The following is a 136,060-nucleotide window of genomic DNA, read 5'->3' on the forward strand; positions in this document are numbered from 1 at the left end:
TTCCTTTGTTGAGAATGAAGTGTCCTTCCCCATCTTTCTTGATTGCTTTTAATTGAAAGTGCTTTAATTGTAGTGAATTTTACCATTTTCAAAGAAATTGTAAGGTTAAAAGCTTCAGACCTCACAATAGCAAGTGCATTTACTGTGGAGAAACTCTGGTATTCATAGAGAAGAACAAGCAGATTCTGGCCATATTAATGGTATGCCAAGATTCCAGGGTATTGTAATCACTGTGGAAAGGGAAAACATTGGTCTAGGGATTGCAAGTCCCTGTAAGACATATGAGGTAATCTATTGCCATGAGGAAAAGAAAGGAGGGGTCTGTGAGCTGGAGGCCCCACAGAAAACAATACAAGCCTTCTTTCTTTAATCAGGCAGGAGTTACCAAGCAGGCAGGAAGACCAAAACCAGGTATTGATGATCTGAAGCACACTACTGAAGGCAGAGTGGCTTTGGATCTGGTCTCAGATAAATATTTTACATTATCCCCAATGGGTGAGGGTTACAAGAATGGTACATACTGGTGTTTATGGTCCTTAACCTTGAGGGACAGTAGAAATAATTTTGGGAAGAAATGGATTAACTTCTCAAGGTTTTATTGTGCATCCAGGTATTATACATGGGGAATACAAGAATTAAATTAAAATTATGGCATATGTAAAGAAGGAGATGCAAATTAATACATGGTATAGGCTTACTCAACTGTTGTTGTTTCCTTACATCAAGGGCAAAGATGCTCCAGTAAAGAATAGGTGCATTTTAGCATCTGAAAAGATGTATGTCCTGGCAAACAATTATCCGTCTGTCATGGAGACCTTTCTCTCCCATCATACAGGCTACCAAACATGTTGCCCCTTATGGTAGAAGATGATTCCTCATGAAAGAACACTGTCTTGGACTGGAATAGTCTCATAATGGTTGTCTCAAAATACATGTTTGTCACCACCAAGGTAGGGTCCTTCTATATGGCCCCAGTATCATGAATAAACTTAGTGTTGCTGTACATATTGCAGATTCTCAGCTTCTGTGATATATTACACTATTAGAGGAAAGGAAGGAAAATCAAAGTGTGGGAACAGGGGATTATAGGGCAAGAGTGTAGATGCTACAGCCACTTAGCGTTATTCAGATATATTTAAAGTTCTCATGTGCTTCCTGCATGTGCACTGGTGTCATGGGCATATAACTGGCTTTTCACTCTTTTGTATAATGAAGGAAGTTCTCAGTTTTCTTCTAAAACGGCTCTCAATGAATGATGATGTTGGCAGTACTCAAGTGTTTCTTACCTTTACACTCATGTTGAAATGTCATTGATATGTGAGTGCTAAGAAATGAAACATTTAAGTGGTGATGACATGCTATCCTCACATATGGATTAAATCCACAATGAATGGAAATATTATCTCTGGCATAGGCTCCTGAGGAGTGAGTTAAGCTGGAATTTTCTGTTATTTTACCATAGGTACACTTGTCTTTCTACTGGGGGATGACACAAAGAAGGCCCATTGCTGACACCATGTTCTCGTATTTTTTTGTTATTTTTTTTACTTTATTAATTTATTCTTGTTACATTTCAATGGTTATCCCATCCCTTGTATCCTCCCATTCTTTCCTCCCTCCCATTTTACCCTTATCCCCTCCCCTATGACTGTTCCTGAGGGGGATTACCTCCCCCTGTATATGCTCATAGGGTATCAAGTCTCTTCTTGGTAACCTGCTGTCTGTCCTCTGAGTGCCACCAGGTCTCCCCCTCCAGGGGACATGGTCAAAGGTGAGGCACCAGAGTATGTGAGAAAGTAATATCCCACTCTCTACTCTACTGTGGAGAGTGTTCTGTCCATTGTCTAGATCTGGGTAGGGGTTTAAGGTTTACCGCCTGTAAGCGACAGCCTACAAACTGGGAAAAGATCTTCACCAACCCTACATCTGACAAAGGTCTAATATCCAAAATATATAAAGAGCTCAAGAAATTAAACACCACCAAACCAAATAACCCAATTGAGAAATGGGGCTTGGAACTAAACAGAGAATTCTCAACAGAGGAATATCAAATGGCTGAGAAACACTTAAAGAAACGCTCAACCTCCTTAATCATCAGGGAAATGCAAATCAAAACAACTCTGAGATTCCATCTTACACCCATCAGAATGGCTCAGATCAAAAATTCAAGCGACACCACATGCTGGCAAGGATGTGGGGAGAGAGGAACACTCCTTCATTGCTGGTGGGAATGCAAACTACTACAACCACTTTGGAAATCTATCTGGTGCTATCTCAGAAAAATGGGAATAGGGCTTCCTCAAGACCCAGCTATTCCACTCCTTGGAATATACCCAGAAGATGCTCCAGCACACAACAAGAAAATTTGCTCAACCATGTTCATAGCAGCCTTATTCATAATAGCCAGAACATGGAAACAGCCTAAGTGTCCATCAGTAGAAGAATGGATAAAGAAACTGTGCTACATATACACTATGGAATACTATTCAGCTATTAAAAACAAGGAATTCCCGAAATTTGTGGATAAATGGATTGAGCTAGAAATGATCATAATGAGTGAGTTAACCCAGAAGCAGAAAGACTCAAATGGTATATACTCACTTATATCTGCATATTAGCCCAAGGGGTATGTCCCATGAAAGCCTTCACTTACCAGGAAACTGAGACAGAGGGGAGGACATTCTAGTGGGACTCTAGATGAGAGAAGCATGGGAAAATGGCAAAGTAGAAGGATCCAGAGGGTCCTAGAAGCCTACAAGTAGAACATTATGATAGGCAGATTTGGGCCCAGGGGTCCTGCTCAAACTAAGGCACCAGCTAAGGACAATACAGGTGGTTCTTGTATTTAAAAATGCCCTATGAGACAAACTAACTTCTATGATCTGTAAATCACTTGGTCTGTAGTACTTTTAGACAAGCAAAGAAAAAAAGTAACACTTGCGTTCAGGACACAGCAGCTTAAGTCTGAATACCAAGAAGTCATTAATTGGGATGAAGCTGAGTTTCACAGGCAATAACCCTAACCTTGGTGTCCTACTTAGCTGTCAACTGACACATTTTAGATCACCAGAGAATTGAGATTCAGCTGATAGAGTGTCCTGACCAGATTGTTCTAAAGGGATCACTGGGGGAGGGTTGTCTTGATTATTAATTGATGTAAGATTGTTCTGCCCACTATAGGCATCACCATCCCCTGGGCAAGTAGTCCTGGGATACATTAGAAAGCTAGATAAGCATGAGCCTTTGAGCAAGCCAGCAGACAGTGTTCCTCCATGGTTTCTTCTTCAAATTGCTGCTTGAGTTCCTCCCCTGACTTCAATGATGGACTGTGACCTTAAGCTGTAGCCTGAAATAAATTATTTTCTCCCTTAAATTGTTTCTTTTGTCAGAGAGTTTCATGGCAGTAATAGAAAGGTATCCAGAATGCTGACTGTCTTTTGTTCTATGAAGGGCTGTGCCTAGCCTGAAATTGTAAAGACAGTTTCCCAGCACTGTAAACACTCATCCTGATCCACAGGTTTTAAGGAGGATGATTAGCCTCTGTGTCATTAACAGAGAGAAGGAATGTGATCAACTAGGGCTGTGTGCTGGGATGGACAACTGGGACCAGACACCTGTATACATTTCACATATGGGTTTTTACTTTTCTGTTTTCATTTATTTATTTGGGAATGTAGTGCATGTGTGAGTATGTCACAGTAGAGGTAAGACTGTCAGAGGATGGTTCAGGGTTGGTGCTCTTCTTCCCCAATGTGGGTTCCAGGAAATAAATTTGGTTCATAAGGTTTGGTGGCAAGAGCTTTTGCCCAAATAGCCAATTCATGCCAATGTAATTTTAGGCTAGTATGTCCACTCTGAGATTATAGATATAGATTATATAGATGTAGATGATAATGATACAGATGTAGATATCTTTTCTAATATAAAATGTAAATATATTTCAGGAAATATTACAGACTATCTCAGCATATATGCTAAATGCAGCACAATCACTGGGTTGTGTCCTCCATGGACTTCATATTTTGGGTATTTCTCCATCATAAGGACAACAACATGGTGTGCCAACAAAAACAAAGGTTATAGCAGCTGGTACTTACCAGGTACCTATACTGTGTGACTACTTCAATTATTAACTTTCTTGACCCTTCTGCATCAAGCACAGGTATTTTCTCTGTGACAGAATAGGACACTGAGGCATGAAAATGAAGTAGTATCTTATGCATAATTGTTCAAAGTGTAAAGGAAAGAGATGAACTGGAGAGTTTGGGGTTGGAAACAAATGGGCATGATTTCAAATCTAAGCTCCACTACAGGTAAATGGAAAACACTTGGCATTATCATTGATATCCAACCTCCAAGGTTGCAAATGAGAACTGGTGCTCACTTTGGCAGCACATATACTAAAATTGGAACTATACAGAGAAGATAGCATGTCCCCTGTGCAAATAAGAAACTGATGTCCATGTAAATGACCCCAGGAGGAGCTAGGGAAACAGAAGAACTTGCAGAAGGTCTTATTGACAAATCTTAGGGGACCAGTTCAATGAACTTGATTAGTTCATTAGAGTCCAGCTAGGTGCCCCACTGTATATCCTTCATTGACAGACTTCCCAATGAGAAACTGAAATAATTATTTTCCTGCTGGAATTGGAAGTCAGCCTATAGGACGCAGGTGACTTAGCTCCCACCCAGATCCCTATGCTCTGTGCTAACTACACAAGGACCATTCACAACTTGAATGTCTTGACATCAACTTGCTTCTCCTTGGCTCATGTTAGATCCATCTTATCACATGTTTCCCATCCCCCATCTCTTTCCCTAAGAGAGTCTTCTACACAACCCAGGTGGTTGTGTAGGCACTAGTTCAAGTCCTACTGGATAACTCATAGCCACATTCTGTACTCTCCAAATTTATTTTGGCACTCTAGTCTTCTGAACTTTCCACTCTTACCTGCCTTGCCTTTAATTCCAGCACTCAGGAGGCAGAGGAAAGGTGAGAGCCTCTGAGTTTGAGGCCAGCCTGGTCTACAGAGTAAGTTCCAGGACAGCCAAGGCTACACAGAGAGAGACCATCTCAGAAAAAAATACTCACAGGACAGCCTGGAAGAAGAGGCACAAAAATCACCTCATCTCACCATCTCTTTCCCTAAGAGAGTCTTCTACACAACCCGGGTGGCTTAATGACATAATGGCGTAAATGCCCACATTTGGGAGGTCATATTCTTGAAAAGCTGACTTGATCCTCTTTCTTATAGGGATACCTACTTCCTTCTCTGAGGCCTTCAGACTTTTATAGAAATAACCTCAGAATTCGTTACAAGTATACGCACATCTACATATTTCTTGCACAAAACCAGAGGACTCTGGTGAAAATGATCATATCCCAGAGCACTCATAGTGTCCACTCTAAAATAACGAATGCTTGCTCAGGAATGTTGAATAATTCAGTGTCACATTACAGCTCTTTGAGCCTCACATTCTGCTATGCTTTTAAATATGTCGTAAGAGTATACTGTTTTGAAAGGACATCTTTCATGCCTTGGTACTAGGGCAAAGAAGGACTACAAGGTAAGATAATTACTATGATAAATATCAGTATAAGTATACCATCAAAGTATTATAAATATAAAATACCTCAAGAATGCTTGTGGTCCAAACCTCATAGCAATACTGAAACACTCTTAGAAAATGGTGCTTCTTATATCTTTCTTCTCTTGTATGTGGTGTGTGTGTGTGTGTGTGTGTGTGTGTGTGTGTGTGTGTGTAGATATACATATGTATTGCATATATGTTAAGGATGGGTTGAGGCCCACTGTGTCACACCTATTAGACAAGGGCTCTAGCTTTGAACTGCATCTTCCAATACTCTACATCTTATAGTAGGGCTGGAATCATTTGCAGCAACTTCCAAATAAATGACACCTTCAGAGAATGCCAAGTCTGTCTCTAGGGACTTGTTAAAACACTAGTAGTGATGTATAACAGGCCCCAGACATTTGTACAACTGACTCATTGATGGGATTGTCATTCATGCTGTCAAACTCAGCAAGCAGAGAGCACCAGCAGCCAAAGTGAAACAAAGGACCTAATCCATTAAATTCCATGTAGTTCTGGGAAATCTCAGAATGTTCTAAGCTTGCTTTTCATCTTCTGTAGCCCTCCTTCTTGGTAACTGTTCTTGTTAAGTGATGTATATCAATCCAGTCCATGAGTTTTGTGCATAAAACCTCATTCTGAGAAAGGACCAGTGGTACACTCAGATCTCCAACACCTAGTGTAGGTTTTTGGCCAAATAAAAAAGGACTTTTTATTGGCTTAAAGCCATGTCTGAGAAGTCTTCTCTGGCTAATAGTCCACAACAGTGTGTTTTGACAGACTCCTTTACACCCAGCTCAATGCAGCCTGTTTTCAATACTTTGCTTGTTTACTCTTCACATTACTCCAATGCAATTCCTATTCCCCTTCTTTCTTTTTAGTTTTGGATCTTTGACAGAGGATCACCTGTGTAACATGCTGTTCTCATACCCTTTATATAGCTGTAGCTAACCTTAACTCATTATTATTATTATTATTATTATTATTATTATTATTATTATTATTATTATTATTATTTTGCACAAGAGTGCTAGGATTACAAACCTACACCCTGTCTGGTCCAAAAAGTTTCCACTGTGCACCTTGTTTTCCAGAAATGAAAGCTATAGGTAAAAAAAAATTTTGAGGCTAAAGAGTTAATAATGCCTGTGGCATCTGGAACGGAAGCTCATGTTTATATGGAAGCAAGAGTAGACTCTGATTTGGGAGCTATAGAATCCTTCCAGTTTCTTTCTTCTCTATAAATTTCTTTCCCTTTCCCTTGTCTCTGTCTTTAGGACATAAAACTACCTGAATTTCTTCTTGTTCACTTTCCTGAACAGCAGACCCTAGGGATTTGGGGGGCTGGCTAGAGGAGGCTCCTAAGCTGAGCACACCCTGCAAACACAATCCTAGATCACCACTGCATCTCATGTGAAACCAAGTGTGTTTGGTTGCTTTAGTTTATTGGTCCCTTGTTGGTTCAGTTTTGTCCTTACTTATCCTATAGTACGGTCATCCCTGATGCATTCCTTCATCTTTTGTGTTGCCCCATTTCTGTTTAACTTTTCCTCTCCTGCTTTTCTCTCTTTTTCTAATACAACTTTCTAGTGCTTCCCCTCTTGTTATTGTTTCAGTAATGAACTTATTAATTCATATTTTCATGCACACTGTTATCTTTAAGTTATCAGAGTCATAGAAAGGTTTTTTTAAATGTGATTTTGCAATATTGTCCCAATGACTTATTCCACAGATTTGGTTTCCTCTGCAATTAGTCCTTATCTTTCTGAGTCTTGAAGGAGATTGGGACCAGTGCCTTGTATATGCTTGGTGAGAATTCATCAAGCAAACTGCACCTCATGTACAGTGGTAAGGAACTGTGGCTCATCTTGTTACAACTCAGGCCACATTCCCTTTGTGAAGTCCTCAGTTGATGGGATATAAGAGATTAAAGCTCCCAACCAGTAATATGAGCAAAGTGCAAAAATTCTAACATGAGACAAACATTTTTTTTATAGGAAAGATAATTTTTTCCAGAGGTTAATAGCTGCTCTATAATGGTAAAAAAATATATCGATGTAGATAAAATTCAAGAAAATGTATTAATATGAGTATAAGAACACACAGCTATACCAAAAAATATAACTGATAAGTACCCAAAGAATTCTAAGTTAATATTCCACAGAGATAGTTGCATACGCATGGTTATTGCTACACTATCTGCCAGAGGTAGGAAACAGATCCTGTTTAGGTATCCATCAAGATGAATGGGTAAAAAAAAAAAATGAGGTGCATATGAACATTAGTATTTTCTTCAGCCATAAGTGAAATGGGAATTGACATTTGCAAATGTTCATCACCACATTTGCATTTTATTCATATATATGAATATATATGTATATTCATATAACAATATTTCCATATATACCCTAATGTTCTCCCTCCTTATCCTCCTAATATTTCCATTCCCAACATACATGTACTTTATGTTTGTTTGTTGTTATTTTTGTTGTTTTATGACCTGCTAAGTCCAGTTAGTGGTGCAAATATGTATATGAGTATAGGGGCCATGTGCTACAGCATAGGAAAACTACTGGTGCCTTCACACTTGAAGAAATATCTCTCTATCAAATAGCTACCAAACTCCCAGTAGCTCATTATAAATGATGGGCCTGAAGATCATCTATTCCATCTATGTTGGGACTTTTGGCTGACTCGGTGTTTTGTGGGTAACCACAGCTGGCAGGAGTTTATGAATACAATCATTATGTTATGTCCAGAAGACTGCATTTTACATCGCCATTCCCAATCCCCCAGCTCTTCATTTTTTTATGCCTCTTCTTCCAGGATGTCCTGTGAGTATTTTTTTTCTGAGATGGAGTCTCTCTGTGTAGCCTTGGCTGTCCTGGAACTTACTCTGTAGACCAGGCTGGCCTCAAACTCAGAGGTCCACTTTCCTCTGCCTCCTGAGTGCTGGAATTGAAGGCATGTGAGAGTGGAAAGTTCAGAAGACTAGAGTGCCAAAATAAATTTGGAGAGTAAAGAATGTGGCTATGAGTTATCCAGTAAGACTTGAACTAGTGCCTTCCTTTTAATTTATTTTTCAATTTTTAATTTAATTTTATTAATTTATTCAGATTACAACGAAATTGTTTTTCCATCACTTGAATCCTCCCATTCCTCCCTCCCTCATGCTTTCACCCTATTCCCCTCCTCTAGGTCTATGACCAAGGGGGACCTCCTCCCCCACTATATGGTCATAAGCTATCAAGTCTCATCTTGGTAGCCTGCTTATTCTTTCTCTGAGTGCCACCAGGCCTCCCCACCAAGGGGAGGTGGTCAAATATGGGGCACCAGAGTTCATGTCCAAGTCAGTCTCCACCCTCCACATAACTGTGGAGAATGTTCTGTCCATTGGCTAGATGGGAGTAGGGGTTCGATGTTTACTGCTTGTATTACTCTTGGTTAATACAGTAGTTTGAGCTGACCCCCCTGGGCCCAGATCCACCCATCATGATGTTCTTCTTGAAGGTTTCTAGGACCCTCTGGATTCTTCTATTTCCCTATTCTCCTATATTTCTCTTACCTAGAGTCCCAGTAGGATGTGTTCACATCTTTTCCAATCTCCTGGTAAGTGAAGACTTTCATGAGACACATCTTTTGGGCTAGTGCCCAATTATAAGTGAGTATATACCATGTGAGTCTTTCTGGGTCTGGGTTAACTTACTCAGTATGATCATTTCTCGTTCCATCCATTTGTCCACAAATTTCTGGATTTCCTTGTTTTTAATAGCTGAGTAGTATTCCATAGTGTAAATGTACCACAGTTTCTTTATCCATTCTTCAACTGAGGGACATGTATGCTGTTTTAAGGTTCTGACTATTATGAACTAGTGCCTTTTTTATGTAATATTCTTACCAATTATATGGCTATATTTTGCCTGTGTCCTAAGAATCTAAATGTTGCTTGATTTAAAACTAATAGACTAGGGAAAGGTGTGGTGGCTCATGCCTTTAACCCAAGAATTCAAGAGACAAAGACAAGTGGGTTTCTGTGAGTTCAAAGATGACTATATCTACATCAAAATTTCTAGGCCAGCTATGGCAACATAGTGATATCTGTTCTCAAAAAAAATGGACTAATTTATTTTTAAGAGAACATAACACTGGATGTGTGGAATGGTTATTACTCACTTCTTTTAGACAAATTTATAGTGACAATTAGGCACAAAATACTAAAGAATGAAAATCTGAAAGCATGCAGTATGGCCAGGCAAAGAGTACTGTGGACCAAGAAATGAGCTGTTCTAGTGAAAGATTTTAGCACTATTATAGAGAAGCCATACACTGCTCTGACATAATGGAAAATGCCCCTTGATGGCAAGCCATTCACTGTCAAAGGATCCAGGGAATACAAATGCAAATGCACTTTCAGTATGACCACTGAAGAAGATGCAGACAAACAGGTGACCTGCTTGGGGAAAAGCCACATAGTGAAGTGCTGCTGCTGCTGCTGCTGCTGCTGCTGCTGCTGCTGCTGCTGTTTAGGATGATGTGCTTGCTCAGCCATTTGAGACAATCACAACCGTGATGTCTGGGAGCCTACTGCTTAAGCTGGAAGCAGCATTCAGCATCATTAACATGCTGATAGTTTTGCATACAGTCAGGATGCAAAAGTTGTGGGGGTCATGAAGACTTGTGCTGATTGTTCATAGAAAAGGAAAAGCCTGTGAGAAGAATGCATGACATCATTAAAAATCTGCAGAATCCTAAATGGTGTTCTGTACGATGTTTTGTGAGTAGAAGCTCAAGTTACAATGAGAATCTTGGAAGACCAGATGAATTAGAACTATTTGACACCTCCCACAGAAATCTGCAGGTTGGCTGTCTAGAGTCAATGGCCTCTAGCTGAATCACATGTCCAGATGACACATGCCTTATGACACCTTGGACACTTCGTTGGATTTGGAGATCGTTCTACCTCCTGATTACACTGTACTTCTCTTCTCAGCTTTCCCATCTATGACCACCACTGTCATTCTAGTCCTCTAAACTATCTTCAACTAAGTGAAGTTTGACAAGTTTATTGTTTTTGTGTTTTAGGGCTTTCTTTTTCTTTTCTTTCTTTTTCTTTCATTTTTTTTTCAAGACAAGGATTCTCTGTGTAGGTTTGGCTGCCTAGACTTGCATTCTAGACTAGTCTGGTCTTGAATTCACAGAGATTTGCCTGCCTTTACTTCCATTAGTGCTTGGACTAAAGGTTGCTTTTTAAAAATTTTTGGGTTTGTTCTTGCTTTCTAGAGGAGAGGAACGGGATCCTGTTATTGGATTTTAACTGACCTTCAATTCTTTGTGGTATGCTTTTTCACCTCATTCCCCAAAAAAACTGCTTACATAAAAATGTAGTCTACTAGTAACAGGAGGCAAAGATGCTGTTATGGGAATGTGATTGGAAAAAAAACAAAGAAGAGGTGAATTGAGATGGTGTTATTGGAAATGAGAATGAAATCTTGGGGAGAAGAGTAGACATCTCCTGAAGGCACAACTCTCAACATCTCCAAAAGGGAGTTATCAATACACTTTACTATTGATAAGTGTTTGGTGGACAACCAAGATTAATAACAAAAGCTTGTTATTGTTTTGGGGTCTCTGGGACCACCTTGACCAACAACTCAAGGTAAGTATCCCCTTGTATGAAATTCACAAAGAATTAATAAAAAGACTACATTATTTGAAACAGGGAGCTCATGAGTGTAGAGCCTAGTGCTTTTTGGACAGACAAGCCAGTTGGGATGTTTTCCCATCACCTTCTGAAGTAACATTCTGCATAGTGTGGTCATAAAGTGGCCCTGTGACCTCCACTTGAGCTGTGAACTTCCTTGTGTGATTCCCTTGTAAGGGCAGGACCTGTGGCAGAGCCTGTTGGTCATAAAAATTCAAAAAGAGACTCCCATTTCCTTTCCCCTAGAAAGCAAAAACAAAAGCAAAACATTTTTAAATTGTCAAACTTCACTTAGTTGAGCATGGATTAAAGTAACAGAGGGGCAACATTCTATTGCTTGAGGATGGGAAAAAGTATCTTTACATGGTCCTCATTCCTTCACACACAGTTGTATGGCCAGTGTATTCCAGCTTGTCTTTGTGTTGTTGGATTAAGGAAGAAAGTATCCATTTGGATAATGTCTCAAAGAGGGTATTATACGTCAATAGAAAAGGTGCAGGTGAAGGGTTCTATGGCCAACAGCAAATAAACAATTGATGTTGTCATGAATCTAAAACCTGAGGGAATTCAACTCTTCCTTACAACCAGATTGATGTGGATAGAGATACATCTCTGTCAAGGCTCACAAAAGAAGAGATGACAGCCTTATAACAGCCCTGTGAATGTGAAAATCTCAAAACTTAGCCAATCGATGTCTGAACTCCTGACCTATGGAATACATGACATAATGAATATGGACTATTAGGCTATTCACTTATGTTGGCATTGTTATAAAGAAATAAAATGTCACACCTTCTATCAAAGCTATGGACATATTGCCTATGAATTAAAGTGCCCACTGTGCTCCCAGGATCTCAGTTCCATTCTCCATACTGATACTTTCTCTAGTTACAAGGATTCAGGACACCAACATGACCTCATTCTTCCATCATTTATAGATGAGGGTACTACAACCAAGACAAATCAGGTTTGCATAGAACAAAAAGCCAGCAACCCTATTAATTAAGGATTTTGAACAGAAGTAGGGTTTAGGCTAATTACAATTTGAGTAATTTACAAAACAGGGACCCATTAACAACAAGGACATCCTTACAGTGGATGATTCCCAACATGCAGTGGAGAGAATTCCTTCAAATTCCCTCTCAATGGAGAGAATGGTGTTGGTTAAGCAAGGACAAGGCCCTTTGTAAGACTGGGAATGACATAAGATAAGCATCTTACTCACCAAGTGACAGGCCTTCCATACACCAGACTTGCAGCACTCTCATCATAGCTGTGATTCTGAGAACACATCTCATAACAGACTAGGATCTGAGTTTGGAATTTCACTGAATAATGTGATCCCAAGGGAAAATGCATAGCACTGCAAAGGTCACTAATCCCCTTTACTCTCCCTTAATTGCCTTCTTCTCTATCTCTGTTTCCGTAATGCTCCCACTGGCACCATCCCATAATTCAGCACAAGAGTCATCATATTAGGAGGGTGTCTATGAAACTACATTGCTCAGGACAGATTGAGGCTGTTGTCACAAATGGAGTGCTAGGTCTCAGGAAAAACAATAACAAGAAAGAACCTTTCTCTATATCATTATGTATATGAGTTAACCAGTGATAGTGTGACCAGGTGATGGCATCCATTGTACACAAACTCCTGGTGAGGGCGTTCAGATGATTTGAACGAATTTCCTTCCACTTTGAAATTTATTTCAGATGAATGAGGCAGTAGAAAATGTTGCTGGTTGAAATAATGGATGTTGTTGGTTCTAGAAAGATTAACAACTCTTGCTTCCACCTAGCCTTTCCTTCTTGGAGCAGGCATGGCTTCAGCATCTCCTTAACCAATAAAACCAAACCAGGAAAAAAAGTCACAGAACAGGCAGTTCTCACCTTGTTCCACACTCAAGAACAAAGTGAATGTCATATGTCATTTATATAACTAACTAGAGCATTTACAATTTTTGTGGAGCAGGGGAAAGAGAAAGGATGCTTATCAAACAACACTATGCATCCATGAAAGCCGTCCTCCACATGGTACCAGGTCACAGGGACCCCCTGGTCCTCCAAGCGCTTCTTGTAGAGCAAGGTGTGATCGCGGACGGGGTCATACTCACAGCTCACCAGGAACGCCTTTGGGAGCTGAGCAATGATCTTGTCATCTACCAGCAGAGGCGAAATTTCTGGATCAAGAATACTTTTGGTTTCTAGATAGGCAGCCTCATTGAAAGATTCTGGAAACTCAGGCAGGAGGCCTTTGCTCTTGAACCTTCTGGGGATATTATCAGAGCTGAGCCATTTCCTGTACTTCTTCCAGATGTCTGGGGGCAAACAAGTACCATTAATTATTGCATCTTTCCAGGACGAGTCAATGTCCATGTATTTAAAGAAAGCCATCATGAGTATGTCTTTGGTGATGAATGGGACATTTTGGTATTGCTGATGTGATGGTAAACGGAAATGGATGACCTGCAGAGCTGGAGTAATAAGCACCTGAGCACAGATCTTGGGGAGATTTGGGAAGTTGAGCAAGGCCTGGGTGACAATGGCCACAGCTCCACCTCCAATACTTTCCCCACAGAGTACCACTCGGGAGGGGTCTACCCCATAGGTTGTTAGGCCCTTCATGAAGTGAATGGAGGCATTCAGGCAGTCCTTAGAAAGAGAAGGGTGATGGTGGTCAGGCAGCTTTCGGTACCTAAGAAAAAACAAACAAACCCATGTTGGTCATTGACAGCCCTTGGAACCACGTCCTTTATTTCCTCTATTCTTGTAGGGGAAAAGAACCTGATTAAATCCTGAAAATGACCCTAGCAAGTAAAGATGGCTATCTTAATTTTTCCTATGTAAAACATGAGTAACCTGCCAGAATCAAAGGAGCCAGGATTCTCTATTTTAACCTGATTTATGCTTCTCACAGATATCTGAACACCACAAAGAATGAGGAAGCCTTAGAAATCAGGACAACCAGCAAGGCTCCAAAGATGTTAATTGGAATTCTGTTGGATCTACTGAGACACGTTAAGTGATTTGGCTCTCCCTGGTGTTGCAAACATACATTGAGCACTACCAAAATCATTCTTCTTAAATTTTTATATCAATGATATGTTAATAATATTTTATTAATAATACACATTAATAAATAAAATAAGGTTTTAATGTCACAGTACCTTCTACTATTTATATTCTTAGAGATAAATAAAAATATTAGGGATGGGGCAATTTGACTCCCTAAATGAAATTTCTAAGACTCTTCTTCACTGCACTGAGTGATTTGAGAAAATGACTATTACTCGTGCAGTCATCTGGACTATACTTATGCCAGCACTGGTCACTTTGAAGGACACACATACCTTGAGAAAAATACAAACTACACAATAACCACAGATACTTGGTGATAAGACACACTAACTCTTTCATTTGCAACCCACGTACTATTACAAACAATTTTAACCAGACTTTCCCTGTCACCTTCCCACCAATACCCTGGTGACATAGAAGAGTTAATGTTAAACTGGCAATAGGAGGGAAAGTGACAAAATTCTCATGAATGCAATAATATAGTTACAGGAATGAAGGACTAGTGGCAGTGGTGAAGGCAGAAGCAGACTATCAGTAAGGTCAGAGGCAAGAGAACACTATGTAGTGACACCAATGGTGCTAAGGCACAAAACCACTGGGCACCCTGGCAGTGGAAATTACTGGCCCTTAGAAGAAGCTAGAATCCTTAACAACATGGAAACTACAAAGTGACCTTGAAGCATCAGAAGTAAAGCATCAAGAGGTTGCAGCAGAGATAAGAAGTGAAGACACATTGGCAACAACTGCAGCAGGAGACGACAGCAGACAATAAAGGAGACGGGCAGCAGTAGCCACACCGTGGGAAATGAAAACAACAGAGGCAGTAACTGCTGCCCTAAGGGCCAAGGGCTTTGCACACCCTTCCCTGGGAACACAGGTGTTGTAAAGGTTGGGAAAGCAGTGACGTCACAGACGCACAAAGAAGTGGTAACACTCAGCATCATTGGGTTAAAAGTCCCGTTATCAGAAGCAAGAACCAGGGCAGTGACTCCAGAGGTGGCACCTGTTGTGGCTCCTAGTTCTCTGATGCCACCATTTATTTCAGAGGCCAAGGGCTATGAAGCCATAAAGGACCAGTAGGAAGAACTCATCACCTATGTCAAATTTCCACCCTGATGGAAGGAAAGGGCCCCAGGGATATGATTGAGAGCACCAACCACTGTATGCCAATAGAAGCACAGAGACTTCATTTAGGTCCAAGGGATATTGCTTCCATTGGGGAAAGAGCAAGAGGGGAAAAGAAAAGGAGAAAACAGGAAGTGAGGGAGGGACAGGAAGGAGTCAAGGATGAGGGGCTAAGGATGGAGGGAGGAGTCTGTAAGGGGAAGGCTGAGAAAATATGGCTGCTAGTTTTAGCAGCTTAGCTCACAGCAGCCCTCTGGCAGCCCCAATCTGCTTCCCTAGGTAAGCATCTCCACATGCTATTCTCTTAAAGCTTCTCTGGACCTTAAGTAGGCACTCTGTAAGTATCTGGATTGCTACACTGAGGAATTTGCTTCACGGTTTCAGATCAGGTGCGTGCACACTTATCTGCAGTTCCATTCAGTGGATCTCAGAGATGCAGATAGGAAGTTCAGACACTATGGGAAGTTTAGGTGGAAGGAGGTCTCTGGAGTCTGGAAAGATGTGACCCTCCCTATGCTCCCAGAGAGATACAGAGAGGCTAAGTGATTAGCTCTGGTTACTCAACTTCAGTGTATGTCCATTCTGAGTGATGTCAAGGATGAGATGACCACTGAAGTGGTAGCCATTGAAGAACCAGAACCTAGCAGGGCAGTTTTCAATTTCCCTCACTTAGTTCTTTACACTGTCCTATGGACTCAGTTCTCAAACTATGATGAACAGCCAACTCTGTCTTCTTCCCTTTCAAGGACCTCTTTATTTTCAAATGACCAGACTTGGGTCTTAAGTCATGCTCAACATTCATTGAAAGTGGTATGTACTTTGTGGGTCCAGAAGTATGTTATTTTTACGTTGAACACAAGAACCATCAGTCAGCAATATTCATGACTTCAGTTGACCTTGACCATTAGCCAACTCTGATTACACCACCTTCCCCAAAGTCAACATTCCTCCACTTATAAAGACACAGTTTGAGTTCAATATCTTTCATCTCATGTTTTATTGTCTATTTCCAATGCCTGTTGGTCTGTACATGTGTTAGAGAGTGCTCTTTTAGCTTTAATAAATTTAACTTAATGAACATGGCATCAAGGGTCACTTCTGATTTTAAACTACATGAGTTCCTTCACCCCATGGATGTGCCCTTCCTAGTTCTCTTCTGTGTGACTCCATAAGCACACTGTAGTATTGTAATCCTTCTGTCACAGTTTACCAATGTACTTCCAAGGAATATTTCTAGTCTTTTACTATTTTGAAATTGCTATGGCCATATCCATGGGAGCATGCTCCAGAGAAGATCTGAAATCAGAACCCTTTCTGGGGCCTAGAAACACCCAAATCTGTACTTCAAAATGCACCGGCAAGCAGATAAAGCGCCAACAGTCTCAGGCCACTCACCCCACTGACAGCACCACAGAATCTGTCTGCTGGGCCAGGAAGCTGCACAGGTTGTGGTAAAAGTCTGCAAGAAGAACTCAGGGGTTATAATCAGTGTGACAAGAGTCCAACAGTTTCTGCTGCAGTCCTAGAAATACCAGCTCTTGTGGTGGACATGGTAACAACATACTCTCTGTGTTTCTGTTCTTGGTTCTTCTCAGGTGACTTTCACCAGATCTGCCTAGGCAAGTCCAGACATCATCCCTAAGTCCCTGAATATCAAGATTTTGTTAGAACATGTGCCTAACTTTCTATAGCATTGAATTTTATGCAATGTAGATAAACTAGTGACCCACAGTGATTGAAGATCTGAAACAGACATTGTGAGGGCTTTGTGTATTTGCCTTGGAGTGTTAATATGCTCGTAGATTTGCATCCATGAGAAGATAAAGGATATCCTAGCAGATAAGTACATCAAGATTCGAACACAGCTGCTGTTGGTCCAATTTGGGATCTTCTTAGAGAGATTCTGTGATTAGAAACACTGAATCACCTCTATTCCACCCCTGTGTTACATCTGAAAGCACATCTTCATCTGTGTTCTTCTTTGTGGGCTAGTCTCCTCCTTTGACATGCAGATCCCTACATTTTTTCTTGTCTTCCAGTGTCAGTTATTACTGGAGAGGATCTGGGGCTGAGCAGATGTTAAGTAAATATCTATTGAGCCATTCCTGCTTAAGACTTGGAAATAGATTAAAGAATGGCAGCTTGGGAAAGATGGCCCCAAGGGCTGATGACAATGTAGAGTAAACAAGAGCAGTGAAAAGCTGGATAAGGATGGGTAACACACACAAGTTACACTTAGATTTAACTTATGAACAATATAAGGCATCCTGATGACATCTTCAGAACTGCTATGGCTACCTCAATCACCAGAAGTAAATAACCCTTATTCTAGAAGCAATAAGTATGGAAGAACAGATGAGCATCATAGGATTCCAATTGTGTTGAGAAGTTCAGAGGCTACAGCACAGCAAAAGAAAGGGAAGACACAAGTGTCCAGGTGGAAGATGTGTACAAGGTCTCAACGGAAACCGAAGTGCAGCAGTGACAATTACCAGGTCCTTCTTGTGAATAGATATGATGAAACTGATGGATGATAATAAATTTAGCAAAGAAACAAATTTTGGGTACAGAAATGATGTAGTGATCAAGAATGGAAGGTTTTTAGCACAGTTCTCCAGTTGAGCTATGGGAAGCACATGAACTTGGGACAGATGGGAATAACCAGTGCTGTGAGTGGGAGGGAAAGGGAGATGTCACAACTAGTGCTAGGAGAGCTCCAGTGGACATTACTGCCCAAACATGGGCTAAGAATAATGTATCATACAGGGAATATGGAGGTTTCAACTCCATTGAATGACATGATTTCCAAACCCTCAATCCATTCTCCCTAAAATTTCCAACTTCTACTTGCTTTGACTCCCTCTCAAGAGATCTTCATAGACTCCACTTGTCATGAAGACTTTCCACTCCCAACAAGCCCAGAATCTACTTACCTAGGCTACCACATATGGTTCCCCCTCCATGGTAGAAAATAATGCCCCTCCGGAGTTTTGAAGACATTGCCTTGGGCTGGAACAGTCTCACAGGGGCTGTCCCAAATTTCATGTTGGTCACCACCAAGTTATGGTTCTTCTTTAGGACCGTTACATCATGCATAAACTGGATAAACCTGACCATGGAACAAATTCTCAGTTTCTCTAATATATTTCCCTGTAGGAGATAAAAGAAAAAGAATACCATGATGGTAAAAAGGAGAAGGAAGGGAAGGAAGATGGGGAGGAGAAAAAGAAAAGGAGGAAGAAGAGAAGAAAAGGAAGATGATGATGAAGAAAAGAAGAGAAGAGTGAGGCATAGGAGAATATGTACCGTAAACACATAGATGCTGTAGCCACTGCAGCCTAGCTAAATTGAGTTGACCATTTCTCTGCTGAATCCTGCATACACAATGGACTCATGTGGCTACAACTGGCTGTGTATTATGCTCAGGGAGAAGGTGGGTTTTCAGTTTTGTCCAAAACATCAAGATTACATAATGATGTGGTTGTGACTTGACTATTTGTCTCAACCAAAATTCGTATTGACATTTTATTGTCACTGTGTTCAGATGGCCTTTTTACAAGGCATGTATATAGATAAATGGCTTAGAGTGGAAGACCCAAATATAACCTCACATGGTCACAGCCACCTGAGTTTCAACAGATGTGACTAAGAGGAGAAAAAAGAGTCTCTTCAACAATGGCTCGGGGAAAGCTGGATATCCCTATGTTGATGATTGATCCTAGGTCCCTTATTCATTCTGTATAAAAAAAAGTCTAAATGGATCAAAGATTGTACTATAGGACCTGAAACTCTAAAAATATTAAAAGAAACAGTGGAGGAAATACTTTAAGATATAGGCATAGGTTAAGAATTCTTGTACAAGTCTTCAGATTCTCTGGGAATAAGGCCAACTATTGACAACTGAAATTAGAAGGATTCCATATACAAAGAAGCAGTTTTAATTGAATAAAGTCTCAACCTGTAGACTGGAAAACAACCTTTCCTGGTGATGCCTCTAATGGAGGATTAAACTTCTAGAAGGAGACAAGTTAGAGATACAGAGGGAAACAGAGACAGAGAGACAGAGAGAGGTATCCAAATATATATATATTATAACATAAATGAATATATCAAAAATTTAAAAGATGTCAAACCACTCAACCAGTAAGAAGGTTGATAAAATGAATAGATTACAAAAGATAAACTACAATTGTCCGAAAGACATACTATCCTGTCTTTATTTTTGTTTCTGTGATAAGCCACTGGACTGCAAGCAAATTGGGAGAGAAAACAGTTTACTTGGTTTACAAATAATAATTCGCCATCAAGGGAAACCAAAGCAGAAACTCAAGGCAGGAACATGGAGGCAGGTATTAAAGCAGGAACTGTGTAAGAGAACTGATGAATGGCTTACCTCCCCCGCCCCCTTGCTTCTTCAGCCACTTACTCAGGGATGGTCCCACCGCGTGGTTTAGGCCTTCCAGATTTTTATAAAAAGACATATCTTTGGTATTGGATCACTAGTGGAGATTACATAATTATAATCTCAAAAATAAAAGAAATAATTTTATTTTAAAATATGCATCTCATAAGTGGTGATTATTTGATAACCACATGTGTAGATAGAGGCTATGATGGATGGAATAAGATAGATACCATTGGAGGAGGTGAGTTCTTGGTTGAGAAGCTAGAAAAGGCTTTTGTCCCAGTCAAAGCAAACATTAGCTAAAGACTGAAGCAACCACAAGCTAACTGAAAAACCACTGGACACTTTCATCCATCTTGGAGGTTCAACCTCCATGATTACAGATCGGAAAGTGATTATCTATGGAAATGATGCAAGGATGAGGTCAGGGATTAGGTATAACTACTGATAGAGAAGGTCTTCCTGATGAGTCCTAGCAGGATCATCCTCAAGTCTTGGTTAAATGGGTTCGTGTTAGTCCAGAGTCCAAGTGGGGTGCCCCATGATTCTAGGAAATAACTCCGCAAAAAGGAACCTCAAACGATGATTTTCCTCTTTGAACCTTAAGAGAGAGATAGTTTAGTCTGCAACGTGTAGGTCACCTGCCTCCCACCAAGAGTGCAAAGCCTCTATTGATCCAGCCTGGACCTTTGACAGTTCAACTCTCAACCCTCCTCAGATTTCAAGACACCCCCTTGATGGCACAAGTTGGCTCGATCACTGGCCCCATCAGGAGCAGATTGACTGCATCATCATTCATGATCCTCCCATTATTCCATGGAAGCCTTTTGTACCTACACAAAGGTACATGGCCCCAGGCTACCACCCTTTGTAATGATAGCAGTATGTTCCTTTAAAATCCTTCATTATACTTGCCATATTTACTTAGAAATTTCTTCAGACTTCATTGTCAAAATATAATCAGCCATGCCACCCAGTAAGATGTCTTTGATGGTAAAAAATCATATCCTATTCCTCTCTTGGCCTCTACCTCTAGAACAACAAATATTTGTCTGAGAATATTGAACAGCATGTGATGTTAAACTAAGACCCACGTTCTTTTTTTTTTTTAATGTTCATAGTACATTTATTTGTAATAACCAGAAACTGGAAACAACCTAGGTGTTCCTCAAATGAAGAATGGATAGAAAAATACGGTGTATTTACACAATGGAATACTACTCAGCTACTAAAAACAAGGATAGCATGAAATTTGCAGGAAAAAAACAGATGGAACTAGAAAATATCATTCTGAGCAAGGCAACCCAAAGCTCAAAATACATGCATGGTATGTACTCTCCTATAAGTAGATATTAGCCATAAAGTATAGGGTAAACATGCTACAGTCCACAGACCCAAAGACACTACGTTACAATGAGGGCTCAAGGGAGAATACTTGAGTATCACACAAGAGGATATAAAATAGGCATTGGAGGTGGATTAAAGAAAGAATTGGGGGCAGAGAGCATGTATGGGAATTAGGAGTAGGGAGAACAGCAGAGAGAGAGCAAGATGAGAAAACAGAAATTGGAGGTAGGAATTGCTATAAACCTGGGATATGGGAGGTCCCAGGAAGTCATTGGAGTCCATCCTAGCTGAGACCCTGGCAGTGGGGTATATGGAGCCTGAAGCAGCTATATCCTGTAGCCAGATAGGACTTGAGGTAGAGGGATAAAGATCCCAACCCACCCACAAAACCTTTGACTCAAAATTTGCCCTGCCTACAAGATGTGCAAAAAAAAAAAGATAGAGCAAATAGCCAACCAAAGACTGGCCCTAATTGAGACACATCTCATAGGATAGAAGCAATCCCTAACCCTGTTAATATTAATCTGCTATGCTTTTAGACAGCAACCTAGCATAACCCCTAGGAGAGGCTTCACACAGCAGCTGATAGAAACAGGTGTAAGAGACACACAATGAAACTTTAGACAGAACTCAGGGAGTCCTATGAAAGGGTTGGGGGAAATATTAACGAATCCAAAGAGATCAGGGCTGCCAAAAGAAGGCCTATGGAAGGACCCACATTCTGAAAAAGCCAATAGATAATTCATAGAGCTACACTGTTTTGTGTCCTTGATTTTTCAGAGCTTCACACTTTCCACAACTCTGGTCTAAGAATGATGCTGTTAAAATTAAAGTATGGGCTGTAAAGAGCATGGTGTTTCTGGGGGGACATGGTTATCTGAGCACCTCGTTGACATTCTAAAGCTCTAAACTCTCTTGTAATTCTTGCAGTCCATGGACTCGAAACAGCTTGACCTCAAAGAAAGCACTACCTGAAAAAAAATAGTAAATGAAGGGTTGAGGCCAGAAGCTTTCAACAGTTGTATTGAACAAGGCTTCTTTATTCCACTAGGTGTGGTCCGCTGGGGACTTTTTGAAGTCATATACCAAATCCTATGATTCCTTACCAAATGTCATGTAATATGTCTACCAACCACACTAGACACAGGATGTTCCCTGACCTGAAGAGGAAGACACTACCATGCTCAGAGGTTAAGCAAAGGCCTCTTGCAGCCAGTGAGGAGAGAACAGAAAACACCTAGCAAACAGCTTGGATGCAGTTGCTTCTCACCCCTCTCACCTCCACCTCCTCTTTTGCAGCTGCCCTCTGAGGTAATCACTTATGAATGGTCTAGCCACTACAGGTCTTTAGCCAAGGTCAGGACATTACATTATTCAAACCACTTACTTCCCACACAAGGCCAAACATTCTTTCCAAACCTACTGCACCGGTGGACAGGCCCTGGTACATATCCCTGAACAGCAACAAGGCAGCCATGCCAAAAGGCTGGATATATGCATCATACATAACACAGATACTTTGATGAGCAAAGGCTCCTGCTGAGAAATAGTCTGTGACTTCACAGTATTCACAAGTATGCAGGAAAAAAACCCTAGAAGCAAGTCAGTGAAAGGAAGTTGGGGAGAGGCTGATGATGAAGGAGGTGTCAGAAGTGGACCATGCGTTTACCATCAGTAGAAACTGGGTGTGAAATAATGTTTCAGTCCTCAGAAAGAGTCTTGTGGATGAGTACTGATGCCTGCCTCCAGTCCCAGCCCTCAAGATACGGGACCCAAAAAATAACCATTTGAAATTCATGAAACCCTTCTCACAAAGAATTGAAAAGGAAAGAAGATCTGGGGTGTAGCTAAGTGTATAGAGTGTTGTCCTTGCATGCAAGCCCTGGTTTGATCCTTAGGACCATGTAATCAGAGCATGTAAACAGCACACCTTTGATTCCAGCACTTGGAATGTATGTAGCATTGGGACAATCAGGGTCCTCAGATCATCTTTGGTTACTTAGTGAATTGAAGACTACCCTTGAGACGGTTTCTAAGAAAACAAAGAGTAAGAACCAAAATAGAGGGCTGGCAGGGAGGTGGGAGGAAAGAAAGAGAAAGGGAAGGAGGGAGAGATAGCAACCAACACAATGTTTCCATATTTCTAAGATACAACAGTGTAGTTACCTCAGTCTTGGGAGGAAATCTAGTAAGGAGAAAATGAAGGAAGGCAAACTTCAGAGATGAACACTGAAACCCATAATGCCTCCCCCCCAAGAGCAACTCACCAGAGCAAACATGTACAGTGTCATACAATGCAGAAATCTGAGTTTCATGGGGTGCTGCAATCCAGAGGGGATTTTCACAGTGAGAAAATGCCGAATGACGGCCCATATGAAGATGCCCAGGTGAAATGTAGACAGGCTCACTAGCAGCACCATCCATGGGACAGCCATGGCCCTGAGGCCCTGAGAAGCTGATGGCCTAAAGATACTCCTTGGGAACAACTGCCCCAGTTTTATGGCCTACCACTTCTACTACTGCCTTTAAGACTCTACCGGATGCAGTGGTCTGACATCATCTCTGAGATGTCTACACAAATCAAGATGAGCCAGAAGAACCAGCTCCCCGAGGTGCAAAGGTACTAGGGAAGCTGGCCTGGGTGACCAAGATAGTTTGAAAGACTGGGTTCCAAAGATCAGCTGATGTGAGCTTTCACTGTATCCATCTGCTGGCCACAGAGGGAGAGCATAGACCCCTCTTATATGACAATAGACTCCCCTTGCATCACCCATCCCAGAGTAACAAGAAACAAAGCCATTCTGCACTGGTTTGTTTATGAAATAGAGTCATCCAATTTCTAAATATTTGCTTAACTGCTATCAGATCCCAGCCTTTCCTCATTTCTGACTATTTGGCCTTGGAAAGGCTCTCTTCTTTCTGAATGCATAATGTGAAAGAGCCAAGAAATGGATGAATTGTTTCAGGCCAAGCCCACATGTAGCTGCAGGTCCCAAGGATGCAGACACTTTAGCAGCACTAGAGGATCCTATGGATAGAATTTTGTACAGGTTACATATTCCTAGTCCAGAGAAATTTTTATAGGAAAATTACATAGAGTATTATTTCTATGTGTTTGTTTAACTGTCATTTAAAAGCACATGACAGGGCTGACACAGTGGGTTAAAGCACTTGCCATCAAGCAAAATGAACTGAGTTCAATCCATAAGATCTATTTGATGGGGAGAGAAAATGCTACGACCACATGTGGCCTTTTCCCCTCCAGGTTGTTCTATCTCCTCCACCCTTCTACAAGGCTCCCTAAACTCTGCCCCATGTCTGGTTGTGATCCTGTGCTGGGAAGAGCTTCTCAGAAGACAGCCATGCTAGGCTCCCATATGCAAATACAACAGAGCACTGCCAATAGCGTGAGGGGTTGGCTCTGTCCCATGGAGTGGGTGTCAGAATGGGTCAGACATCAGTTGCACATTCCCTTAATCTCTGCTCTATCTTAATCCCTGCATCTCCTGAAGGCAGGGTAAGGCCTGGATGGAAAGTTTTGCAGGTGATTTGGTAATTCTCTCTCCGCTAGGAGTCCTGCTGGTTGGACGGTGGCCTCTAGACTTCATGACCTCTGCCACCAGAGGTTTCAGCTAGAGTCACCTCAATATCTTTCCAGGAGCCCACTCTGTTGCAAGTCTCTGCCTTGCCTAAAAGGTGCCCCACTCATGGTTACTCCTCTATCTACAAGCTCTCTGTTCTTCCATCCCCCACACACATATATCTGATCCACGCTCTCATTATCCTCAGTGTTCCCTCTCCAATCCTATTCCTTCTCTTCAACCACTTCTGCTAACTATTCTATTTCCCTTTCTAAGTGAGACTGTCACATTCTCCCTTGGGTCCTCCTTATTTCTCAGCTTCTTTGGGTATCTGAATTGCAGCGCGTTTATCCTGTACTATGTGGTTAATATCCACTTATAAGTGAGTACATACACTGTGTGTCTTTCCGGGTGTGGATTACTTTACTCAGGATGATGTTTTCCATTTCCACTCATTTGCCTGCAAATTTTATGATTTCCTTGTTTTTAGTGGCTGAATACTATTCCCTTGTATAAATGTAGCACAGTTTCTTTATTTGTTCTTCAGTTGAGGGACATCTGGGTTGCTTCCAGTTTCTGGCTATTATGAACAAGGCTGCTACGAACATAGTTGAGCAAATATTCTTGTTGTATGGAAGGGCACCTCTTGGGTATATGCTCAGGAGTGGTAAAGCTGGGTCTTGAGGTAGTTGTTATTTATTTATTTATTTATTTATTTATTTATTTATTTATTTTTAGTTATTCACTTTACAATACAATTTTAGCCTCTCTAGCCTCTCCTCCCAGTCCCTCCTCTCTGTCCCTCCCTCATCTTCCTGTACCCTTTCCCCTGCACCTCAGAAAAGGGGAGAGCACCCTGAAAACCCATCCCAGCACTTGGAGTCTCATCACGATTGTGTATTTCCTCTTTCACAGAGTCCTGGCAAAGCAGCCTCACCAGGGTGAAGAGAATGAAAGGCATACAACTGAGGCCATGTCAGAGGCAGCCCCTCTCCCCTTTCTGGTGAGCTCACTTAGAGGTTAAGCTGCCCATTGGGTATATATGTATGTAGAGTTTTTAGGTCTAGTCCATGCTTGGTCCATCACTGGTACTTAGCTTCAGCATGCTCCTTTGAGCACTGGTTAATTTGCTCTGTGGGCCTTGTGGCACCCCTGTCTGCTCCTGCTCCTTTTCTCCTTCCCCTAACTTTCCCACAAGAATCCCCACAAATCACCTAATGTTTGGCTGTGAGTCTCAACGTCTGTTTAAAAGCACTGCTGGGTGGAGCCTCTCAGAGGACTGCTCTGCTAGGCTCCTATCTGCAGGCGTAGCTGAGTATTGATTGGGCATTCCCTAGTTCTCTGCTCTATCTTTATCCCTGCAGGTATGCACACAATATGAATAAATCAATATAATAAAAATTTAAACACATAATGTAAAAATACTGTCCGAGCCATTTCTAAGTGTACAGTGCAGCACAGTTAACTGGATGTATGACACAAGATAGATCTCTTACAACAATGAATTTGCATCTGTCACAATCCCCTGCTGAGTGGAGACCCTCAGTGAACATCTATGTTAGGATAACATCAACTTATAAGTGAATATTTACCACGGGTGTCTTTCTGGGTCTGGGTTATCTCACTCAGGAGGATCGTTTCTAGTTCATCTGTTTCCCTGCAAATTTCAAGATTTCCTTCTTTTTAATAGCTGAGTAGTATTCCATTGTGTAAATGTACCACAATTTCTTTATCCATTCTTCAGCTGAGGGAAATCAAGGTTGTTTCTATATTCTGGCTATTACCAATAAGGCTGCTATGAACATAGCTGAGCAAATGTCCTTGTTGTGTGGTGGAGCATCTTTCAGATATATGCACAGAAGTGGTATAGCTGGTTCTTGGGGTAGCAGTATTGCCAATTTTCTGAGAATGCATCAGATTGATTTCCAAAGTTGTTGTACAAGTTTGCCCTCCCACCACAATGGAGGAGTATTACCTCTCCACATTCTTGCCAACAGGTACTGTAACTTGAGTTTTTTTTATCTTTGCCATTCTCTTGGGTGTAAGACGGGATCTCAGTCACTTTGATTTGCATTTTGCTGATGACTAAGGATGTGTTGCACCCAGACTGATCCCCAAAAAAGAACCAGAAAACACACAAAACCACTGTAAAATACAAGAGGAATCTTTCATTCATCTCCAAGCTGTGTCGCACCTGATCCCCAAATGCTAGGCCTCAGGAGCGCCCCCCACAGCTGTGATCTCTGGTCCTTTTATCCTCTCAATGTCCTTTAAGCGGAAAAGGGTGCCATGATCACCCATGGCTTAACTTCTTTTGTTCTCTCTAATGGGATGGGTCGGTTGCTAGGTAATGCTATCTCTGGTGGGCAAGATGGAATGTGTCTATAAAACTGGGTTTCTTATCAACTCTATCTCCAGTGGAACCCTTTGGGTCATTCACTAGGGCAATGCTATCTCTAGTAGGGGCTGCTCTTTGCAGCTGGCCAGATGATCTCCTGTAGGCCTATTTCTTAACTTTTGCCTCAGTTACCCTGAAGTCCGATTTTAGTTCTTCTGATATCTCAGATGTTGAGCACTTCGCTAAGTGTTTCTCAGGGATTTGATAACCACCTGTTGAGAATTCTGTTTAGCTCTGAACCCCATTTCTTAATTGGGTTATTTGGTTTGGCGAACTTCCCTCATTTTTTTCTCCTTTATTAATTTATTCTTGTTATATCTCAATGGTTATCCCATCCCTTGTATCCTCCCATTCTTCCCTCCCTCCCATTTTACCCTTATTCCCTTCCCCTATGACTATTCCTGAGAGGGATTACCTCCCCCTGTATATGTTTATAGGGTATCAAGTCTCTTCTTGGTAACCTGCTGTCCTTCCTCTGAGTGCCATCGGCTCTCCCCCTCCAGGGGACATGGTCAAAGGTGAGGCACCAGAGAACGTGAGAAAGGCATCCCACTCTCCACTCTACTGTGGAGAGTGTTCCCTCATTTTTTAATGTCCATACAACCAGAATTCTATGTTGGCTCTGTTTTTTAACAATCACACTTTATTATACAACCCAACTATCCTATACAGGAGGGAAAAGAGGTGAAGGGGAACAAGAATAAACCTTAATGGTATCAGTTCCATAGGATGATCCCTAGTTGTCTCCAGGCCTACACGCTGATCCTCTCCCCCCATAGAAGCAATCTGCACCCTCGTGGTCCAAACCTGTGTCCTTCTCCTCTGCCTCTCTGCCTATGTCTCTCTCTAAGGCCGCAATACTTGATCTCTCCTCTGGCTCTCTCCTCCCACTGCTGTTCAACAGCCTGACTGGAGTCGCCAGTATGTTTCCTAAATTCCAGACCCAGGATGGCTCATCCCAGTCTATCACAATGTCCATCTCAGTGGGGTATCTGTGGTGTTTCCAAAGGGGCAAAAATTGGGGCAAAGCCCACTATTCTTCTATAATTCTACTCTTTCAGAGTCTGGCTACCAAAGAAGCCTCCATAGATGGGCCTATGCCATGTTTGTCTTTTTGTAACCGCCTTAGTTTACTTAGCATAGTGTTCTCACCTTTATCAATACTGTGTAGCAGATAGCAATATTTTCATTTAAAATAATAATCTACTATATATAAAATCAATAGTACATCTCTTTATTGATTTTTTTATTTCTGTGGGTACTAATGATGAAATTGATGGTCTTGAACATATTAGGCAAAGCTCTACATGTGAACTACATCCTAGTATCCATATTTCCTTTATCTATTTATGCATGGATGGACATTTGTATTCACTCTACTTTTTTATATGAAGCTTAATGCCATGCAGTCCCATATCTATAAAAATATTCACCCTTCCTAAGTATTTTTATTTGTATATAATACATTTGTTATGCATATGTGGGTAGGTAAAGTAGATATGAGATAATAAACATTGAGCTAGAGGAATATTCACAAAATGAATTCTCTCCATAATGATGATCTTCCTTGTACTGTCCTTCAGGCCCCAATATTTATTTATTTTTTAAAACTCAGCATATCTGTTGTAAGATTCTAGAGGGCCTGAACTCAGCAATGACATTATTAGCTAAAGGAAATAGTGTTTCATTATTAGCTAAGGAAATGGTGTTTTTTTATTTTTATTTTTATTAATTTATTCTTGTTACATCTCAATGGTTATCCCATCCCTTGTATCCTCCCATTCTTCCCTCCCTCCCATTTTACCCTTATTCCCCTCCCCTATGACTGTTCCTGAGGGGGATTATCTCCCCCTGTATATGCTCATAGGGTATCAAGTCTCTTCTTGGTAACCTGCTGTCCTTCCTCTGAGTGCCACCAGATCTCCCCCTCCAGGGGACATGGTCAAATGTGAGGCATCAGAGTACGTGAGAAAGTCATATCCCACTCTCCACTCAATTGTGGAGACTGTTCTGACCATTGGCTAGATCTGGGTAGGGGTTTAAAGTTTACCACCTGTATTGTCCTTGGCTGGTGCCTTAGTTTGAGCAGGACCCCTGGGCCCAAATCTGCCTACCATAATGTTCTACTTGTAGGTTTCTAGGATCCTCTGGATCCTTCTATTTTGCCATTCTCCCATGCTTCTTTCGCCTGGAGTCTCAATAGGATGCCCTCCCCTCTGTCCCACTTTCCTGGTAAGTGAAGACTTTCATGGGACATGCCCCTTGGGCTAGTGTGCAGATATAAGTGGGTATATATCATTTGACTCTTTCTACTTCTGGGTTAACTCACTCATTATGATCATTTCTAGTTCAATCCATTTGTCCACAAATTTCAGGAATTCCTTGTTTTTAATAGTTGAGTAGTATTCCATAGTGTAAATGTACCACAGTTTCTTTATCCATTCTTCTACTGAGGGACACTTAGGCTTTTTCCATGATATGGCTATTATTAATAAGGCTGCTATGAACATGGTTGAGCAAATGTTCTTGTTGTGTGCTGAAACATCTTCTGGGTATATTCCAAGGAGTGGAATAGCTGGGTCTTGAGGAAACCCTATTCCTAGTTTTCTGAGATAGCGCCAGATAGATTTCCAAAGTGACTGTACTAGTTTGCATTCCCACCAGCAATGAAGGAGTGTTCCTCTCTCTCCACATCCTCGCCAGCACATGGTGCCACTTAAATTTTTGATATTAGCGATTCTGATGGGTGTAAGATGGAATCTCAGAGTTGTTTTGATTTGCATTTCCTTGATGACTAAGGTTGTATGTTTTAACGCTAAACATTTCATATCTAGGCATCCATTACATAAGTCCACAGTGAGTTCAGAGTGACAAAGGTACTATATGACTTTTCAGTTAGGACTGATCTAACTATACATTGTCCAGCTATCTCTCAGTTCATAATGAGTTCAGGACAATAATTTTATCTGTCTTTCATTCTAAGAAACAGAGTAAATTTAAAATGACAACATATGATGCCAAAAGTGGCAAGGTATAAGGAATTATAACAGAACAGTTTGGATACATAGACATTAAGATCTGTGCTTATTCAGACATTTCTAGCTAGTCCCATTATATCTTGGGTTCATGGGAAGTTTAAACCAACTTGCCTATACTTATGGTGAATACCAGGATTCCTAGTGCCATCTAGAGTGGGGGCTTATCTGAAGCCACAAATCTGCTAGAAGGCTATCCTTAGTGAGGCATCTGGAGATCCATAAAGGTATTTATTGAAGCCACAAAAGAAGAAGATCTAAAACAAGATAACTTATTAAACTATTTTAATCAAATCAGGATTTCCATAATCAGGGATTAATTCATCTGAATGACAGACAGTACATCCCAAACAAGATCTTACAGGATGTTGGCTCAATCAGAGCTGGTCAATACCCAGAAATAACAGTTCACACCAATGCCAGATGTTTTTTCTTTTTGATATTTCGAGACAGGGTTTCTCTGTGTAACTTTGGCTGTCCTAGACTCACTTTGTAGACCAAGCTGGCCTTGAATCTAGCCTTGGATGTCCTGGACTCACTTTGTAGACCAGGCTGGCCTTAGACTCACAGTGATCCACCTGCTTCTGCCTGGGTGCTGGGATTAAAGGTGTGCACCACCACACCCAGTTCTAATGCCATATTTTAGAGAGATGAAGCAGTGCACAATTGTGCCTCAGCCTGCGGGGTCTTCAAACAGAACCTGGGAGGAGGTGCCTAAGTGAAACAGGGACAGGAGACATGAAGAAATGAGGGCAAGTCTGAATTCTGATCAAGCCCTGTTTATTGAAATTTTTACAGGGTTTTTATAGAGTTTCAGAGGGGCAAGAGCAGGGTTGCTATGGAAACCTAATGGCAGCTATTCTGCTCTCTAGCCCGGTAGTAAAAACTTCAAGATAAGAAGTAAGCAAAGATGATAAGCAAGCAGGTTCCTAGGACCTAAGGAGAATGTTCTGCTATATATCTCAGTAGTAAAAACTTCAAGGATAGAGAGGTAAATTCTAAGGAATGCAGCTGCAGAGATAAGATAAGCAAGCCGCTTCCTGTGACCAGGACCAGGTGTTGTGGTCTCGGGCTGACCCTCAGCTTGCTACGTGCCAAGCAGAGGTGTAGAAAATGGAGCATACAGGCAAGATGGAATTGCCTATGGTTTAAGCCAAGAGCCATTCAGGATGCCCCCACACACACACAATTAACAGGGTAGTCAGAGGTTGGAAGCAATTCTGGGGTGCATCATGGCACAGAACTTGCAACATACTGGATCCCTTCCAGAGATCTCTAATGCCTACTGAACTTCCCCAAACCAATGGCTCCTGACAGCATGTCAGAGGCTAGAAGCAGTTCTGGGGGTGCACCAGAGTATAGATATTGCGAATACTGGATCACCTCCTAGACAGCCCACATACCTAGTGAGCTCCTTTAACAGGATGGCTCTTGACAAGAGATTATCAGTTTCATTATGTCCCATTTATTAACTGTTGATCTTTGTTGTTGTTGTTGTTGTATTTTTTTCTTTTTTAAAATTTTGTTAATTTATTCATATTACATCTCAATGGTTATCCCCTCCCTTGTTAACTGTTGATCTTAAAGCCTGAGCTATTGGTGTTCTGTTCAGGGAGTTGTCTCCTGTGCCAATGAGTTCAAGGTTCTTCCCTACTTTTTCTCCTAACAGATTTAGTGTGTCTGGTTTTATGTTGAGCTCTTTAATCTAGCTGGACTTTAGTTTTGTGAAGAGTGATAAATATGGAATCTATTTGCATTTTTCTACACTTAGACATCCAGTTAGACCTGCATCATTTGTTGAAGATGCAATCTTTTTTCCATTGTATGGATATGGATTCTTTGTCAAATATCAAGTATCCAAAGGTGTATAGGGCTTTTTTGTGGGTCTTTGATTCAATTCCATTGGTCAACCAGCCTATTTCTAGGCCAGTACCATGACATTTTTATTACTGTCACTCTATAGTACAGCTTGAAATCAGGGATGGAGATTCCTCTAGAAGATCTTTCATTTTACAAGATTGTCTTAGCTATTCTGGGTTTTTGTTTTTCCATATGAATTTAAGAATTGATCTTTCAAGGTCTGTAAAGAATTGTGTAGGTATTTTGATAATGATTGCATTGAATCTCTAGATTGCTTTTGGTAAGACTCTCATTTTTACTATGTTGGTCTCCCGATGCATGAGCATGGGAGATCTTTCCAGCTTCTGATATCTTCTTCAATTTCGTTCTTCCAAGACTTTAAGTCTTTTTCATACAAATCTTTAACTTGCTTGGTTAGAGTTACACCAAGATACTTTATGTCTTTTTGTGGCTATTATGAAGGAATTTGTTTCCCTAATCTCTTTCTCAGCTTGTTTGTCATTTGTATACAGGAAGGTTACTGATTTTTTTAAATTAATGTTGTATCTAGCCACAGATGAAGGTATTTATCTGCTGTAGAGGTTCTATGGTAAACTATCATATCATCTGTGAATAGCAATACTTTGACCCTCTCAGTATATACTCACTTATAAATGGATATTAGCCAAATATGGGTGTCCTCTGAGAGACTCCACCCAGCATGGAATCAGGACAGATGCTGGACTCTGGGCAGAGTGATGACAGTGGTATGGAAGATTTGGGGGATACAAGGAGAAGGATCAGGAGCCCTAGAAAGGTACCATTAAAGTAGGCAGATCTAGACCTCAGTAGGGGAGGGGGCTGTAAAACAGTTGCACTGACCAAGGACAATGTATGCAGTGAACCTATCCCCCCTGCTCAGATATAGTCAATGGATGGCTCTTTCACAACAGTTGTTGGGGCAGCTGGGACTGCCTCTGACATGAACTCTGGTTCTCCTGATTTGATCACTTCCTCTTGGTGGGGAGTCTCTGCAGGCACACAGAGGAAGGGAAAGCAGGCTAGCCAGATGAAACCTGATAGGCTGTGTTTATATGGTGGAGGAGGAAGTTCCCTTCTGTCATAAGTCTAGGGGAGGGGAAGATGGTGGAAGATGGAAGGAGGATGGGAACCAGAAGATATAAGTGAGGGGATAACAACCATGATATAATCAGAATAATTTATAGCAAATTTTAAATTTAAAAGCTCAAAAATTTAAAGATCAGCAAACCAAATAACACAATTAAAAATGGGGTAGATATCTAAACAGAAAACTCTCAACAGTGTAATCGCTAATGACCAAGAAACACTTATAGAAATGTGTAATGTCTGTAGTAATCAGAGAAATGTAAATCAAATGACACTGAGAATCATCATACACATATCAGAATGGCTAAGATCAAAAGCCAAGTTAAAGCACATGCTGGCAAGGATATAGAATAATGGGGAAAATCCTCCATTACTGTGGAGTGCAAATTAGTACAACCACTGTGGAAATCAAATTGGAGGTTTCTCAGAAAATTGAGACTAGTTCTATCTCAAGACACAAATATACAACTCCTGGGCATATACCCCAAAGATGTTATACTACACAATAAGGACACTTGCTCAACTATATTCATAGCAGCTTTATTTGTAATAGCCATAAACTAGAAACAACTTAGCTGCCCCTCAACTGAAGAATGTATAGAGATAATGTGGTATATTTACACAGTGGAATACTACTCAGCCATTAAAAACAAAGACATCATGAAATTTGCAGGCAAATGAATGAAAGTAAAAAAAAAAAGTCATCCTGAGTGACATAAACAAGACCTAGAAAGACATGTATTTCTTATAAGTGAGTTTTACTTATAAGTGAATATTAGCCATAAAGCACAGGATAACCATGCTACAATCCTCCAACCCCTCCCCCCAAAAAAGACAAAGAAGGCTCAGGAGAGGATTTTGAATCTCACTGAGAATAGAAAAATAGATATCTGAAAGAGATGAAGGGAGTATATTGAGTGGGAGAAGGGATGGGAAGGGTAAAGGGATGAGGATCAGATGTGGGGAGATTAAGGGGAAATGGGAAGGACCAGAAAAGAGATCAGAAATGAGGGGCATCTCTGTGAGAGGGGAGGTTCCCAGGAGTCTATGGGGATTTCTAACAGATGGGGATATAAAGCCTGAAGTTGCCACATCCTGTAGACAGGTGGGACTCCCAGTGGACATGGAAGGACACCAACCCACCCATAAAACATTCTACTCAAAATTTGTCTTGCCTACAAGGAGTGCAGGGATAAAGACAGAGCAGAGATTGATGGAATGGCAGACCAACGACTAGCCCAACTTAAGTGCTACCCTATGAGACTGAGACAACCCCCATTACTATAGGTGAAACCCTGATACGCTTACAGAAGGGAGCCTAGTATAACTGTCTTCTTAGAGGTTTCATTCTGAAGCTGATGAAAGTAGATATAGAGACCCAAAGTCAAACAATAAGCTAAGCTCAGGGAGTTTGGTGGAAGAGAGTGATGAAAAATAGAGGGGGCTAGAGGGGTCAAAGTCACCTCAGAAACCTATAGAGTAATCTAACCTGGGCTCATATGGGTACAAAGACAATGAACTACCAACCAAAGAGCATGCACAGGCTGTTCCTTAAACCCCATATATATTGTGCAGCCTGGTCAACAGGTGGGTCCCCTACTAATGGCCACAGGGGCTATCTCTGACTCTCTCTCTCTCTCTCCTTTGTCTATGGATCTTTTTCCCCTACCTGAGCTTCCTTGTCAGGCCTCAGTGGAAGAAGATGCCATTAGTACTGCTAGGAGTTGAAGTGCCAGAGTACGTTGGTACCACTTGGAAGATGCCCCTTCTCTGAGAAGAAGGAGAGGAGAATGAGGCAAGACACAATGGTGGGACGGTAAGGAGAGGTGGGAAGGGGCTGAGATCAGGCTTTAAAGTGATTAAATAAACACAAAACATAAATAAATAAATAAATAAATAAATAAATAAATAAATAAATAATCAATCTGTGGATAGCTTCACCAAAATAATGGGTCAAAGGAAAGGACAGAATACTTAAGCTCAAAGCCAAGATGGAATAATTGGATCATCTTAACAAGCTCAAAGATTAATTAATTAACTTAAAAGTATGATATTGAATAGAAAAGTTTTCAGAACACCAGAAGAATACAATTTATAAGTAATTGGGATAGAAGAGTCTGAGAAATTGTTTCCAAAGCACAGAAAATATTTTCAGTAACATTACACCAGAAAATTTCCCTAACTTAGACAAAAAAAAAAACACTAAATACCCCAGCAAAAACGCAGACACACTAAATCCATTAGAATATAGTGTGGGGGAGAGCCTTGAACTCATTGCAGAAGCGACAACTTCCTGAGCAGAACACCAGCAGCTCAGGCTCTAAGATCAGAAACTAATAAAAGGGACCTGATGAAACTGAAAATCTCCTGTAAGGCAAAGTACACTGTCAAGACAACAAAATGCCTGCCTAGAGACATGGAAAAGATCACTAATTCTCCATCTAACAGAGGGCCAATACACAAAATACATAATAAAATTGGGAAATTAAACACAAACAAATGAAATAATCCAATTACAAATGGGACACAGGGCAAAATAGAGAATTTTCAACAGAAGAATACTGAATAGCCAAGACACACTTAAAGTAAAGCTCAAATAACTTATTCATCAGGGAAATGCAAATCAAACGACCCTGTAATTCCATCTTACACCCATCAGAATTGTTAAGATAAAAAAACTCAAGTGACAATACATGCTGGCAAAGATGTGGATAAAGGAAAACACTCCACCATTCCTGGTGGGAATACAAACTTGTAGAACCACTTTGAGAATCAATCTCATGCTTTTTCAGAAAATTGAGTAAGTGCAACCACAAGACTGAGCTATACCACTCCAGGGCATATACCTGAAGATGATCCAGCATACAAGAAAGAATGGATAAATAAATTGTAGTGCATTTAAACAATGGAATACTACTCAGCTATTAAAAACAAGAAGATAATGAAAATTTCAGGCAAATAGATGGGACTAGAAAAGGTCATCTTGAGTGAGATAACATAAACCCAAAAAGACACACATGGTATACACTGACATATAAGCAGATATTAGCCATATAATACAGGATAACCATATTACAATTCTCAGACTTAAAGAAGCTAAAGAACAAGGAGGATCCTAGGGATGATGCTTAATTCTCATTCAGAAGGACAATTACAATACACACCAGAAACAGTTGAAGAGATGGAACAGAATGGAAGCCTACCATAGGTGTCCTCTGAAACACTCCACCCATCAGGGGACTGAAACAGATGTTAAGACTCACAGCTAAACTTTGAGCAGAGTGCAGAGAGTCTTAAAGAAGCATTGGAGGGGGTATATAAGGACACAGAGAACACAAGCGCACCACATGAAGACAGAGTCAACAAATCTGGGCCAAGGGGTGCCTGCAGATATTGATGTACCAACCAAGGACCATGCATGGAGAGGACCTAGATGCCCTGCTAATATGTAGTTGATAGGCAGCTCAATCTCCATGTGGACCTCATAATATGAGAAGCAGGGGCTGTTTCTGACATGGACTCTGTTGCCCATTTGTTGATCAGTTTTCCCTGGTGTGGTAGGCTTGCCAGGTAACACAGGAAGAGGATGCAGGAAGTCCTGATGAGATGTGATAGGCTGGAGTCAGATGATAGGAGATGAGGGCTCTCTTTTTCTGAGGACTTAGGGGGACTCGGGGAGGGAGGAGGGAACAGGAGGAGAGAAAAGAGAGGGCTACAATTGGAATGTAAAGTGGATTTTCAAAAAAGAAAGAAAGAAAATATGGCAGAAGAGAACAAGTTGCATAGAAAGGCAAGCCTGTCAGAATCACATCGGATTTCTCAACAGAAACTACAAAGTCAGGAGGGATTGAAATGATGCTCTTCAAGCTTTGAATGACAACTATCAAATATGATAATTATACCCAGCAAAACTATCAATCATAACTGAAGGTGAAGGCAAAATTTTCTAACATAAAAACAGACTTAAGGAATTCATGATCACTTGACAAGCAATACAAGATACTTGAAAGAATTCTTCAGACTTTACAAAAAGACAAACACATTCTTACAGCCATATTGAAGAAAACACAGTTGTGAAAAAATTAAATATTAAAGAATAAAAAAGAACCAATAGCTGCACAACCAACAAAATGACAGCAACTAATATACATCTTCCTACAATAATTCTAAATATTTTTTTTGCCTCAGTCCTCCATTAAAATGGCACAGAAGAACATTTTGGATTAAAATTAATGATGTACCTATCCATTGCCTCCAATAAATGAACCACAAAGTGCAGACAAAAGAATGTAAAATTGTATCCCAAGCAGAGCTTACTGTTCCAATAGTTGAAAAATTTGACCTTACACAAAATCTAGTCACAAGACTTAAATAAACTTAATTCATACTGATTAGTGGAACAATCCATCAAGAGTATATTATATTTCTAAGTATATGCACACATAATATGAGCACCCTAATTTCATAAGATAAATTCTGCTAATGGTAAAAATAATCACAGATTAATGCATCCTAAGAACAGTAGAAGACTTCAAAACTTGACCCTAATCAATACATATCTCAACCCAGCAAAAAGTGAACAGAGTTCTTTGTACATGCTGGACATTAGTCCTCTATCATATGTATACCTGGCAAAGATTCTGTCCACTCCATGGGCTTCCTCTTCACACAACTGATTATTTCCATTGCTATACATAACCTTTTTAGTTTTGTAGGCACCCATTTGCTAATTGTTAGTCTTAATTACTAAACAAATGGAGTCCTAGTCAGAAATCCCTTCCCTGTACCTACACTTTGTAGGGCACTATGCCTACTGCCCTGCCCATGTTTTCTTCTAGAATTTCCAGCAAGTCAGGTTTGACATTGAGGCCTTGGATTCGTTTGGAGTGTTCATGTGATGATAGATGTGGATCTAATTTCATTCTTTTCCATGTAGATAGCTAGTTTTGAAGAACTGTTTGTTGAAGAAGCTGCCTTTCATTTGATCAAAATTTTGGCATATTTAACAAAAGTAGATGGCTGTAGTTATATGAGCTGAGACTTGGGTTTTCTATTTCGTTCACATTCTCAGTGTATTTGTTTAATGTAATAAAGAGTGCGTTGCTAGCATAAAAACAGACAGGAAGACAAAGGAAGCAAAAGAGAAGATACAGACATGAACCGATGTGTATAGCCAGTTGGTTCATGACAAAGATGCTTAAAAATACGCACTGGAGAAAAGATAATCCTCTTCAACCAATCGTGCTGAACCACATGCAGAAGAATGAAACTAGGGCCTTATTAATCTAGTTGTTCAAACAACAACTCCCATAATTGATGATGTTAATATAAGACCTGAAACTCATGAAAAAGTGGGAGAAATGCTTCACATTGCAGGAATAGAGAACTTATTAATAAGAAAACAGTTGTTCAGGAAAGAAGGCCAATCATCAACAAAGGGAACTGTAGAGAAATGTTAATTCATAACATGGCTGTTCTGGCAAAAGATCACACCCAAAGATCGTCTAGGTCCCTGTGATCTGAATAAAATACAAGCATGCACTTAATCCAGGAGACAGAGGTGAATAGATCAGAGTTCAAGGCCAGACTGCTATAGAGCAAGTATCAGGTAAAGAAAAGCTTAGATTCAGGCATGGTGTTACATGCTTTAATCCCAATGAAGATAAAATTAGTTTGTAGAAGGAAGCACCCAGGTTATGAATCAGAGAAGATTTGACAGAAGATGACAAGCTTAACTCTCAAGAGAAGAGAGAGGAAAGGGAAGCTACTTAAGAGGCATTTTTTCAGAGAGGAGGTGATTTTTACCAAGAAGATAATACATATATAGGTTGCAGAGAGGGAACTCAGGTTAAAATGGAATGAGCCAGAAAATGAGAAGTTTAGAGCAGATAGCTGAGTTAGTTTGAGGCCAAGAAGAACAATTAATGGCCAAGAAGAGAGGCCAGGTTAAATAATTCAGCAGTGAGAAGTTTTTGAGCAAAAACAGCTGAGTTGAGCCTGCCAGCCCAGAGCTCAGAAAGAACAAGTAAGGGTGAACTTATTAAGTAGTTAGGTCGCAGAGGCTCAAGATATTCTAGGTCTAGGTTAGATTGTATGGAGGTTAGAAGCCTAGAAGATTAGGCCTAGATTAGCAGAAGGAGGCAGTAAGCCTCCCAGACAACAATTGAGCCAAGAGAATAAAAGGTACTTTTACAGGGAACCATCTACAATTGAAATGTTTGTGTACACCAAAAACAAAACAAATAACATAACAAAACAAAAACCCTAATAGCCAAGTGAAGAAGTCACATATGAAGTATTTTCCAGTTGTAAACCTGACAAAAGATAAATATCTAGGAAATACAAAGAAATTAAAAGAAAAAAACTGGGCAGAGGACCTGAAAACATAATTCTTCCAAGAGGAAATAAAAAAGGCCAGAAAATAACTGTGAAAGTGTTCAAAGTCCTCAGCCATCAGGAACAGGAAAACTAAATTCAACTGGGATTCCATCCTACCCTTGAAAAAATGGCTATCATACAAAATATTTTCTTTGATAACAAAAACCAAAGAGGACATGAAAAAGAGGAATGCTCACTGAAGGTAGGAGAAGAAACAAGTGAAGCCATTAAAGAATTTAGTGTGAAGGTTTCTTAGTAAGCTTAAGAGAAAATTTCTAAATGACCAAGATAATCTGCTTCTGGGAATCTACCCAAAAGACTCCATATACATCCACAGAGATATCTGCACATATGAGGTCATCTATGGCCATCTGAAAAGAAAGGGTGGGCCTGTCAGCTCAAGGCCCCACAGCAAACAAGCCTTCTCTCTTTGATCCGCCAGGAAGTAATTGGCAAGCAGAAAGATCAAAACCAGGTATCGATGATCTGATGCATGCTACCGAAGGCAGAATGTCTTTGGATCTGGCCTCAGATAAATATCTTACACAATCAGCAAAGTTTGAGTGTTACAAGAATGTTACATACTGGTGTTTAAAGTCCTTTACCTTCAGGGACATTAGAAATCATCTTGGGAAGAAGTAAATTAGCTTCTTAAGGCTTTATTTTGCATCCAGGTTTATACATGGGGATTGCAAGGAAAAAATTAAAATCATGGCATATGTAAAGATGGAGATGCAAATTAATACCATAACTATAGTTGCTCAGCTGTTGCTGTTTCCTCACACCGAGGCCAAAGCTGCTCCAGGAGGAAAAAACTGGTGCCCTTGGAAGTACAAAAATCTGTGTGTTCTGGCAAACAATAGTTACCAATCTGAGTCCCTCATTAAAGGTACAAATGAGTGGTGTTGAAATAGGTTTTATAGATACAGAAGCAGACATTACTATACTTCCGCAAAAAGTATCGGAATCCACATTGGCCCCTTTAGAAAGTTAATATATGGTTTATAGGAATTTGGTAAATTATATCAAATAAGACAAAGTGTATGATGGATTAAATGCGTGTGACCAGAGGGCAAATTGGGAAGTTGAGACGCTATGTGTCTGACATACACATAAGTTTATGAACACTGGGGTGCTCAAATTAATATCCCTGCAGTCCCAGGAACAGCAAATGAGGAAGTTAGAGGTGATATGGTTAATGCTCCTAATGAAAGTATTGATACCTATAATTAAGAACAATAGCAACCTGTGACCATTGTCCAAATACAGGACACCACAGGGATTGAGTCCCCAAATTTATAAGAGGTGCCACTGCTGAATTACTAACTACCCTGCCTTTAAAATGGATAGCAAACAGACCTGTGTGGCAAGAGTAGTGGCCCATAACAAAAGAAAAATCGCAGTCACTTGAGCAACTGGTACAAGAGTAACTTGAGTATCAACATATAGGGGAGTCTACCAGCCCGTGAAATTCACCTGTGTTTGTTGTAAAAAACAACATATGCCGGGGCCAATAATAATAATTGACTTAAAAGATTGTTTGTTTTTTGACAATACCCTTGTATGAGCGAGCAGGATACGGAAAGGTTTGCTTTCTCAGTACCCACTCTGAATAACGATGGTCCAATAAAGAGATATTATTGGAAGGTAATTCCACAGGGAATGTTAAATAGTCCAACTTTATGTCAATATTTTGTGCAACAACTCTCAGGAAGAATTCATAGGCAATTTCTTCGTTTTATCATTTATCATTATATGGATGCTATTTTGTTGGCTGATTCTGACTCAGATACTTTACAGAAATTGTTAAGGGAAACACAAAGAATTCTGCCTGCTGAGGGTTACAGATTGCTCCAGAAAAAAATAAAAGGTTGACATATTCAGTTACTGATTTGAGCTATAAAAATGAGTCAACAAAATATTTTAATGCAAATGATACATATCTATAGAGACCAGTTGCAAATTCCTAATGATTTTCAAAAATTAATGGGAGATATTAACTGGCTGAGGCCTACAATTGGATTAGCTACCTACAAGTAAGATAATGTGTTTCAAAGTTTACAAGGAGATTCGAATTTAAACAGTCCAAGATGTCTAACAGGGGAAGGAGAAAAAGAGTTAACTCTGGTAGAACAAGACTGCAAGATGCGTATGTGTATCGAATTAGTCCTAAACTTGACTGCATTTTGGTTATTTTGCCTTCAACTCATTCTCCCGTTGGCTTCATTATGTAAATGGAAGATAATGTTATGGGTGAGCTTTCTTAGTACATAAACAAAGTTAAAAGATAAAGACATTCATATAAAAGATTTCTGAATTAATTATAGAAAGCAGAATAAGACTACATCAGTTGTCAAGAACAGACTCAGCCAGAATCACAGTTACCTCCACTATGGCTAAGATTATATCATTGTGGGTAATCAATAAAGATTGTCAAGGAGCTTTTAGAGAGAGAAAAGTTGGGAGAAATTAATAACAAATACCCAAAAAGCAAACATATAAAATTTATATAAAAGTTAATTGGGCACCATAGTTCATGTCAGAGGAAGTCCCTGCTTCCCCCACAACTGTGGAGAATGAGCTATCCATTGGCCATATTTGAACTGGGTGTCTAGGTTCAGCGCATACATTGTCCTTGGCTGGTGCAACAATTTGTTCAGGCCCTCCTGGTTCAAGATCCACCAGCCTTGATGGTCTCCTTGTAGTGCTCCTGAACCCTCTGGGACCTTCCATCCCCTCACTTTTCCATAGCACTCTCAGCACTCTGTCAAGAATCTGGCTGCCAGTCCCAGCGTCTTTCCCATTCCCCCACTGGGTTGGAGTCTCTCAGATGATGTCTATGTTAGGCTAATATCCACTGATAAGTAAGTATATACATGTGTGTTTTTCTGGTTCACTCAGAATAATAGTTTCTAGATCCATCCATTTGCTTGCAAATTTTAGGATTTCTTTGTTTTAATATCTGTGTAGTAGTATTCCAGTTTCTCTATCTAATCTTTGGTTGAAGGACATCTAGGTTGTTTCCAGATTCAGGCTATTATGAATACAGATGTTACAAACACAGCTGAGCAAAAGTCCTTTGTTGGGTACCTTGTTTGGGTATATGCCCAGAAGTGGTATTCCTGGGGCTTGAGGTAACACCATTCCCCTTCCCCTTGATAGGAAGGCCCTCCTTGTGGGAACACAGAGGAATGGGATGTAGGCTATCAGGATGATACCTGATAGGCTGTGGTCATATGGTGAGGGGGAGGTCCCCTTCTATCAGAGGTCTAGGGAAGGGGAATAGGGCAGAAGAGTGAGGAAGGATGGGAACTGGAAGATACAAACAACGAATTACAAATCTGGATGTAATCTGAATACATTATAATAATTTTTTAAAATGTATGTAACAATAAGAAAGTAAGAAGGACCATTAGTTTGAGAGTAGAGCTCATGGAGGAGGGATCTGATGTGGAGAAGTAACAGAAAATAAAGGGAAAGGGGAGGTGATGTGACTAGTTTTTATTAAAATTAAAATATTTGTGGAAAAAAACTAAGTGAATTCTACATTTTGTAAAGAGAACACCAGTTCCAGAGTCACAAACATTCTATACAGATGCAAACAAGATAGCAATGGCAGGTTGTAAGTCAGGTAAAAATAACCAAGGTTATCAAAAGGCCCTAAAGCTCAGTTCAAAAATCAGAATTGTATGCAATCCTTATGGTAATATTTGATTTTTCTGGAATCTTGTAATATATTTACTGACTCTTATAATGCAGAAAGTGTTGTTTTGCGTATAGAAGCTGCTTATTTTATTCCAGATAATTCAGAATTCACTTTGTTATTTAAGCCATTGCAACAGGAAATCAGAAATAAAAACAATCCATTACATGTTACTCATATTCGGTCTCATACATGTTTGCCAGGTCCATTGGCACAGGAAATGAGGAAATTCACCAATTACTAATAGGAAATGTATTAGGAGCCTCAACATTTCATAACAAATAAAATTCTCTATCACTCGGCAACAAACCAAAGAAATAATTTTAAAGTTTCCTACGTATTCTCTGTCTAACCAAACTCTATTTCCTGGTGGAAGTAACCCTAGGGGTACTTAAAGAAATTAAATCAGAAAACAAAGATACAAACATCATGCCATTGATACATACTCAAGGCTTCGATGGGCCTTTGCTTTAAGTTCTGAAAAGGCAGACTGTGCAACTACATATTTATTGGAAATAGTGGCAATTATGGGGATATCTGCACAAATGAAGACTGACATTGTAGGCTAGTGATATGGCTTACCCATTAAACGCTGGCTTACAACCAAAAATATAAGACTGGCAATGCTCACGCATATGCATCCAGTAAGATGAAGCAGGTTTTTTGCATATTATAAAGAAAGCACGTTCCTGGTATACCACACAACCCTACAGGACAAACAGTTGTAGAACTAATGATACCTTAAGAGATGTTTATTACAAAACACTAAATCATGCTTTGTGCTTTGTTAACTTTAAATATTCTTAATGTTGGTGAAAAGGACCAAAAGCAGCTGAAGAACTAGGACAACAAATATATTATAACAATGTGATAACATTTGAATGGAAACCTGCAATCATTTTGAGATAGGCACATGTTTTTGCTTAAATGAAAATATATGATTACCAACAAAACATGTAAAGATTAAGTCTGACCAGGGAAGACCACCTACTTACTATCTGAAACATGACAATGGAATTTTATTGGCTGCCTGGTCCTTATGATGTGCCATCCTTTCATATAGCATGGATATTACAGTTCAAACAGATTTATACAGGTGATATATGACTTTTCCCTGCTCAAACATAAATCAGAAAATGATTTTTAGCTGATTGTGTATCTTTATATATTCAATGTATGTAGAGGAATGTTAACTCATAACAAGGCTGTTCTGGCAAGAGATCACATCCAAAGACCTTCTAGGTCTGTGTGATCCATCTGGAAGACAAACATACCTTTAATCCGGGAGACAGAGGCAAACAGACCTGAGTTCAGATATCACCTAGTATAGATCAAGTATCAGGTAAAGTGTAGTTGAGGTCCAGGTATGGTGGTACATGACTTTAATCCTAAAGGAAGGTAAAGTAGAAGGAACCCATGTTTGAAAGTGATGTCTAATTGAGTGGGGAAAAAAAAACGAATCAGAAAAGATTTGACAGAATAGGTTACACCCACCTCTCATAAGAAGAGAAAGGAAAGGGACGCTAATGAAGAGGCAGTTTTACCAGGACAGTAATAGAGATATGGGTTGCTGAGAGAGAACTCAGGTGAAGATGGAACAATACAGAAAGTGAGAAGAAGCCAGAAGATTAGAGCAGATTGTTGAATTAGTTTGAGGCCAAGCAGAGCAGTTCTGGGCCAAGGGGTGTGTGTGTGTGTGTGTGTGTGTGTGTGTGTGTGTGTGTGTGTGTGTGTGTAGAATGTGCCTATACTAAAACTTTTTAAATATTGTTTATTTTGAAAGCAAAAGGCCAGATAACAATGAAGACAAAGCAAGAATCCCAAGTGATTTAGCATGGCAGATTGTTTCAGCTACTGTTTCCTCAAGAATTTACATGCATATCAACTTCAAAATGGCTAATCCAAATGACTCATCCCACAAAGACTGAACAGAAAAACATCAGCTAACATTCCAGTACTTGGACAATATTCTAATATCCTAAGATTACCCAAAAAAAGGGTTTTCCCCCAGACAGAAAAAAAGTAAATTTAAGAACATGAGCAGGTTAGCATAGAGCAAAGAGCCAGTGACCTTAATTAATTCAGTATTTTGAACAAGTATGGTTTAGGCTAATTATAATTTGGCTAAATTACAAAACATGGACCCATTAAACAACAAGGACATCCTTACAGCGATGACTCCCAATGTGCAGTGGAGAGAATTCCTTCAAATTCCATCTCAACGGAGCGAATAACGTTGGTTAAGCAAGGGCAGGGACCCTTGTAAGACCAGGGATGGCATGTAAGATTAGCACCTTCCGCACTGAGGGACAGGCCTTCCATACACCAGACTTGCAGCACTCCCATCATAGCTGTGATTCTGAGATCACATCTCATAACAGACTGGGATCTGAGTTTGGAATTTCACTGAATAATGTGATCCCAAGGGAAAATGCATAGCACCGCAAAGGTCACTCATCCCCTTTACTCCCCCTTCATTGCCTTCTTCTCTATCTCTGTTTCTGTAATGCTCCCACTGGCACCATCCCATAATTCAACACAAGAGTCATATTAGGAGAGTGTCTATAAAACAGCATTGCTCAGGACAGATTGAGGCTATTGTCACAAATGGAGTGCAAGTGATGATGTGGCTTAGGTCTCAGTAAAAACAATAACAAGAAAGAACCTTTCTCCATATCATCATGGATATGAATTTATTAGAGTTGGTTTGACTCGATGATGGTATTTATTCTGCACAACCTCTTGATGAAGGCTTTCAAATAATTTGAAAGGCATGTTTTTCCACTTTGACATCTATGTCAAGTGAATGAAACTGTAAAAGAATATTGCTAGTTGCAACAAGGGATGTTGTTGGTTCTGGAAAGATTAACAACTCTTGCTTCCACCTAGCCTTTCCTTCTTGGAGCAGGCATGGCTTCAGCATCTCCTTAACCAATAAAACCAAACAAGGAAAAATGTCACAGAACAGGCAGTTATCACATTGCTCCACACTCAAGCACAAGGTGACTGTCATATGTCATTTATGTAACTAACTACGGCATCTACAAGTTTTGTAGAGCAGGGGAAAGAGAAAGGATGCTTATCAAAGAACATTATGCACCCATGAAAGCCGTCCTCCACATGGTACCAGGTCACAGGGATCCCCTGGTCCTCCAAGCGCTTCTTGTAGAGGAAGGTATGATCGCGGAGGGGGTCATACTCACAGCTCACCAGGAATGCCTTTGGGAGCTGAGCAATGATCTTGTCATCTACCAGCAGAGGCGAAATTTCTGGATCAAGAATACTTTTGGTTTCTAGATAGGCAGCCTCGTTGAAAGATTCTGGAAACTCAGGCAGGAGGCCTTTGCTCTTGAACCTTCTGGGGATATTATCAGAGCTGAGCCATTTCCTGTACTTCTTCCAGATGTCTGGGGGCAAACAAGTACCATTCATCAATGCATCTTTCCAGGACGAGTCAATGTCCATGTATTTACACATACCCATCATGAGTATATCTTTGGTGATGAATGGGACATTTTGGTATTGCTGATGTGATGGTAAACGGAAATGGATGACCTGCACAGCTGGAGTAATAAGCACCTGAGCACAGATCTTGGGGAGATTTGGGAAGTTGAGCAAGGCCTGGGTGACAATGGCCACAGCTCCACCTCCAATACTTTCCCCACAGACTACCACTCGGGAGGGGTCTACCCCATAGGTTGTTAGGCCCTTCATGAAGTGAATGGAGGCATTCAGGCAATCCTTAGTAAGACATGGGTGATGGTGATCAGGCAGCTTGCGGTACCTAAGAAGAAAGAAATCCACGTTGGTCACTGACAGCCATTTGAACCACATAATCTACTCTCATGGGAAAAGAGAACCTGATTAAATCGTCAAAATGACTCTAGCAAGCAAAGATGGCCATCCTAATATTTTCTTTGTGAAACATGAGGAAACTGCCAGAGTCAGAGGAGCTGCAATTCTGCCTTATAACCCAAATTGTGCTTCCTATAGATGTCTGGAAATCACAAAGGATCAGGAAGCCTTAGGAAACAGGACATCCAGGAAAGATCCAGAGATGCCGATTGGAATTCTGCTGGTTCCACTGAGACATGTTAAATGTTTTGGCTTTTCCTGATTTCTCAGACATCCATTGAGCATTGCCAAAACCACTGTTCTTAAATTTTATATAAATGATACATTAATAACAGTTGTTATTAATAATGCACATTAATAACTAATAAAATAAAATTTTAATGTATCAGCACCGTATACTGTTTATTTTCTTGTAGATAAATGAAAGTATTAGAGGATGGGGCAGTTGGACTCCCTAACTGAAAGTTCTAAGACTCTTCTTCAATGAACTGAGTGATTTGAGAAAATGACTATTACCTGTGAAGTCATCTGGACTATATTTATGCCAGCACTGGTCACTTTGAAGGACACACATACCGTGTGAAAGCTACAAGCTACACAATAACCATAGCCACTTGCTGATAAGACATACTAACTCTTTCACTTGCAACCCACCCACTATTTCAAACAGTTTTCACCCAGACATTCCCAGTCCCTTTCCCACTAAGACCCTGGTGACATAGAAGAGTTAATGTTAAATTGGCAAAAGGAGAGGGCGACAGAATTCTCATGAATGCGTTGATATAGCTATAGGAATGAAGAACTAGTGGTAGCGGTAACAGCATAAATAGAAGAATTTCAGCAGGTCCGAAGGCAAGAGACCATCATGTAGTCATGTAGTGACACCAGTGGTGCTGAGGCACAAAACCCTTGGGGCACCCTGGGAGTGGGAAGTACAGGCCCTTAAGAGAAGCTAAAATCCTTAACAATACAGAAACTGCAAAGTGACCTTGGAGCATCAGAAGTGAAGCATCAAGAGTTGCAGCAGAGATCAGAAGTGAAGACACATTGGCAACAACTGCAGCAGGAGATGACAGCAGACAATAAAGGAGATGGGCAGCAGCAGCCACAGAGGCAGTAACTGCTGCCCTAAGGGCCAAGGGCTTTGCACACCCTTCCCTGGGAACTAGAGCATAGGTGTTGTAAAACTTGGGAAAACAACGACTTCACAGATATACACAGAAAATTGGAAATAGTGCTCTCTCAAGACCCAGCTATTTCATTCCTGAGCATATGCTGAACGATGCTCCACCATACAACAAGGATGCTTGCTCAAGCATGTTCATAGCAGCTTTGTTTGTAATAGCCAGAATCTGGAAACAACCTAGATGTCTCTCAACCAAAGAATGGATTAAAAAAAAACCAAACTGTGGTACATTTACACAATGGAATACTATCCTATTCCACCTATCAATAAACAAAAAAATCTTGAAATTTGCAAACAAATGGACGAAATTAGAAACAATCATCCTGAGTGAGGTAGCCCAGACCAAGAAAGACAAGCATAATATAAACTCACTTATAAGTGGATATTAACCTAGCATAGGTGTCCTCTGAGAGACTACACGCAGTGGCAGATAGGACAGATATTAGGACTCACAGACAGACTCTGGACTAAGAATTGTATGGAAGAGCTGAGGGGTGTAAGGACAGGGGAAGGGCTTGTCAAAAACTCCACAAGGCTGGCAGAACTGGACCCAAGGGATCTGTACAAACTAATGCACAAACTTCGGACATTGCAAACAGAAAACCTAGACACACACACACACACACACACACACACACACACACACACACACACACACACACACACACACATCCTGTTCAGATGTAGCCTATAGAAAGTTCATTCTCCACACAGGCAAAGTGGGAAAGGTAGGGACTGCCTCTGACATGAACCCTGGTGCTCACAATTTGATCACTGCCCTTTGGCTGAGAGGTCCTGTGGGAACACAGAGGAAGGGAAGGCAGGCTATCCAGATGAGACCTGATAGATTGTGGCCAGATAGACGGGGAGGAGGACCACACCTGTCGGTGGCCTAGGGGAGGGGAGTAGGGATGAAAAGGGAGGGAGGGTGGGAACAGGAAGATAAGAGCAAGGGGATTATAATGGGGGTGTAATGTGAACAAATTATAATAAAAAACACAGAGATAGATCCAAGGGACATTGCTTCCAGGAAGAAAGGATCAATAAGGGGGGAAAAAAAGGAGAAAATGAGACTTGAGGGGGGGACAGGAAGGGGTCCAGGAGGAGGGGCTAAGGATGGAGGGAGGGGTCTGTAAGGGGAAGGCTGAGAAAATATGGCTGCTAGTTTCAGCAGCTTAGCTCACAGCAGCCCTCTGGCAGCCCCAATCTGCTTCCCTGGATAAGCATCTCCACTTGCTATTCTCTTAAAGCTTCTCTGGACCTTAAGTAGGCACTCTGTAAGTATCTGGATTGCTACACTGAGGAGTTTGCTTCAAGATTTCAGATCAGGTGCTTGCACACTTCTCTGCATCCATCCATTCAGTGGATCTCAGAGATGTAGATTTCCATATGGGAAATTCAGACACTGCGGGAAGTTTGGGTGAGCGTTTCCAGAGGCTAAGTGATTTGCTCTGGTTACTCAACTTCAGTGTATGTCCATTCTGAGTGATGTCAAAGGATGAGATGACCACTGAAGTGGTAGCCATTGAAGAATCAGAACCTAGCCGGGCAGTTTTCAGTTTCCCTCACTTAGTTCTTTACACTGTCCTATGGACTCTGTTATCAAACAACAATGAACATCCAACTCTGTCCTCCATCCTTTCAAGGACCTCTCAATTTTCAAAAGACGATAGCTGGGTCTTAAGTTTTACTCAACGTTCATTCAAAGTGGTCCATACTTGGTGGATTCAGAAATATTTTATTGTTGCATTGAGCACCAGAACCATCAGCCAATAACATTCATGACTTCAATTGACCTTATTCATCAGCCAACACTGATTTGCACCACTGTGCCCAAATCAATATTCCTCCACCACATAAAGAGACAGTTTGACTTCACTGTCTGTCATCTCTTCTTTTGTTCTCTATTTCCAATGCCTGTTGGCCTCTGTGTGTCTTAGAAAGTGTTCTTTTGACTTTAATGAATTTAACTTTGCAAACAGGATATCAAGGGTCACTTCTGATTTTATATTTTGTTTAAGTTTTTCTCCTTTATTAATTTATTCTTGTTACATCTCAATGGTTATCCCATCCCTTGTATCCTCCCATTCTTCCCTCCCTCCCATTTTCCCCATATTCCCCTCCCCTATGACTGTTCCTGAGGGGGATTACCTCCCCCTGTATATGTTCATAGGGTATCAAGTCTCTTCTTGGTAACCTGCTGTCCTTCCTCTGAGTGCCACCAGGTCTCCCCCTCCAGGGGACATGGTCAAAGGTGAGGCACCAGAGTATGTGAGAAAGTCATATCCCACTCTCCACTCCACTGTGGAGAGTGTTCTGTCCATTGGCTGGATCTGGGTAGGGGTTTAAGATTTACCGCCTGTATTGTCCTTGGCTGGTGCCTTTTCATACCATGGTGTGCCTCCCTTAGTTCTCTACTTTGTGGCTCCATGAGTACTCTGAAGAATTACATTCCTTCTGTCACAGTTCACCAATGTACTTCCCAAGGATGGATAGATGCCTAGACTTCTACTATTTAGAAAGTGCTGCGGCCATGCTCGTGGGAGCACATTTAACAGGGTATCTGAAATCTGAACCCTCTCTGTGGCCTAGATTCACCCAAATCTGTACTTCAAAATGCACCAGCACACACATAAACTACCAACCATTTCATGCCACTCACCCCACTGACAGCACCACAGAATCTGTCTGCTGGGCCAGGAAGCCGCACAGGTTGTGGTAAAGGTCTGCAAAAGAAACCCAAGAGTTAATCAGTGTGACAAGAGCCCAGCATTTTCTGCTACAGTTCCAAGAATAGCAGCTGTTGTGCTGGACATGATAGTGACATACTCTCTATGGTTCTCTGAGGTGACTTTAGCCAGCCTTGCCTAGGCAAGTCCAGACATCATTCCTAAGTTCCTGAATATCAAGATTTTGTTGGAATGTATGGTTCACTCTCCATAGTATTGAGTTTTATGCAGTGTAGATAAATTGGGACTTGCAATGATTGGAGCTCTGAAACGGACATTGATAGGGTTCCGTGTGTTTGCAGAGCCAGCCTTGAAGTGTCAATATACTCATAGATTTGCATCCATGAGAAGATAAATGATGATCAGATGAGATTTTATCCTGGTAGACAGGTCCATTAAGATTAGCGCACAGCTCATCTTGGTCCTATTTGGTCCAATTTGAAGACTGTGTGCTTAGAAACACAGAATCGCTCTCCATCCACCCCTGTGCTACCCACATCTGAAAGCCCCTCATTATCTGTGTTTTCCTGCAATGGGATAGTCTTCTCCATTGACATTCAGGTCCCTAAGTTTATGGGCTGCTTTTTTCTTGTCTTCTGGTGCATTCCTTATTCTTGGAGAGGGCTTGTATCCAAGTTGATGTTCAGTAAACATCTACTGAAAAATTACTGTGAGAGAGATGACTTAGAGGTTAAGAGCACTGGCTGCCCTTCCAGAGGTCCTGAGTTAAATTCTCAGCAACAACATGGTGGCTCACAACCACTTATAATGAGATCTGGAGCCCTCTTCTGGCATGCAGACATACATGTGGGTCTACATACACACTAAAATAAATAAATAAATAAACTTTTTTTTAAAAAAAATTGAGTATAAACTGGCAGCTTGTAGAAGAGGGCTTCAGGAGCTGATGCCAGTGTAGAGTGAACAAGGACAGTGAAGAGCTGGATAAGGGTAGGTAACACAGACAGGTTACACTTAGATTTAACTTATGAATGAGGTAAAGCATCCTGGTGACATCTTCAGAACTGCTATGGCTACCTCAATCACCACAAGGGTAGGAAATAACCTTCATTCCAAAGTGATGTCTTTTGAGTCTTCACAAGCAGCAAGTACAGAACAAGTGAGCATCCCAGGATCCTGTTGTGTGGAGAAGTTCACAGACTAAAGCACAGCAAGAGAAAGAGGAGACACGAGTGTCCAGGTAGGAGATGTGGCCAAAGACTCAGGGGAGACTGAAGTGCTCCACTGACAAATACTGGCTCCATCTTGTGGGAAGAGATGGTGAAACTGATGGATGATAGTAGTTGTAGCAAGGAAACAACTTTTGGGAAAAGAGATGATGTAGTGATCAAGAATGAATGGGTTTTCATCGCAGTGGTCCAGCAGAGCTGTGGGAAGCACATGGACTTGGGACAGATGGGAATAGCCAGTGCTGTGAGTGGAAGGGAAAGGGAGATGTCACAACTAGTGTTAGGAGAGCTCCAGTGGACATTACTTCACAAACCTGGACTAAGAATAATGTAGTACACAGGGAATATTGTTATGGAGGTTTCAACACCATTGAATGATATGAATTCCAAGCCCTCAATCCATTCTCCCTAAAATTTCCAACTTCTACTTGCTTTGACTCCCTCTCAAGAGATCTTCATAGACTCCACCTGTCATGAGGACTTTCCACTCCCAACCAGCCCAGAATCTACTCACCTAGGCTACCGCATATGGCTCCCCCTCCATGGTAGAAAATAATGCCCCTCCGGAGTTTCGAGGACACTGCCTTGGGCTGGAACAGTCTCACAGGGACTGTCCCAAATTTCATGTTGGTCACCACCAAGTTATGGTTCTTCTTTATGGCCATTACATCATGCATAAACTGGATGAACCTGATCGAGGAGCAAATTCTCAGTTTCTCTAATATATTTCCCTGTAGGTGAAAAAAGAAAAAATATGATGATAAGGAAGAAGAAGAAGGAAGAAGAGGAAAGGAGGGAGATGGAGAAGAGGAAGATGAAGATGAGAAGGAGGAGGAAGAGGAACAAGAAGGGAAAAGGAGAAGAGTGAGGCCTAAGAGAATGCATAAGGGAGGCATGTAGATGCCGCAGCCACTGCAACATACCTAAGTTGAGTTGACCGTTTCTCTGCTGACTCCTGCATACACAATGGTTCTATGTGGCTACAACTGGCTGTAGATTATGCATAGGGAGAAGGTGGGTTTTCAATTTCGACCAAAACATAGAGATTACATAATGATGTGGTTGTGACTTGACTATTTGTCTTAACCAAAATTCATGTTGAAATTTTTTTCTTTATTAATTTATTCTTGTTACATCTCAGTGGTTATCCCATCCCTTGTATCCTCCCATTCTTCCCTCCCTCCCATTTTCCCCTTATTCCCTTCCCCTATGACTGTTCCTGAGGGGGATTACCTCCCCCTGTATATGCTCATAGGGTATCAAGTCTCTTCTTGGTAACCTGCTGTCCTTCCTCTGAGTGCCACCAGGTCTCCCCCTCCAGGGGACATGGTCAAAGGTGAGGCACCAGAGTACGTGAGAAAGTCATATCCCACTCTCCACTCACCTGTGGAGACTGTTCTGACCATTGGCTAGATCTGGGTAGGGGTTTAAAGTTTACCGCCTGTATTGTCCTTGGCTGGTGCCTTAGTTTGAGCGGGACCCCTGGGCCCAAATCTGCCTATCATAATGTTCTACTTGTATGTTTCTAGGACCCTCTGGATGGCTCAGCCGTTAAAGGCTAGGCTCACAATCATGTTGAAATTTTATGGTCATGTTCAGATGGCCTTTTCACAAGGCAGATATATAGATATAATACTTAGAGTAGAAGACCCAAATATAACCTCACATGGTCATAGTCACCTGAGTTTCAACAGAGGTGACTAAGAGGAGAAGGAAGTGTCTCCTCAACAATGGCTCAGGGAAAGCTGGATATCTCTATGTTGATGATTGATCCTAGATCCCCTATTTCACTTTGGACAAGAAAAGTCCAAATGGATCAAAGTCTGTACTTTAGAACCTGAAACTCTAAAAATGTTAGAAGAAATTGTGGGGGAAACACTTCAAGATATAGGCATAGGTAAAGAATTACTGCGCAAGACTCCAGATTCTCTGGGAATAAGGTCAACTATTGACAATTGAAATTAGAAGGCTTCCATATGTAGACAAAATAGTTTTTAAATATATTTTATTTATTTATTCATATTACATCTCAATGGTTATCCCATTCCTTACATCCTCCCATTCCTCCTTCCCTTGTATTTTCCCCTTACTCCCCTCCCCTATGACGGTGACTGAGGGGGATCTCCTCCCCTTTTGTATGCTCATAGGGTATCAAGTCTCTTCTTGGTAGCCTGCTATCCTTCCTCTGAGTGCCACCAGGCCTCCCCATCCAGAGGATGTGGTCAAATATGGGGCCCAGAGTTCACATGAAAGTCAGACCCCATTCTCCACTCAAGTGTGGAGAATGTCCTGTCCATTGGCTAGATCTGGGTAGGGGTTCAAAGCTTACTGCACGTCTTGTCCCTGGCTGGTGCCATAGTTTGAGCAGGATCCCAGGCCCAGATCTGCCCATCATAATGATCTACTTGTAGGTTTCTAGGACTCTAGGCACTTCTATTTCCCCATTCTCCCTTCCTTCTCTCACCTAGAGTCCCAATAGGAAGTCTTCCCCTCTGTCCCACTTTTCTGGTAAGTAAAGACTTTCATGGGACATGCCCCTTGGGCTAGTGTGCAGATATAAGTGAGTATATACCATTTGACTCTTTCTACTTCTAGGTTAACTCACTCATTATGATCATTTTTAGCTCAATTCATTTATCCACAAATTTCAGGAATTCCTTGGTTTTAATAGCTGAGTAGTATTCCATCGTGTAAATGTACCACAGTTTCTTTATCCATTCTTCTACTGAGGGACACTTAGGCTTTTTCCATGATATGGCTATTATTAATAAGGCTGCTATAAACATAGTTGAGCAAATGTTCTTGTTGTGTGCTGGAACATCTTCTGGGTATATTCCAAGGAGTGGAATAGCTGGGTCTTGAGGAAGCCCTATTTCCAGTTTTCTGAGATAGCGCCAGATAGATTTTCAAAGTGGCTGTACTAGTTTGCATTCCCACAAGCAATAAAGGAGTGTTCCTCTCTCTCCACATCCTCGCCAGCGTGTGGTGTCACTTGTGGTTTTTGTTTTTGTTGTTATTTTGTTTTTTTGTTTTGTTTGGTTTTGTTTTTTGAGACAAGGTGTCTCTGTGTAGCCTTGGCTGTCCTGGACTCACTTTATAGACCAGGCTGGCCTCGAACTCACAGTGATCCGCCTGCCTCTGCCTCCCAAATGCTGGGATTACAGGTGTGTGCCACCACGCCCTGCTGTCACTTGAGTTTTTGATCTTAGCCATTCTGATGAATGTAAGATGGAATCTCAGTGTCATTTTGATTTGCATTTATCTGATGACTAAAGATGTTGAGCATTTCTTTAAGTGTTTTTCAACCTTTTGATATTCCTCTGTTGAGAATTCTCTGTTTAGTTCTAAGGCCCATTTCTCAATTGGGTTATTTGGTTTGGTGGTGTTTAATTTCTTGAGCTCTTTATATAATTTGGATATTAAACCTTTGTCAGATGTAGTGTTGGTGAAGATCTTTTCCCAGTCTGTAGGCTATTGCTTTGTTCTGTTGACAGTGTCCCCTTCCTTACACAGCTTGTCAGCCTCATAAGGTCCCATTTATTAATTGTTGACCTTAAGGCCTGGGCTGTTGGTGTTCTATTCAGGAAGTTGTCTCCTGTGCCAAGTGTTCCAGGCTCTTCCCCATTTTTTCTTCTAACCTATTTAGTGTCTCTGGTTTTATGTTAAGGTCTGTAATCCACTTGGCCTTGAGTTTTGTGCATAGTGACAAATATGGGTCCAATTAAATTTTTCTACATGTAGACATCCAGTTAGACCAGCATCATTTGTTGAAGAGGCTATCCTTTTTCCATTGAATAGATTTGGCTTCTTTGTCAAAAATCAAGTGACCATATGTGTGCGGATTCATTTCTGGGTCTTCAATTCAATTCCATTGATCAACCAGCCTATTGCTGTGCCAGTACCATGCTGTTTTAATTACTGTGGCTCTATAGTACAGCTTGAGATTGGGTATGGAAATTCCTCTGGAGGATCTTTTATTGTATAGGATTGTTTCTGCTATTCTAGGTTTTTTGTTTTTCTATATGAAGTTAAGAATTGATCTTTCAATGTCTTTAAGATATTGTGTAGGTATTTTGATAGAGGCTACATTGAATCTGTAAATTGCTTTTGGTAAAATGGCCATTTTTACTATGTTAATTCTCCCAATCCACAAACAAGGGAGATCCCTCCATCTTCTGATGTCATGTTCAATCTCTTTCTTCAGAGATTTAAAGTTTTTTCAAACAAGTCTTTCATTTGCTTGGTTAGAGTTACTCCTAGATATTTTATATTGTTCGTGGCTATCGTGAAGGGTGTAGTTTTCCTAATTTCTTCCTCTGCATGTTTGTCATTTGTATATAGGAAAGCTACTGACTTTTTTTGAGTTAATTGACAAAACAGTTTTAATCAAATGAAGTTTCAATATATAGAATATAAAACATTTCTTGGTGATGCCTCTGACAGAGGATTCAACTTCTAGGAGTGTTTGAGTGTGTGTGTGTGTGTGTGTATACATATATATGTGTGTGTGTGTATATATATGTACATATATATAAATTAAAAATGATATCCAATTTGTCCTATTTTCATTTTTGCTGCTGTGATAAACAAATTGACAACAATCAACTTGGGATGGAAAACAGTATAGTTGGCTTACAAGTTACAATTCATCATCAGGAAAAAAACAAGGCAGGAACTCACATCAGGATTATGGAAGCAGTAATAAAGGAGAGATTGTGAAAGATAACTGCTTACTAGCTTGCTTCCCTCCCAACACACACACACACACACACACACACACACACACACACACACACACACACACACCTTGCTTGCTTAGTCACTTACCCAGGGATGGTCCCACCCTGTGGACTGAGCCTCCCACATTTTTAAAAAGACATATCTTTGGTATTGTATCAACAGGGGAAACTATATAATTATAATGTAAAAATTAAAAGAAATAATTTTATTTTAAAATAGATGCCCTTTCAGTGATGACGATGTGATACTCCCACGTGTAGATAAAGGCCATGAGGAAGGAAGTGAGATAGCTACCTGTGGAGGAGGCTTCCTGGAGTTGAGTTCTAGGTTGGGAAACTAGATAAAGCTTGTATCTGGAGCAAAACAGACATGAGCTAAAGGCTGAGGCATCTACCAGCTAACTTAAAAACGCTGAACACTACCCTCCATCTTGGAGGTTCGGCCTCCATCATGGCAGATGGGAAGTGATCCAAAGATGAGGTCAGGGAACAAGGTCTTATTGATGAGTCCTAGCAGGGCCATCCCCAAGTCTTGTTTACATGCACTTGTTTTAGCTAAGAGTCCAGTGGGAGTGCCCTATGATTCTAGGAAAGAATTCCCCCCCCCAAAAAGAGCCTCAAGTGATGATTTTCCTCTTTGAGTTTTAAGACAGGAGAGTTTAGCCTACAAGACGTACTTCACCTTCCTCCCACCAAGAGTGCAAGGCCTCTATTAATCCAGCCTGGGCCTTTGACAGTTCAACTCTCAACCACCCTTAAATTTCAAGGCACCCCTTGATGGCACAAGTTGGTTGCATCCCTGGCCCCATCAAGAGCAGATTGGCTACACCATTGTTCACGCTGCCTCCAATTTTTCCATGGGAGTGTTTCTTACCCACACTCAGGTAGAGTGCCCAAACTATCACCCTTTGTAATGATAGCTGTGCATTCCATAAATACTTTCACTATACCTGCTAGATTTCCTTAGCAATATGTGATCAGCCATACCACCTTATGAGGTGTCTTTGATGGCAAAGATCACATCTTATGTCTCTCTTGGTCACTACCTCAGTGACTGAACACCATGTGATGTTGAACTGAAACCCACATACTTAAAAACTAATTAGATAATTCATAGAGTCATACTGTTTTGTGTGGTCTGATTTTTCAGAGATTCACACTTTCCACAACTGTAAAATAGGGATGATGTTGTAAAAAAGGAAACTACAGGCTGTAGAAAGTGTAGTGTTTCTGGGGACCATGGTTATGTGTTCCTCTCACTTTCCACTCCAGAGCTCTGAAGGCCCCTGTAATTCCACGCAGTCTGTAATCTTTAAATATATTGATCTCAAGGAAATCACTTGCAGAAAAGAATAAATGAGAGGTTGAGGCCAGAAGCTTTCAATGATTGCATTGAACAAAGTTTCTTTGTTCCACTAGGTGTGGACCATTGTGAAGAAAAATCTCAATGGGCAACTATTTTAAAGTCACATATCAAATCCTATGATTCCTTACCATATGTCATGCAATATGTTTATCAACCACACTAGACACAGGATGTTCTCTGACCTGAAGAGGAAGACACTACCATGCTCAGAGGTTAAGCAAAGGCCTCTTGCAGCCAGTGAGGAGAGAACAGAAAACACCTAGCAAACAGCTTGGATGCAGCTGCTTCTCACCCCTCTCACCTCCACCTCCTCTTTTGCAGCTGCCCTCTGAGGTAATCACTTATGAATGGTCTGGCCACTACAGGTCTTTAGCCAAGGTCAGGACATTACATTATTCAAACCACTTACTTCCCACACAAGGCCAAACATTTTTTCCAAACCTACTGTACCTGTGGACAGACCCTGGTACATATCCCTGGACAGCAACAAGGCAGCCATGCCAAAAGGCTGGATATATGCATCATAACACAGATACTTTGATCAGCAAAGGCTCCTGATGAGAAATAGTCTGTGACTTCACAGTATTCACAAGTATGCAGCAAAAAAAAAAAAACCCTAGAAGCAAGTCAGTGGAAAGAAATGGGGGGGGGGTGCTGATGATGAAGGAGGTGTCAGAAGTGGACCATGGGTTTACCATCAGTATAAACTAGGTGTAAAGTTATTTTTTCAGTCCTCAGAAAGAGTCTTGTGGATGAGTACTGATGCCTGCCTCCAGTCCCAGCCCTCAAGATATGGGACCCAAAAGATTACCTCCCCAAATTCATGAAACCCTTCTCACAAAAAATTGAAAAGGAAAGAAGATCTGGGGTGTAGCTAAGTGTATAGAGTGCTGACCTTGCATGTAAGTCCTGGTTTGATCCTCAGAGCCATGTAATCAGAGCCTGTACACAGTACACCTCTAACCCCAGCACATGGAATGTAGCAGTGGGACAATCAAGGCCCTCAGATCATCTCTGGTTATGTAGTGAATTCAAGGTGACCTTGAGCTCCTTAGAGATGCTGTCTAGAATGAAAAAGAATAAGAACCAGGACAGGATGCTGGCACAGAGTTGGGAGGGAAGAAAGAGAAAGGAAATGATGGAGAGATAGAGACAAACACAATGTTTCCATATTTCTAAGATACAACAGTGTAGTTACCTCAGTTCTAGGGGGAAATCTAGTGAGGAAAAAATGAAGGAAGGCAAACTTCAGAGATGAACACTGAAACCCACAATGCCCCCCCCAAGAGCAACTCACCAGTGAAAACATGTACAGTGCCATACAATGCAGAAATCTGAGCTTGATGTGATGCTGCAATCCAGAGGGCATTTTCACAGTGAGAAAGTGCTGAATGATGGCCCATATGAAGATGCCCAGGTGAAATGTAGACAGGCTCACTAGCAGCAGCATCCATGGGACAGCCATGGCCCTGAGGCCCTGAGAAGCTACTGTCCTAAAGATACTCCTGGGCAACAACTGACCCAGGTTTACGGCCTACCACCTCCACTACTGTTTTTAAGACTGTACCTGACTGACTCAGTGGCCTGACCTAGCCTCTGAGATGTCTACACAAATCAACATGAGCCAGAGGAACCAGCTCTCCAAGGAGCAAAGGTACTTGGGAAATTGGCCTGGATGACCAAGGTAGTTTTTTTTTTGAAAGACAGGGTTCCAAAGATCAACTGATGTGATCTTTCAAAGCATCCATCTGCTGGGACACAGAGGGAGAGCATAGACCCCTCTTACATGACCATAGACACCTCTGGCCTGACCCTTCACTGAATAACAAGAGACACAAACCCATTCTGCACTGGTTTGGTTACAAAATACAAAGTCATCCAATTTATAAATATTTGCTTAACTGCCATCAGAGCCCAGCCTTTCCTCATTTCTGACTATCTGGCCTTGGATAGGCTTTCTTCTTTCTGAATGTATAAGGTGAAAGGGTCCAGAATTGTTTCCAGGCCAAGCCCAGGTGTAGCTTCAGGTCCAGGGAGCAGACACTTTGGTATCAGTAGAGGACTCAAAGGATGGGTTAGAGTGTTCTACTGGCCACACATTCTAAGTCCAAGGAAATTTTGATAGTAAAGGCACATAGACTATTATTTCAATGGGTTTGTTCAATTGTCATAGGGCAAGGCTGACACAGCAGGTTAAATCCTTGACATAATGTACTGAGTCCAGTTCAATCTCCAGAAACTATACGACAGGGGAGAAAACCTTCCGTCCACATGTTGTCATTTAAACTCCACACACATTGAGTGGAGAAGAAGATCTAACTCTCACACAAACTCTGGTGCCCCATATTTGATCATGTCCCTTGGATGGAGATGCCTGGTGGCACTCAGAGGAAAGATAATAGGTCACCAAGGAGAGACTTGATACCGTATGAGCATATTCAGGGGGAGGAGATCCCCCTCAGACACAGACATAGGGGAGGGGAGTAGGGGGGGGAAGTGGGAGGAAGGGAGGGATGGGAGGATACATGGGATGGGCTAACAACTGAGATGTAATATGTATAAATTAATAAAAATGTATTAAAAAAAAAATAAAATAAACTCCACACACAAATTTCATGTGTGTGCGTGTGTGTGTGTGTGTGTGTACATGCACACATTCACACAATATGAACAAATTAATATAATAAAAATTTTAAGCACATAATATAAAAGATGCTCTCAGAGCCACTTCTAGCCTCTAAAGCAGCAGAGTTAACTGAATGTGTGACGTAGGGTAGCTCTCTTACAACAATGAATTTTCATCCCTGAACTCCACTCACTGCAATCCCCCAGACAACCATGATTCTATCCTTTAAGAATCTGGATACTTTAGCTAATTCCATAGAGGGTCCTACGAAATGTTTGGCTTTTTGTAACTGCCTTACTTCACTTAGCATATTGCCCTAAACTTTATCAAGACTGCAGCAGATAACATTTTTTTCTTTTAAAATAGTAGTCTATTACATATGAATGGCACATCTAGTTATTGATTTTTTTATTTCTGTTGAGTATTAAAAATGAAAACTAAGGCCTTGAACAAAAGTAAATGCTCTACCACTGATTCTTTATCTATTTATCCATGGATGGAAAATGGTGTTGCTTCAAACTTTTTGATAAGATGCATACTACTATCATAGTCTCATGTGTATACAAACATTCACTCATTTTAAGTATTTTTATATGACTATAATACATTTGTAAAGCACATGTAGGTATATAAAGTAAATGTAAAATCATAAACATTAAGCTAGGGGAATTTTCATGAAATAAATTCTCCCAGTAATAACAATCCTCCCAGTACTGTCTTTTGGGGCCCAATATTTATAAAAACCTTAGCAGATCTAGAACACTAACAGATATAATTTATCTATCATTCACAGGTGAGAGAACAGATCCCAGAAAAGCTATGGTTACATAGACGAACATCAGCAGCTTCAGTACTTGAACACTGTGGGCAGTAGTGGAGTTTGTGACAATTACAGGTGCATCTAACAAACAAGGACACTTGCTCAACTATGTTCATAGCAGCTTTATTTGTAATATCCAGAAACTAGAAACTGATATTCTGCTATGCCTACAGAAAGGAACCTAGCATAGCTGCCTTCTGAGAGGCTTCATCCAGCAGCTGATGGAAACAGATATAGAGACCCACAGCAAAACAATAAACAGAGCTAGGGGAGTTTTGTGGAAGAGTGTGAGGAAGGATAGAGGGAGCCAGAGGGGTCAAGGACACCACAAGAATACCTAAAGAGTAAACTAACCTGGGCTCATGGGGGCACACAAAGACTAAATCACAGCCAAAAAGCATGCATAGACTGTACCTAGACCCCTTATACATATATAGCAGATGTCCACCTTGGTCAACATTTGGCTCCCCTAACAATGAGTGTATGGGCTGTCTCTAGATCCAACTGCCTTAGCTAGGATGTATTGTCAGGCCTCAGAGGAGATGATGTGCTTTGTACTGCTTGCACCTGAGGTGCCAGGGTACTTTGGTACCCCGTTGAGTGACACCAATTCTCTGAGAAGAAGGAAAAGGGGAAATGGGGGGAACAGGGCAAGGAGTGAGGATGGAACAAGAAAGAGATGGGAGGGGCTAAGATCAGGTTGTAAAGTGATTACTTAGATAAATAAATAGTCTGTTGATGGCATGACCAAGAGAATAGATAAAGGGGGAAAGACAGAATATTTAAATCAAAACCAAGGTAGAGTAATTTGGACATCCCAAAACATCAATGATAAATTAATAGAAACCTACAATACTGAAGTGTCCCTCAGTAGAAGAATGGATAAAGAAACTGTGGTACATTTACACTATGGAATACTATTCAGCTATTAAAAACAAGGAATTCCCAAAATTTGTGGACAAATGGATTGAACTAGAAATGATCATAATGAGTGAGTTAACCCAGAAGCAGAAAGACTCAAATGGTATATACTCACTTATATCTGCATACTATCCCAAGGGGCATGTCCCATGAAAGTCTTCACTTACCAGGAAACTGAGACAGAGGGGAGGACATTCTAGTGGGACTCTAGATGAGAGAAGCATGGGAGAATAGCAAAGTAGAAGGATCCAGAGGGTCCTAGAAACCTACAAGAAGAACATTATGATAGGCAGATTTGGGCCCAGGGGTCCCACTTAAACTATGGCTCAAGTCAAGGACAATACAGGCTGTAAACTTCAAACCCCTACCCAGATCTAGCCAATGGACAGGACATTCTCCACAGTTGAGAGGAGAGTGGGGTATGACTTTCACATGTACTCTCATGCCTCATATTTGACTACGTCCCCTGGATGGGGAGACCTGGTGGCACTCAGGGGAAGGATAGCAGGCTACCAAGAAAAGACTTTATACCCTGTGAGCATATAAAGGGGGAGGAGGTCCCCCTCAGTCACAGTCATAGGGGAGGGGAGTAAGGGGAAAATGGGAGGGAGGGAGGAATGGGAAGATACAAGGGATGGGATAACAATTGAGATGTAATAAGAATAAATTAATAAAATAAAATTTAAAAATTAATTTTAAAAAAGAAAGAAAGAAACCTACAATACTGAATAGCAAGGTATTCCAGACACTAAAAAGACAAAATTTCAAAATAGTTGGGATAGAAGAGACCGAGAAATTGCTTTCCAAACACATAGAGAATATTATCAATAATGTTTCACCAGAAAATTTCCCTAACTTAGACAAAGAAACAACTAAAGACCTCAACATAAAACCAGACACACTAAAACTGTTAGAAGAAAAACTGATGAAGAGCCTTGAATTCATTGGCATAGGAGACAGCTCCTGAAAAGAGCACCAATAGCTCAGGCTCTAATATCAACAAGTAATAAATGGGACCTCATGAAACTGAAAAGTTTCTGTAAGGCAAGGACACTGTCAACAGAAGAAAATGGCATCATTCAGACTAGGAAAAAATCTCCATCAACCCTACATCTGACAGAGCACTAATATCCAAAATACATAACAAATTCAAGAAACAAATAAATCCAAATAAAAAATAGGATACAAAGCTAAACAGGGAATCTCAACAGAGGAATATTGAATGTCAAGATACAGCACATGCTGTCAAAGATTTGTAGAAATGGGAACAGTCTTTCATTGCTGGGTGGGAGTGCAAACTTGTACAACCAATTTGGAAATCAATCTGGTACTTTCTCAGAAAACTGGGAATAGTGCTATCTCAAGACCCAGCTATTCCACTCCTTGGCATATACCTGAAAGATGCTCTACCATACAACAAGGACATTTGCTCAACTATGTTCATAGCACCCTTATTCATAATAGCCAAAATCTGGAAGCAATCTACATGAAGAGGACCTCAAAGAGGTGTTTGCTGTTGAAATTCTGATGACAAAGAGTGCAATCTCCCCCAATGAACTGGGTCTACAATGGTCTACTTCCACTGTCCCTACTAACCTTCTTTCTCTCCTATGAAGGGTAGATGGGTTAGAAGGAAGTTAGTGGCGTTAAAGAACCCCAAATAAAGTAGGATTTTAAAAGATCAAAGCCTACAGGTGTCACCCATATGTGGCTTATGCATGGGTAACTTAATTTCTAACGATATAGAGGAAACTGCCGGTTTTGAAGGTATAAAATGCTATTTCAAAGTGTCAGCAAAGTAACAAACTTCTGCCACAGGGTTCTCTCCTGCCTGACACCCAGAAGGAATTTTATGTTTTGGTTTCATTGTCTTACTATATTCCTTTTTATTAAAGATTGAAAAAGTACTGAAAATTTAGAGAAGTCATGAGTTGCTATGGAGGGTACAGAAAAACAAAAAGAAAAAGTGGTTGACATAGGAAAATCAGAAGGTTCACTTACTTCTCTTCTTTTGGAAAGGATTGCAGAGTCAGCTGTGCAACAAGAGAGTTTGCGATTAAAATTCGAAATGCTTGAAAAACAAAAAGTGCCAGAAAGAGGAGAGAGTTCATTCATGGTGTCTGAGGCAGGAATTTGCCTCAGGATGAAAGAGGGTAGCTGACTTGCTGGAAGGCAGATTGCAGCCCTGCCCTGGTCCATGCATGACTGAACCAAGGGTCTGGGAAGAGCATCGGGCTGCACAGGGCAAAGGGGTTCATAGTGAGCCAGGTGCACCTCCAGAGGTATTGCCTAGGACTTGCACAGGCACCTTCAGCTTTCCCAGCATTTGTACAACATACACTTCCTTATGATGCTGGTAATGCTGACGATGAGATGGCATGGCTCCCAATAGAAGTGTTAGATTTAAAGCATGTTAGACAGTCTATTTTATTGTGTGGTATGCATTCCCTATCCATTAAGCAAATAGTAAGTTACCGGGCTCTGCAAAACTAGAATTATTCTCCAAGTTTGAAAAGGATTACTGTCAACTATGCTAGAAGCTGATCAGCAATTACAGTGGTTGTCAAGGTGGAGAGACGAGGCTATGAAAATGAAGCAGCAAAATGTAGCAAGGGGATAAAGGTTGCTAAAGATCAGCTGCTTGGTGCAGGGCGTTCTGCTGAGCTACAACAACAAATCCCATCTGATGATGTTGCGATTGAACAACACTGTGTTGCAGCTTTACGAGCTTTGCATATAGTTGAAGAGCCAGGGAAATCTTCTTCATTTACTAAGGCGGAGGAACCTTCACTGACCGACAAGAGCCATCACCTTGGGGGAAGTTCAATGGGCATGTCAGCTTTCTGGAAAGCAATTCAGCATTTTTCAAGATCTGTAATGAAGCGCACTACCAGAATTGCTTCCAGGCTCTGACATTCTTCTTCTCTGATCTGCCTCATCTCTCAAAAACTCTGGAATTTTCTGAGTCTTCGCTTTCCAGGGATTTACCCATTCTGACTGAGCATTCTCCTATGGGACCTTCATGAAGATGCATTGTTGTTCAGTCGAACTAATGATTTCATTTATTCCTAATAATAGACTTAAAGAATTTCTGACTCGATTCAAACTATTTTAGAAATGAAAGCTAAGCAGTTGATAGAAATTTTATGGGTGCGGTAAATGCTCTTGTGGACCTCCAGATGTCTCAGCTTGAGACAGATTTGTGGTTTCGGAGAAGCTTTCACTCTAGAGATGACACCACCAAATCCTAGAATGCACCTTAAGTAAATGCAAGTTGGTTTAAACTTCCCATGAACACAAAATATTATGTGGCTACCAAGAAATGTTTAATTAAGTACATACCTTAATGTAAAAAAAAAACACAAACTGTTTCACTGTAATTCCTTATACCTTGTCAGTTTATGACATAAAATATTTTCATTCAAATTTACTTTCTATCTTGGAATGATCGATAAAATTTTGTTCTGAACTCACTATAAACTTAGAGATAACTTAAAAATGTGTAGCCACTTCAGTCCTCATTGAAAAGACATATAATCTTTTGACATCTTGGATCCTGTCAACCTTTAGGCCATGTCAAGCTTTGTCATTCTGAACTCACTATGAATGTATGTAATCTATACATACATAAGAAATGTTTTGTTTCAATGAAAAAATATGTAACATGTTTTATTTTTTAATTCATCTGTTTTTGTGATTGTCTTTTTTTACTAAGAGGTAATTCTTTTTCTGACATAAAGAGCTTTGTATCAAAAGTATAAAAATTGTCACCAGACAATAAATGAGGATTAAGTTTTTAACTTCAACCACCTTTTTCTCTTGAAAGCATGTGTATGTTCTGTTTTCTGTCTGTCTGTCTGTCTGTCTGTCTGTCTGTCTCTCTCTCTCTCTCTCTCTCTCTCTCTCTCTCTCTCTCTCTCATTTATATTTCCCTGTAGAAGCACAAATAAGTTAGTAGACTCAGGGCATTACAATTAGCCTCCTAAGACAAGCAGGACAAAGTTCGCTTTAGGCTGTGAAGCCCTCTGTAGCAGCCTGCTCCTGCGCCTGAGCTAATCTCAGATCAAAAATCCATTTTACAACCCCTGCACTTATTGGATAGAAGCCACTTTTACATCCCTGGTTGCATGAGAAAAGTGGTCAGTTAGTTTTCCTCCTTAGCCACATGCAGTCAGTCCCAAGTCACTAGAGAAGGAATCCTAGGCTCCCTCCCCTCTCTTCTTTTTTTTTTCTTCTCGTTTTTACAATTTATTTATTTATTCGCTTTAGATTCTGGTCACAGCTCCATCCCTTTTCACCTCTGAGTCCCATCCTCCCTCCCTCTCCCCATATCCCTTCCCTACCCTCAGAAAAGGGATGCCCCATTCCCAATCCATCCCAGCCCATCAAGTTGCCTAAGGACTGAGTACATCCTCTTCCCCTGTGGCCTGGCAAGGGAATCCTGCCAGGAGGTGATCAAAAAGCTGGCAACAGAGCCCATGTCAGAGAAAGCACCTGCTCCCCTTACTAGATGACCCACACGAAGCCAGAGCTGCCCATTGGCTACATTTCTGTAGGGGGGCTACTTCCAGTCCATGCATGGTCCTTCAGTGATTCTTCAATCTGGGAAAGCTCCTTTGTGCCCTGTTCAGTTGGCTCTGTTGGGCGGCTTCTGGAGCTCCTGTCTCTTCCAGATCCTTTTTTAATTTCCTTCCACCTTTTCACAAATCTCTCTACACATAGCCCAATGTGTAGAGAGTCTTTGGCTGTGAGTCTCAGCATCTGTTTCAAACTGATGCTGGGTGGAGCCCCTCAGAAAACAACTCTGCTAGGCTCCTTTCTGTAAACATAGAAGAGTATCATTGATAGTGTCAGGGATTAGCTACCTCCCATGGTGTGAGTCTTGGGCTGACCAGGCACTGCTTGGACAGTCCCTCAAACTCAGTCTGTCTGCTCTATCTTTGTCCCTGAACATCTCTTTGGCAGGGTGAGCTTTGGGTGAACATTTTTTGTAAGTTGGTGTTCCCCTCCCTCTACTAGGAGATTTGTCTAGTTAGAGGGTGTCCCTTTCAGTCTCTATGGTCCCTGCTACTATGAGTCTGTCCTAGAGTGTCCCTCATATCTTCCCAGGAGCCTATCCTGGCTTATGTCTCCAACTTGTCCCAGAAATGCTCCAACCCACATTTTTTTCTTTGGGTCTTCCACCTTCCTGCCTCAGTTTTCCCCAAGTCTGATCTCCACCCTCATATGTCTCTGCATTCCATCTCCTGTCTGGTTCCCTCTCTTCAACTACTACCTCTTCCTATTCTGTTTCCCCTTCTGAGTGAGAGTTAAGCTTCTTTCATTGGATTCTCCTTATGACTTCTCTTCTTTGGGTCTGTGCATTTGTAGCATGTTTATCCTCTACTGTATGGCTGAAATCCACTTATGAGTACATACCATGTGTATCTTCCTGAGTTTAGGGTATCTCACTCAGGATGATCTTTTCTAGTTCCATCCGTTTGCCTAAAATTTCATGATGTCATTGCTTTTAACAGCTGAGTAGTATTCCATTCTGTAAATGTGCCACGTTTTCTCTATTCATTCTTTAGTTGAGGGCCATCTAGGTTGTTTTCCAATTCTGGATATTATGAGTAAAGCTACTTTGAACATAGTTGAACAAGTGTCCTTGTTGTATGGTGGCATCTTTGGGCTTAGTCCCAGGAGTAGGATAGCTGGTTCTTGAGATAGAGCCATCCACAATTTTCTGAGAAAGCACCAGCTAAGTTTCCACAGTGGTTGTACAAGCTTGCACTCCCACCAGCAATGGATGAGTGTTCCCCTTTCTCCACATCCTCACCAGCATGTGCTGTCACTTGATATTTTTATCTCAGCCATTCTGTCGTGTGTAAGACGGAATCTCAGATCCATTTTGATTTGCATTTCTCTGGTGACTGAAAAATGTTGAGAATTTCTTTAAGTCCTTCTCCGACATTTGAGATTCTTCTGTTGAGAATTCTCTGTTTAGTTCTGTGCCCCATTTTTTAATTGAGTTATTTTGTTTTTTAGACTTTAATTTTTTAGATCATTCTATATTTTGTTGGATGTGTGATTGGTGGAGATTTTTTCTGAACAATAGACTGTCATTTTATTCTATTGACAGTGTCCTTTGGCTTACAAATATTTTCAACTTTAAGAGGTCCCATTTATTAATTGTTGATCTTAGAGCCTGAGCTCTTGGTGTTCTGTTCAGTAAGTCGTTTCCTGTGCCAATGATTTTGAGGCCCTTCCCCAGTGTCTATTCTGAATGATTTAGTGTATCTGGTGTTAGATTGAGGTCTTTGATTAATCTGGACTTGATTTTTGTGCAGGGCAATCGGTGTAGATCTATATGCATTTTTCTACATGTAGACATCCAGTTAAACTAGCGCAACTGGTTGAAGATGCTGTCTTTTTTCTACAGTATGGTTTTGGCTACTTTATCGAAAATCTAGTGTCCATAAGTTTGTGGGCTTATTTCTGAGTCAATTCCTTGACCAACCAGTCTATTTCTATGCCAGTACCACACAGTTTTTACTACTATTGCTCTATAGTATACCTTGAAGTCAGGGATGGAGACACTCCCAGAAGTTCTTTTATTGTATAGAATTGTCTTAGCTATTCTGGGTTTTTTTTTCCATATGAAGTTGAGAATTTTTCCTTCAAGGTCTATAGAGAATTGTGATGGTATTTTGATGGGAATTGCATTGAATATTTTGCTTTTGGTAAGATGGTGATTTTTACTGTGTTAATCATAATTCCATACATGAGCATGGAAGACATATCCATCTTCTGATATCTTCTTCAATTTCTTTCTTCAGGGACTTGAAGTTCTTGTCATACAGGTCTTTGACTTGCCTTGGTAGAGTTACATCTGTATACCTTATATTCTTTGTAGCTATCACGAAAGGTATAATTGCGTTAATTTCTTTCTCAACTCATTTGCTACTTGTATACAGGAGGGGCTACTTACTTTTTAAAAATTAATCTTGTGTCCAGCCACCTTTTTGAAGGTGTTTATCAGCTGAACAAATAAATCTTCTGGTGAAACTTTTGAGGTCACTTATGTATACTATCATATCATCTGCAAACAGTTGATACTTTGACTTCTTCCATTCTGATTTGTGTCTGCCTGCTCTCCTTTGGTTGTCTTATTGCTCTAGAGAGAACTTCAAATACTATATTGAAGAGATATGAGAGCGGGCAACCTTCTCTTGTCCCTGATTTAGTGGACTTGCTTTGAGTTTCTGTCCATTTAATTTGATGTTGGCTATTGGTATACTATATATAGCCTTTATTATGTTTAGGTATGTGCTTTGTATCTATAATCTTGCCAAGATTTTCATCATGAAGCAGTGTTGGATTGTGTCAAAGGATTTTCTGCATCTAATAAGATGATCGTGTGATTTTTTTTTCTTTCCCTTTGTTTATATAATGGATTACATTGAAAGATTTTTGTATGTTGAACCATCCCTGAATCCCTGTGATGAAGGCTACTTGATCATGGTGGGTCATATAATTGATGTGTTCTTGGATTCATTTTGTGAATGTTGAGTTTTGTTTTAGGGTGTGTGTGTGTGTGTGTGTGTGTGTGTGTGTTTGGTTTTGGTTTTTTTGAGACAGGGTTTCTCTGCAGCCCTGGCTATCCTGGACTTGCTTTTGTAGACCAGGCTGACCTAGAACTCACAGATGTCTGCCTGCTTCTGCCTCCTGAGTTCTGGAATTAAAAGGATACACCACCATGCCCAGCCCTGATTTGCAAGTGTTTTGTCGAGTATTTTTTGCATCAGTATTCATGAGGAATATTGGTCTCAAAGTCTTTCTTTGTTGAGTCTTTGTATAATTTAGGGTGTCTGTGGCTTAATAGAATGAGTTTGGCAATGTCCTTCTGTTTATATCTTGTGAAAGAGTTTGAGACGTATTGGTATTAGAACTTCTTTGGAAATCTAGTAGAATTCTGAACTAAAAGTGCCTGGCTGTGGGCTATTTTTGTTGTGAGGAGGCTTTTCATGACTGCTTCTATTTCCTTGGGGGTTATAAGATTGTTTAATCTATTTACCTAACAGAGATTTTACTTTGGCAAGTGAAGTCTATCAAGAAAATCCTCAATTTCCTTTAAATATTCTGATTTTTGCAGAATACAGGCTTTTGAAGAAAGCATAGTAAGTTTTTAGATTTCTTCAGTGTCTGTTGTTATGCCTTCCTCTTCATTTCTCCCTTTGTTAACTTGGATACTTTCCCTTTACCTTTTAGTTAGTTTGACTAAGAGTTTGTCTTGTTGTTTTTCTCAAAGAACCAGCTCTTAGTTTTTATTGATTCTTTGTATTTTCCTCTTTGTTTCCAATTTGTTAATTTCATCCCTGACTTTTATTATTTCCTGTCATTCATTCCTCTTTGGTGTATTTGCTTCTTTTTATTGTAGAGCTTGCAAGTGTGTGCTGTTACGTTGCTAGTATGGGCTCTCTCCAATTTGTTTATGATCGTGCTTAATGCTATGAACTTTCCTCTTAGCATTGCTTTCATTGTGTCCCATAAGTTTGGGTATGTTGTGCCTTCACTTTCATTGAATTCTTAGAAGTCTTTAATTTATTTCTTTATTTCTTCCCTGACCCAGTGGTAAGTGAGCCAGGAGTTGTTCAGTTTCCATGAGTATGTAGGCTTTTTGTTATTTCTATTGTTGTTGAGGTTTGGCCTTAATCAATGACGGGTAAATTCGATTTTCTTGTATCAGTTGAGTTTTCCTTTGTGATCAACTATATGGTCAATTTTGAGAAGGTTCATGCAGTGCTGAAAATAAAGTATATTCCTTTTTGTTTAGGTGAAAAGTTCTATTAAATCCACTTGATTCATGACTTCTGTTAGTTTCATTATTTCTCTGATTAGTTTCTGTCTTGATAATCTGTCCTTTGGTGAGAGTGAGATGTTGAAGTCTCCCACTATTAATGTGTGGGGATTGATGTATCATTTAGGCTTTAATAATGTTTCTTTTACAAATGTGAATGCCCTTGTATTTTTTCAGGATTGAGATTTCCTCTTGGTGAATTTTTTTTCTTTGATGAGAATGAAGTGTCCTTCCCCATCTCTTTTGATTCATTTTTTGTTGGAATTCTATTTGATTAGATATTAGGATGGCTACTCTAGCTTGCTTCTTGGGTCCATTTGCTTGGAAGACCTTTTTCTAACCTTTTACACTGAGATAATATCTGTCGTTGTTGCTGAGGTGTGTTTCTTGTATGCAGAAGAGTGTTAGATCCTGTTTACACGACTATTCTGTTAACCTGTGTCTTTTTAAATTAATTTACTCAGATTCAACTCAATTGTTATCCCATCACTTGTATCCTCCCACTCCTCCCTCCCTCCCGCTTTCACCCTATTCCCCTCCCCTAGGTCTATGACCAAGAGAGACCTCCTCCCCCGCTATATGGTCATAGGCTATCAAGTCTCATCTTGGTAGCCTGCTTATTGTTTCTTTGAGTGCCACCAGCCCTCTTAACCAAGAGGAGGTGGTGACCTGTATCTTTTTAAGGAGATTTGAGTACATTGCTATTGATAGAGAATAGTGACCATGATTTTTAGGGTTTTTTTATTGTGGTGTTGATTGTGATAGTGTGTTTGTGTGCTTGTCTTCTTTTTCTCTTGCTGTTGTGAAGGTATCTATATCTTGTGTGTAGTTGAACTCATCATATTGGAGTTTTCCTTCTAGTATCTTCTGTAAGGCTGAGTAGGTGGATAGATATTGTTTAAACTTACACTTGTCATAGAATATCTTGTTTTTTTTCCATCTATGGTGATTGAAAGATTTACAGGGTATAGTAGTCTGGAATTTCATCTGTGCTCTCTTAGTGCATGACATCAGTCCAGGCCCTTCTGGCTTTCATAGTCTCTGTTGAGAAGTAAGTGTGATTCTGATAGGTTTGTCTTTATATATTACTTGGCATTTTTCTCTTGCTGCTTTTAATATTTTTTCTTTGTTCTGTAGATTTAGGGTTTTGATCATTATGTGGTGGGAGAAATTTCTTTTCTGGTCTACTCTATTTGGTGTTCTGAAAGCCTCTTATATGTTCAAAGGTACCAATTTCTTTAGGGGAAATTTTCTTCTATGATATTCTTGAAAATATTTTCTAGTCCTTGGAGCCTGGAATCTTCTTTTTCATGTATTCCTATTGTTCTTAGGGTTTATCTTTTTATGGTGTCCTTGATTTATTGGATGTTTTTGCCAGGAATTTTTTTTTATTTAATACTTTCTTTGGCAGATACTCTTTTAGTTGAGCTGGTAATAGCAAAGTAAAAACACCAGCAATGGTGACATCAAATCAGTGTCAGCAAAAAAAAAAAAAAAAAAAAAAATAGCAGAGGCAAAGCCATTCAAGCAGACTAGGGTGACACCAGTGGAGTCAGAGCCACGACAACCATAAATGGCTGACAGACAAAGGAGTAACCAGAAGCCATTATAGCAACAGTGGCAGACATGCAGAACCTCCTGAAAGCACCGACAAAGACAGTGGTGGAGATAAGAGCGTGTCAGCAAAGGAACAGCGAACCCCAGCAACCTCCTTCTTCACCTTTACCTTCAGCCTGCTCTGACCGCCCCACAACATCATTTTAATACCATTTCTTCACTGAGAATAGGACTAAGCTAAGGTATGTGTCTGTCATCTCATCCCTCCTTCAGTGTTTCATAGATTTAGGTGTATTTCTAGAATGTTGTCTTTTGGTTTTAATTACCTTCACAACTAAATTTCACCCTGTATATGAAGTCTTGACTAAGGCTTTATACTTCACTTCCTAGGTTCCTCCATGACTCTGTGTGTCCTTCAGGTTTATTTACTTTATGGCTAAGTAACTCATCATAGAAACACAGTGCTCACTTATTTCATATTCTCTCTACTGCCACTATTTCATGCACTATAAGCAATGGGGATCTATGCAGGCTTCTGCTATTTTGCAGGTAGTGGGTAGGATGTGAGTGCAAGAGAATATGTGCAGTAAGAGCCACTTTCTTTAATCTCCAGTAAAAAAAAATATTACCCAACAAACACTCTTCTATTAATAAGTTGTCAACTGTATCAGGCTTTTTATCCCACCAGTAGCACCACGGAGTCTGTCTTACGAGCCATAAAACTGTCCAAGTCCTAGTAACTGTCTGCAGGAGAAGAACCGCTGGCAAGCAGTTGTTACAAGAACCAAGCACTTTCTGAAAAGACCCAGAGATGACCTCTTCTCTCTGAAAGTTATTAAATCCAGCTTTGATGAATCCAGAGAGAAAACTGAAGCAGGTGGATGTACAGTCAGTGAGCAGGGCCAGGGATGGGGGACTTGAATCCTGGACCTTCGGTCTGGAATTTTGATGCCTTACAAACTGAGCTATCCAGGCTCTTCCACTCCTCTGCAACCAGAGCTGCTTTCTGTGGCAAATGCCTCATGCTGGATAACATTGGGCTGCCAAAAAAAAAAAATTCAGCTTAAGCCAACAGAAAATGTCTGGCTCTTTTACTCAAAGTGTGAATCTACCAGTCTGCTAGGGGCTCTGAGTTTGTTAACTACTAGTGAGTTGGCAAGAAAGCTAAGCTGCCTGTCCCTGGCCAGCTGCTATGGCCACTTCCACTATATAATCTCATACATACACACAGACAAACATGCAGACATGTACACATTCATACGTACATCCAATGAATGAGACAAGGGAGGCCCCACAGACACCATATATGCACACACGAACAGGTAGAAATATATATATAATTTGTTGGGTGGTGGATAGAACAAGATCTAATAAGCAGGCTCTAACACAGGACACACATACTTTATTCTTTGTATTCACTCCTTATACACCATCTAATACAAAGTCTTTACATCAGAAGAAAAATTGTTATAGAAGCAAATATCACAAAAACAGATAAGATGTAGTTACATCAGTATTATTGATTATTTGTGCTTATCTAAGCACTATGTATGTTTTTTTTCCCCCCACCGGTCATTGTAAATTCAGAAAAGCGGTATTTCATGGCATGGTTTTAGTAAACAGGATTACTGTTTACACCTCTTCCCATTAATCATCATTCAGCTATCTATGAGTCCATTGAAAGTTAAGGAATGTTAGTTTGGTCATAAGTCGGCCTCAAGCCCGTCTTCTCCCTAGTGCAATTTGTGCATCAGTGACAAGTGAAGACTCACAGAGCTCCTAGCAGTTTTTGCTGTTCTAGAGGAGAGTCTAAAATCATTTAAATCAAACCAGGAACCCTATCATATCAATATCAGGAATTATAAAATCATCAGTTCATCTGAGCATCATTATTACATGGAAGTACATCTTCAATTTGATCTTCAGAACGTCTGCCCAAAAGAATGAATCAAAGATGCCAGAGCATAGGCAGGGAGGATTTCTCTGTGCCATGCCAGATATATAAGAAATACAGTGATGACAAGCATGTAAGGCATGTCGGCAGCAGGAAACAACCTAGACACAAAGTCCCTGGGGCCTTGCCTCACCATGGCTTACACACTGTAGAATTTACAAAGTTGTGGGCCACCTCCAGGAAGTTCACACACTTGCCTCAGGCCCATTCCTGCATGGCTGGCTTCTGCTAGAAGGTCATAGAAGTTTAGTGGCTACAGAAAAAGAAGTTCAGGAAGAGACATAAGTGACAAGATCAGAGAAGACATTGAAGGTTATAGGAGAGGCTGAAATGTAGTAATGACAAGCTCAGAAGTGTGTGTGTAAGGACCCTTCTGGTAGGAAGAGAACACTAAAGCAAATTATGTGAACAGGAGCAAGCATGCTACTTTTGTTTTGTTTGGTTTGGTTTGGTTTGGTTTGGTTCAGCAATGAAGGGGATGAGACGAATGGATTTTCCCCACCATGTGCCACCCAAGCTGAGGATAGTGCCTGAATTTGAGAGTGTTGGGGCTTTGGGGGTTTTGTTTGGTGTGGTTTTGTTCGGTTTGGTTTTTTGGTTTTTGGAGACAGGGTCTCTCTGTGTAGCCTTGGCTATCCTGGACTCGCTTTGTAGACCAGGCTGGCCTTGAACTCACAGCGATCCGCCTGTCTCTGTCTTCCAAGTGCTGGGATTAAAAGGACAGAAATGGCCAGTGCTATGACTGGTGATGAAATCACAAGGAAAGATCCAAACCCAATGCCAGGAAAGCCCTACTGTGGCATTTTTGTCTCAATCCAGACTTAGACCAACATAGAAAACACTGCTGCAGAAGCTACGACCCATTAACTGAGGTGATCCAATCTCTCTTTAAGAAACTCCAACTTCCCTCCTGACAAGTCCTTAGGAGAATATGTGCAAGGTTCTACCTTTGATGAGGACCTTCCCTCCCACCACACATAGAAGCTATTTACCCAGGCTGCCAATATAATTGAGCCCCATCTCTACTGTTTGGAAGACACTTCCTTAGGCTTGAACAGCCTCGCAGGGACTGTCTCAAATTGTATGTCAGTCGTCACCAACACATTAGGATCCTTCTTTATCAGAATTAGGCCTTGGAGAAACTGTAGAAACCTGGGCATAGCAAAAATTCTCAGTTTCTCTAGTATGTTCCCTTCTAATGGGCAAAGGACATAAAGGGAGTCCCAGGCTAAACCACACAGCTCGAGGTGGTCCAACCAAGCCCACAGAGATAAGAAAGTGGACAGAGAGCCCGATGGAGGTGCCTCGGGATGAGAAAGCCAGATAATTTAAACATTTTCTATCTATTAGATCAAGGACCATGCTTTATTACCCTATACATCCTGTGTTAAAACATTCCATTGCACAGATGACAGATTGTTAATCTCTTAGTGGTTTACAAGTTTAGAAAAGCATCTAAATGTCATAAGGAGCATCTAGAGAAACGAGGATGGAGGCTGAGAGATCAATCCTGACAGTGTACAAGAACAAGGCACAGCTGTAACATTCTTGGGAGTGCTATGGTCCCGTAAGACACATATGATACTTGAAAAAGTATGTGAGAAAATCCTATGGCACCCAGTGTCTGAAAATGTCAAAGTGGCATGGATGGTCTTGGACTCCTGAGATAGTGGCGGGTTTTCATACCACGCCTTGCCCATGTTGCCTCTGTATTCTACAACTCACTTGATATGAGAGAAACTATCTTGTCCTGGGATATAAACGCACAGGAGACTTTCAATAAGGCTGAGATAATCTTTTACTGAAGGCTTATATCATCATAGGACAGGTTAAATAGTTTTGTACACTTTTACCCCAGTGGGGGGAAAAAGATGTGGATAGAGCATATAAACAAGTTGTCTTGACTCATGAAAAAAAACAGTAAGTATATCATATCAAGTCAATGAAGTTCAAAGGAAGAGGGCAAACATGCTCATGTGGACACTGCCACAGGTTTCTTGCAAGCATTTTATCTACAAAAATAACTACCAAAGCCTCTGTGAATCATCTTACATGGAGGTAATCATTTGACAAACTGGGATGAACACAAGAAAGATCAATGAAAGGTCTGCCTGCCTTACAATCCAACTGGGCCTGGGGGAATTTTTTTATTAGATCATTAAAACAATAATTAAAGCGCTAAAGTACAAGAGACAACCTGCAGAGGTGAAAAGGGCACTCCCAGAGGCCATGAGTTGGCTCCCCTGATGCAAGTTGTTGACCAGGGAGGCACATGTGGCTGCGTAAAGCAGAAAAGTTCTTGCCGGTGCTGTTGGATGCATACCAGGCCTAGACAGAAGACTATTGCTAAAGACACCACGTGGTCTGGTAGCTGTACATAGAGAAATAAAACTGGGTCAGAGGTGGAAGTTGCTGCCTTACTGGCTATTTTCATAGTGATAGAAGGTGCTATGCAGGCTACCCGGGGAAACGTCGCCAAAATCCCTGCTCAGTCATGGTCCCTGCCTGCTACAATGCCAAATGTCAGACATGGTGTTCCTGCTTCTGAAATAGGGACATTAAAATGGTGGGAAAAATCAAGATCATTTAAGGCACACTCCACAGGAGTTTATGTCTGGTACTGTAAGCCAATAGCTAGGGAGACCATAGTTCCCTGGGGTGGGGGGAAGCCCCAATACTGTCTTATTAAATAGATATGACATGCTTATCAAACTGCCTTCTCAACATTTCTGTGTAAAGCCGTTGATCACTGTTGAACTTCCTTTTGCAAAGGATGGTGTACCACAGAGGACCAACAACCACCAATGAAACTCCTAAGAGCAAGCAGCTGTCGATGCAGCACAATGGCTTGATCACATATGGCTTTAATAAAGATATATTATCACCCCTTCTGAGGCTCAGAGAACTTTGATGAAGAAAAACTCAGAAAGATGAATTCAAGAAGGATGGAAGAAGAAGCAGAAGAAATAGAGTGCTGTGGAGTTTATGTGTGGAAACACTCCCTACAACAGGGTGTAGGAGACATGAGATTCAAGAGGCCAAAAAAAAAAAAAATCACATTTCTGAAAACCGCATGACTGCAGTACCCAACTGCTGGATGAGGGGACTAGGAGCAGGGGTACTGAGTTGGGTTGGCTGTCCTGTTAAGCTGCAGAAGGCTCCAAGTGACATGAACACCCAAGTTTTGAGGTCATATTCTTGAGAAAAATACCCTCCTAATCATTATTGTAGTGGTGGCTGCTTCTTTCTTGGAAGCCTTAACTATACTACCCTGACTCCGTTTGGAAGCATTTAAAAGGCATTTAGGAAGCATTTAAATTTTTTTAATTTACTTTATAATTTTTATTAAATATTTTTACATATACATTTATATTATTACACACATGTGCAATAAACTACCTACAGCAAGAAGAACCACAAAATGATCAGGAATTACATAAATGTTACAGTCTTAGTGTTTTGGCTATTTGTATTTGGAAACCTTGAAGGAAACATTTTTCCTAACCTAGTGAGTCTAAAATTCTGAATGTAAATCAATATCTATATCTCATCAATATCAACTTATAACACCTCTACACTCAACAACATCTTAACCCCTAAACAACTAAGCTTAATTGTAAAACTAAATTATCTGGTGGAAGCATTTAAATTTTAAATGCATTTAAATTAAAATTTTTTTGAGCAACGCAATGTCATGTGTGAAACTTTCAAAAAATAAGGAAGTATTGTTACTGTTGAGGTCACACAGATAGGCTAAGCTTCTCCTCTGGGGCCTATAGAAGAAGTACAAGCTAATAGTCTCTCCTCTGCAGACTTCTTCTCTCTCCCTTCTCTGTTTAGAGCCATGTGAACATTAACCACTTGGGTTTCTTCATGATTACCATCATCGTAGTCAGGGTGCCTGGGGACTATGGGCTATACAGATCAGGCAGGGCCTCCCACACAGAACACACTGGTAGAGAATCAACACTCACCTCTACATCTTCTGTGAGCACATGTAGCAAGCCAGCATCAGCAGGTGCTTAGCTTAAGGATTACTTTAAAGTGAAACAGTAAGGTTGCAAAGATCCACGTGGTTCTGTGCCTTTGGAGAGCCAAGGCCCTCATTTGTAGTAGCAGGAGATTAAATTAGCCCATGACCCTTAATCTTGTTTGTTTCCCTAAAGTGGCCCATTGTTCGTGGTGGAAAAATCTTCATGGGAGCAAAGTATGTTTGTGTCACTTATCAAAACCTATAAAGCTGTATCAAGTACTATCTGATGCTTTCAGCAACCTGGTGATTCACATAGCATTACTTTATATCAGGTGAGGACTCTGAAACATAGACAAGTTAACTGAGGGGCTCTTGAGCAAGGGAGAGCACAGCAGCAATGTTTATCAGACATCCTGGCTGAACACTTGATACTTTTTCCCTGTGTGCCTCCTCCTCAGCTGTCCTCTGAAGTAATCACTGTGAACTTTATGACTACTACTAGACTTTACTCAGAACTGGACCAACAGAACTCAATCCAATTGCCTACTTCTCACATGGGACCACCAAACTATCTTTCCCACATCTGCTATACTTAGTAGCATGTGCTGATCCCTGTCCACAATTTCCAGACCAGAAGGCCATCTCCAAGAACCACTGTCTAGCACAACATCGCTAAAGTGTTGGGTGTATCACAACACCTAGGGTGTATTACAACCATATATGATCATGAGTCAATTGGCTGCCCCCATCTTCTTGGTCTGTATGGGTTCTGTCACAAGGCAGTGTTTCTTCAGTCAACCCTGGCATGTACTAACTCTACAGTCACAGTTCCTTCACAGCACATATCTCCTGAAAAACAGAGAACTGCTATAAACCACCAAGGATAAATGAGGTTAAATGGTAGCTGTGGCAGGCTTTCTTTCCTGTTCATTTTATCTATGAAAAGGGACTGATGCACAAGAGACCACATTTTCCCCCAAAATCTTCAGAAGGAATTCAGCCATCTGCATCCATCCTGGACTCTTGACTGCAAGGGAAATCATTTAAGCCAGTGTGTTTCTTTGGGTTTTATTGAGGAGAGAGTGGGAATGAGCTTCTATACTACCAGGATTATGCAACACAGTTTCCCACTTTGGGGGAAATACCAGGGAACTGCATCCCCAGAGTGCGATGGATGAGCTTAGCCCTGGGAAGGGCACATTAATTCATAGCCAACATGTCTCTTCTGCTAGGTAAGCTTGTGCTAGTATGTTTGTGACAATGTTCCAGCAGCCAGAGAAATCAAATGGAAACCAGCACAGGCTGAGCTACTCTACTGATGGTCTGACATCACAAAAGACAAAGTCACAAGGTGGCATCATTCTTCACAAAACCAGAGGGTAACAGGCAGAAGCTCCATAAGATGGATATATGATGGGGACACAGAAGCCTGTCTTCAATACAACAGATGCGGATTTTAGCTATAAATTTCCTTGATCTGTCCTGGATTCTCCTGTAAATACCAAGAACACATACATTCAAGTCTACTTCAGTATCAGGGCCTTTTATGAAGCACCACTACTGGTAGAGCATTTTTATTTCTTGGAGCTGGAAAGATAGGATAGTGGCTTAAAACAAATATTGCTCTTACAGAGAACCTGAGTTCAGTTCTCAGAACCCATGCCAGGTGGCTCACAGATGCCTGTAACCTCATCTCTAAGGAATGCTGTCCCCTCTTCTGAGCTTCACAGGCACCTGCCTTCACAGGAACAGATCTATACACAGACACGCATGTGCACATATAGTTACAAATAACACAAATCTTTTCATTATCAACACATGTACAATGACAGTATAAAGAAATGGTCTAAGATAGAGGAAGGAATTTTACAGGGCTCCATACCTAGAAAAACAGCCTACAGAACTGATAACTAGATGAAAGAATGGAAGGTTACACCAAAGAGCCCATTTGAGACAAGGAAGGCCTGCTGAGAGAGGCATAATTAGTCTTCCCCAGGAATGAGGTCCTGATTATTTGTACAATATCAGTGGTCAGTCCTGAGATCATGAACACACAAGCAACACTAAACTGATTCAGCAGATATGCATATATAAAATGTAACAATGATACTTATAGTAAAAGAGGCCAAAAAGTTGAGGTATATTAGAAGGAAGACATGAAAGAAGCTGAAGGGAAGGATATAGGAAGGATTGGAGGAAAGAAAGGGAAGGAAGGGAAGAAATGCTGTAATTATATTTTAACTAAAATTTAAAAGGGAAGTTTCTATTTCTCAGAGAGTAGGGCTAGCTGTAGAGTTTTTCCATGGCAATAAGTCTTACTACTGTCCATTACCAAGAAGTGGCTGCACCAGACAAAGGAATGGAAGGGTACACCAAAGAACCAATTTTAGAAATACCTGTGAGGCTGCACCTTCAACAGAGAAGGGTTCTTGTGCTTGCTACTCATGGTGTATATCTGGAACAGGAACTCATAGATGATCCCATCCCCTTGAGTCAAAGGAGTGAATTGTGAAAATTGGAGTACACCATATGTAAGATGCTGGCTCTAAAGCTCATGCCCCATTGTAGAGAGCAGGGTATGGACCAGCTTTGACAAGTGTACCCCACAAACTCCTTGGCTAATCAGAGGGGCCTCAGATGCACCACCTCAAACAAGCGCCCAGTATGGCAGAGCCTGCCTCAAGGTTGTATTCTCTGATTGCTCTCCCTCCTCCATGTATATTTTGACAGTATTTACCTTTGTAAGTCCTGTAACCTTAAGAATTTTTATGAGTTTGTGAATGAATGTGAATGTGGGTGTGAGTGTATGTCACATGTCTGTGGATATCTACGGAAATCAGAAGAGGGTCTCAGATGCCCTGGATTTGGGGTTACAGAGGGTTGCGAGCTAACTACTGTTAGTGCTGAGAACCAAACTCAAGTCCTCTGTAAGAGCAGAAGTGTTCTAATCTCTATGTTCTAAGAGTCCTTCTTAACTCTACTGATAGCTGGCCAATTACTATGGTATGGATGAGGAACGCCCTCCTAAAACTCATTCACAGACTGACTGGTAGGCCTGTGTAGTGTTCAGGATTTGTGATCTAAACTATAGGCATAGAGAGGTAAAAATGGGCCTTTGTCAGCCTTTGGTACAGGACCGTGTTCTCTGTTTCCTTATGCTTAGGATGTTAGAAGCACCTGTCAGACACTTTCACCATCATGAACTCCAGCATGCTTTCCCCTCCATGATGAGCTGGAATCCCACTGAGACCATGAGTCAAAACAAGTCTTTCTCTCCTCACTCTACTCTGTCAGATGTTCTTTCAAGGTAACATAAAAGGAAATACTAGGGAAAGCTTGTACCAAAGAAGGAGGCTCCTTTCTGTGATGGAACGTGAGAAAGGGCTATAGGAACTTTGAAATTGGTGTGTAGGATAACTTGAAAGAGTCTGTTGGTACGGGATAGAGAAACTACAGAATACTGCAAGCATAACTTAGCGGATAGTTTAATTCTGCTGAAAGTTGACATGTAGATGCTGTATACTTACTTTCTATTGCTGTGATTAAAATGTCATGATCAAAAAAAAACTTATAGACGGAAGAGTTGTTTGGGATCAAAATTATTCTGCTGGGAGACTGCATCTTGGTAGAGGACACATGTCAGAGGTAGCTAGGACAGGAAGCTGAGAAGTCACATCTTCAACTGCAAGCATGAAGCAGACAGAGTGAAATACAAGTAGGAAAGGGATATGAATTCTCAAATCCCAGCCCCCAAAGTGATGTACTTCCTCCCTGCAAGGCTGCACCACCTCCTTCCAAACTCCCTAAACAGTGCCACTAGTTGAGGAATAACTGCTCAGACAGTCAAGACTATGGCTGATATTTCTCAATCAGATCACCCCAAATACAAATAGAAAAGTGGATAGTAGATAATGTGTCCATAAGAACAAGGATCTATTGAGAACTAGACCAGAGTCCATTTACATTAGAATTATGCGAAGATCCTGGCTACATTCTGACAGAGTCCTAGAAGTTCTGCGTGAGACGGAATTTGAAAACAATGACTTGCTTATTTTAGTTTGGTTTCTGTTTTTGTTATGTAATTCTTTTTTATTATAACTTATTCACACTACATCCCAATTGTTATCCCGTCACTCATATCTTCCCGTTCCCAACCTTCCCTCCCTTTTCTGCCTTATTCTGTTCCCCTAGACCTCTGAAAGGGGGCACTCCTCTAGCACCATCTGACCTCACTCTGTCAGGTCCCATCAGGATAGCCTGCATCCCCTTTCTCTGTCTGCCCTCAAAGCCCCCATGCCAAGGGGAAATGATGAAATCTAAGGCACCAGAGTTCATGTCAGAGGCAGTCCCCACTCTCTCTCCCACCAGCTATGGAGAATGAACTGTCCATCAACTACATCTGAACAGGGGGGGTCTAGGTTCTCTGCATGCATTGTCCTTGGTTGGTGCATTATTTTGCGAAGGCCCCCCCCCCCGGGACCAGATCTGCCACCTTGATGATCTCCCTGTGGAGCTCCTGACCCCTTGAGGTCCTTCCATTCCCCTATTTGTCCTTTGCCCAAGTTTATCTGTGAATACCAGCATGTGTCCCATCCCATGCTGAGTAGAGTCTCTCCAAGGACATCTATGTTGGGCTAATGTCCACTTATAAGTGAGTATGTATCATGTGTGCCTTTCTGGGTCTGGGTTACCTTGCTCAGGATGATATTTTCTACTTAAATCCATCTGCCTGCCACTTTCAAGGTTTCCTTGCTTTTAATGGATGAATAGTATTCCATTGCGTAAATGTACCACGGTTTCTTTGTCCATTCTTAGGTTGATGGACATCTAGGTTGTTTCCAAATTCTGGTTATTAGGAATAAAGATGCTATGAATGTAGCTGGGCAAATGTCCTTGTTGTGTGGTGGAGCATCTTTTGGGTATATTCTAGGGAGTGGTATAGCTGGGTCTTGGGGTGGACCTATTCCCAGTTTTATGAGAAAGCACCAGGTTGATTTTCAAAGTGGTTGTACAAATTTGCACTTCCACCAGCAATGAAGTAGTGTTCCACTTCCTCCACATCTTCGCCAGCATGTGCTGTCACATGAGTTTTTTTTTTTTTATCTTAGCCATTCTGATGGGTATAAGATGGAATCTCGGAGTCCTTTTTATTTCTATTTCTCTGATAATGAAGGACTTTGAGCATTTCTTTAAGTATTTCTCGCCCATTCGATATTGCTCTGTTGAGAATTCTCTGTTAAGCTCTGAACCTCATTTCTGAATTGGATTATTTGGTATGGTGATGTTTAATTTCATGAGTTCTTTATATATTTTGGATATTAGCCCTTTGTTAGATGTAGGGTTGGTGAAGATTTTTTCCAGATCTGTAGGATGTTGCTTTGTTCTGTTGACAGTGCCTTCTGCCTTACAGAAGCTTCTCAGCTTCATGAGGTCCCATTTATTAATTGTTGACCTTAGAGTCTGGGCTGTTGGTGTTCTGTTCAGAAAGTTGTCTCCTATGCAAATGTGTTCCAGGCTCTTCCCCCACTTTTTCTTCTAACATATTTAGTGTCTCTGGTTTTATGTTGATGTGTTTAATCCACTTGGACTTGAGTTTTGTGCATGGTGATAAGTATAAATCTAATTGCATTTTTCTACATGAAGACATCCAGTTAGACTAGCACCATTTGTTGATGATTCAGTCATTTTTCCATTGTATATATTTGGCTTCTTGGTTAAAAAAAAAAAAAACAAGTGTCCAAAGGTGTGTGGAGTTATTTCTGGGTCTTTGATTCAACTCCATTGAACAATCAGCCTATTGCTATCCCAGTACCAGGCTGTTTTAATTACTGTTGTTCTATAGTGCAGCTTTAGATGACAGATGGAGATTCTTTTGGAGGGTCTTTTATCGTTTGAGTTATTCTGGGTTTTTTTTTTTTTGTTTTTACATATTAAGTTGATAATTGATCTTTCAAGGCCTTTTAAAAATTGTGTAGGTGTTTTTATAGGGATTGCATTGAATATGTAGATTGCTTTTGGTAAGATGGCCATTTTTACTATGTTAATTCTCCCAATCAGTGAACATGGGAGATCTTTCTATTTTTTGATATCTTCTTCAATTTCCTTCTTCAGAGACTTGAAGTTTTTTCATATAAGTCTTTCACTTGCTTGGTTAGAGTTACACTTAGATGTTTTATATCAATTATGGCTATCATGAAGGGAGTAGTTTCCCTAATTTCTTTCTCAGTGAGACTGTCATTTGTATACAGGAGGTCTACTGACTTTTATGAGTTGATTTTGTACCCAGCCATTTTGCTGAAGGTGTTTATCAGCTGTAGGAGTTCTCTGGTGGAAATTTTAGGGTCACTTACGTACACTATCATATCATCTGCAAATAGGGATAACATGACTTCCCCCTTTCTGATGTGGATCCCCTTGATCGCCTTTGGCCTTACTGCTCTAGCTAGAACCTCAAGTACTATATTGAAGAGATATGGAAAACGTGGGCAGCCTTGTCTAATCTCTGATTTTAGTGGAATTTCCTTGAGTTTCTCTCCATTTAATTTGATGTTGGCTATTGGCTTGCTGTATATAGCCTTTGTTATGTTTAGGTATGTGCCTTGAATCGCTGATCTCTCCAAGATGTTAAACGTGAATGGGTGTTGGACTCTGTCAAATGATTTTTCGGCATCTAAGGAGATGATCATGTGTTTTTTTTTTCAGTTTGTTTATATGGTGGTTTACATTGATGGATCTCCATATATTGAACCAGCCTTGCATGGCTGGGATGAAGCCTTCTTGGTCATGTTAATGATATCTTTGATGTGTTCTTGGATTCAGTTTGAGAGTACTTTATTGAGTATTTTTGCATTAATATTCAAAAGAGAAATTGGTCTGAAATTCTCTCTTTTTTTGTAGGACCTTTGTAAGGTTTAGGTATCAAGGTGACTGTGGCCTCATAGAATGAGTTTGGTAATGTTCTGTCCATTTCTATTTTGTGGAGTAGCTTGAAGATTATCAGTATTAGCTCTTCTTTGGAGGACTGGTAGAATTCTGCCCTGAAACCATCTGGCCCTGGGCTTTTTTGGGGGGTGGGGGTTGAGAGGCTATTGAGGACTGCTTCTATTTCTGTAGGAGAAACAGGGCTATTTAATTTGTTTATCTGATTTTAATTCAACTTTGGCAATTGTAATCCATCAAGAAAATTGTCCATCTCCTTCAGATTTTCAAATTTTGTGGCATATAGTCTTTTGAAGTAGGATTCTTTGTATTTCATTAATGTCTGTCGTTATGCCTCCATTTTCATTTCTGATTTTGTGGATTTGGATAGTGTCTCTCTGCCTTTTAGTTAGTCTGGCTAAGGGTTTGTCTATCTTGTTGATTTTCTCAAAGAAACAACTCCTGATTTTGTTGATTCTTTGAACTGTTCACTTTGTTTCTAGTTGCAGTATTTTTATGACAATGGAAACTTGCATCAGTTGTCTGTAGAAAAACTTATAGGACCAGACAGTGTGTGGAAGAGCCTTTGAACAGACTTTCATATTAAAGTCTAAGTTGTAATGGACATCCCAGAATATTGGCAATGAAAGACATTTTAGACATCCGCCACAGAGAGATGCAGCTAGGGGTAGCCTTCTCAAAAGATAGGCCAAATGTGTTAGAAATGTCAATACTTGGAAGCAGAACTGCCAAGCAACTGAGGCTCACATATAGACAACAGACTAAAAATGGTAGGATTTGGTGCTAACCCTTAAAATGTTCAGCTTTACTTTGGTCCAATATATTCTGTCTCTGTTCTAAAGTTTTTGAATGGGAATGATCACATTGTAGCACCATCTGTTGGAAAGATGTAAGTTTTTTTTTTTTATAGAGGCTCATGTCTATGAAGTTGCCTTCAGTCTCAGTGATTTGATTGTGCCACGTTTATTCAGTACAGACCTGGGCAACCCTTTAAAAATTTCAAGAGCATTTTGATGATTGCAATATAAATTTTACATAATGAAAGTAGAGTGTGTGACTGCATACAACACATGGTATTGGTGTTACTAGGGTGGGGAGGGGGCACACGTTGGATGTTCTTGAACAGGAAGCCAGAGCCCTTTGTTTCCACATCCTAATTCCTTCCTGAATCATGGGTGGGTTCAGCATGTCCTTTTCCTAAACCACATACCTAAGCAAATACCCCAACTGAAGCATAGATCTTCCTTGTCCCACTTCACTGAAAGACAAAGTTTACTATCAAGTGTCCTTTATGTAACTGACAATAGCATTTGCAACTCTCATTGAGCAGAGAAAAGATAAATAGTTCTTATGAAACAAAAGGATGCATCCATTAAAGCCGTCTTCTACATGGTACCAGCTCACAGGGATCCCCGGGTCTTCCAAGCGCTTCTTATAGAGCAAAGCGTCATCCTGGAGGATGTCATACCCACAACTCACCAGGAGTGTCTTAGGAAGCTGAACAATGATCTTGTCATCTGTTAGGAGAGGTGTAATTCCTGTGCTCCAAACATGTCTAGATAGGCAGTCTCATTGAAAGGTCTGAGAAACTCAGCTTGTGAGTCTTGCCTCCAGAAGCTTCTGTGGATGTTGTCAGAGCTGAGGCATTTCCTGTTCTTCTTTCACTCGTCCTGAGGTAATAACAGCACCTGTCAACGTGGCATCTTTCCAAGAGAGGTCAATGACTAGGAATTTACAAACAAATATAGTGTGTCTCAGGTGAGCAATACACATTTTTGCTCTGCTGCTGAGATGGTAACTGAAAATTGATAAAATGTACAGTAGGTAAACAGGACTTGAGCCTGGTTTATGGGGAAGGTTCAGGATGCTGGTTAAGACCTGGGTGAAAACGGCTACAGCACCCTTCAATTCTGTCTCCACACGGCACCACCCGGGAAGGGTCTGCCCTAAAGCTTTCTAGGTTCTTCAGGAAGTGGATAGTAGTATTCACACAGTCCTTGAAAAGGACAGGTTATGGTAGTTGAGAAGCTTACAGACCTAAGGAGGAAAGAGAAAACACAACATGCCTCTTTAAAACTGGATCACTGGAGGCTGTTTCAGTCATCGTCCTCTACTCTCAGAAAGGACTGAACTTGATTCAGTCCTTGGAGTGATCCTAACAAGTAAACGTGGAAGCCCTCACTTTCCATACATGGATTTGAGGAACCTTGTGGACCATGGAGACCATGGGTCTCCATCCCATCCACACTAAGCTTTCCATAAATAAACACACCCTGCATAGAATCCCCAAGTTCAAAGATCTTGTCTTAGAAAACTGAACAACCAATAAAGATCCAGAAACGGCTACTGGGGCCCTCCTGGTTCCAACCTCTCCAGACTCACCTCTCCCAGATGTACTAGGAACATGATGAGCATTGTGAAAGCCACCACTGAACACACTTTAAATTGATACTAGCCTTACTAATAAGGCATTCTTCCTAATGTTTATTTGTGTGTGTGTGTGTGGTTAAGCAAAAGCGTTCGAAGATCAGATAATTGGACTCCTTAATGGAGAGCTCTTAGGCTTCTCTGTGGGGATGCTTTGAGAAAGTGACTGTTAGTCAAACAGTCAGGTAGAGTCATACCAACCCTGGTTGTTTTGAACAACACACTGACACTGAAGAAGCAACACCGTAATTGCAACCACTTGAAACTAAAGCACAACTCCAGCTTTTAAAGTTACAGCCCTACACCACAGGTGATGTTCCTAGTCCTGCTGCAACTTGATATGCCAAAGGAGGTTGGCATCCTTGGGAGGCCTCTCCCTTTTTCTGAGGAGAAAAGGAGAAGGGGTGGATGGCAAGGAAGGGAGGTGAAAGGGAGGGACTGGAAGGAGAGGAGAGAGGGGGAGCTGCGGTCATGGTGTAAATGTAATTAATTAATTAATTAAAATAAGTAAAATATTGCATTTCCAATTATTAATAGAGGTCCTACGATTATATACATTCAAGATAGGTCTCTTTTATTTAGCATTTTTTATTTAAAAAATCTTATTATTTCCCTGTGATTGTCTTGTTTCTTTGTCGGGTTTTCATTTTGTGCTCTTTTTACTTATGATTCCATTAAAATAAATTCTCTTTCTATTTTCTCTCTATGAAAAAAAATTAAGTTATAGCCCTAGAGAAAAGTGTTTCCAAAAAAACTTGAAATAGACTGTCCTTGCAATATGAGGTCAGAGAAAAAATATTGTACTGGTGATATACCTAGCATAGGGACTCTAGCCCGGAACAGAATGGACAATAGAACACCTCTCATAAGCACAGTTCTATACGAAGGTCTCCTGGCACTGGGACACATTCTTTCTGATTAGATTAGCGAGCTCTTGTGTTCATTTTGTGATCCTGCTAGGAGGCATCTTCCTGTGTTGGCTGCCCCCTGGATTTGCAACATTAGACTCAATAAACAGCCTCTCACTAAAGGTTGTTTCCTGCCCGTGTTTGGAAAGCAGGCCGAGCAGGTTACCAGAAAGAAGTATTGGTGACAGTGACAGCAGAGGCTACAGAACCACAGTAGAGCTGAGCCATGATGGTGGTAGAGCTACAGGGCCACTGCTGTTCGGACCATGGTGATGACTGGGCCATGGAAAAAGCCAGAAGCCCCATGGTAGCAGGGTTACAGGGACTGTCCAGTGGTCATGACAGGAGGAGAGGTGAAGCCTCTGGAATAGCAGTGAGGGAAAGCAGAGAAGCAGTGCTGACAATAGCAGTTGAACCCAACTCAGACAGCCAGTAAGAGTGACAGAGGCAGCAGTGGCCAACACTGGAGAAACAAAAGCAACTGAAGCTCTAAAGGACCAAGATGTTGGACACTCCCTGCTCAGAACTGTGAATAAGCTGTTATCAAGGCCTGGGTATTTCTAACCTCCTAGATCTACAACCCAGCAGAAACCCAGAAATCAGGGCTCCGTTATGTGAGCTAAAGTAACCCAGTCCACCTCCATATATACTCTGGTATTTATAAGTCACAAATTTCTCAGGCCATTTAGCCCACCAACAGCACCACTGAGTCTGTCTTGTGGACCAAGAAGCTGCCCAGGCCACAGTAACTATATGCAAGAGAAGACACAGTCAAAAGTAGCCTTGACAAGAATGACATCCAACTGTAACCCCAAGGAGGGACAGAAGCTGGTGTGTTGGGCATGTCTCAAGTCCTCTGAAGTGACCACTGCCTGCTCTTCCAGGGCAGAGACACACATCACATCCAGTCTCTTCAATATCAGGCTCCAGTGAATCTTAAGGCTAATTTCCTACATCATTGGACTTTCCAATATGGCCAACTGAGGGCCTGGAACATTTGTGGATCTAAAATGGACAAAAAAAAAAGATGTGTATGACATGACAGGCCTGGAGTGTTAATAAATTCACATATTTATATCAACTAAGAGATAAATGAAGGCTAGGTGATACATATTAGTCAATGGAATAGTACATCTTAAAAGCCCTAGGATAGAATCCTGTTAAAGCTAGTGGGTACCACATGCTGTCTTGGTTTTTGAAAATATAACATGCTAAATATATCCCCTGTTTATCCACAGTTGCTAGCACAAAGAAGGTCTAGGAATCCTTACCCAGGCTACCCAGGCTAATCAAAATCACTGACTCAGCATCACTGTGAAGAGGACCAACGTACCAGATTTCTGTCTTTTTATATGTCTGCCACTAAGAAACATTTTATTTTATCTTTTTTGTTTGGTTTTGGTTTTGGTTTTGTTGTTGTTTTGTTTTACTTGCTTGCTGGCTTGACTTTTTGTCCAGGGGCTGGATGACCTCAAACTGGTAAACCTTTTGCCTCTGTCTTCCAAGATGTTTTTGGGGCCTGAGAAAGCAACAAGAAGACCAATGAGTCAGCATTTCAGTATGCCTGTTATGTAGAGCAGTTCGTGGGCTGCAGCACAATGAGGTAAGGAGAAACAGGTGACCAAGTAGGAGATGTGATCTGAGGAGCCAGGGGAGTGGGGAAAGAAGACCAGGCTGATCAGTGAGAATTGGAACAAGGCTCCCACTTTAGGCGTACAGAGATGAAGGTGGCAGTAAGGAAGAACATTTGGGTTTTCATCATAGTAGTCCATCCAAGCTGAGGGAAACACATGAATTTGGAATCATCGTGAGACAAATTGACACAGTTTGTGCCTTTGAATTGAACGGAAAGGGTGGAAACATATACAGAACTAGCACAATTACAGGGGATGTTGCTGCTCCAATGTGGCCTTGAGGTATCATAGAAAATGTTGTCATGGAGATTACAACACCATTGGCTGATGTGAGCTCAACTCCTCGATCTATCCTCCCTAATAGAAGCTCCAACTTCCACTTGTCCCCACCCCTTGTAAAGATCAGTATTAGCTCAGGAACCCCAAGAGCAAGTTCTCAGCACAAAAAAAGGATTTATTTGCCTCAGATAGACAAAGGGGAGGGAATAAGAGACAAAGGAAGGAGACAGAGGATGAGAGAGAAGGTGAAGAGAAAAAGGAAGAGAGGACGGGGTATTTGTCAGGGGCAGGGCACTAATGACTGCCTCTGGATAGAGGGAGACAGACATGGCCCATAGGTAAAAGGCAGCTTTTAAAGCTGCTACCCTACACTTCCAGTTCACTCAGGTAATTAAGTTTTATTCCTTCTCAAGTCTCCAATGGGGTTGAAGGGCAGATAGTTTAGTCATACAATTAAGCTTAGTTGGTTAGGGGTTAAGATGTTTTTAGATCAAGATAGGTATTTTAAGTTAATAGAGATGAGATATGATAGATATTCATCTTCAATAAGAAATTTAGATCCAACAAGATAGGAAAGATGTTTACTTCAAGTTTGCCAAATACAAATAGCTAAACCACTATGAATGTAGCATTTATATAATTCCTGATTGTCTCGTGGTTCTTCCTGCTGTATGTAGTTTATTTTACTCATGTGTAATAACATAAATGTATACCTTAAAAAAGAAACATAAAAAAGGAACACACTTTTAAAAAAAAAAAAAAGTAAGCAGAAGCCAAAATGGTGGACAGAATGCTAGGGAAAAAATGAAGAGTGGTTAAGAGCAATGGCTACTCTTCCAGAAGACCCAGGTTCAATTCCCATCACCCACACCGTGACTCAAACTGTCTGTAACTCTACAGGCACTGAGCATACAAATGGTACACAGATATACATTCAGACAAATGTCCATATACATAAAAATAAATACAACTTTTTAAAAGAAAAAAAGGTAAAGGGGGAAACTCTGTTAATTAGGTGAGCCAAAGGAGGCTTTTGATTGATGGAGTTCAATACTTGGCTAGCTAGACCTTGGTTGTCAGCCTTAAAAGAAGAATGTGGCCAAATAAGAGAATAGACCTTAGGAGTGTAATCTAATGGTTTTTAGCAAGGCAGAGAAAGTGAGGAAGAATGGCAAGACCTGCCAAAGCCATGTTTGCCATGCTTGGGCTGGTTAGAGTCCCTTAACCCCTCTCAGAGGGGTACTCACGGAAATATGTGCAAGACTCCGTCTGTCATGGAGACCTTCCTTTTCCATCTCACATGGAAGCTACTCAACCAGGCTACCAAATGTGGTGCCCCTCCATAGTAAAACATGATGCCTCACCAGAGTTTGAAGGACGTCATCTTGAGCTGGAGTAGTCTCACAGGAATTGCCCCCAAAATGCATGTTGGTCACCACCAAGGTGGGGTCCTTCTTTACGGCCCCTGTGTCATGAACAAACTAGACAAAGCTGGGCATGGAGCAGAGTCATGGCTTCTCTAGTATATTCCCCTGTTGGAGCAAATGAAAAAAAGTGAGGTGTGAGAAGGTGCAGGGTGGGTGTGTAGACACTGAAGCCACTTAGTGTTGCTCAGGGATACTCACCATTTCTCACCTGCCTCCTGTGCGTGCAGGAGACCCATGGGTATATAAACAGCTGTTTACTCTGCCTACATATGGGATGAGTTTTCAAAATTTGATCCCAAAGTTCCCTCTCAAATGATAATGTTGCTGTGATATAAGTGTCTGCACCCTCTGAATTCATGTTGAAATGTCATTGCCATTGGCATTGTTAAGCAATGGGCAGTTTCAGTAATTATGGGGTGGTACTCTTGTGTGTTGGTTATGTCCATTGCTGGGGAGCTTGGGTAAGTGTCTCTGGATCAGGGTCTTGAGAGTGAATGGGTGGCTGGATTTTCTGTCTTCTGAACACACACACACTTACCTTTCCACCAAAGCATTATTCAAGATGACCATGATACAAGGTCCAGTTCTCTGGGTTATGAAGGATTCCCTAAGCATTGTTTGTGTTCAATGTGAAGGAGAAGTTTGACTTGTGTGATAGGATCAATAGTGAGTAATCAAAACACAGCTGAATATTTACCACAGGTGTTTTTATAATATGCCCACACTATAAACAAGTCAATATATTTGCCAATATAAACATGTAACTATATTTCAGGAAACTCTGCAGGGTGTCACAGTATACATGCTAAATGCACCACAGTCACTAGATCATGACCTTCATGGACTTCACACTTAGGATATGTCTTTGTCATAAGGACAACAGCATTGTGGGCTGGCAACAAAAAAATGATAACAAGTAATACTTATTAAATAGCAGCAACATGCCAGTACTGGTCTGAGTGATTTCAACTCTTAGCCTGTTTAATCTATTCAAGTAAAGTATTGTCACATGTTTCAGAGGGGAAACCAAGGCATGCCACAACCCAATTGCCCTACCCAGGGTTTTTAAACAAGACGCTGTGATGGTTTATGGTAGTTGTCAACTGGACAGGAGCTAGAATCACATTGGAAATCAAGCTCTAAGTAAGTCTGAGAGAGGTTATCTGGATTAACTGTACTGATATAGAAAGACTCCCCAAAATTACACCATGGGCTACAGTCCTTTGTTGTATAAAAAATTTAGGAAGCTAGCTTAACATCAACATCCTCTTCCTGTGGGGTTGAATGTAACCAGTTGGCTCACTCTCTTTCCACCAGGACTTCTCCACCTGGTTAGACCACACTTCCAGACATGGGCTAAAATACACTCTTTCATCTTTAACTTTCTTTCACCTTTTTTTTCCAGGATATATTTTAATTATGTGTATACGTCTGTCTATGGGTATATGTACTTGAGCACGGGTGGCCATGGAAGCCAGAGGCCTTGGATCCTCTTGGAGGAGAAGTTATAGGCAATTATAAGCCACCTAATAGAAGTGCTGAGATCCAAATATGGCTCCTCTATTAGAGCAACGCACACTCTTAAGCACTAAGCCATCTCTCCAGCCCAGGCATGTATTTTTATTGTATCAAAAATAAAAGAAACCTAACATAAATTTTGTGTACAAAAGTGGAGCCATTGCTGTAATTAACCTGACCAGGAGGTTAAGAGGACTTTGGAACAGGATTGATGGGAGAATGTGGAAAAACTTTGCAATTTAAAGTGAGGAAAGCCCTACTATATTGGTTTTTTTTAAGATTTATTTATTTACTTATTATGTATACAATGCTCTGCATGCATGTACACCTGCAGGTGAGAAGAGGACACCAGATCTCATTATAGATGGTTGTGAGCCACCATGTGGTTGCTGGGAATTGAACTCAGGATCTTTGGAAGAGCAGTCAGTGTGTGCTCTTAACCACTGAGCCATCATCTCTCCAGCCCTAGTATATTGTTAAATGAACGTAATGGGCCATTCTGGTGAGAGTTTGGAAGAAAATAGTGGAGATCCAGGTCATGAAGTTTTAGAATAAACACTATACTGGGGAACTCAGCTGGGGGTCATTCACGTAATATTCTAGAAAAATAATCTGGCTACCTTCTGTCCATATCCTGGGAACTTGAGTGAGACTAAATATAAGAATAAAGGATTAATTTGTTTGGAAGAGGAATTTTCAAAACAGGATGTCATTTGAGCTGTAGAATGGTTACTTGCTACTACTCACTATTCTCAATGACAGAGAGAGAAAGAGAGAAAGTGACAGAAGAATATGGGAAATGTTCCTTTTAATAGGAAAAGGAAATAATTTTTAATTATATTAAAAGATGCAATTTAGAAAGAATATGTAATTGTTAGAGACTATCACAATTAAGGAGAAATATCCTGGGGCTGGAGAGATGGAAGAGCACATGATGCTCCTTTTGGGGGGAGGGTCTGGTTTTTCGAGACAAGGTTTCTCTGCATAGCCTTGGCTATCCTGGACTAGCTTTGTAGACCAGTATGGCCTTGAACTCACAGAGATCCTCCTGCCTCTGCCTCCCGAGTGCTGGGATTAAAGAAGTGCACCAACACACTCAGCTGAGCACTCAATGCTCTTGTAGATTTGATTCTCAGAATCTACATTTTAAAAAGTTAAATTTTAAAAAGTAAAAGAACAGAAACTTCCTTCTCTGTATACAAACAATAAGAAAGTGTCCTGAGGATAAGACCCAACCCACCAAAAGCATCCTCTAAAAATCCAAACTTCATTTGAGAAGAGAGAGCCCGGGCCTAGCCACTTTGTTACTTCCATCCTAAGAGTCTCTTATGCTCACAGCTGGAAGAACGGGTACCCTCAAGCAGAAAGGGCCTCCAAAGTGAACACCTGGTGTTGAGAATGCATGATTAATAGAAAGGAATAGCTCTATACTCCACAGCTGGGTTGGTCTCGTTCTCTGGGACTGCTGAGACTATTCCCAAAGGGTAGAGATAAGAATGTTGACATAATAAGAGATAAGGACTGGCACTAGGGAAAGGGAGAATATTAACTGTGTACCCAGGTCCCAAGCATGCCTTCTCAGTGATTGGTGCCATGCTGTGATAGTGCTAATTGTCAACTTGTCAGAATCTAGAATATAAGCCTCTGAGATTTTTTTTTAAACACACTGTGTGTTGTACCATTACCCAGCCAGGGTCCTGAACTGTGTAAGCAGGGAAAGAAAACCTTGCAGCATGCATTCAGTATTCTCTCTTCCTAAACGTGGATGCAACGTGACCTGCCGCTTCAAGCCCCTGTTTCCTTAACTTCCCATCCATCATGGCCAATGAAAGCAGAATAAGAATGCACACCTAGCTGGGCATGGTGGCGCACGCCTATAATCCCAGCACTCGGGAGGCAGAGGCAGGTGGATCGCTGTGAGTTCGAGGCCAGCCTGGTCTACAAAGCCAGTCCAGGACAGCCAAGGCTACACAGAGAAACCTTGTCTCAAAAAACAAACAAACAAACAAACAAAAAGAATGCACACCTGACAGCAGGGACAAAAAAAAAGTCCTCTCTCTCTCTCCCCCTTCCCAAATGCCCTCTGAGGAATTCACTGTGAACGCTCTGGCCACTGCTGGGTCTCCACTGAGAATCAGAACATCTGTAGTTAATTTAAATTCCCTGTCTCCCTTCTGAGGCCAAACCAATCTTGGTCAGCCAACCTAGTTAGTCCCTGGCCTTAGGATCTCAATGTAAATGTCAATGTCAATGTAAAAAAAAAAAAACCCACACATAGAGACAAGAAAGTAGGAGAAAGGGAGAAACAGGCTGTTGTTGAGGGTGTTGTTGGAGCTCTTAGGGTATTTACTGGTATTAGGGTATTACTTTCAACTGGTCTGAAATTATTTTCTTGGTTCTCAAAAAAAAGGCATGGTAGACTATAAAGGTGACACATGCATGTCATTCCAACCATCAGGAGGAGGGAGCTGGAGGATTGTGTATTCAAGGTCAGGCTAGGCCATGATGTGAGACTCCATCTCAAATAATAAGGTGGGTGAACAAAGACAAAAGGGGAGGAACGAGGGGGCAATAAAAATGAAGGGAAGAAAGGATGGGAGAGAGAGAGAGAGACAGAGAGAGAGAGAGAAAGGAGGGAGAGAAGGGGAGATGGAGAAAGGGAGGATAGAAGAAACATGAAATTCAATTCAATCCTGGAGAAATATAGAAATATTGGGAAAGGAAATGGAAGGAAGAGGAGCAGAGTGCTACAGAGAACACCTTTAACCCAGAGTTCCCACAAAGCAGACTCACCAGAGCAAACACAGACAATACCAGACAATGACTAAACCTGAACTTGACTGGACGCCGAAGGGCAGAAGGGATCTCCACAATAAGAAAGTACTGAATGACAACCCACCTCGAGACTCCCAGGAAAATGACAAACAGGCACGATCCTGAGGCCCACAGACCTGGCGTTCTGAGAAATTCCCTAGAAAATTTGTGTGAGGAACACCTGATGCAGTGTTTTAAAAATATTTTATTAATTTATTCATATTACATCTCAATTGTTATCCCATCCCTTGTATCCTCCCATTCCTCCCTCCCTCCTATTTTCCCCCTACTCCCCTCCCCTATGACTGTGACTGGGGGGGGACTTCCTCCCCTGTATATGCTCATAGGGTATCAAGTCTCTTCTTGGTAGCCTGCTATCCTTCCTCTGAGTGCCGTCAGGTAAGTTTTATGGATTGCTGCCTCCACCCTCTTTTTCCAGACTGCATCTGACACAACAGTCTGCTCTGTCCACTTATATAGCCACTCAACAACTGGTTGAAGCCAGAAGAACCTGTTCATCTAGGAACTAAGGGACCAGGAAATCATATGAAGGGGGACGGCCAAGGAGGATTTGAGAGGGGGCTTAAAAGAATACCAGGAGAGGGCTCTTACTACACCTCAGCTCCTTGGGGTCCCAGAAAGAGGCCTGATATGGGTTACATAGTCTCCCCCAAAGTCTGGCTGAAGTGGAAAAAGCCCTTCCCGTTCCCAGCTCCTTGGTGCTCTTTCCTAATTTTTCAATCTACAATGCAGGGAACTGCAGAGAATTTACTGATGTCAGTTTGCATAGCTTTAAACAATACCTTTTCTGCTTTCTGGGTGTCTGGCCTTCATTGTATAAACTTTTCTTCTGGGCAGAGATGAGTAAATGTCTTCACATTGCAGGTAGGCACCAATAATGGAAACAAAAGCAATTCCACCCAACTGCAGTTTGGTGAACCCATGAGTTTAATTGCTGTTACTTGCAGGAACATGGGCAGGTGATGGGCAGGAACATAATGAGGAACGCAAAATCTCTCTCAGAAACCATTAACTCCCTACACATCTTCAGGGAGGGGAGGTTCTTCATGAGCCTCTTCCCATTCCGAGATAGAAAGTTGACAAACTCAAATCTTGTACAGGAGTCCTTCAGAATCACAGCTCCTGATAGTTCAAGAGGGCAACGGCCATACTGTGCCACAACAGCCTTTCTCTGAAAGTACAAGGTGGCAATATTGAAGCTCCCATGGGGGAGAAAATACTCAGAGCTTAGAGAACGTTCTGACACACCCCGAAATCACTGCAAGAGTGTGTCAAGCCTATTTTCAAAATTGGTTCTCTCCTGGAATAACGCAATTGTGTGCGAAAATTAGCTCCACACTGGCGCCATTCTCAAAGAGGGAATCAGGCTGGATGAAGTCAAGTGCCACCTGGCCTCTCGGGACTCAAAAGATGAACAGTCTATCTCCAAGGGCTCTTGAGCTCTTTGACCAGCCCCTGGGGTGGCTGAAGGGCTGCCTAATGCAGAGGCCAAAATAGCAAGGCTGGATCTAATGGCGGGAGCTTCTCATGGGTTATAGACTTTGGGTCTAGGAAAGTTTTGATAGAAAAGGCATAGAGATTATTTCTCTTGTGTGTTCTCTTGTATACATATTCAAAAGCACACAGCATAAAATTTACCAACAGAACTGCTTCTAACTATACAATACAGTAGTGTTAACTAAACAGACCATACAGGACTGGTCTCTTCCAACACTGGAAGTACACGCCTTGAACTTTCCTCCCTCCCACACAACCATGACTCCACTCCCCAGGAGTCTGCTACCTTAGATGCTTTATAAGTGCAATTATACAATGTTTGCCCTTGCCAAACTGCCTCATTACAAGTAGTATATAGTCTCCAGAGTGTGTCTGTCCTGTAGCATTTGGCAAGGCTGCCTTCATTTTAAAGGCTGAATAGTTCACTACGTGCAAACCACATTTCCTTTTTGTTCCCTGTGAAGACTAAGGATGGACACAGAAGCTATGTACATGCTAAGCAAATGCTCAACTGCTGATCTAAAGCCCTGCCTGTTTTCTTTATCCATTCATCCTTGGATAGACATCTGTGTTGCCTCTTCTTTTTGGCAATAATGAGTCGTGCTACTATAAACATGCAGCTATGCAAATGGGCACTCAGTGTTAGCTGTGGGTTTTTATTTATTGCGTGTATACATGCCACCCACGGTGAGCATGTGGAGGTCAGAGGACAAACTTATGAGCTTCTCCTCAGCTTCCACCTTGTTGAGGCACGGGCTCTCTTGTTGTTCGTGCTGAGAACCCCAGGCTAGCCGGCCCACAGGCGTGCATGAAATCCTCTTGTCTCCATTTTCCATCTTCCCACAGGAGTTCTGGGATTACAAGTGCACACTCTTAAAGGAATCATGCAGAGGGTACTTCCTACTTCACCTTCCCTGCAGAACTGTGGGTGTGACATTCTCCCAGGCTGTGTATATTGGTTCATTTATTCTCTTTCTCCTACACTATTTCACCATCTTGGCAGTTTTTCTGCGGTTGGGTGACAGCTGAGGTTTTGCCAGGTATCGATCATTCTCCATTTCTAAACTTGTAAGATCTCTCTGCCCTGCAGACATGAACCTGAAACCTTGAAACATTTCTTCTGTCTTCTTGTCTAATGAAGCCAAAGCACGGTCAGAGAGAGGGTGGGTAAAGCTATTCCAGGAGATAAGCGTGCTTAGTCCTACCCTAGAGCCTCGCACAGAGGGCCCCTGCAACTCCTGGAGTTTGGCAAGGCAATAGTATCTGCAGATTGCCACGCAAAGTTTAATATGTGTTTTTATGAGTTACTATGAACGAGGTACATGACATAAGAAGAAATCAAAGGAAAACAGGAATTGGAGACACAAGGAACAACCCCTATTCACAGGAAGATGCTGTTTTCCATGACATAGGTCTGAACTCCAGATCTTTTTTTTGTGTTTCATTGCCTGGCTGACAGACTATGAGGGATGATACAGTTCAGAGTCCCCAACCAGGACTCAGGTGAGAATGCAGCCTCAGCTAACATCCTCCCTGTGCTTAGGAAAAATAAAAAACTACTGTGCCCTGAGAAGCTGCTTCTGGACTTATGACATTTTTGTTGCTTTGTTTTGTGTTTTTGAGACACAAAACCACAGCCTTGGCTGTCCTGGAATCACTTTGTAGGCCAGGCTGTCCTTGAACTCATAGCAATCTGCCTGCCTCTGCCTCCCAAGTGCTGGGATTACGGGTGTGAGCCACTGTACCTGGATATTGTTTTTTTAAGTTAACATTTTATTGGTTCTTTGGAATTTCACTTCATGCACCCCAATTCCATCCATCTCCTCATCATTTCCTATCTGCCTTCCACCCTTGCAACCTCTTCCTAAACAAAAATGAAAAAAAAAATCTCATTGAGGAAGCTGTAGTGTGTCCCACAGTACACCCTTTTGCCCAGACAGCTTTATTTGCAAATGTTCATTGCAATGAGTTAGAGGTGTGGTTTGAGGCCTCTGGCTTCTGCCACAATATTAATACTGGATCATCACTGGGACTCCTCTCAGAGGCCTCAGTCTCCTCTTGTTGTCCAGTGTCATGGAGATCCTGCAGCTTTGATTCTGCAGGACTGGACCCTTCATTTTCTCCAGCAGTTCACAGATAGAGCAGACATTGGGGCGGGCCAACTCAGAGCCCTGGATCTGGGCCTGGGTGGTAGCTGAGTTAATCAGCCCTCTAGTTCTTCCACACCCACACCCAGCGAGGTGAGCTCTCCAGCACTGCCCCAGCTGGCTCATCCAATGCCACAGCTGGAAAGGGGCAGGACCAGCTCTCTCTCTCTCTCTCTCTCTCTCTCTCTCTCTCTCTCTCTCTCTCTCTCTCTCTCTCTCTCTCTCTCTCATTGTAGTGGTGCTCACCTGTCCCCATGGTAGTGGACGGGCCTCTCCTGCTGTCATCTCTGTTTCAATTATTCTAGGGTTTCTGAACAGGACTGTTAAGCAAAAAATAAATAAATAGAAAAATATGTAAAAGATAAATAAATTGAAGGTAGACGATAGATGGATGGCAGATGATAGATAGATAGATAGATAGATAGATGATAGATAGATAGATAGATAGATAGATAGATAGATAGATAGATCCTGGGGAAATCAAACAGATGTCTATTCATCTCATTTAGGCACTGACGTCAGAGTAAAAGTACAATTCCATCAAAGTCCAACTTTGTCAACTAATGAGTCTATTGGTCTTGCTTGTAGAGCAGAGTAAGAGGTTTATTATAGGAGCAAGGGTGACCCCCAAAAAGCTGCATCTCCATTCCATCATGGATAACAACCTCATGGAGTCTGCATCATGGAGTCCCACCCTTCACTTAACCTTCCACTTCCCAGATATTACTCAAGATCAACCGCACGTGGGATGTAGAGAGGCCAGAAAGGAATCCTAGGTAAGGGCCTATAACAAACACATACACAGAGAGAGAGAGAGAGAGAGACAGAGAGAGACAGAGAGAGACAGAGAGAGAGAGACAGAGAGAGAGAGAGAGAGAGAGAGAGACAGAGACAGAGACACAGACACAGACAGAGAGACAGAGAGAGAGAGAGAGAGAGAGAGAGAGAGAGAGAGAGAGAGACGGACGGACGGACGGACGGACGGACGGACAGACAGTCAGACAGACAGACAGAGAGGGAGAGAGAGGGGGGAACTGTCAGAAAACAGACTAGAGCTTTTAGTGCTAAGCAAAAGAAAGTAGAAACACCTACATCTAAACAAGGAACAAAAAGAACCATTTGAGTATTGGAGACAATGTTTATTTAAATACCATTCTAAGGCACATATACAAGGATACAGGGAGGTCACGGGACTTCATATAAGGAAATTAATAAAAAAAAAAACAGGCACAAAATAAATACTAAAGAGGCTGGCATGATTGTGCAGACTTTTAATCCCAGCACTCAGGAGGCGGAGGCAGGCAGGTCTCTGTGAGTTTGAGAGTTTAGGGCTAGCCTGGTCTAGAAAGAATTCAGGATAGCTAAGGCTCTGTTACACAGAGAAACCCTGTCTCAAAAAAAAAGAAAGAGAAAAGTTTAAAATTATTTAAAATAAAATATTAAAGGATAATGCCCATGCCTTCCAAAAACTGCATTACTCAGCATCTGCTGCCCAGTTATAAATGAAAAAAGTGGTCCACAAGCTTGACTACAAGGCAAACTGATGGAAGAAGAATTTTCTCAATTGAGGTTCTTCTTCCCAAATGACCCTAGTTTGTGTTAAGGTGGTATAAAAACAAAGCAACGCACACTTAAAAATAAATATACAACTTAAAAATACCCCCATATTAAATCCTAAAAACTGAAATGCCTATTGGACAATAGACCATAAAGGGTTATTACAGGTACAAAACTCAGTCATTTCAGCCCAAATAACCAAGGGCATAAATAATCCAATCATCTTGTCCACACCAAAATTGACCGTCATCTTGACCGCTGTGGGAATAACATTGTTAGTGGTGTTAAAACCTGCACAGATACCACAAAAAAAAAAAAAAGCTAATGCCTGCAGTCTTCTCTGAGATTGTAACTTTCATTTGTGTCTGAGCTCAAGGTGAGATGGAATGGTCAGCCATTTAGAGTCTGTGCACACTCACAGGCACTGTTGCTCATGATTTAATTATCTAGGCCACCACAGCTATCACTGCCTGCTAATTAGTTTTTCCACAGACAGTGACGCTTTTCATCTGGCCAGTACACCTCTACCCATCACTAGGACAGATGTATACATGCCCACTTGCACCATAGATACACACCACTGTAGGGAAGTCACAATTGCATAATAGACACTCATATTGAGATATGCTGGACCAAATGCAGAATTCCATCCAGTTATCCATCTCATCATCATCATTACCACCTCAGACACCACCTCCTGACATCCTGACTGGACCAACCAACAACTGATGTGTAGATTCCTCATTCAATGAGGAGGACTAGGGGACTAAGTGACTCATAGGCCATTTATGAAAAGGATGACTGGGTTAGGCATGACAGGCTTAAATGCCACACCTGACAGATGAAATTAATAACCGAACACACGTATGCTTGCAGAACCTAGTGCGGCTTGCAGTGCCACGCAGAATTTGAATGGGAATTGTAGTGTCTGTGATTTCCAGAACTACCCTGGCTGCCTGTGAATCTTGGCTGTATCTTTTACAAGGCAGGACCACTGAGGAGAGACACAGAACCGTCCCCTTGTGTGAACTACTGTGCTGGTTTGAATGAGAATGATGCCCATGGGCTCATATGCTTAAACACTTGGTCCCCAGCTGGTGGAACTCTTTGGGAAGAATTAGGGGGTGTGGCCTTGGAGGAGGGTGTGTCACTGGGAGTGTGCTTTGAGGTCATTCTCATGTAGCTTTCTGCCTTGGGCTTGTGGACCAGATGTAAGCTCTCCACAATTTCTTCAGAGCCGTGCTCCCTACCGTGATGGCCGAGGACGGACTCTAATGGTTAAGAGCACTGGGTGCTGCTCTCCCAGAAGAAGCCGAGTTCCATTTCCCTCACCCACATGACAGTTCACAGCTATCTGTAAATCCAGTTCCAGGGGATCTGACACCCTCACACAGATGGATGCAGGCAAAATGCCAGTGTACATTAAAGACAGTTTTAAAAAGAAAGAAAAGAAATCCTGTCTCAAATTGCAAATAAACACATTCTGTACAATATTCCACATGGCGGTTTGGGAGGGTTTTTTTTTTCTTTATTTATGAAGCATTTATAATGGGTGGCTTGCCACTGGGTGGTTTGTGGCTGGCTGGGATCTCATAGAGATACAATAAACTCTGCCTTAAAAGTACTAGGATTATAGCTGTGAACAGTAACCAGTCATGTTCTTTTTCTTTTTTTTTTTATTTTATTTTTATGGCACAGGGTCTCGGTGTAACACAGTCAGCTTCTTAGTGTTAATACTAAGGCAGTCAGCTGCTCCACACAACTTTTGTTTTTTATTATGAGATCCTGCTATTCAAGGCAGGGTTTCTTAGGTGCTACACCATCCCTTTTTCCCTGATCTACAGACAACTGTGGTAAAAGTGGTACCCAAGTAGAACTAGGGTTTCTACTGTTTCTTCTCCTAGAAGGAAGAAGTCAGTTCTGGTGCAGGAGCCATGCTGACAAAAAGCTGAATGAGCTTTGGGTCAGGGCTTCCATCTCAGAGACAATTCTCCAGGTGTTAGAAGTTAGTTACCAGGCTGTGAAGGTGGCTCATTAAATGTTTCCTGTGTGGTTTGCTTTCTTAGTACTGGGGATTAAGCCAAGCAAATTCTTCGCAGTCGCCCTACAACTAGACAATACTTCTAGTGTGAACGTTTCTTTTTTTATTAATTTAAATCATTTTTGACAAGAACTCACTGTGTCGTCACGATGAGCCTGAAACTGCCTCTGACTCTCAAGTGCTGGGCTTAAAGGCATGTAGCACCATCCCTGCCTTCTTAGGTTTTCCACTTTTAATTAGAGAGAAGTTCTCAGTGACTCCCCCAGGTTAACCTTGAACTCAATGTATATCTTAAACAGTCATCCACTGGCTGATCCACATTCCTCGGCCTCCTCAGGGCTAGGATTGTAGGAATGAGCCACTGCTCCTAGCTTGAACATAGTTCATTAGGTCTTGTGACATGGTCTCACTCTGTAACTCAAGCTAGCCTGGAAATCCCTGTATCTGGGGCTGGCCGTTGGCTTTGTAGCCACCTTATTGTCTAAGCCTCTCTCCTACGATCTGGGACTACAGGCAAGGATAAGCAAACATTGCTTTATTTTAGTTTGTTATGACGGAGTCTTCCTGCCCAACCCAAGCTTCATGATCCTCTTACTTCCCCCTCAGCTATAGGATGACAGGTGTGTGTCTCCATAGCCTGCTAAGGACGCCCTGTTTTCTGTTTCTTTTTCTACACTAGGATTGAAGGTGAAATCAAAATCCTTTTGCCTCTGTCTTCCATGTACTGAGATTATGCATGTGTTCTCACTTCAACAGGCTCCTAAGGACATCTTGATTTTAAACTTCAAAACCCACCTGCTTCTGCCTCCTGCAACCTGGGATAGAGGGTTGGGCCACAAAGGCTGGTACCCACCCATTTCTGATTCTCCTTGCATCCTCCTGGCCATGATTGCAGTTGTATAAGGACTGTGGGTAGCTTGGGAGATGAACATTCCAATCTCTTTCCTTTAAGGCTCTTGAGTGATGAGCTGGGACTTTCCCATGAGAAGGGCAGGCCCAGGTTTCAGGTGCCCATGTACTTCCTTCCCTGAAGGGTTCCTAGGGACCCTGGCTAGAACCAGGTGGTGGATGATGAACTGTAGTGAATGTGGGTACTTTTTCCAGCCACTTTTATTTTAATTTTGTTAATTTATTCAGATTACAATTAAATTTGTATCCCATCACTTGCATCCTCTCATTCCTCCCTACCTCCCGCTTTCACCCTATTCCCCTCCCCTAGGTCTATGACCGAGGGGGACTTCCTCCCCCACTATATGGTCATAGGCTATCAAGTCTTATCTTGGCAGACTGCTTATTCTTTCTTTGAGTGCCACCAGGCCTCCCTACCAAAGGGAGGTGGTCAAATATGGAGCACCAGAGTTCATGTCAGAGGCAGTCCCCACTCTCCACATAACTGTGGAGAATGTCCTGTCCATTGGGTAGATCAGAGTAGGGGTTCGATGTTTACTATTGTATTGTCCTTGGTTGAGCAGACCTCCCTAGGCCCCGATCCATCCATCACAATGTTCTTCTTGTAGGTTTCTAGGACCCTATGGGTCCTTCTATTTCCCCATCTCCTATATTTATCTTACCTAGAGTCCCAGTGGGATGTCCTCACATCTACCCCAACCTCCTAGTAAGTGAAGACTTTTGTGGGACATTCTCTCAACCCTTTTTTTTAAAATGGAATACAGGAAGAAGACAAAGCCAAAACAGAAAATCCCCTCTGGGAGCAAGGTGGGAGAGAACCCGGAGTTTGAAGCCACCTTTTTGCTGACACTCTGAAAGAGTATTTTCATTCCTTCATAACCTGCCAGCTCCTCTACAGCATTAGAAGCCGAGTTTCTCATTATGCCTAGCCATGTCTGGGTACCATTTGTAAGCCCTACTTTTTAGCTCTATTTTGCTTGTTTGTTTCCTTAAGCCTTACCTTCCTTCTCCACCCTTATCTGCCTTAATGTCTTCCAACTCCTCAACTCTAGATAGGAGAGAAAGGAGGTTAGAAGGAAGAGGGGACATAGGTCTCTTTAGACTTAGCTCCAGCTGGTTAGGGTCATCAGGTTCTTTGGGGAGAAATGCCAATCTTTGCAGTCTGGATCTCCAGCAGCAGCCTTCTTCCTTCTCTGACTGTCACCTTGAAGCCCTCCCCCATCTCTGTCTCTCAGAGCATCCCTTGAAACATCCTCTCTCAAAGTGTTCTCTCTCTCCTCTGTGTGTGTGTGTGTGTGTGTGTGTGTGTGTGTGTGTGTGTGTGTGTGTGTGAGCGCACGCATACATAAACACACACACACACACACACACACACACACACACCCTCTGGTATTTACAAATCTCAGAGTCTTCAGAATTAAACGAACTCCAGCTGGCAAAGACCATATCCTTCTCCAAGCTGCATGAGGCCATGATGAGCTGTGGATAAACTAAGGCAGTCTCATATCCCACACTTGGGGTTAAACCAAAAACATATTTACATAATATAACTGAGCTTGTAAAGAAATGAAAACTTCCACTACACAAAACACAATGATAGGACATTTGGTTACCGTATAATCTTCTTATGCTTGTCAGCATACAAATGATCATATTTTCATTAATGTTTATAATTTTTACGTATCCCTCTTTAAGAAAAAAAAGCAAAATAAAATATACTTGAGTGAGAAAAGAACTGAGAGATCGATTGCTAGATTGGAAGCAATACAACAGGAATTTGTGTTGCTTACTGACTGCTCCCCTTGGCTTGCTCAGCCTGCTTTCTTATAGTGCCCAGGACCACCAACCCAGGGACAGCAACACCCACAGTGGGCTGTGCCCTCTTTCATCAATCACTAATTAATAAAATGCCATACAGGCTTGCCTATAGCCTGATGTCATGGTGGCATTTTGTCAATTGAGGCTCCCTCCTCTCTCATGACTATAGCTTGTGTCGGGTTGACATAAAATTAGCCAGTACATCAAGTACACAGAAATTGTCATCAGTGGAACTTAATTATAAACATAGAATCCCCCATTCATATTCACACAGCCTAATATATGCATATACTCTGAGGTAGAAATTCTGTAGCCCCCCCCAAACACCAGGTCAACTATCAGGTGGTGCCCTACCCAGTCTAATTTTCATGAAGGAGGTGAGTTAACCATATCACCACAGAAATAGAGGAGAGAATTTAACATAATGCATACTCTGATATCAAATACATAAAATTAAGAGAAACATTGGTATGCTTTATGATAAAAACAAAGGTCTGTTGTGGTGGCAGATATACTGCACAAAATCTAACTTTTTTTAAAGATTTATTTATTTATTATGTATACAATGTTCTATCTGTATGTACAGAGGGCACTAGATCTTATTACAGATGGTTGTGAGCCACCATGTGGTTGCTGGGAATTGAACTCAGGACCTTTGGAAGAGCAGCCAGTGCTCTTAACCTCTGAGCCATCTCTCCAGCCCCACAAAATCTAACTTTAATAAGACATCCTGAGCCGGGGGTGGTGGCGCCTTTAATCCCAGCACTCAGGAGGCAGAGGCAGCCGGATCGCTGTGAGTTCGAGGCCAGCCTGGTCTACAAAGCGAGTCCAGAACAGCCAAGGCAACACAGAGAAACCCTGTCTCGAAAAACAAAAAACAAACAAACAAACACAAAAAAAAGACATCCTAAGTAGATCCCAGATTTTTAATTATCTTTATTTATTTTTTATTTCATCATTCAAAGTAGCAGTATTCCTCCCAGCATTTCATACATACTTGGGTTTTAGATGAACCTCTTCCTCTTTTCTCTTCCATCTGCCCACCACCATCCCTGATTAAACCCTCCCACACATATGGGTCCCCCTTTCACCTTCATGGCTTTCCTATTACTTGCCTCCCATACTGCTCTACCATGAAGCCTGTTTTTACCCTCCCTTGGGCTCCTTTTTAGTTTCCTGGCATCTGCCCACACTCCCTCTCTCATAAACATACATATATACTTCGAACCCCTACCAAGACCTAGCCGACGAACACGATATTCTCCACTGTTGAGTGGAGAGTGAGATCTGATTCTCACGTGAACTCTGGTGCCCCTTTTCTGACCATGTCCCCTGGATGGGGAGGCCTGGTGGCACTCAGAAGAAGGATAGCAAGTTACCAAGAAGAGACTCAATAATCTTAGAGCATACATAGGGGGAAGAAGTCTCCCTCAATCACAGACATAGGGGAGGGGAGAAGGGGGGAAGTGGGAGGGAGGGAGGAATGGGAGGAAACAGGGGAAGGGCTAACAATCAAGATGTAATATGAATAAATTAATTTAAAAAAAAATAAAAATAAAAAAAATAAACATACATATATAAAATGTAAAGGATAGCTCCGCCCCTGAGACAGAACACGCAGTGTCTGTCTTTCTGACCCTAGGTGACCTCACCTTAATATAATATTCTCCAGTTCTGTGAATTTTCCTGAAACTGTCAAATTAGAATTTTGACGGGACCTTACCGTTTTGATGGGCTGTGGTCTACTACCCAATGCTCAGTGTAAAACTCAGTTCAACATAACACAGCCTCACAGAACACAGAGGTAGTGCCATATCCAGATTCAGCTGTAGTATTCCAGGCTTTTACTGTGAGCTGTGCATCACTAGGGCCCATATCGCCTACACTGGAGATGCTGGAATGACACACACACCACATAAGGACAGCAGATCTGAAATCCCTGTGGACCCAGGGGCTCCCAATACCTTCTCTATAACGTTATAAGCTCATAACTTCACATAACGCTGATGATGTCATATGATTATATAAAGTTCTGTGACAGTTTCCTGTGGAGGGGGGGTTAATATATAAATCAAAACCAACCCAGATCCACATTAAACTTAGAAAGGATAATTTTGTCACAGCAAAATTAATACCTACCAACTCAGTGTTTAAAGCACATTATATACTTTCACGTACTTTTCCTGAGCCGCCACCACCAAAAAAAAAAGCGTTTACCAATTTCACAACATGTATATAATAGCAACTATAGACATGCAGAAAGAAAAAAATCCAGGAAGTTATGGAAACCTTGTTCAATTTTAGATACAGCTTTATATATATAGCCTAAACGCTTCCCAGCAATCAACAGCACAGGCAATAACCTCATCATCCACGCTGACCCAACAAATTTCTGGGCTGTTATGGGAACAGGATGATTGACCAAAAAAAAACCACCAAAAACAATAAAAATATAATTTAAACCATACGGTGAATGTCATGGAAATGAACTTGCTAACTCTCAGGCATTACATAACCCAGAACAGATGCCTGTCCCAGGGTAATGGAACACAGCCACTACAGGGAAGGGGCACAGCAATACATTACTAACAGAACGCAGGATATGCCCTTCGACACAGTTTGATCAACAGGCAATAACAGCATAAATAGGGCCACTCAGGGCTTCTAGTACCAAGGGATTGCTCATTGCACAAAATCCAGCCTTCAAGAGGAACTGGTGATGTTTCATTCTGACATATCAATCTCATAAGCGTCGATGATTATAATGCCCAAGTGTGAGTTAGAGGAGAGCCTTTATACACATCTGGATATTACATCAACATCCACTTACCATATACTTAAAGACGTTATCCCAACCATAGACTGTTAAGCCAAGCAACTTACTGTTGCTAAAATTCCCTCCCTGGAATAGGACGTCTACCCTCTCCTCATAAGGTCCTAGTAACAAATCAAAGTCCCATCCCACCCTGGGGGATCCAGTGAATTTATTGGGCCTCCTTACTGAGTGTGAGTGGGAGGTTACTGACAGAAGCATGGTGACCCCAAAGCAGTCATACTGGGAAGCCTCCACCTAGAGTGGATACTGGCTTCCCTGTAGCTACATAGTCTTCCCTGGTCCTCTCAACCTCTGTATTCTTGGCCCCTTCCATACACCTAAGGTCTCATGCAGTATATACTCACTTATATCTGCATATTAGCCCAAGGGGCATGTCCCACGAAAGCCTTCACTTACCAGGAAACTGAGACAGAAGGAAGGACATTCTAGTGGGACTCTAGATGAGAGAAGCATGGGAGAATGGCAAAGTAGAAGGATCCAGAGGGTCCTAGAAGCCTACAAGTAGAACATTATGATAGGCAGATTTGGGCCCAGGGGTCCCGCTCAAACTAAGGCACCAGCCAAGGACAATACAGGCGGTAAACCTTAAACCCCTACCCAGATCTAGACAATGGACAGAACACTCTCCACAGTAGAGTGGAGAGTGGGATATTACTTTCTCACATACTCTGGTGCCTCACCTTTGACCATGTCCCCTGGAAGGGGAGACCTGGTGGCAATCAGAGGAAGGACAGCAGGTTACCAAGAAGAGACTTGATACCCTATGAGCATATACAGGGGGAGGTAATCCCCCTCAGGAACAGTCATAGGGGAGGGGAATAAGGGGAAAATGGGAGGGAGGGAAGAATGGGAGGATACAAGGGATGGGATAACCATTGAGATGTAACAAGAATAAATTAATAAAGTAAGATAAATAAATAAATAAATAATAAAAAAGTAAAAAAGAAAGAAAGAAAATTTTTCATGCAGATGTCTGGGAGAAGCTGAAACCTCGGGTGATGGTACCCTGGCCCTTCCCACCCTCTCCTATGAGGGACCATATCAATAGCCAACATTCAACTATCAAATGAAAACATTCGTTTGCACTCAGCAAGCGTGCAGCTGCTACACAGAGTGAACACTCACCTACGTTGAAAGAGCACACATACAATGAATGTTCTCCCAGCTAATGGAGAAAGTCCTCAGAGCACACACATCATACACAGATACATAGTCTGACTGGAGCCTTCTGACCTCAACGGAAACTGTCTAGAGCTACTCAAAAGACACAAATTGGTCACATCCAAAGAAGCCATTGTTCTTAGTGCTAGAAATCGAGTTTGTATCCTATTTGCATCATTAGCCTCTGTATTGCATATGAGCAAGGAAAAAAAAGAGTGATTCATTCATCTTCTTGCAAATCCAGTGGACTCTCTCTTCAGAATCAGAAGGTGGGGTGTTGGGCTGAAGCTGTGCCCTGCAATTTTTCAGGGTGTACCTTGCCCAGAGACCACATTTAACATGCAGCTTTGGACTTTGGTTTTGAATGTAAACACAGAGACAGGAAAAGTCTGCACCTTGGTAAGTATGGCTGACACCACCTGTGAGGCACATGCTGAGAAATAAGTATTCCTAACGGTGGCAGGGGTGCCACTTTGTATCAAAGTAAACCAGGACTATGGGAGAGTGTAAGACCTAACTAATGTAATCAAAAAGACCAGGGCCAAGAATACAAGAAGCACACCAGCGGAAAGAGTGCCTACCACGCTCTGACCTGAGACTCCTAAGAGGAGGACATCTCTACTGTGGTCGTCATGGCAACAGCCTCACTGAAATTTTTACCTGGCCACGTAGTGCATGCATCAGCAGAGAACTTCTGATTGCTGATAAGCGCTTCGACTCATCTTGGTCTCTACGCTTGACATGACCTACTTGAATTGCCATCCACCTGGAACTGGTGTGTTTCCATCTGCCCATTGGTTTGCCTGCCCTGTGCCTCTACAACCTTTATAGTCCCCACTGCACTTCTGCAGCTCAACTCTACCCTGAGACTCGGCTCAAACTTGTGACCCAGCAGCTTGACTCTTACAGCAGCATCTCTGGTGGGGTTTGTTATCTTATTCCAACAGACACCCTTTTTTTTATTACATTTTTAAAATTAATTTATTCATATTACATCTCGATTGTTAGTCCTTCCCCTGTTTCCTCCCATTCTTCCCTCCCTCCCACTTCCCCCCTTCTCCCCTCCCCTATGTCTGTGATTGAGGGAGACCTCCTCCCCCTAGATATGCTCTTAGAATATCGAGTCTCTTCTTGGTAACTTGCTATCCTTCCTCTGAGTGCCGCCAGGCCTCCCCATCCAGGGGACGTGGTCAGAAAAGGGGCACCAGAGTTCGTGTGAGAGTCAGATCTCACTCTCCACTCAATGGTGCAGAATATCATGTTCATCGGCTAGCTCTTGGTAGGGGTTCGAACTTTACTGCCTATATTCGCCTTGGCTGGTGCCTTAGTTTGAGGAGGACCCCAGGACCCAGATCTGCCTGTCATAAAGTTCTTCTTGTAGGTTTCCAGGACCCTGTGGGTCCTACTATTTCCCCATTTTTCCATGCTACTCTCGCCTAAAGTCTCAATAGGACGTCCTCTCCTCTGACCCACTTTCCTGGTAAGTAAAGTTTTTTATGGTACGTATCCCTTGGTCTAGTGTTTTGATATAAGTGAGTACATACCCTTTCTATGTCCCTATCAGTTCATGGTTCTGCCTCAGTTAGACTTGTCTTAAATTTCTTGGACTCTGCCACGGCCTCTTTTGCCTTCTGTAGCCACTCTGTAATCTGCATATACACACTGTGTAAATACAATCACTGTGCAATCTGTGAGCTGAGAGCTAATAGTAACAATTAAGAGTGGAATAAAAGAACCTGTGTTGGCTTTGGCTGACTCAATGAAACCAGAACTACTTGACAGATTAAACCATTGTGCCTTGTAGATGCATCATTAACTCAATAAACTTGATGTAAAAAAAAAAAAGATGCAAATGTGTTTGTGTACATTTTTGCTTTCTCGTGACTTGTAGACCAAACCCAGATCTTTGCCAGGATGGAACATAAATGACCTCTAACCCGGTTCCAAATAGCATCCCGCTCAGCTCTCATGAACCAAGATTTCACATTTCTTTCAGTCTCCAAACTCCTACTAAAATGATTACTGAGCTTTGCTTATAGGGATCTGGAACTTTTCTCATCCACAGCTCCAAACTTTTCCACGTCCCTCTTACAGAAAAGCTCCAGAGGCCTATGAACCACATGGCCAGGGTTATCAGAGCATCAGCTCCGCTTCTCGGTACCACCTCTCTATATGTGCTACTTTCCTCATTGCTGTGAAAGGAAAAAAAAACAAATTAAAAGAAAAAAAAGCTATACTTTGGATCACAGTTTCAGGGACTCGTTGTGAAATCATGGCGAGGAAGGTGGGACAGCAGGAGCATGAGACAGCTGGTCACATTGCATGGACAGCCAGGAATCAGAGAGAGAGATGTGAATGCTAAACTCACTTCTTTTTTCCCAAAACCACACCTTAAGAGGTAGTGCTGCCCACACTGAGGTGAGTCCTGCCACCTCAGTTAAATCGTCTTATGATTATCCTCACAGAAACAGCCAGAGGTGTGTTTCCATGCTGGTTCTAAATTCTCTCCAGTTAAAAATTCAAGATTAACCATTCTACCTGCTGAGTGGAAAAACACCAAGGATGGCGTATCCATCCAATGAGGTATTATGCACTTGTGAAAAGGATATGCTGCATCATAGATGACCCTTAATAACTTGATGCCATATGAAAGATACCCTATGAGCATATAAAGGGGGAGGAAGTCCCCCTCAGGCACAGTCATAGGGGAGGAGACTAAGGGGAAAATGGGAGGGAGGGAGGAATGGGAGGATGCAAGGGATGGGATAACCATTGAGATGTAACAAGAATAAATTACTAAAAATTAAAAAAGAAAGAAAGAAAGAAAGAGAGAAAGAAAGAAAGAAAGAAAGAAAGAAAGAAAGAAAGAAAGAAAGAAAGAAAGAAAAAGGTCAGTCACAAAAGACCAGGTGATAAATGATCCCATTCATGTGAAATATTCAGAATAAGAAAATTCATGGGCTGGGCAGAAAATAGATGTGTGGTTTTACAGCATTGAAAGGACAGTTCATTTTTAGTTATCTTGCTATGGTTGGAAACTAAAGTCACAAACCATCTTTATTTCTTTTTTTTAATTTTTCAAGGATTAGAAATGTAGCTCAGTAGGTAGAGTTCCCAGCACGCACAGGGCTCCTGGGTTTAATTCTCAACATCACATAAACTAGGCACAGAGGCACAAATCTATAATACCAGCTCTTGAAAAGTAAAACTAGAAGGATCAAAAGTATGAGGTCATCCCCAGCTACACAGAGAGTTCAAGGCCAGCCCCAGTTACATAGAGAGTTCAAGGCCAGCCTAGGACACATGAACATTTGTCTCAGTTCAAGAGCTGGAGAGACAGCTATGAGGTTAAAAGTACTTCCACTCTTGCAGAGGACTCAAGTTCAGTTTCCAGTACCCACATGGTAGCTCACAACTATCTCTCAAAAGGATCCTATATCCTCCTCTGAACCTCTGAGGCATCAAAATGCACACGATGTACATATGAACACTTCTGAGGCATCAAAATGCACACGATGTACATATGAACACACGGGCAACATGCTCTTATCCATAAAGTGAAAAAAATCTGAAAAAAAAAAACAATTCAACAGCTGGGTCACATACCTTTAATCCCAGTACTTACTTAGACGGCAGAGGGAGGCTGATCTCTATGAGTTTGAGACCAGACATAGTGAATTCCAGGACAGCCAAGACTACATGGTGAGACACTGTCTCAAAATAACACTTTAAGATTTCAAGCACAGGTAAAAATTGAAAGTAAATTATCATTAACACTTGTGCTCCCACCGTGCAAATGTTACCATTCACATTTTACTCATGTTTGCTCATCTACTCTAGAAAGTTTTCTTACATTCCCTCTAAATCAAGCCTTTCCTCCACTCTACCCAGAGGCAACCACTGCTCCGCGTTTTCTCCCGGGCTGGCTCAGTTTTGCCCATTTCAGAACTTCATCTGAATAGAAGCACACAATATATGGTGTGTGTGTGTGTGTGTGTGTGTGTGTGTGTGTGTGTGTGTGTGTGTGTGTCACATATGTGGAAGTCAGAGGCAAGCCTCGGTGTTGGTTCTCAGGTGCCTTCCACTTCCTGTTTAAGATGAGCCTCTTGTTTTGGAACTTGGCAGTGAGAACTTCTGGGATCCACTTGTCTCTACTTCCCACCTGTAACAGATGGACCTGGGATCTCTTTGAGGCAAAAAGTTTTACTTCTGCAAAGGGTGTCAACAAACAATTACACGCACCCAGCAGGTTATGGGGGCTCATTATCCCTTATGCAGAAGGGTCCTGTGCCTCACTCTGAGTTAACATAACTCAGTCTCATACTCATACACTGTTAGTTTTTAAAGAGATATGAAATTTGAGCATATATTGTGGTTTTAAGAAAGGTTGACCCTGCAGATATTGGAATTTTTTCCAAATGGCTTCTTTAAAATTTTAATGGAGCTTTAGATGATGGTGGTGGAGGTGGTGGTGATGGTGGTGGTGATGGTGGTGGAGGTGATGGTGGTGGTGGTGGTGGTGATGGTGGTGGTGATGGTGGTGGTGATGGTGGTGGTGATGGTGGTGGAGGTGTCGATGGTGGTGGAGGTGGTGGTGATGGTGGTGATGATGAAGGTGATGATGGCGGTGGTGGAGGTGGTGGTGATGGTGGTAATGATGACGGCAATGATGATAACATTTATAGTTTTGACACATCTCATCATCACTGGAATTACAGGATTATAAGACCATGATACTGAGCTGGCTTTTTATGTAGGTTCTGGGGACCTGAACTCACTCAGGGCTTCTTCCACTACCTACAAGCAAGAAAGTGAGCAACATCTGCTAATCTGACTTTCGTGTGTGTGTGTGTGTGTGTGTGTGTGTGTGTGTGTGTGTGTGTATACGTATGTATATATTTTTCTTAAAATGTGTTTGTACATGTGTGCCTATGTGTAGGTTATATGCACTTGAGTGCAGTGCCTAAGAGATCCAGAAGAGAGAGTTATATCCTGTGGAGCTGGAGTTACGTGCAATAGTGAGCTGCCTAACATGAACATGGGTCTTCTGAAAGAGCATAGCTCTCTCAACCATCAAGGCATCACTCCAGCTCCTTGCTTTGTTTTGTTTGTCAACAATTTTTATATCTCTATCTCTCTCTCTCTCTCTCTCTCTCTCTCTCTCTCTCTCTCTCATGTTTGTGTGTGTGTGTGTGTGTGTGTGTGTGTGTGTGTGTGTGTGTGTGTGTGTAGACGTACATATGAGCGCAGGTTTCATTGAGACTAAAAGAGAACATAAGAAACCCTGGAGCTGGACTTACAGGCGGTTATGAGCAGCCTGACCTGAAAGGTAAAAATTGAAATCAGCTCCTCTGAAAGAACAGGACTCATTCTTAACCACTGAGGCCTCTCCTCAGCCCTGGCTTATTCTTTCAACCACTATTTGAGTGTCTTCTCTATGCCAAGAATTGTCCTAAGTCGTGAAAGCATGTGAGTAAACAGAACACTGTGCCTTAAACTGTTATCCCTTGCTGTGATAGAACACCTAAGACTGAATAACTTACAATAGAAAGAAGTTTATCTTATAACACATTTTGGAAGTTTAGAAACCAAAAAGCAGGTGGACACATATGACAAGGGCCTTATGCCACTTAAAATCATGGTAGAAATCAGGGGTGGGGAGAGCAGAAAAATAACAGAAGCCTTCGTTTATAACTACCTACTACCAGGGTAACCCCTGCCATCCCGCAGGAGCAGGATTCCCTCACATGAGAAAGCCATTAGTCCATCCATGCGTGACATCTCTGCCCCATGTCACCACCTTCCAACATTGCCACATTGAGGAACCAGGACCCAACACGAGCTTGGGTTGGGATAAATCATATTCCAGTGCAACGGGATGTTTACTCCAAAACCACAATTCCAACGCCAATTACACGGAGCACGCGCTACGCCAGCATCTACTCTATGCCACACACCGTGTCTCACCCTTCATTCCCTGTCTCACGCAGCCTCTCACCCAAAGCTATGAAAAGGCCACTGTGACTAGTTCATTGTGCAGATGAAAAACAGAGGCACGAAGAGGTTTAACTAACTCCGTTGATGTTTGCAGAGCTAAATGGGCAGGGATTTGAGTCCAGGCAGGCTGACCCAAGTCTACAAAATGCCACTACCATGGGATACAGTGTGATGGAGTTCTAGCTTACTCCTTGCAGACTTCTGTTTTGCCCTCCATGTATGTAGCCTGGGCGGCCTCTTAAAGAGCCAGTTAAACTGGACCCATCCTCCTCCTCCTGCCACCTATGAAAGCCAACACCACTCACAACCTCTGAAGCTTTCTTGCCTCACTTTTGTGGCATATGGGAACTAACCCTATCACTATAGGCAGGGATCTGACAGGCTCCTGAAAGCCATGAACAGCAGCATCTGAAGAGTCCACTTGGCACCGTGATGGACCAAGATAGAGAGACAAGCCTCCTATGTGACCACACTCAAACACACATCATCCCAGCTATGGTGACATCTCAAAACAGCCAGTCTGGGGCTGGAAAAGATGGCTCGGCAGTTAAAGGCATGAATTGCTCATGCAAGGCACCTGAATTTGACTCCCCGCACGCATCTTCAGCGTCTCACAACTGCACGTAATAACTCCAGCTCCAGGGGATCCAGAGCTCTCTTCTGGCCTCCATAAGGACTGCACTCATCACACACACACACACACACACACACACACACACACACACAATTTAAAATAAAATCTTTAATTTAAAATTTTTCACTGATGTACCCAAACACCTGGGTGGAGGCAAAAGCCAGGTAAAGGAGGAAAAAAACCAAAGTGTTTCTAAGCATATATCAAACACAGAGCCTGCCTGCTTGTGTTTCTACATTGTCTTAAGCTGGTAGGTAGGGATAATAATAATAATAATAATAATAATAATAATAATAATAATAATAACAACAACAACAACAACAACAAAGAAACTGTTGTCATTGCTACAATTCCAAAGGTAAATTCTACTGTGCAGTCACTGCTACCCACACCTCACAACTATAAGAAAAACAAAGATGGCTATTGACTTTTCTCTAGTCCATCTTTGGAGCCCTGACTCAACATTTGGGTTAAACAAAGGGTTAACTATGAGTAATTTAGCAGTCCTGACCAAGGGTGGTCCAGCCTATTCCTGAATCATTGTTGCATCAGTTTCTCCCTCTAGCAAGGTGGTCTGAGAAGCTATCAGAAGTGTGAATGAAGTCTCTTCCTGAGAGACAGGTTCCCCTTGGCTGGTATCAGCCTTCAGCCTTTCCTTTCTCCCAGTGTGATATTCCTGGGGTCATTCAAATTTCTTAGGATCCGTTATGGTTTTTTGTTTTTGTTTTTTTCATAGTTGGATGGCCAAAAGGAGGGGCACAGGTGTCCTGTTTTCTGCAGGAACAGAAACAGCACAACCATTTGCCTTCTGAGTTTGCACATCTTAACCAGCCTCCTGTCCTTCCTTGCAACACAGGGAGGGCCCTAGGGGACAGAAAGGATAAGGGGAGCTCAGCGCTTTAAGCTTTTACCACCTAGTCCCACCTCTCCCAAGACTTCTGCCCCTGTGGCTTCACCAAGACTGCATTTAGCTGAGTGTAAACTTCAGACTTGGAGCAGCTGTGAGACCAGCCATGTGAGGCTGGTAGAACAGCGTCACATTAACATTTCCATACACACCGAAGGAATCCAGCATAGGCACTTGTGGGTTGGGAGGGAGGGGGAAGGCAGTGTTTTTTTCTTTATTTTGGTATTTTTTAGCAGGGTCAGGCTGACCTGGAACTCTGTGTGGAACTGGCTGGCCTCAAATTAACTGCCTCTGGAGCGCTGCAATTAAAGGTGTGCTTGGTCACACCTGGCAACATTTGAGGTTCCTGTGGCCAGAACTCCGGGGGCTCACAGCTATAAGACAGCTTCAACAGTGGTTTTGCTGCAGACTCGAGTGTGTACCAAGCACGCTAGTAAACAGCCAGTAGAGGTAAGCACACGGAAATGAAAGCAAAACTACACCACTTTCCTAAAATCACTGCCAATGACGCCCCACCACCACCACCCAGTCTATGGCGCGTTACTTTTGCGCAGTCCCCGTAGCAATGTAATAAACTTTTTTTTTAAATTTTTTTTTAATTTATTCACTCTACATCCCGATTGTAGCCTCCTGGTCCTACTCTTTCCCCCCCCCCATCCCCCTCATCCCCCAGTCTCAGAAAAGAGGAACCCCCCTCCCCCATTATCTGACCTCAGCCTATCAAGTCTCATCTGGAATGCCTGCATCTTCTTACTCTGTGTCCTGGCAAGGCCACCCGCCAGGGGGAAGTAATCAACTGGTAGACACCAGAGTCCCATGTCAGAGGAAGCCCTTACTCTCCCCTATTAGGGGACCAGCAAGCAGACTGTGCTGCCTATCGACTACATCTGAGCAGGGGGTCTAGGTCCTCACCATGCGTGGTCCTTGGTTGGTGCATCAGCCTCTTCAGGCCTCCTCCAGGCCCAGGTTTGTTGGCCCCGTTGGTCTCCTTGTGGAGCTCCTGCCTCCTCCAGGTCCTTCGTCTATCCCTCAACTTTTCCATAAGACTCCCTGCGCTGCTCCACCCCAAAGTTCGACTGTGAGTCTCAGCATCTGCTTCGATCCCCTGCTGGGTGGAGCCTTTCAGTGTAATAAAACATTTAAAGGTCCAACTTTGATGAGCTCCAGTCCTGTATAAATTTGCTTAAGGTCTACAGTGCCCTCTAGAGGTAGGTACTGGTAACATCCTCCACTTTGCTGGTGCCAACACCAAAATCCAAAACCCAGATCATTAAACGCCCTTGCCGGTGTTTCCAGAACCGAGAAACAGAGGGGCTTAGCCCAGAAACCATACAGCTGCTGTGTCTCTCCAGCTGGACAGATGGACAAAAAGACGGACAGAAGTTCATCTTCCGGATTTTTTTTTTCCTTCCACGCCAGGGCTACATTCGTGTTTATTCTCTTACTGCATCTGGAATCAACTAAGTGCCACGCCTCTACGTGGATCGGTGAGGTGAAAGGTTTCCCGGGTGTCCAGGAAGGATTTAATGAAAGAGAGCCAATATCCCTTTCCCAAAGAGCGAGGCTGCATAGACTTTGGTGCTGGTAAGCTTGCTGCCATTCTTACTGACATCAGAACCCAGATTCCGCAGCATTCGAAAATGGGCTGAAGACCAGCAGCTCTCCAGGAATTCTCCAGGCCTTCGATGCCAGACTGGGACGACTGAAGTATCCAGGCTACCCACTGGGCATAGGGTCTTCGGCCTCTCCAGCATGTAGACAGCCATTGTTGGACTGCCCAGCCTGTACTGTGTGAGCCAATCTAATGGATCCCCTTTGAAATATATATTCATTCCATCAGTTCTGTTTTTCTAGAATGTTCTATCACCATCCTGATACAGATGCTGATAGGAGCACCTGGACTTAGACAAGGGTGTTTTTCTTTAAAAAAAAACAAAAAAACAAAAACAAAAACTGGGGCTCCAAATTGCAGCACTTCAACCCAGGGCTTTGCACTTGCTGGCTAAGAGCTCTACCACTGAGTTGTACCTGCAGCCCCCATGGTGGGGCTATAAAACCAATGTTGTGAAGCAGACAAGCACAGGGTTTAGCCGCCCGGGACTCTGGTGGGACGGGTTATGGTTATGCACACGCCCTTTGCTAACGACGCACTTGGCAGCCTAGCCCCTTCATTTACACATCCTACGCTCACAGCCCTTTCCAAGCAAGGTGCCTGGCAGCCTAAGAACCCCTGAAACCTCAGCCTGTGTTGAGTCACACAGACTTGAATCTCTGAACAACTGCATAGATGCCTCTCCACTGGTAGTATAACAGTCTAATTTGGACAGTTTATAGTTAAGTATATTCCCAGCGTATCCTATATGAAGAATAAAAGGGGCAGGCAGCGTGAACCGATGTCAAGTGCATGTGCAGAAAGGCAAACTGTGTCTTTCAAGTGAAACCTTCGGAGAGAATCCCCTACTTACCATCTTACGCCTATGCATGTTAAGATTAAAATCAGATGCATTATAGAAAGGGATGCATGTCATAAGAATATTAACATATGACTTAATCCATCAATAAAAATATAGAGCCACTCAAATCACTCCCCCACAGTAACCAGACTCTCCTTCCTTTAGACCCTATAGGAAAGTATTCCTGGCTACCAGGAGAGACCCTTCCCCCAGTCCTTGCTTGCTGAACTCCTCCAGGCAAACCCAGAAGTGATGAGGTCTGCCCCATCCCTCCATGCACCACTTCGCTGGATCTACCTGAAATTCCAGATTGGCAGCCAGCATGGACTACTGAAGGCAGTCAGCCAGCAGGGATCACCAGAGGCCTGCAGCCATCAGGGCTTCCCAGATCTACCTGCAATCCCAGAGGTCTACTGTCATTAGGGATCACCAGGCCTACCAACACCAGGAACAATCAGATGGCTAAAGGGCAGTGTAAAAAACACAGTCAACAAAACCCAGGGCAATATTGACCACCATAACCCAGCTATCCTGCCACAACAAACCCTGGATATCCTAACACACCTGAAGAGCAAGAAAACAGCCCTAAATCTAATCTTATGAAGATGATAGAGGCCTTTACAGACAAAAAAAAAAAAATGAATGAATCCCTCAAAGAAATACAGGAAAATATAATCAAATAGGTGAAGGGAATAAATGAATCCCTCAAAGAATTACAGGAAAATATAAGCAAACAGGTAAAAGAAATTAATAAAACTGTCCAAGAAGACCTGGAAATGGAAGTCGAAGCAGTAAAGAAAACACAAGCTGAGGCAATCTTGGAAGTGGAAAACCGAGGAAAGAGAACAGAAGCTACAGATGCAAGCATCACCAACAGAATGCAAGAGATTGAAGAGAGAATCTCAGGTTAGAAAATATGCTAGGGGGCTGGAGAGATGACTCAGTGGTTAGGAGCACTGCCTGCTCTTACAAAGGACCCGGGTTCAATTCCCACATGGAAGCTCACAACTGTCTGTAACTCTAAGATCTGACATCCTCACACTAATGCGCATAAATTAAAATTAAATAAAATATTTTTTTAAAAAAAGAAAATATGCCAGAAGACATTGATACATTGGTCCAAAAAAATGCTAAATCTAAAAGGTTTCTAAAACAAAACATCCAGGAACTTTGGGACAATATGAAAAGACCAAGCCTAAGAATAATAGAAATAGAAGCAGAGAATTTCCCAGCTCCAAGGCCCAGAAAATATCTTCAATGAAATCATAGAAGAAAATGTCCATAACTGAAAGAAGATGCCTATAAACATATAAGAAGCTTACAGGATTGAACCAAAAAAGAAAATCCTCCCACCACATAATAATCAAAACATGAAATGTAAATAACAAAGAAAGAATATTAAAAGCTCCAAGGAATAAGAGCCAAATAATATATAAAGGCAGACCTACTAGAATAACACCAGACTTCTCAACAGAGTCTTTAAAAGCCAGAAGGGCCTGGGCAGATTTCATGCAGATTCCAAGAGACCACAGATGCCATCTCAAACTACTATATCCAGCAAAACTTTCAATCGCCGTGGATGAATAAAACAAAATGTTCCATGACAGAACCAAACTTAAAAGAATATTTTTTTCCACTAAGCCAGGCCTACAGAGGATACTAGAAGGAAAATGCCAACACAAGGAAGGTAACTACACCCAAGAAAATGGAGGAGATAAATAATTTCACACAAGCAAAACCAAAAGAAGGAATCACACACTACTATGACCAATATCATAATTACAGGAATCAATAATCATTGATCACTAATATCTCTCAACATCAATGGACTCAGTTCCCAAATAAAAAGACACAGGCTAACAGGCTAATTCTTCTGCACGCAAGAAATGTACCTCAGCAACAAAGACAGGCATTACCTCAGAGCTAAAGGTTTTCCAAATAAATGGACCAAAGAAACAATCCAGAGTGGCCATTCTAATATGTAATAAAATAGACTTTCAACAAAAACAAGAGAGGGGGGGGGATGGGAAAGGACACTTCAGAAAAAATTCCCCAAGACGGCGTCTCAGTTCTGAACATCTATGCCCCAAATACAAGGGCACCCACATTCATAAAAAGAAACATTACTAAAGCTTAAATCACCCACTGAACCCCACACATTAATAGCGGGAGACTTCAACACCCCCACTCTCACCAATGGACAGGTCAACGAGACAAGAAGCTCAGCAGAAAAATACAGCAGGAGTTTTGGTCACTTTAAAAACTCAATTATGTTAATGTAGACATGCTTTGTTTTAATCCCGGGTATGGGATATGAGGCTGCCTTAGCATGTCCACAACAGCAGACTATTGGCCTTGTGTGGGCTTTGAGAAAGACATGATCTTTGCCAGATGCAGATAGTTTAAATCTGAGGACTCTGAGAGGGTATAAATTCCAGAGCCTGGGGGTCGGGGTGCTCCAAGGAAGAAGAAAGCTGATACTGCCCCCTGCTGCTCCTGGTTGCTGTTTTGATGGTTTGATGAGAAGTTGGAGATATCCTAAAATAGAGATTAGGTTTGCCCCCAAGGAACCCAATGACCCTAACCAGCAGGAAGTAGCTACAGAAAATGATGCCCTCTCTCCCCACTAACCTTCTTTCTCTCCTAACTGGTGGTGGGGGATTGGAAGGGATTGGAGTGTAGACGGAATGTAGAGACATATAAAAACCAAAATAAAATAGGGGAAGAATACAAGCCTACAAGTGGCGCCCAGACGTAGGGCTTGGAATAGTGAAAAGTCTGGTTTCTATGGCCATAAAGGAGAAATGAATATGCTGTTTCAGAGTGTCAGCAAATGATGTACTGCAGCTCCTTCCTCCCGGAGGGGACTTTCTGTTTTTTGCTTCATCTTCTCCCTATATTCCATTTCAAAAAAAAAAAAAAAGGTTGGGAGAATGGGTAAACAAGTGGAAAAGTTGTTAGTGGATATGGAGGGGTCTAAGAAACAAACAAAAAAAAATAGATGAAATAGGAAAATCAGAAGGGCCAGTCAATTCTCTCATTTTTTTGAAAGGATTGCAGAATTAGTTGTGAAACTAGACAGTTTGTTGGTAGGGATGAAAGTACTTGGGAAGCGAGAAGCACTGCTGAAAAAGGGAGAATAAAGGGGTTCAGACCTGATAACTGAGAAGTGGAGTTTCCCAAAATTGCCTCCTTGTCCTATCCAGTTCCCACCGCCCATGAACAGGCTGGAGAGCCAGGAGGAGCAGAAGGCCCTACAGGGTGAAATGATTAAAGAGAAACAGCCCATTTTGAGCGGAAGGGATAATCTTGAGCAGACTGAGCTACCAGAGGAGCAGCCTCAGGTTAAGAGGCTATCGCCATTAGCTTTCCCAGTAGTTACCAAAAGCCTTCGATTTCAAAATGCTCAGTGCTTCAATTGTGGTAAGTTTGCTCATTTAAAAAGAAAGTGTGACAAAGCTGCTAAAAAGCCTCAGAGCTCAAGATGGCTGGTGCATTAACTCTGTGAAGTATAGTACTTTCTGCAGAGAAGTAAACAGAATTTCTGGTGACAAGTTCTCCTAAAGAATGCCTAAGCTTCTTGGAGTTTGTAGATGCTGTGGTAAAGGGTGTCACTAGAGGTAACCTTCTGTCATTAGGAAGTAGGTTTGGGGCCATGGCTCAAGGCTCAGCAGCAAAAAGTACAAGCCGTTCCAGACAAGAGCAGCCAAGAGTTGCCAGGTTATAGAGGAGAAAAAAAAAAAACTTGACCATTGATTTGAAAAGCATTTGGTTCACTGATAATCTTCTTTGAAGAAATCAACAAGTCTCATTAATGTCAGAGAAAAAAATCTTTTGGACTAAAGGGGAAAATGTAGTGGGAGTTTGGGTTCCTTTTTTAAAAAAAAAAACAGTTATGTTATATAAACATGCTTCTGTTTTAATCCCAGGTGTGGGATATGAGGCTGCCTTACATTGTCCGCAACAGCAGACTATTTGCCTCATGAAGGCTCTGAAATGGGCGTGATCTTTGCCAGCTGCAGATAGTTTAATTCTGAGGACTCTGAAAGGGTATAAATGCCAACCCCCCAGGGGGAGGGGCTCCAAAGAAGAAGAGGCCTGCTATTCCTCCCTGCTGCTCCTGGTTGCTGTTGTGACCATTTGTTGAGAAGAAGTCAATGATATCCTGAAACAAAGATTGGACTAGCCCCAAGGGACCCAGTGACCCTAACCATAGGAAGCAGCTAAAGAGAACTATGCCCCATCTCCCCACTAACCTTCTTTCTCTTCTAACTGGTGTTGGGGTAAAGGGCCTGGGGTGGATAAGGAAGGCAGAGGTATTTAAAAAAACTTCAATAAAATAGATAAAAAGTACACCTACAGAAAAATAATGAAACTAGCCAATGTTATGAATCAAATGGACCTAACAGTTATCTACAGAACATTTCACAACACAGAATCGTCTCCAATAATGGCCATATACTGATAGCAAAGCAAGATGCAACAGATTCAAGATTATTGAGATAACTCATTGTATCTTATCAGACTACCATGGTCTAAAAGCTGGGCCTTAACAACAACAGAAACAACAGAAAGCCTACAAACCCATGGAAACTAAACAGCTCTATACTTAATGGCCACTGGGTCAGGGGAGAAATAAAGAAAACTTAAAGACTTTCTAGAAGTCAATAAAAATGAAGACACAGCATACCCAAACTTATGGTATACAATGAAAGCAGAGCTAAAAGGAAAGGTCATAGCACTAAGCACCTTCATAAAGAAATTGAAGCAGTCTCACACTAGAAACTTATCAGTGCACTGAAAGTTCTAGAACAAAAAGAAGCAAACACACAAAAGAGGAATAGGTGAGAGTAAATATTCAGACTCAGAGCAGAAATCAATAAATTAGAAACAAAGAGAACAACACAAAGAATCAACAAAAATAAAAGCTGGTTCTTTCTTTTTTGTTGTTGTGTTTTGTTTTGTTTTGCCTTGCTTTGTTTTTTGAGACAGGGTTTCTCTGTGTAGCCTTGGCTGTCCTGGATTCGCTTTGTAGACCAGGCTGGCCTTGAACTCACAGAGATCCACCTGCCTCTGCCTCCCGAGTGCTAGGATTACAGGTGTAAAAGCTGGTCCTTTGAGAAACTAAACAAGATCGTCAAACTCTTAGCCAAACTAACTAAAAGACAAAAAGATAATATCCAAATTAACAAAATTGGAAATGAAAAGAGGGAACATGACAACAGCCAACCAAAGACTCTTTAAGTCTTATTTCAAAAGTGTGCACTCCACAAAACTGAAAACTCTAAATGAAATGGGCATTTTTCTTGATAGGCTCCACTTACCAAAGTTAAATAAGATCAGGTTAACAATCTAAATAGTCCTACAATCCCTTTAATATATATATAAACAGTCATTAAAAGTCTTCCAACCAAAAAAATCCCAGAGCCAGATGGTTTTAGGGCAGAATTCTACCAGATATTCAAAGATGATCTAATGATCTAACACCAATACTCCTCAAATTATTCCACAAAATAGAAACAGAAGGAGCATTACCAAACTCATTCTATGAAGCTACAGCCAGCCTGATACCTAAACCACACAAAGATTCAAACAGGAAAGAGAATTCCAGACCAATATCCCTCATGAACATTGATACAAAAGTACCCACTAAATGCTTGCAAACTGGGGACTGACTCTGACATGAACTCTGGTGCCCCATATTTGACCACCTCCCCTTGCTGAGGAGGCCTGGTGTCTCTCAAAGAAAGAATAAGCAGGCTACCAAGATGAGACTTGATAGCCTGTGACCATATAGTGGGGGAGGAGGTCCCCCTCGGTCTTAGACCTAGGGGAGGGGAATACGGTGGAAGCAGGAGGAAGGGAGGAACAAGGGGATACAAGTGATGGGATGACAACTGAGTTGTAATCTGAATAAATTAATTAAATAATTTTTTAAAATTTTTTAAAAATGTTTTTAAAAAGACAAAGTTGGAAGACAAAAAAAAAGTTTGCAAGCTGAATCCAAGAACACATCAAAATATCATCCACTGTGATTTAGTAAGCTTCATCCCAGGGAGGCAGGGATGGTTCAACGTATGAAAATATATCAATATAATCCACCATATAAACAAAGTGAAAGGAAAAAAATACATGATCATCTTATTAGATACTGAAAAATCCAGCACCCCTTCTTTATTACCTTTTTTCTTTTCTTTTCTTTTTATTTATTATGTTTCTTTTTAATATTTACATTTATATTATTACATATGAATAAAATAAACTACATACAGCAGGAAGAAGAGGCAATCATGAGTTATATAAATGTTACATTCATCGTGATTTGGCTGTTTGTTTTTGTCAAACCTGAAGTAAATATCTTTCTTAGCAGGAAGAAACAAGAGGCAATCATGAGTTATATAAATGTTACATTCATCGTGATTTGGCTATTTGTTTTTGTCAAACCTGAAGTAAATATCTTTCTTATCTTGTTGGGTCTAAATTTTTTAATGAAAATCAATATCTATCATATTTCATTTCTATTAACTTAACTCATCTACCTTGATCTAAAAAGAACTTATCCCCTAACTAACTAAACTTGATTGTAAGACTAAACTATCTGGTCTTTAACCCTCACCAGAGACTTGAGAAGAAATAAAACTTAAATGTCTGAGTGAATCCATAGTGCAGGTTAGCAGCTTCCAAAATAAAAAAAAAATGACTGAGACAGTTTGCTGCCTAAACAGTCACCCAACACTCTCTATAACGTTGGAGCATCACCTTCAGCCTTCTCGCCCAATATCTCTGCCAGACATATTTGCCAGGCAAGAACTATTGAGGACTTGCTTACCCTGTGTTGGCAGAGTTCAGCCATCAACTCTGCCTGCATCCAAGTTTGCCCATTTTTTAGGCAGAACTCTGTGGCAAAAATAAGGGCATTTTGCCCAGTGGCTGGTTTGCCACATTTGAAGCCAACTCCGTAAGGAGGTTCTTTGATGCTCAACATTTTCTTTGAGGTCAGCTGGGTGTTGCCAGGAGGTAACTTGTCTTGTTGTAAAAGACTCTTTAGAATTAAAAAAAAACTTTAAATGCCATATTCTGTAGGTCTCTGAGGTTTTTCAAGACCTTATTTAGCTATTTTACCTTACATAGCTATAGAATCATATCTATCTGTTAGGCCTAGAATATATATTCTTACAATAAAATTAGACTAGTATTTGACATGTCCATGATTTGCATCAATATACAAAATCCTATACCAATGAACTCAAAATAACCTCTTTGTGAGTAACCATCAACCTTTTGTTCTATCTTCCCTCTATATTTCTATGTCTCCCTTTCTTTCTTTTCAGCTCCTATCTCCTTACCTATGAAAGAAAAAGAAAAGAGAGACATCCCTGAGTCCAACCTAGTTTTCTCTCTGTATAAGACCAATAATAGCTTATAACCACCTTCCAATGAAAATAAGCATCTGTAGACCAAGAGAGCAAATAAAAACCTAGCTAACCCCGCCCCTAGAGGAAATGGGAAGTCATTCTCTTAAGGTTTCTTCAGGTTGATTTAGGGTGAATAATACCTTAAAAGGGCTCCCCCCAAAATTAAGGAAAATAGGTAAGCAAGCCAAGGATAGCACTTGTGGGCCAGTTGAGAGATTCCAGGCTTAATAGGAATCTTGTGTGGGACAGACTGAAATGCTGGACCAAATGGGATCAGAAGCTTTCTACAACACTGTCCAGGAAGCTGTCCAATTCTTATGGGTAACAGCAACTGAGGTGCCTGGGGCTGGAACAAGGAGGATGCAGGATGTCAGGGTGCAGCATGCTGAGAGGAATGGATCATGTCAGGTCTGATCCAGCGTCAGCGTCCAGTTCTTTTGTTCTGAAAACATAACTTCTCACATGCATTATACAGTTCTAACATTATAATTGTATGAGGTATGTGTGATGTACAGAGCAATTAGGGCTGATTCTCTGCTCATTGTATGAGCAGAAGTAAGACATCTGCAAATTTTCCTTCATGCCATACTAAAAATGGCCTCTAGCAATAAGTCACAGAGAATCTGTGCCCAGCATGAAGTCTACGCATTTACATCCATATCTCTGCCAGTCTCCAAGCTATTCCCATGTGATGGGATTAGCAATATAAGTTGCCTGCTTGTTCTGCAGTTTGAATTCTTTACATCCCAATTGCTACCCTCTCCCTCAACACTTCCCAGTCCCACCTCTCCCTCATCCCCTTTCCCTCCCTCCCTTAGTCCTTAGAAAGGGAAGCCGTCCTCCCCTAAAGTCTGACTTCAGCTTATCCAGTGTCCTTTGTGCAAGTAACCTCTTCCTCTGTGGCCTGGTGAGACCACCCTACAGGTCTCAGCATTCTGCCCAGTGCCCAGCTTTGAGTCTCAGTAACTGTCTCTATCCCCCGCTGAGTGGAGTCTCTCAGAGGACATCTATTCAACACCCCTTTTTGATGAAAGTCTTAGAGAGGTCAGAGATACAAGGCCTATACCTAAACATAATAAAGGCCCAGCAGGCCAATAGCCAACATCAAATTAAATGGAGAGGAACTTAAAGCAACTACACTAAAATCAGGGATAATACAAGGCTGTCCACTCTCTCCATATCTATTCAATATAGTACTTGAAGTTCTAGCTAGAGCAAAAAGACAACTGAAGGAGAAAAAAGGGATACAATTTGAAAAGGAAGAAGACAAAGTATCTCTTCGCAGATGATATGATAGTATACAAAAGTGTCCCCAGAACTCTACCATGGAACTCTTACAGCTGATAAACATATTCAGCAAAGTGGCTGGATACAAAATTAACTACAAAATATCAGTAGCCCTCCTTTATACAAATGATGAACTGGTTGAGAAAGAAACTAGAGAAACAACACCCTTTACAATAGCCACAAATAATATAAAATATCTTGGTGTAACTCTAACTAACCAAATGAAGGTCTTACATGATAAAAACTTCAAGCTTCAGAAGAAAGAAATTGAAGAAGATATCAGAAGGTGGAAAGATATCCCATGCTTATTGACTTGGAGGACTAACATAGTAAAAATGAGCATTTTACCAAAGCAATCTACATATTCAGTACAATTTGCATCAAAATCCCAACACAATTATTTATAGACCTTGAAAGAGAAATCCTCAACTTCACACAGAAAACTAAAAACCCAAAACAGCTAAAAAACAATTCTGTACAATAAAAGAATTTCTGGAAGTATCACCATCCCTGATTTCAAGTTGTACTACAAAGCAATAGTAATAAAAACCACACGGTGTTGGAATAAAAGCAGACAGGTTGATCAGTGAATTCGAATCGAAGACCCAGAAATAAACCCACACACCTACAGGCACTTGGTTTTTGACACAGAAGCCTGTTGAGTATGGCCTACATTTGTTTATTGCTTTACATTTGTTTATTGCTTACTCCCTGAGAGCCTTAACTGTAGACTATCATGTACCCCAAATATTGCTGTTTAACCTTACCTCCCTGTTTGACTAATAAAGAAAGTCATACCTGGGCAGGGTCAGAGGAAGGTAGACATGGGCAGAGAGAATCTTGGGAAGGATAAAGAAACTGTGGTACATTTACACAATGGAATACTACTCAGCTGTTAAAAATGAAGAAATCATGAAATTCACAGGCAAACCATTCTACACTCCACAGACCCAAAGAAGTTAAGTAACAAGGAGGGCCCAAGGGAGGATTCTTGAATCTCTCTCAGAAGGGAAAATAAAATATATATCGGAAGTGGATGAAGGGAAAGGACTGGTGGGAGGGAGAATGAGAGTGAGGATCAGGTCGGGGAAAGGGAATAGGAGCTGAAAGGACTAGAAGAAAGAAGGGAGCCAATGGGGGGAGGGGATATCTCTGGCATAAGCTGGAGACCCGAGACAGGATAGGCTCCTGGGAGGATATGGGGGTGACTCTAGCAGCAGGCGATATGGAGACTGAAGTGGCCATCTCCTATATCCAGGCAGGACTTCCAGTGGAAGGAGGGGGACACTAACTCACCCATAATACCTTTGACCCAAAATTTACCCGACCTACAAGGTGTGCAGGGATAAATATGGAGCAGAGATTGAGGGAAGGGCCGAACAATGACTGACCCCACTTGGACCTACCCATGGGAGAGAGCCAACCCCTGACACTACTAACAATACTCTCCTATGTTTGAAGAAGGAGACTAGCATAACTGTCCTCTGAGAAGTTCCACCCAGCATTGGATCGATACAGATGCAGAAACCCATAGCCAAACATTAGGTGGAGCCCGGGAAGTTTTGTGGATGTGTTAGGCAAAAGGTAGAGGGGACCCAGAGGGGATAAGAACTTCAAAAGACCAACAGAGTCAAGTAACCGAGGACCATGGGGCTCACAGAGACTGAACCACCAACCAAAGATCATGCATGCATGGATTGGACCTAGACCACACACACACACACACACACACACACACACACACACACACACACACACACACACAGAGCTTGGTCTTCATGTGGGTCCCCTAGCAAGTGGAGTGGCGGGGGGTGTCCCTGACATAGACTCTGTTGCCTGCTTTTGGGTCACTTTCTCCTAGTTGGGCTGCTTTGTTGGGCCTAATTGGAAGAGGCTGTGCTTAGCCCTGACATGACTTGATGTACCAGGGCAGGTTGGTGAGGGGAGTGCCTCTTTTCTGAGGAGAAGGGGAAGAGGGAAAGGAGGAAGTGGGTGGGAGGACAGGAGGGGGAAACCAGGAGAGGAGAACAGGAAGGAGGCTACAATGGGAAGTGAATAAATGAAAGAAAGAAAGAAAGAAAGAAAGAAAGAAAGAAAGAAAGAAAGAAAGAAAGAAATTCTAGACTATGGCCTAAGACCCTGGAGCGGTCTCACTCTTGTGGCCTGCTGTCAATCTTGACAGTATATCCTGTCTAATCTGTACTACCTACCCCTTCACTCATAATAAACTTCGGTCCCTTGGCAAATCTGTGCAGCCCTTATTTTCAGTTCTTTGAGTAAGAGGCAAAGAACCTGGAAACATCCACACAGACCGCCCCTCCCCCACCTCCAGGAACAGTTGTGCCAGAGACTCCATCCTCAACCCACAGGCAGCTCCAGGCTCCATCACCGTGTAACTGCACACCAGCCATGCAAGAAATCTCCATCCTACGATGTTCTTGGCCTTGGGAGAGGCAGGAGGGAGGAGGAGGAAGAGGAGGAGGGGGGGAAGGAAGAGGAGGAGGAGGGAGGTGGGGAAAGGAGGAGGAGGAAGAAGAGGAGGAGGAGGAAGCCAGCATTTCCCAATAACTTGTTGTGCTTGGCCCAAAGCATCTGGAGAAGGTGGGCTGAGGCCCATGCTCTGCTAGGACATTTCGTCTCACCGGGCTATGGTGCTGCCTCTGCTTGTACCCCCTTCCTCACTGCACCCCACTCTGTGGACCCAGGCTAGGCCATGTACACTACAGTGTAAATCTTTCCAATTGGCACAACCCTGGGAGCAGATCCCTTAGGGTCATCATTACCCTAAGAGCCAAGAATTCTGAGAATTCAGGAGAGATGGGGTTGGGGGTGGGGAGCCCTCAAGAAAACAAGCCAGTGACTTGATCCTTGAACCAACACAACATTTCTATTTCCAGCCTGGGATAGGCTCGTCCTCCCGGGAGAGAAATCCTGGCAGAAGAGAGCAAAGGGCCAAGGTACGCATTCACTTTATTGCAGCCTTGAACTGTGTTGGCTGGGAAAAAGCAGCCGGAGGCTTTCCTGGGTGTGAGCCTCACTTAGAAGGAGGGTGAGGCCAAGCTGGTTAGGAGGAAGTTTTGCCTCAGATGGAAACTTGATGGGGTTTCAAACTCACGGGAATGTCCTCCAAAAGGAATATTATGGCCTTGACTTCACAACCACACAGCATTTTCTAGCACCGAGTTAAACCTGGTAAATGCGTAATAAGCATTGTGCCTGTTTCACAGCCTAGGAAAATGGGGTACAGAGAAGTGTCAAGGGTGAACGAGAGAGGCTGGGATGTGGGGTACAGAGAGGTGTCAAGTGTCAACAAGAGAGGCTGGGATGTGGGGTACAGAGAGGTGTCAAGTGTGAACGAGAGAGGCTGGGATGTGGCTCGTGATAAAGTACTTGCCTATCACGCCCAGAAACCCAAGGTTTGTTCCATGGTGCTTCATAAACTTGGTCATGATGGTGTGTGCTCTAATCTCAGCACTCAGAAATGGGGAAGGACCGGGAGTTCTAGTTCAGGAGTTCAAGGTCAGCCTTGGCTATTTGCGGAGTTTGAGGCCAGCCTGGGCTATATGAGACTCTGACTCAAATTGGGGGCCGGGAGGGGGGTCAGGAGGAGGTGGAGCTCAGTCGCAGAGTGCCTGCTGAGTGTCTGACTTCCTTCGTTGTTACTGATATACAACGCTGACCAAAAGCAATTTAGGGGAGGAGGAAAAATTTAACTAATAAATATTTGTTTTATTTCATGTGTACATGTGACATGTGTGTGCCCGAGTGTATATATGTGTGTCATCTGTATACAGGAGTCTGTGGAGGCCGGAAGAGGGCGTCAGATGCCCTGGAACTGGAGTTACAGATGGTTGTGAGCCACCACGTGGATGCTGGGAGCTGAATCCAGGTTCTCTGCAAGAACAACCACAGAGCCGTCTCTCCAGCTCCAGACGTCGGAGAGGCCATTGTCTCTCTGTTCCCGCAGCTTTGTGGCTTTCTGGATAACAGCCACATACCAACATTCCCAGCTTTTTCCCATTCCAATCGCTGCCACTAACAGTAACATTAATTTTCTTAAAGATGTATTTATTTTTACGTGTGTGTGTGTGTGTGTGTGTGTGTGTGTGTGTGTGTATGTGTGTGTGTGTGTGTGTGTGTGCGCGCGCCATGAGTGCTGGTGTCAACAGAGGCCAGAGGAGGATGTTAGATCCCCTAGAGCCAAAGCTAACAGAGCCCTATGAGCCCCTTAATGTGGGCTAGGGAAATCTCAGGAATGGGTCCTCTGCAAAGAGCAGCAAGCATTCAAAGGCTGAGCCATCTCTCCAGCCTAACACTTAAGGTGTTTTTTAATATTTACTGTTTGTTTATTTATTTATTTATTTTGTTTATTTGGTTGGTTGGTTGGTTTTGGCGATGTTGTTTTTTTCAAGACAGGGTCTCACTATGTAGCTCTAGCTGTCCTGTAACTAACTTACTATGTAGACCAGAGATCTGCCTGTCTCTACCTCCCAAGTGCTGGGGTTAAAGGCATTTGCCACTGATGCCTGGATCTACTTTTATTGTTTTTAATACTTCGGCATGGGGTATGTGCACATGAGGCCAGATATATCAAATACACTGAAGCTGGAGATACAGACAGCTGTGACGCTGCGAACCACCTAGGCATCGTGCTGCACATCACGGTCCTAGCCCTGAGGAGATAGGAGGACTCCAGGGGCCAGGCAGCCTAGAGGAAGTGGTGTGCGCCCAGTTCAGTGAAGAGGCCCTATCTCAAAACTTAAGGTGGAGAAGTGGTAGAGGAAGGTGCTCGGAAGCCAACCTATGACCCTCACATGTGTCTGCGAGGGCAAGCACACCTGAACACTCACGTGCACAAAACACACAAACCCAAGGGGATAAAGAGAAATATTATCTCTATGCCAACAAACTTCACAGAACAGCCATTTAGAGCATAAGACAAGTCTTAGCCCTGCTGTACAACCTCTGTGGCCAGAGTTTTATCGTATCAGATTGTAAGCCCATCCAAGACACCTCTGGAGGGGGCTGGAGAGATGGCTCAGTAGTAAAGAGCATTGGCTACTCATACAGAAGATATGAAATCAATCTCCAGCACTCACATAGCAGCTTTACACCTGTCTCCAGTACCAGAGCATCTGATGCCCTCACACTCACAATACACACAGGCAAAATGCCAGTGATTAAAAAAATAATCTGTTTTTAAAAAAAAAGGTAAAGGTGAAAACAACAAAGACACCTTTGGGAGCCATCCTACAATCCCAATTATCAAAAAGAGGGGGGTAAGATTTCTTAGCAACCCTTTGAGGTGTCACCTGAGAGCCACCCAAATGCTATATATCCCTGCAACATGTCAGCCAAGTCCTCCATGAGAAGCCACGTGCATGCCCTGGGTGTGCTTAAATCCCATGTTTAAAAAAAAAACCTGTGTGTATGCATGTGGTATGTGTGTCCATGAAGATGTGTGTGCATACACGTGTGCATGCAGGCGCACGCGTATGTGTGGAGGAGGCCAGGGGTAGTTGGTTGTTGGGTCTCTTTGCCACCCACCCTCCACCTTAGTTTTCGAGGCAGCGTCTCTCAGTAACCTGGAGCTTACCAATTTAGGTAGGCCAGCTGGCCAGTGGGTCCCAGGGATCTGCCTGTCTCTGTCATCCCATCTCTGGGATTGCAGGACGTGACAATTCACCCAGATCCAAAGTCAGGTCCTCGTGTTTGCACGACCAGGGCTTTTCTCACTGAGGCGTCTCTCGCCAGCCCTTCAAGCACTCCGTTTAATAAACTCCTAATTCTGTTTCGTTCTGGCTCAACCTGAACTTATTTCCTGCAGTGACATCCATGATTTTTTTTCTCCCCAGTGTCTTAATTCTCTAATCAGTAGAGAGGAAAAAAAAACTGAATCCGATCCTGCACCTCTTGGTGACAAGGACGCAGCTCCACATACGGCGACCCTCAGCAGCCTGTGGTGCTTAGGGTCCTCAACTCAGAGCAAACTGGGATACAGGGGTTCAGTGCTGAGAAGGATTTTTAGGACCACCCAGTACGAAGCAGAGTTTGGAGAGTTTACTGAAGATAATTTCATACAAGCTAAAAATGGGAGTTAAAAGAAGGAGGGGGTGCTCGGAACAAAGGGATGTGCTCCCCAAGGAAGAGTGTGGGAAAGTAAGCCGCATCCAAGTGTGAACAGAGGTTCCTCAGGCGACAACGGGCAATGAGCTGTCCTCGCATCTGCCATGTGGACCGTTCTTGGCAATTCTGAAGTTTCGTGCCAAAAGACAGCTGAGAAACTATTTCCCGCCTCTTCTCTCCTTTCTCTTGGTAAGAGAGCTGCATGAGGTGGCTCTGGATGGAGTTATGAGTGAAGATAGAACC

At 41.8% G+C, this 136,060-nt stretch overlaps 2 protein-coding genes, 1 long non-coding RNA gene and 1 pseudogene across 5 annotated transcripts; all 4 read right to left on the reverse strand.

Annotated features, from left to right (window-relative positions):
• Positions 1-10,238: 10,238 nt before the first annotated feature.
• LOC311600048 (arylacetamide deacetylase-like 4) lies at positions 10,239-23,806 on the reverse strand. 2 transcript variants are annotated; one of them, XM_084786293.1, is made up of 4 exons: positions 23,516-23,805; positions 18,430-18,646; positions 16,892-16,955; positions 10,244-13,988 (listed from the first exon to the last, which is right to left on the reverse strand). In XM_084786293.1, exons 1-4 carry the CDS (start codon positions 23,681-23,683, stop codon positions 13,214-13,216), a joined length of 1,224 nt encoding a protein of 407 aa, XP_084642419.1. In that variant the 5' UTR covers positions 23,684-23,805; the 3' UTR covers positions 10,244-13,213. The 2 variants fall into 2 exon arrangements, with proteins under 2 accessions (XP_084642420.1, XP_084642419.1); XM_084786294.1 differs by lacking the exon at positions 18,430-18,646 and having other exon boundaries at positions 10,239-13,988; positions 23,516-23,806.
• A 20,335-nt stretch (positions 23,807-44,141) lies between these two features.
• LOC311600047 (arylacetamide deacetylase-like 4) lies at positions 44,142-59,957 on the reverse strand. Its single transcript, XM_084786292.1, has 4 exons — positions 59,673-59,957; positions 52,785-53,001; positions 51,014-51,077; positions 44,142-47,094 (listed from the first exon to the last, which is right to left on the reverse strand). Exons 1-4 carry the CDS (start codon positions 59,838-59,840, stop codon positions 46,320-46,322), a joined length of 1,224 nt encoding a protein of 407 aa, XP_084642418.1. The 5' UTR covers positions 59,841-59,957; the 3' UTR covers positions 44,142-46,319.
• Positions 59,958-87,012: 27,055 nt separating this feature from the next.
• On the reverse strand, positions 87,013-98,041 carry LOC311599712 (arylacetamide deacetylase-like 4 family member 1; annotated as a pseudogene). Its single transcript has 3 exons — positions 97,974-98,041; positions 96,991-97,168; positions 87,013-88,015 (listed from the first exon to the last, which is right to left on the reverse strand). The product of its transcript is annotated as an arylacetamide deacetylase-like 4 family member 1 (transcript).
• Positions 98,042-98,138: 97 nt separating this feature from the next.
• On the reverse strand, positions 98,139-119,686 carry LOC311600483. Its single transcript, XR_014780262.1, has 3 exons — positions 119,449-119,686; positions 100,923-100,996; positions 98,139-98,203 (listed from the first exon to the last, which is right to left on the reverse strand). It is a non-coding gene; the product is annotated as an uncharacterized lncRNA (long non-coding RNA).
• Positions 119,687-136,060: the final 16,374 nt, after the last annotated feature.

This window comes from Acomys minous (genome assembly GCF_964271855.1).
Source record: "Acomys minous genome assembly, chromosome: 6".
In the NCBI taxonomy this organism is placed as follows: Eukaryota; Metazoa; Chordata; class Mammalia; order Rodentia; family Muridae; genus Acomys; species Acomys minous.

What these genes read in the sequence shown, in the direction of transcription:
- LOC311600048 (XM_084786293.1), bottom strand. Translation starts at nt 23,683, where the DNA reads ATGGCTGTCCCATGGATGGTGCTGCTAGTGAGCCTGTCTACATTTCAC. An exon ending in CACTGTACATGTTTGCTCTG is followed by an intron (nt 18,647 to 23,515) that starts GTGAGTTGCTCT and finishes TATCTCCTACAG; the next exon opens with GGAAATATATTAGAGAAACT. An exon ending in AACCATATGTGGTAGCCTAG is followed by an intron (nt 16,956 to 18,429) that starts GTAAGTAGATTC and finishes TTCTTCTTGCAG; the next exon opens with ACTTTTACCACAACCTGTGC.
- LOC311600047 (XM_084786292.1), bottom strand. Translation starts at nt 59,840, where the DNA reads ATGGCTGTCCCATGGATGCTGCTGCTAGTGAGCCTGTCTACATTTCAC. An exon ending in CACTGTACATGTTTTCACTG is followed by an intron (nt 53,002 to 59,672) that starts GTGAGTTGCTCT and finishes TTTCACCTACAG; the next exon opens with GGAAATATATTAGAGAAACT. An exon ending in TCTGTGGTGCTGTCAGTGGG is followed by an intron (nt 47,095 to 51,013) that starts GTGAGTGGCATG and finishes CTTTCTTCTTAG; the next exon opens with GTACCGCAAGCTGCCTGATC.